Below are 126,068 nucleotides of genomic sequence, written 5' to 3' on the forward strand. Positions count from 1 at the left end.
AATTACGATCTTACAACTGTGTCATTCTTTTTTCTCTCTTTTTGGTACAATCATTACATCATGAGGTACAAAACTATTTCGATAAATAATATTCAAGAAAAACATCAATCAATACATGAAATAAGGTGACGCATAGTATAAGATGAGCCCTTCCATCCAAGTCATAGTTTTTACATGCAAATTCATTTGATCATGAGCATCAACCAAATTACCAGAATGAAAAGCCCCATATACCTTAAGTGTAGCAAATAGCAGCCTGCCGACCCCAACATGCACTACTACTGAGTTCAAGTTAGAAAGCACCAAATCACAGCACCTCAAAGCGATTATACAGAATAAGCAAGTGTGAGAAAATAAGCACCAAAATGAACTAAAGATTGTGTAGTTAATGAAAAGAAGAAGCTTGCCCTTGTCGCCGACAAAGTCACCCTGTTCGTGGAGTAGGTGTGAGCGAAAGTCTTACCGAAGTTATAATGAGAGTAAGATAGGTCTGTGTTCAGGCCATCTGGGTTAATTGTAGCCTGGCTGATTCCCAGGGGATCTAAGTCTGCTGAATGGTGGCCTCGAATCTAAAAGCAAAAGTGTCCATCAACTATAAACTGGATATTTTGGTTGTCGACACCAAGAATCTCTCTCTCCCCCTGATGTGTGTGAACCGGGCTATCCAGCCAATCAAATGAAGGCATGTTGTCATGGCGATGGGTCTCTTCTGCAGCGATGCGATCCGTTGCCTGAATAGTCAGGCTGTTGTTGGCCACTCATTTAATAATGGTCAGTTGGCAAAAGTGATTCAGCACAGTTAAAAGATATATGTTTGGTCATTGTATAATTGTTTCTGGACAGAACAGTTTAGAAGGATTGGTTCTAGACAGTTAAAGATAGCTATTGGTCATTCTTTGGTAGTTTAGCAGAATTGGTTTAGGATAGTTAAAAGATGTTGGTCATTCTTTGGACAGTTAGCAGTATTGATGCAGGACACTTACAGCAACAAAGAAGAAGAATTGGTTTAGAACACATAAGGATATGATGGTTGGCCACTCTACCGAGTTAGTTCCAGACAGTTAAGATCTAGTTTTCTACTTCTTAAGGGATGAATGTTGATCAGTAGACATCAAAGACATTTCAGACAATAGTCAGTTATCAGCGGTAAGAATCACTGTATGTTTTTTTTTAATAACCCTCTACATAGGACTGCTGACTGGGAGCAGGAACGGTCAGTTTAGAGTGGTCCGTTGCATTGTTAGAATCAGGACAGCTTGCCAAGGACAGATACTGGTCAGTAAGTATCAGTTTATTGGCACCAGTAGTTTAACCACTGATCATGAGGAGGGATTCAAGATTGTGTCAGTCTACCCAGCTGAACAAATAGGTATCAGCATCTTGCCAGGTAACCCTATGGAAAACGTCATCATCTAAAAGAAGCCTACTGTTTTCAGTCAAGATGGTTAAATAATTAGGTGTTTAAGTTGTTCATTATCTATGGACAAGAGTGGGAGTGCATGATATTGATGACCAGTTTTTTAATCTAATAAATGATCAATCTATTGGCCATACCAATTGATCTGATAGAACAGATCGCAGCTCAATAGTGTAACTAAAATTGGAAACATATGAAATGTGACTGAAAAAGTCCTAAAACAGGTCTGCACTTAAAAATTTCCATGAGAAACTTGTAAGTTTACAAGTAGTAATTAAAAGGTTATTGGTATGACGTGGGCATAAATTCAATGTTAGATAGAAAACCTCATACACTGTACCATTAAAACGATTTCTAGTAACTAATTGTATTACAGATTCAAGTTTAAAATCAAACTATTCAACTTCAATACAGGGGACTTTTTTTTAAATTGAACAAATTCAAATAATTAAAATTGTATTTGAAGGCGAGAAATTTTATAACATCATACTAGAAATCAAATTTTTTTTAATCTATTTGCAAGGAAAGTTAAAAGAAAATGTAAACATCCTGCTACAAAAGTTTACATTAAATGTACACCTGGTTTAGCACCCTGGATCTATGTGGAAAGTTTTGGAAAGTGATATCCAAATCCGCCTACAGCAGACGGTAATAACTAGGGATAAAAAGACTAAGAGACCCATGAACCAGGAAAGACATCTAATTTTTTTGCATACTTAATAGGTTTTCTTAAGAAAGTGTGGCAAGCTGTTTGTGATGATATGTGCTATTAACGCTGGTGATATTAAGTTCACAACATATATATACATGTAGTCACAAACAAGACTCCAGTGAAGTGTTTGGGGTCATAAAATAATTTCATGAACCTAGACACTGAAACTCACGACACAAACAAACGTACGATTTTCATTACATTGAGAGTGGCAAAAAGTGAGAAACTACCGGCATACACCGGTACCTGGTTCATTAATATCTGTGACTTCATGATGCAGTACAAGTGCCACTGAAATCTGTATTATTGTCTCGAGAAATATTGGGCAGCTAGGGCAACAGAATTTACATTAGGTCAGAGAAATACCTCACCCATATTCTATGACGAGTTGTTTATTTACATTGTACCATACCGTAAACTAATACGCTTTCTATGATTAGTCTATAATTAGTTTCTCTCGACAACACTATTTTTGGTACAGTTCTTGTGATTTTATATTTTGCGTTAAAAAAAAAAAAATCTATTAGACGAAGGACAATAAAAAAATATGAAAATGTATGAAATAATACAAACTTATATACGTTATCTTATTCAAATTTTAAATCAACCATCAAAAATAACATTTGCATAATCTTGTTCACAACCTCTATAATTAATTATTTTGAACAGAACAAGATTAAACATATTCAGTTTCGTTACACTTTTATCATGAAAACCAACTTGAGGTTTCCGAAAGTACCAAAAACTGTGTGATCTTGGAGAAGGTGAAGATTTAAGATCTACATGGTTCCTGAAACTAGGCGTAGAAGAAGGAAGATTGGTTTGTAATGTTTAGCTGTAGTAGATTAATATACAGAGTATACTATATTATACTAATACCAGAGTAGCTGTGAAAGATATACTACTAGAACCTATTACCAATAGTTGATTTGGTTTCATGATTTTCCAAGTTTGTGAATGAAACATCCAACCAATTTTCACAATTCGTACATCATGCTACTTGCCAAATTAAACTACTCGGGGAAAAATCAGACTTTTATTGAATTAAATTGATATCTGACTAACATAAAAATGTGTTCAAAAGCAACGGTCCACGTATTTTATAATTGTAGACATTTTGCACTAATTTTGATAAGTTGTAGAAAGTAGACATTATCAATATAATACAATTTATAATTAATTGCTGGTGTTTTCTTGAAGATGACATGAGGAGTGCAAGAAAATGTGGTAAGAATTGTGAAAGATTTGATGAATATTTATTTCATCCAAAACTCAAAAAAACCACAAAAAAACCCAACACCAAATGAAGCACATAGAATCCCATAGACTGTATAGGTAGATTACAGGGGACAAGACACTCCATATTACTCTGTTTATATGTCGACTCCGACATCAACCACTAAACTTTGAAGTAATGTGAATATCATGGTGCAATTTTGACATCATGGTTATGACAGGGTAATGATGACTTATTGAAAACAAACATTAGCTGTTCTTATGATACAATTTAAACAAACACTTCCATACAACATTGGGTTTCCCGCTCATATTATCTTACACTCCCAGTGACATACTGTACATATCATTACATACCCGCTATCAGAACACTTTCCAAGCATATTTTTTACAGTATAGTATTCCGTCTTTTCAAATTGCAGAGTTATCTGCTCTTGTGAGCAGGTATTGATTGTTAAGTCATTTGTTTGTGAGAGTAACGTCATACATTTGTGAGAAAACAACATATTTTTCTCACACAAACAAATGACGTAACAATCAATACCTGCTCACAAGAGAAGATAACTCTGCATGACGCAAAGACGGAATAACAACATCTGTGAATGTGGAACTATATCAACACCGATGCTATAAACCAAATATATTCAAATACAGAACATATTTTAATTATGTTCCTGGCAGAAAACACACAATTAAAAAGGGCTGCCATGTATGGCTAGCCATGGATCTGTTTCAATCACTCAAAATGGAAAGACTATCCTTTTAAAGAAGAAAAAATATAACAAAATATTGAAGGCTACCTACAGAGAAAGGGAAGATGAGCTAAAAATTTCAGAAATACTTCAAAATAAATCGTGACACCAGTAGCACAGTTTGTCCACAGAAATCTTTTAGCAACTAAATACAATAATGATTGTGTACGAGTGACGTCAAAATACAATGTATAGTCTTTTGAATTTAATGATACCCATACAGCTTAGTTTTAATAACTAAAGCATGCAAAAACTTAATAACAAAACTTCTTCTCTGAACTGGTGAATGCAAATTAACATTACAGGGGTGTAAAAATCAACTCTCAAGTACTGGCTCAATGTAATAAGCTAAATGTATACATCAGTGGGCTAGTACTTGTATAAATTGTACCAGTTCGATACTACAATATTGGTGAAGTGTAGTTTTATTCGGCTGGTGGATTTTTACACCCCTGAACGAACCAACGATAAACTAGTCTACTTGAACACATTCCGTGACTACTAGAACCGGGTTCATAAACGACACACTCCAGAACTCCAACAACACTTTTCTGAACTACTCGTGTTTCATCAACAACACATTCTCGAACTTCAACACATTGTGAAACTATTGTAGTTTACAAGCAATATACTTCTGAAATTATTACAAGTCAACAACTCCATGTAACGTTTAAGCCCACATGCTTTACAATCAATGTAATATATACACATGTATTCTGGTATAAGTTGCATAGGTGAAATAAAATCATACACCCTCCTACCCCTGTCCCCAAGATAATACTTTAATACTTATTCAATTTTAAAACTTATATCACAACTAAACCAGTTGCATATAAAATTATGTGAAATCTGAGACAATTTTTTTATAACATGATCTTGGGAAAAAAAATTGAACATGTGATGTCACCAAAGTTCATTCAGGCACTGCCCCGAGGTACATACAACTTTATCAAAATGTAAACAATGTGGAGATGAAAAACACAATTGTCAGCAACTTTTCGGTGACTTTTCAGTTTTATTTACAGTGAACCTGGTATTAATAGATATCATACTTTTCTGTCTGACTTTTCACAGTTTTATTTACAGTGAACCTGGTATTAATAGATACCATACTTTCAAAACGCTTGTATATTTTTCTGAAAAAATATGTAACAAAAAGATTTTTTAAATGTGCAGTCGGATCAAGACAAGTAGACAAATTCTGTACCTCTTAAAGTGCCTGATGCTCTTCATTAAATTATAACTATATTTTCTAAAATGAGATTTTATTTTGATTCAACTACAAAAAAAAGAAGCTGATTTGCACAAGGTTAAATTTAATTATTTTTATGGCGAGGACCAATTCTATATCTAAACATCCTGTTACCCACCTAATCCATAGTTAGTCGGAATCAACTCATACGGGGTTTCTGTATCTAGGTCAGCAGCCGCAATCCCCAAGGGGTCCAGGGATGCGACATTATGGCCTCTTGTCTGCAAGGTCACATGTCGATAGGGTTCAAAGGTCAATAACAATTCATTATATACATTTACATAGGTCAAAAGGCTCTTGTTTCTTAAATGACTTCAGGAAAAATTGGTCATATTTAGTTTTCTTTCAAAGGTATATTTTATATTTCTAAAAACCTATGCATTGAATACGTTTGATAAATCTTTCAGTAGATTGTATCATTTCTTCATTTCTTTAAATACTGTAACGAAAACAAAATTTAATGTTATATTTTCTTTTTTGTTTTCTTCATGATGTATAATTGTAAATATTAAATTGACGTTGGAAAAGTTATTTAAAATAATTATTTTTGGAAATTTATTTTGTTAGTTGAAATTTTATTTTTTGTTAGGAAATAGGAGCCAAGTGAAACAAAAGGAAGTGGAATGTACAAAATACACACAACAAAGGTTTCTACAAAACAAATCAGACACACTTGGACAAAATTAAAATAATACACAGAATGATTGCTTGTTTTGCAATTTATAGGAAATTTTAAGTGACAAGAATGTTGAAAGTAATGAAATATGCACATTTGTAATTCACATTAAAGCATCAGGAACAATCCAAAATATTGCAACCTACCTTTGGAAACAATATAAATCACTGCATATTACAGAAGCCTTAACAAAGTGTCTCCCTTCTTCCGTTTTTAGATATAATTGACACCTATGATATTCCGTCTTCAATAGAGATAATTTTTACTATTAAAAATTAATATGATTTCAATTTTTCTAGTTTTAGTTATGAATAGCTGCAACATGTTAACTGCATACCTTTATACAGGAAGGAAGCTTTAAACTCAGGCCCATGGGTTAGAATAGATTACCTGCTTTTTACTTGTATAATATTTCATGTTGAATATGATGCAAGTATATTAAGAGCGAAATCAATACAGGGCAAGAACCGGACAAAATTTACTAAACATTTCATCTACTGGGCCCCACCCATCTGTCTCAAGGTTCACCAAGCCCGTAGATCCTTAGGTTAAAATCTGTTTACAGATACTGAGGGAGTAGTCTTTCAAAGATCTGCCCCTTTCCTCCTTTGGCGCTACCGTTTTGCCGCCACTGGCCCAACCCCCCAGGATGGACAAATAAATTTATGTTATGTTATTATTTTTGTAATAATAATAATAAACTATGTTAAAACTCGGTCATTTGTACTGGAGGAGTAGGCTTTTAAATAGTTGCCATTATTTCCCCCTACTGGGCCCTTATATATATGACATTGAGTTCCCTTGGACCAAAAATGCTTCAGAAGTTCAGACCATATATTAGAATTCTTATACCACTACTGAAGCAATTGATGTTAAAAAATTAAACCTATTTTGCCTCATCCTTGTAAGTTATATCCTATGGAATGCAAATCTAATGCTATTAACATACCTGTGTCTACAGATAGCTATCAAATTCTACATTCAGCCTGACACTGGGCTATTTTCATTCAAAATGAGGACAAGAGTTAAATTTGACCGAATAAACATAATAACCAAGAGTATCAACATGACAGTCTCTGTAACAACAGACTGTGTAAACAAGGTCAACACCACACAACCATGAAAATGTTTATACAGCATTATAAATATATGTATATTCCAGCAATGTATTTACATACATTTTGTTTATCATCCCGCCCAATTGTTGATTTAATCTACAGAATCCAGGAACTATTTGGGTACCGTAGGTGTATCAAGCAGGAAAACATGTAAACATGTGAAAAGTCAGGTGAGGACAATGGCCAAACCCTGTCAGTGTACCTAAGACATGGCTTCATGTACCATATAATGTAGGCCAATAGTGTGTGTGACAGATTCAAACTTAGGTGGTGTACCTAAGACATGGCTACATGTACATGTACCATATAATGTAGGCCAATAGTGTGTGTGACAGATTCAAACTTAGGTGGTATACCTAGGACATGGCTACATGTACATGTACCATATAATGTAGGCCAATAGTCTATGTGACAGATTCAAACGTAGGTGGTATACCTAGGACATAGCTAATAGGGAAGGTATCACTGATGTGTTTTGACAGACACATACCTGTGTAGTGAACATAAATGTAGGACTTAGGCTAGCTCGGTGTCGCTGATGTAATTGACAGACACATACCTAGGGTGCGTACCTATGGCTTGGCTATAAAGGGTAGATCATTCACCTGTGTGTGACTGACACAAACTGGCCTAGCATAGTACCCATGGATTAGCAGGTGTGTTGATCAAGGTGTATGTGTGACAGTTTAAATCACAAGGAGATATCAAAACTTGCATCGAAAAGTGAAGCAATCACAGCCACTCCCGAAGATCAAATTTCTGTAAACACATTAGTCCAGCTGGATGAATTCAAAAGTTTGAAGACCTTATCAGAAAAAAATTGTTACAAAACAACATATAATGTCACACAAATATGATGCTTGTCTTCAACCATACAGAAGTAAAGGGCAGAACAAGAAACAAAAAACAGCTTATCTGACCTTTGACCCCAAATTTTTAAGTGACTTTGGACTTGCACATAGGAAATATAAAGGTCAGGACAAGAACAACAGCATGATTGTTGACCTATATTAATGACCTTGACCTAGGGGTTAGGAACCAATAAGTAGCACCTGTTTAATATAATACCAGTGGTAATACTAGTATCGAGAGAGTCTATAGACATCTTCATCAGCTATACCTAATTGTGGTCATCAAAAATGAAAACATCACATTTTATATATGATATCAATCTCCACTAGTGACCTTGACCTTGGAATAAGGAAACTGAAATGGTAAATGACACCCAGAATCATGGTGATGCATGTGTTCAGTGTTTTAAGAGATATACATTCTTGATCTTCATCCATTCAGAACAACTTTTTAGTACAAGACGGACGTACATTGCTGTATATAGTAAGTCACGCTGCACTGGTACATACACACTACCTGGTAATAACTTATCCTTAAAGGAATTTCTGAGGCACAGAGAATTTCTCCACTCAATTGTCAATAAAATCAGACAGGGATAGGCCCATTTGCATTGCTTTATTTTCGGAATGTGAAATATGCATTGACACTGGGAAAATCGACAGTTCTAGGGAAAGGCTGTATGCCCGCATAATTTTTTATGAAGAGACAAGTATATACATGTAGTAGGAAATATCTATGTATAGTAAATGATGAAATTATGAGAAACACTGAATCACACTATGGGTTATTTTAGTTCTAGTACATGTACCTTCATTAGTTGGTCTTGTTATGGACAGGGCAGTAAATCTACATTTAATTTCTCAAATATTACTGACCACTTGAACTTTATTAATGCAGCATATGGCCCACGCATTATACAGGTATTACAGACAGAGGACAGAACACATTACAAACAACTCCTCAACATTTTAGGAAGGATGTTTTGATGATGTTTGATATAATATATAAAATATATATGGGATCAATGCTGAAAAGGAGACTTTCATTAATGTCAACAAATAGAACATACAATGTCAATACAAATATCACAAGGTAATATAAACAGGGAGATTGAAGATCATGTAATCATAAAATAATTCTGTTTGGGAATCATAACTTTTGCATCAGTTTGTATGAATTATCATAAATTGTCAAGTTCATTCAATTATTATGTAATTACCACTTTCCTAAAGTAGGTTTAATAAAGTGACTATTTTTTTAAACTTACTCATTGACAATGCCGTACAAAATTAGAAAATTTACATTTCTTATATAAGTGATTTAACATGTCTTATTTATTGTAATTAGAATATTTTCAGAAAAGTGAATAAAATGTAGCAAAATATACACACCTGATATGCCCTTATAAGGGCCTGGACGGATAAATGATCAGTGATTTCTTTCTCCCCCACAGCCCCTGGCTGCATGCCTGTGGCCCCAACAGGAATCATGCTTCCGCCAAGGGAAGGGGGGCGGGCATAGGCCTCTCCTGGCTGGGCACCTTGTGAGACCATTTTGAAATGGGAGTCCCAAGACTGTATTGAAGAAAAATAGAAATTTTATTAAATCATATCCACGGTTTGTAATTAATATATTTTTTGAAGTCAAAAGTGCCAACACAGCAGATTCTGGGACTGTAAAAGATTATTTGTAGCAATTTGTAAGTGAAGACCCAGAACCACGATTAATTTTCTTCTGTACCTTTTAGATCTCAACTCATTCAACCCTGAAATTTCATAATGAACTATTCCAACCTTTGAACTGGAAGAGTTCAAATTTGTTTTAAGGGGTGAAAGAGTTAAAGGCGACAATGGATTGCTTAAATATGAGCTTTTGCCCTATCCAATGCTAAATAAGGTATCAGTATTTTCCCATTCCATATTATTTATTTTCTTTTGGCAGTGTTTGTCAAGAAGCCTCTACATAGCCTGCTGCTATAACAATGTGACCAAATTTAACATGCAGTATCATGGTCTTATGACTAAGTTCTGATATTTCATTGCGCTGACTGTTGAGTAACCCTATCACCTGTACCACGCTGTCATCTAATTATGACCTTAATAAGCTGCACACTGTCATCATAATGTGTGAGTCATGACGTTATCGCTGTGGACGATGTCATCATGTGACCTTAGCTGTTGTGATCGTCACTCATCATAAGACCTTATACTATAGCTGTTGACGCTGCCATCATACATTATGTATGTACGCTGACAAAATTAGTGTCTAATACGTTTACACTAGTTGTGGACACATGGATAGATAGATATAAAGAGCTTTATGTGATTGGTAAAATGTCCATAGCTAGTAGCTACATGTATTCGTAAGTGACCCTGTATCATGATAGCTTGCTGAAAACTGCACTTGACAATAAGTTTCAGCTTCAAGAAGAGAATAATATCAGTTCATGAATGACACCAATTTCTCTCAATTTAAGGGTGATGATAGCGCGAAGAAAATTTTAAATTGAAGGGAGATTATTTTTTGTCATATCAGACCAAAAAAAAATTGTGTTTAGGGTTGCATGGGCAAAAAAAACAAGGGCAGGTAGGTCGATTTGTTTGATTTTTTTTTTGTATATTTTTGTGTACCGTGTGGTCATGTGATTATGATTATAGTATTGTATGTTAAACAAAGAATGACATCAACAAGTTCCATTTGGAGGCAAATTGTGCTCTATATGCTTACATTTAGTGCCAACGTGAAACTCAAAGCCATTTTGAAAGGCAAGGAACCTTCTAAAATTCGAAAATCAGCGGTTTTTTTCATTTTTTTTTTCATCAAAAAGTTTTGGGACGGGGGTAAAAAGCTATGGTCCGTTCAGCCTCATATCATCTTAAACTCAGGATTAATCAGCATTGTTGATAAACAAGTGTTTTATCAGCCCATTTGACATCCGGTTTGGCCACAAATATGTTTGTTTATCAGGCCTGTGTCAACATTTAAAATTGACTGACAGTATTAAGAATCCTCTTTATCTATAATCAAATATTTGCTTTTGAATAAATGAGTTTGAGAGCATCGTCATAATGCAGAAGAAAAGTTCAGGCCAAAATATAAAAAAATAAATTAAGTATTTAACCTTTTGACTTCCACTATGTAAAAGAAATCCAAGAATTTAAGATTTGCTAGTGTTTAGCACCCATAGGGTGGTTTTAACTTCTAGCTAGTGTTAACCTGTTATAGGCCAAACTTTGCTCAATGTCATCATTTGGTCTCATAATTATAACAAGAGGCCCAAGGGCCTTAGCGGTCACCTGAGTTATATCATAGGTACTGGTAGCTTTATTTTATTGTTTAGATGTGATGTGGAAATCAGCATGTAAACTAAGTGAAATACAATACTAATGTCATGTCATCAAAGGATAAGAATTTTAAAATATTGGTGACTGTTCCCTTTGGGGCCCAACCCTAGACCCTGGGTATGGGGCAGGAATCCCAATTTTACCATGTAATACCCTCATTCACCAAAGATGATTCTGACTTAGTTTGAGTAATTTTCTGCTGAAAATCGAAAAAATATACCCAAAAGTGTTATTTCCCTATATAAACTATAGTAAACTTTACCCCCTCCCAAAGAGAGTACAGATAGCTCAGGGGTCCTGAAATTTACAATTTAAATAAAGCCCCTGATGACCTTTCTTTCTATGCAGAGAAAATGACTGTAGTACCTCCGAGTCTGGAGAAGAAGATTTTTGAATTATTGGTTAATTTCCCTTTGGGGCCCCACCCTGGTCCCAGGGGTTGGGGTAGGAATCCCAATTTTACAATTTTGTAGCCTCATCTACTAAGGATGATTCTGACCAAGTTTGAAAAAATTCCATCCCCTGGTTCTCGAGAAGAAGTTGAAAATGAAAAGTTAACGCAAGACGCACAACGACGGACGGAAAGCGATTAGAATAGGTCACTTGAGCAAATCTAAAAAAAATATAGCTTTAACTTTGTGGGGAGGTTTTGCTGTGTTTCCATTTAATTGGTCAAATGTGTTCAATTTTAAAAATGAGGCCGTTTTCACCCCAAGGAAACTTTAGTGGACTCTACCATACATTTATCTGGATGAGTCTATTGTGTTCCAGTGGTGAAAGGGTCGACCCTGGCCATCCCTGTCCCCCACTTACAGTTACGCATTCATAGTTATCTATAGGCTATGACTGATAAAGCTGTCAACAGATTAAATGTGTACATAGTTCCATAAGGTTACAATATATCTGTGACCACGAGGAGATTATACAGGCTAAGGTTTTAAGCATTTTGACTTGCTGAAGTATGATTGGAAATATTATTACTTTTTTGTTTGTTTCAAATCTACAATTCTCATCCCGGTAAAATTTCAGCCACTTCCTATCAACTGTGTATTAAGGAAAAATTGCTCTTTAGCTCATTTGGTAAACCATACTAGTAAACCAGAGGCCCCTGATTCAACCCCCTATTGATCCCTGGCTACATTGATGCCCACATATAGATCCATGAAATATTGACAGAAATACTTCGCCTGGCTCTAACACTCAGGACTACTAGTTCTTTCCTGGAAGTTGAGTACAATAATGTATGTTATCCTGGTAAAATACTAGACGTTTCTACTAAGTCACTACTTATTTAGCTAAGGAGAATTTTTCTTTAGCTCATTTGGTACAGGCTATTAGCCAGCCACCCGGGCATCCACCTGTCTTTTTGACAGGCAGTTTTCTGAAAGGGACCTATTTTGACAGGGAACTTTCCACTATATAACATTACTATTTTATATCAATTTTGACAGGCAAATTTTTCAAATTAGTTATAGTATCATTATATCATTATCAACGTTTCGGACTGGGACAATTGAAATCCTGATTTGGTAAAGCGCATGTCAGACCAGTAAGCCAGAGGTCCGACTCAATGTCTAGCCACGGAATTGTAAAAACAATGACCTCTGTTACATAATTAAGGAACAAATCGTGAAAACAATTGTTTCTATATTTTCCTTCAGCCAATACATATTTGAGGCTTTTATGATATACATCTAGTTATTACTTATCATACAGGGCAAGTCAGTGGTCAATATACATGAATAAAATGTCTGGTCAGTACCCCTGGCTCTGCCAGAACACTAGGGAAGGTCAGTGGTTTAATCAAATTTATTGAATATTCATGGGTCTGTCATAATCAGAAGGTTAGCGATTTTATCAAATTTAGTCATGGAGCTCTGTCAGAAACCTGGCGAAAGTCAGTGAATTAATTAAATCTATTAGTATTCATGGTATAAATATATATGGCTACTTATATGAACTAACATGCTTAGATACAGTAGTCTAGATACAGAATGTTCTCAATGGTGAATATATAAATGTGGCAAGTGCAGTGGACAAAAAAAGGGCATTGTGCACATCTAGGCATGCCCACCAATACTCATGCCAAGTTTCATTTATTTAAATCTGTCTCGTAATCATTGAGAAATCGCAGAGAAAGAAGGGGAAAGAAGAAGAAAAACAGTAAAACAATAAGCTCTCAAAATTTGCTTTGGTGACTTAAAACTGACAGTGCAAGTTAACAAGAGGCCCATGGGCCTTAACAGTCACCGGATATATTTATACAGAGAGTTGATTTTGTTTTTAACATGAACAGAAATATTATTCAAAGTGACAAAAAGGGTAGGGTCGGGCCCAAAATTTTCAAAGTATCAAACTGTCAACTCAAGGTTATAATTCCAAGTTATTAACATGTAATATTTAAAGCTTCATTTGCCATTATAAACCATAATAAAGTTTGCCCCCCCCCCCCCCCTTCCCCAGGGGGTAAACGTGAGACCCTAGGGTCAGAAACCTTAAGACCCTTCCATCTATGAAGAGTGTTTGATTCTACCATATCTGGGTCTTGAGAAGAAGATTTTTGAAATTTCAGTCAATTCAACCCTTTTTGGCCCCATCCATCAGCCCTGTTGGGTCAGTCAGTGCTCATATGTGCATACTATCAAACTGCTACCTATTACTGAAAATGCTAACCTAAATTGAATTACTTCCAAAGGAAATTAAACAAATGTTGGTCCAAAATGTGATTTCCCTATATAAAGTATAGTAAAGTTTACCCCATCCCCAGGGGGAAATGTGAGACCCCAGGGTCATGAAATTCACAAATTTGGTAGAGCACCTTAAGACCCTTCCATCTATGAAGAGTATTTGATTCTACCATATCTGGGTCAATTTTACTCTTTTTGGCCCCGCCGCTCAGGCCCCTGGGGTCTTGGGACTAAACCAGCCACTCTTTTTGTTGACCTTTGTCCATGGAAGATTCCTGCAAAATTTCATTGAAATTGGTTCAGGGGTTTTTGAGAAGTCGAAAATGTAAATTGTTTACGGACACACGACGGACGATGACGGACGATGACGGACAAAAGGCGATCGCAATAGGTCACTTGAGACTTTGTCTCAGGTGACCTAAAAAGCTTTCAATTGAGATTAAAAAAAAAAATCAAAATGTGTAAACCATAGATTAAGGATGGGCTCCCCTGGCCCTATGTGCAAGATGCATGCATGTAGATTATAGTAGGTAAGCACAAACATAAGCAACATTCATAATAGTGTTCAAAGTACAACTTAGACTACGGCAAATACACTGTTGGTCTTTTTCCAAAAACACACATATATATATACATATACATACTTTACTATCGGATTCTTTTTTGGCAAGACTACAGTTCTTCCAAATCAACTTAACTCACTTGGCATCAGTGATATGTAAAATATTATTCTTTAATTAAGCTGCAATTTAAGACTGTTGCCATTGTGTGTGCAAGCCTTTTTAATCAAGTATATAATTGCTAACTTTCGTTGTTTTTCAAAAATCATTTGTAAATTGTATGCATGTACAGCACCTTACACCATGCTAAAAATAATTTAATTGCAGACAGCCACCAGGTAAATTAAGGTTCCTTCTAACAATCCTCATCTCGATTTTAAAACTTCAATGGAAGTGGGTGTTTGCAGGACCAGGGGGACATATTTTTGTGAGGCATCAATTGATGGCCCCAATTTGAATAAAGTTTATTGCATATTAATTGTACTGTATCTGTACGGTGTTTTTTTTATTTAGGTTTCTCAAATCCTAAAGCATTAAATGAACCTGTAAATATTTTACTCTAGTCACGTTACTTATTTGGACATGATTTCGGTACACATTATAAGAAAAGGTCCCCAAATTGCGCTGGCTGGTTATCAGGTTTATTTAACTTAAGGTTAAAGATAATTTCAAGTTGCATAAAAACACAAGGGAAATCTAGTTACAAATTGAAATTTAACTCATCAGTGTTAGATACACCTGATACTCCAATACCAATTAGTATTAATGGTATGGAAATAATAAATAATACAAACATGAATGTCTGTCAATATCTTATGGTCACTGATATGACACTAAATATAGATTGTCATCACTGACAATAGTTTGTCAATAGTCTCACTGACAATAGTTTGTCAATGTTCAATATAATTTAATATTGAAGAAATGGTTTGGAATCTATTCTAGCGTTCCGAGAAACCAGCAAATTACATTTTTTTAAACCCCCAAACAGCTGGTTGTGTGTATCCTTAGTTATCAAGAACTGCTCGAAGTAACTAGGGATCTAGGGATACAGAATTTATAAATCTATAGAATATACTTTTTCAGTACCCCAAATTCATAACTCGATGGAATAAAACATTTAGAACATTTCACATCATATCACTTAATACCTTATGGACACTATTGGTATCCTTAAGCCACGAATTGTACATTTCCTCAACATAGGCAGAGGATGTGCCATTGAGGAATGGTTCTGCTGCAGCCTTGGTCGCATATTTTCGAGCAGTCGGACCCCGGCTAGTTTGACTGTCTTTTGAATTTGAAGATAGTTTGGCCTGTGAACATGGCCTACAATATTGCAGAACTTTTGTAGATGTTGCAGGCCTAGCAAGGCCACAACATATAGTCTTCACACGATACATCACGTCCTTTCTTTGTGGAAATGTCTCAAATTATGGCACAGATTTGAAAATATCCGACGATCCAGCCTGGCTTTTCACAAACACCGCTTGTTTCGGCACATAAACACTCCTTTTTTATATTGACCTTGTCAGAAAGGTGCTAATGACCTCCCCTGGGAAATTGAAGTCGGTTAAGAAAATATCGACGAAGTGAACAGAAAGTCTACCAGGTTGGTTAACTTTCACATAAATTAGACATAATTCTGTCTATCTTCGTGTAGTTAGTTGCAAATTCCCCGTCACGGAGTGATTCACAGGAAATATTATGAAGGTGTCCTCAGGAGTCGAGTCAGAAGATGGCGACTGTTGCAAAAGTTCACTTCTCGGTCCTGTAAGTAAACAACATTGAGCGTTATTACATGGTAGGGAAATACATGCGTGTACCAGATGACTTTTATAATATACCCTTTTTGCATAGAAAAACAAACAACGCATAATTATTGTATACTTACGTCGGAAAATGCTATGTTTTCTTATACCGAACAGCCAGCTGTTAAGATATTTCTTATGACGTCACTACCGAACGTGTAATTTGTAACACGGGTTTTGATTGGATGAAACGGAGTTACCCTCCAAAAAGGATTTCCAATGGATATCCCCATTACTGTATGGAAGAGTGTAGGGGTTCAAAAAGGGCAAGTTTTAACAATAATGTTCCGAGTTCGAGTGTATTTGTGTTTAACTTTCTGGGAATATAGATTTCTAAGTCCGTCGCAGTGCGTACAGAGACCAGAGACGTATATATTTCTCGGTATGTACGTCTCTATGTCTGGTACTGGTTCTGCTCTGTAACCACCTTATAAGGTATTTGACATTTTCCTTTGATATTGCTTTTTATTAGTCAGGTAAAAAGTTCGGCCCTTTTACTGGCATATGAAGTTAATACCCCCCCCCCCCCCCCTCGATCTCTGCTGATAATGTTTAAAACCCAATGCACTATTTTTGTTTTTATTTTCTTACTACTCACCATACTTGGGTTTAACTGCTATAGGCCTATATATATACACACAACAAGTGAACAAATATATATAAACAGCAAAACTACTTATCTTCACCTGAATCACCATGACCTAGCTAGGCTACTTTGAGAATCGAATGAGGTAATATCGTGAGTAAAACATGTGTTAGTTTACTCAAAACATTTACTTATTTTAAGCTGACAGACTTTATAAAGCCTGCGGTGCAACGCCCTTTAAACTAATCACATTGCCATACGTTACATAATACATTAAAGATCTTTTATATACGTCAAGGTCGCCTATAATACACTTCTCATTACATAATATAGGCCTACAAGCAACTTCTTGATGAGATCTATTATAACGAAACCCAGAGACCCACATGGGTTATAACACTCACCTGAGCTACCTGCTAGTGTTATGTGTTGCGCGAAATGACGTGAAATTACTGCATACAAAACAAGATAGTACTTGAAATGCAAATATGACGACCTTTGGATCGCCGTCGTCCGACAAATGATGTTGGGGTGTGACCGACACAAATCATATATATATACCGTCAGATAACAGACAAGCCTATGTGTTCCCCAATCTCCGGTTACATCAGGTTGATAACCACTGTGTAATTACATCATATAACTCATGAACCTTACGATCATTGAGAAAAAAGCTATTATATATAATCATTTAAACTATTGGTTAAGTCTTACTTTCTATAACCATCAAACTGCCATCCCATAATATTCTTTCCAAGTAACTTTGAATAAATTTCTACTGGAAATACATGTATACTGAATATTATAATGAAAATAAAGCAAAATATACCCCAAAGTGTAATATAATTTCCTTATATATATATATAAGTCTTGCCTGGGGAATGGATGACCCCGTTGTAATGATATTCACGATCTTGTTAAAGCACCCGAAGAACTGTCTATCCACGAAGATTTCATGTTTTTAGCTTATCTGAAAGTATTTTTTTTAATTTTCTTTTGTCCTGCCTAACGTATGGATAAGGTCCGAGTGTTAATTTATTTACCCATCATACAATTCGCTTTCCCCATCCAGTGAATGAAAGTTAAAATCAAGTTTTGATTATTCCGGCCGTAACGAAATTTAACAAAATAAACCCAAACTATAGTTAACTGCATAGGGGTAGGTGCATGACATTTACAATTTTGATAAAACACCTTTTGGTACCTTTCCATCCATGATGAGTACTAGGTACAGCCTATCTGGGTCTGACGAAATACCATTTTATCATGTAATATATTTGACCCCTTTGGACCCAGCGATGGGTGAGGAAAGTGTGGCAGATTTTAATTGTAAATAGGATTACGATCGCCTTCTTGCTTCAAGCTAGAGGGAAATTTCCTTTTAGCTCAGTTGTAGAGCGTCCGACTAAGAACCTATGAATCGCGGGTTCGAACCGGTGGAAGCACCCTATTCTCTTTCCTGTTCGCGGATAATGAGCATTGAACTGCTTTTCAGTTGGTATTCCTTGTCATTATATTAACATTTGCTCTGCATCATCTCCATGGAATACACAGAAAATGCAAATGACTGGAAAGGCGTTATATTAAAGACAGTTAATTGTTTTACACCTTTCCATCCATGACCATCATGGGTACTATGAGTCGCAGCATTTGTCATTTCAAAATTTTGATAAAGCACACATCCGATTTTAGGCCCCTTTGGATCCACCAAATGGCGTTTGCATTTTTGGTTGATCTCGGTTTGTACAAGGAAGCTTACTGCATTTTTTTTTAAACCGGCTCAACGGTGCTTGAGAAGACGTCAAGGAAAGGACACTTTGGTGTATATATTGCCGTAATTACGTTACCATGGGTACAAAGAACCTTTTTTTATTTCACGCCGCGACGGGTACCTTCAATAGAATCTTGTTACGTAATATAGATATACGAGGAATTTTCTGGACGAGATCAGCCTAGTATATGTAGTCAAGTTTCATATAGGGATCGCTTAAGTTTAACAATTTAGAGGTGTTAAAATGCCTATAAAATGTCGGCTTTAAAGTCATATATCATAAAATCTGCATATATTACGTATGTAATTTCAGTATGAACAAACATATAACAAAAACAAGGTTTATAGAAGATAATTTAGAAATAGGAGGTACAACAAGGAAGCGAGAAACAGGGACGACAAACAAACAAATTCGTGGAATTGTGTCCACCGATGTACTCCAAGCATCAACTTGCCTGCTGCCTTATTAAATACGCACAGACTCCACATTTATTTTACATCAACTAAATATTGACATTATATCTCCATATTTCAAATATTGGTGATAATAAGTATATAAATAGGCGAGATATTGTCCAGAAATCAATAATCAATCAGAATTCATGATATAAATGTGACCTCATTCAAATGCAAAACATCGCGGATCACTTTAACAGAAGGATGGCGATTAAGTCAATAGTGTCGTAATGTGAGCAACTGAGAACACAGGGACAATATTTAAGAGTAAACAAGTTTAAACAATCTAAATAAGGAGAACGAAAACTGGATTAAGTTAAAAGAATCTTGTCGTTCTAATTAATTTGACACTGCAAAAAGCACGGTCTGGTTGGTTTTCTTTTGTTGAGCGTCCTGTTAACAGTTAAGGTCATTGAAGGACGCGCCCCCCATGCATGTAATATATGCGTGAGGGTGTGTATGTGTGCAGGAATCAGGATATGTTGGCGTATTTGCCGCCTTGCGATAGCGTGGATCTGATGCCTATATTAGAGTGCTACCTCACTGAAATATCATTACGAAGGAACCTAGCACAGTATTCCATACTGACAACGGGTAAACCAGTGGTTGCGATAACCCTAAATGCTGGACGTTAAGCAGGACATAACAACTACCATATTTAAGAACATGTATATCCCGGCCTGGGGACAGAACCCGTTTCCTACCCCACTTGGGCGAACGCTCGACACTAAGGCCAAAAGTGAGGTGTGCCAAGTAAGGCTCTAGGAAACAAAAAAAAAGTTTTCAAGAAGCAGAGAGAAAATATAAAGATCCCAAGTGGTATCAGCATGGTTAGATAGATACAAATATTCATTTTACTAAAACAACAACAAAAATAATTTTGAAACTGAATAGATCATTTAGAAGTGTACCAGTTATTTATATATAAGATTTTTTATTCAGATTTCCATATTTGAAGACTTCGTTGAAATGCCCCAGACAGGATCAGGTTTTTAGCTCACCTGGCCCGAAGGGCCATGCCATGTGAGCTTATGTCGTACTGCGGCGTCCGTCGTCCGTCGTCCGTCAACCTTTCCGTTTGAACGGCTTCTTCTGAAGAACTGGAGAACCTAGGGTCATGATATTTGGCCTGTAGGTACCTGAGATGGGGTGCTATAAAGTTTCCTCATTTAAATGACCTTGACCTACTTCAGGGTCACTGGGGTCAAATATGTTAAAAATTTCAAACAAAAATATTTTAAGAACCATTTGGACTAGAGTCATGATACTTGATTATGTTATGTAGACCAGCAGTGCAAATTATTTTCTCAATTACAGTAATGAGGTCAAAGGTCAACGTTAAGTGCAAGTCGGGAGTCAAAGGTCGATGTGGGTTAAAAGCTTCAAAATTAAAATTTGAAATTTCAATCAACAATATCTTCAGAACCGCTTAAGAGATGTTAAAATGTCTTGTGTTCTAGTTACCAAATTTGGTCTTAAGTTACCTATATGTCAGTTTCATGAAACAAAAGAAACAGGTGAGCGATACAGGCCCTCTGGGCCTCTTGTTTTTCTTCCTTCTTCTGCTTCTACGAAGAAATTAGAATTGATCTACTGCCCCCATTGGAACACTTTGGATATCCACAGGTTCTTTTCTATCTATTATAACTTCCCGGCGATGTCTCCCTGTGTGCCTTGTTCATTTGACCTTAACTATTACGACGATATAAACCCCCGAACAAAACAACAACAAAAAACTATTGAAATGCAAACGAACTTCCTGGTCTCATCTGCATTCAACTAGAGCAAATTAAAAAAAGGCCAGTGTGCCATAAATCCTGTATAATATAAGTATATTATAAATGTATACAAACATTCGAACTTCCTGGTGTTAACGTTATTTTCAAATGTGTTCTACGCAGATACGGCACGGTCGTTATGTCTATAGAAAATAATAAATAGCATGACAGAATGGATCAACTTGTAAATATGTTTTAATGTATTTGTAGTAAACAATCGGAGTGCTTACTTCTTTCTTTACCTAGGCCTAAAGGAAGATTAGGTATGTTTGGCTGTCGCGTCCGACCGAGGAAAACTGCCGGACTACGAAACATTTATTGATATTTTTTTTACCGAAATTGATTTTTATGTTTAATCCACGTACACCATACTGTTCCCATTTAGAAACCAAGATCTGTCAAGTGTTATTTAAAGTGCTTATGTGACTGTCAAGACGGTTAAACAAAATGGACGCATTGCTTTTGTCGATCGGCTTTTTCGATTAGAGTTGATGAAAGTTAATATTTTTTCTCGCACATAAACAAAATATTTTGACCTACCTACCTCCCAAAACCTAAAGTTCTTGGTCGGGCCACACTAAACAGAAAAGTTTTTAATGGTGGCCTTATACAGCGGACTACGGAGGCCACTTTTCATATGAAGAAAAGTGATATTGAGAGTATTATAATTTATACTCAAGGAGTTGGGGGCGGGGTTGGGGAAGGGAAGACAGGGGCGGTGTTTATAGGAAAACCTTTCTATGACTCTTCATCTGTAAATGATAAGGTTTTCGTGAATCGTGGATGTCCTCAAACCTACCTGCGTTTGGAATTATATCAGCTATGACACATTGGCCTAAAAACCAATTATATGCAAGTTGTAGCTAGGAAATTGTAGCAGAGTCTTAGTTATAAAATATTACAGGTGTACTAAATCGCTGCCTTGTCCGTGATTTCTCTTATGAAGCCCGACGTCATCATGACAAACGTATAATGGGGTAAGGGGGTCGGAGTCGGGGGCAAATTATAACTGAAATAGAGGGTGAAGCCCCGGACAGGGGTCTGGGGGACGAAGCCCGTCAAAAGCTTAGAGTTTTAAGCATGACATGGAAATACTAAAGAATTTAACGCTTTAGTGATTAATAAAAAAAAGCTTGGAACAACAGTAGCTGATTTTAAATATACTGTATTGTAGATAGGTTCTTATAGCACAGACAGTGAAATGTTTGTGTGTAACGTTTCGATTACTAGTACGATATGCATTTTGTCACCTTCAACAGACAAATCTGAGATTGGCTTCATTTGTCTTATACATATCGTACAGTCATCGAAACGTCATACGTAAACACTTCACCGGTTGTGCTATATGACCATGAATATACAATCTTTAGAAATAACGACTGTTTCTGGTACAATTATGTACGAATGTATGAATGAAGTCTATTTATAAGGCAACTTTGTTTCTACAAATTTACCAACGGTGACTGATTTGTATCATGTCGCTCTTTGCTAGTTATCGCCATTTCGCATCATTCAAGGCGAAATAAGAAATCTTCATAAAAAATGCCTCCTTTTGCCTCATGTTCTCATGATCTACAGTGTTTCAAAAATGAACTGGATAAACACTGGGAAAACATTTATTTATTGTATAACTTCAAAGCTAATTTGATGAACTGTAGTGTCGTTACAACATAAAAACTTTCCGAAATCATGTGCCAGAAATCTATCATTAAATATCAGTAAAACGCGAAATGAGAGACGAAATGACCCAATGGCTTGTCGTCATACACTTTGGGTTGTGTTTATCATATATAAGTTTCTAGCAAAGCAATACTCTAGATGTGTTGATAACACTCATACACGTACTGGTCATCAGCTTAATCAGGAGCGTCAAACTATAAACTGACCGACAGTGCTCACGATGATTGAGGAAAGCGCAGTCAATGAATTTCCGAATTATTGACCAGGTGAATATATTACCGTTGTAAATTACTTTCCTACTTACCTAATATTAAAACATACCTGTGAGAAACACTTACCCTAACAACAGTTACAGGGTTGGTATTGCCATTTGGATATGTTCGCGTACAGGTTGACATCTGTAAATCTTAGTAATATGTTATTTCATACCAGAAAAATAACTTGTGTGTTAATATATTGATCTAATATTAGTATAATTTAGTATTCCTACTGAGAATTTCTTACAGGAAAAAACACGTGTTGATATACACAATTAAGTTAATATCATCTTAATATCACTATCTACGTTATTCGGCTTGGATTTATACAGCAAAAGCACACATGCAAGTAGAGTTTTCTTCGTCATCCGTCGTCATTTGGTCTACTGTTGCAAGGACAAATAACCGACCGATGGACATTGTTTGGACTAATTTTCAAAATAATGTTGACATCAAGTTCTTAATTGCTTTGTGCTTTACAGCTAATCAGTATATTTGGACTGACAAACAAATCTATGGACACCTTATGTGCATAAGCTATCTAAAAACAAACGAATTTAGCGTAAGTCCTGTTTTGTTGTATGAAATCTTTCTCGCACGTCTCTGAAATAATTTTACGGACGTCAAGTACTCGAAACGAATGCGATTAGAACATTTACCATAATGCCGTCGTTGGCCTTACTAAAGGCCGTAACGGCCGGACGGTCTAGACAGGTCCGCCTTTTACTTGACATGGGTTTGTGTAGCATGGATTGTTCAGACGAGTACGGACAGACACCGCTTATTAGGGCGATTTTTATTGACTTGGAATCAAGTCGGGATAAGATTGTCCGAATGTTGTTGAAAAATGGCGCATCAGTACATAAGATGGATGTCGTTGGGCGGGATGCCCTCGCATGGGCTTGCTTGTACGGACGTGACGTCAACGTCGAACAACTTCTCGACCATGCTGTGGGGGAATTGGACTTAAACCGACCGGATATCAACGGACAGACGCCGCTGTTTCACGCGGTCGCTTCCGGAAGTGCATCCACAGTTAAGTTAATGGTGGAGGCGTTGCTCAAATACGATCTTTCTGTCGACGCACAGGACGTGTTCGGTACGTCACCGCTCATGCTGGCCATGAGGCTAAACCATGACGTTTGTGCGAGTATCTTAATCCGAAACGGGAAGTCAAAGGTAGGACTTGGAATGAAATACCCGGATGATTTCAACAGAGCAGAAAAATGGGCAGTACAAACTATGAGAAGACCGAAAAACAATAGGTCAAACTTCCCAGTTGATGCTTCTTCAGAGAGAAACAACATGTTACGTCCTGGCCAGAGGATCAATGTGGTCAAAGGTCAGACAGTGGCTAAGTTACAACTTCCGCCAAACTCCGACTCAGAGTCGTCGGAATCCTCAGACAGCGAAGATTCGGAAATGTTCTCTCTATACACTTCTGGTACGGAGACGGAAGACATGTTTAATTACTGTACGAAGTTTGCGCCCAAAATTGCGATTCCATCATCAATACTGGCAGTGAGCCCTTCCCTAAGTACCATAGTCAATGCTTCTAGCGGTGACGAGGTCGACACCTACTCCACTCCGTGTAGTGACCGAAAACAGGATAAACATAAGAAATGTTTGAGTCAACTTTACGGATTAGTTCAAGACCAGATTACTACGTCAAATCGGCTGGCAGCGCACCCACTTCCTTCTTCCCCTGCGACGTCGCACAAACAATTGGCTACGGAGCGGAGTGACGTCAGCAACATATCTCCGAGGAGAGGTAATGAATCGTGGAAATTTGTTTTTTCCAACAATTTTTAGTTTAAAAATGTCAAATTTAACAATTATAAAATAGCATGCCATTAAATCCAGGGTCCACAATATAAGGCGTTAAACAATAAAAAGTCGAAACTCAATCGCAACATCACGGAAAATTCCGTGAAGGCTCAGAATCTAATATCGATATTTCCCGGGCCTTACTGCAATCGGCCGAGATGTTGTATACAATATTCTAGTATTTAAATGACTATGTTCGCTGCCCAACAACCTTTTAATTCAATACCATCTATATGACTATATAAATCTTTCCGAACTTTTTGCCGTTTGTTAGAATCAAAGTCGTTCCATATCATCAGCGATCCGTCCCAGTCAACCCGTACCAAGTTTCAAGTCGTTCCGTATCATAAGCGATCCGTCCCAGTCAACCCGTACCCTTATCAAAGTCGTTCCGTATCATCGGCAAGCCATCGCAGTTAACCCGTACCAAGTATCAGAGTTGTTCCGTTCCATCGTTAATCCGTACCAGTCCACCCGTACCAAGTAACAGAGTCGTTCCNGTCGTTCCGTACTATCGTCAATCCGTTCCAGTCAACCAGTTTACCCCCCTCCCCCCCCCCGTTCTAAGATTACCATCGTCAATCCGTCCCTGTCAACCAAGTATCAAAGTCGTTCCGTACTATCGTCATTCTCAGAGTCGTTCCGTACTATCGTCAATCTCAGAGTCGTTCCGTACTATCGTCTATCCCAGAGTCGTTCCGTACTATCGTCAATCTCAGAGTTGTGTCATACTATCGTCAATCTCAGAGTCGTTCCGTACTATCGTTATTCTCAGAGTCGTTCCGTACTATCGTCAATCTCAAAGTCGTTCCGTACTATCGTCATTCTCAGAGTCGTTCCGTACTATCGTCAATCTCATTGTCGTTCCGTACTATCGTCAATCTCAGAGTTGTCCCATACTATCGTCAATCTCAGAGTCGTTCCTACTATCGCCAATCTCAGAGTCGTTCCGTACTATCGTCAATCCCAGAGTCGTTCCGTACTATCGTCTTTCTCAGAGTCGTTCCGTACTATCGTCTTTCTCAGAGTCGTTCCGTACTATCGTCAATCTCAAAGTCGTTCCGTACTATCGTCATTCTCAGAGTCGTTCCTTACTATCGTCAATCCCAGAGTCGTTCCGTACTATCGTCTATCTCATTGTCGTTCATTACTATCGTCAATCTCAGAGTCGTTCCATACTATCGTCAATCTCAGAGTCGTTCCGTACTATCGTCTATCCCAGAGTCGTTCGTACTATCCTCAATCTCAGAGTCGTTCCGTACTATCGTCAAACTCAGAGTCGTTCCGTACTATCGTCTATCTCAGAGTCGTTCCGTACTATCGTCAATCTCAAAGTCGTTCCGTACTATCGTCAATCTCATTGTCGTTCCGTACTATCGTCAATCTGAAAGTCGTTCCGTACTATCGTCTATCCCAGAGTCGTTCGTACTATCCGCAATCTCAGAGGCGTTCCGTACTATCGTCTATCTCATTGTCGTTCCTTACTATCGTCAATCTCAGCGTCGTTCCGTACTATCGTCAATCTCAAAGTCGTTCCATACTATCGTCTATCTCAGAGTCGGTCCGTACTATCGTCATTCTCAGACTCGTTCCGTACTATCGTCAATCTCAAAGTCGTTCCATACTATCGTCTATCTCAGAGTCGTTCCGTAATATCGTCAATCTCAGAGTCGTTCCTACTATCGCCAATCTCAGAGTCGTTCCGTGCTATCGTCAATCTCAGAGTCGTTCGTACTATCCTCAATCTCAGAGTTGTTCCATACTATCGTCAATCTCAGAGGCATTCCGTACTATCGTCATTCTCAGACTCGTTCCGTACTATCGTCAATCTGAAAGTCGTTCCGTACTATCGTCTATCGCAGAGTCGTTCCGTACTATCGTCATTCTCAGACTCGTTCCGTACTATCGTCAATCTCAGAGTAGTTCCATACTATCGTCATTCTCAGAGTCGTTCCTTACTATCGTCAATCCCAGAGTCGTTCCATACTATCGTCAATCCCAGAGTCGTTCCATACTATCGTCCATCTCAGAGGCGTTCCGTACTATCGTCTATCTCATTGTAGTTCCTTACTATCGTCAATCTCAGAGTCGTCCCGTACTATCGTCTTTCTCAGAGTCGTTCCGTAATATCGTCAATCTCAGAGTCGTTCCGTCCTATCGTCTATCCCAGAGTCGTTCCGTATCATCGTCAATCTCAGAGTCGTTCCTACTATCGTCTATCTCAGAGTCGTTCCGTATTATCGTCAATCTCAGAGTGGTTCCTACTATCGCCAATCTCAGAGTCGTTCCGCACTATCGTCATTCTCAGAGTCGTTCCGCACTATCGTCATTCTCAGAGTCGTTCCTTACTATCGTCAATCCCAGAGTCGTTCCGTTCTATCGTCTTTCTCAGAGTCGTTCCGTAATATCGTCAATCTCAGAGTCGTTCCATACTATCGTCAATCTCAGACCATCGTCAATCCGTCCCTGTCAACCAAGTATCAAAGTCGTTCCGTACTATCGTCAATCTCAAAGTCGTTCCATACTATCGTCTATCTCAGAGTCGTTCCGTATTATCGTCAATCTCAGAGTGGTTCCTACTATCGCCAATCTCAGAGTCGTTCCGTGCTATCGTCAATCTCAGAGTCGTTCCGTACAATCTCAGAGTCGTTCCGTACTATCCTCAATCTCAGAGTCGTTCCGTACCATCGTCAATCCGTACCATTCCACCCGTACCAATGTTTAGTACGTCCGTGCCAAGGATTTCAGTCAGTTTTCCCATACCAAAGTGTCATATCCGTACCATATTAAATATATGTATTTTCAAGTTACTATTAAGTAGTGTGCGAAATCCATACACTGTTGGGTCAATTAACTGGTTGTTCGATATATCGTGAAGTGACAATAATAACAGGTAGCCGTCTTGTTTTTTTTACTCTATACGATACACATGATTTGCTGATTTTAGCATGTATTAGACACAAATTTATGACAAATATAATATGGTACGGATATATCCTTGGTTTGGTGGGTGTACTTAATCTTGGTACGGGTTGACTGTATGCTTATGCATATATGCTTCATAATAACAGTCTGGGGAAAATTAAAAGTTTTATGGAAACCAACAACGGTTAATTTATATGAAATCATACTAAAGGGAACCCATCTAAAAGTCTACCTTATCAATAGATAACGAATGTCTTCTTCTCGATGTGACGGACTTTTCCGGCGAATATATCACCACATTAATGTTTATTTTCTGATGAACATAGTAACGTACTCCCCTGGTAAAAGGGAGGTGATCCGCCGTGGAAATGATTTAACCACAGGCACATTAATGTAAGCTGTTAGAAAGAATGATAATATAACTAAAAATCTCTGAAAAAGTTTCAGTATCTTTTAATGTTCAAACTTCTCATGCAATCATTTTTACACCGATTTCATTACCTAGGTTTCGTTTGAAGCAATCAAATGACAATTTTATACACACCTTTTTATTTTTACCAAATTCAAACCCTTTTTTTACCTATCATCGCGCGTGCATAGATAAGATCATACCGGTTTTAAATATTGTTTAGAGTTAAAATGCATTTTATTTTCAGGAAAGAAAGGAACCGACAGAAACCAGAGAGTAAACAACATGGCTTTAAAAAGACAGACAACCGGGGCGTTGTTCGGAGCGACTCCTCGAGGAACTCGGTTAAGTGACTACATAGACTTCCCATCTCCAATAAAGAGGGGAACCACGTTTCCTCTCCTATCAGACAGACGGATAGACCTCGTAAACATTGGGAATAAAAAATCGGACGAAAATACCAGAAATGGCAACAATACTTACTCACTCATGTAATACAGTTTCGAAACACTTCCAGGCGGAGTAATTTCGACAAAGCAGTAAAATCGTTTGGGGCTTTATTTGCCCCATTTTTGTTTGTCTTTTCGTAAGAAAAAATACCGTGTGTGAAAGATCCCCGGGTTACACTTCTAAAAATGTTACTGTGCTTTGGGAACAGTTTCATTTCTGTAGTTATTGGTCTTTTCTCTGTTTGATATTTTGTGGTTTGTAATTGTTACATGTTTACTACTTTTCTTTGATTTGTAATTTTTGATTTGTAATTGTTTAATGTTTGTGTTTTGATAAAGGGGCGGGTTGCCTCGAAAATTTTACAATTTTCCGCACTGTCGTGAAATATAACTCCTTTGTTTATACAAATGTATACCTATACTTAAGTAATACGCATCCAACAAACGCCTGTTTGTTTGTTTGTTTGTTTGTTTGTTCGGATCTAGTGTCTTTATTGGACCATCGTGATTATAAATAAGAAAAAAGTTTAACAAAATGTCGGACAGCGATACTCATTTAAATATCCAAATTTGAATACTGAATATTTAACAAAACCTAACTCAAAATCGAAGGACAAATTATGAACCAATGCAAGAACAAAGCGTTTCGACACAATAAGACTTCTGTGCCATAGACGATATCCGCCATATAAATCAAATAAAAATGAAAATAATATCACGTTCTCGAAATGAGAACAAGGGAAGTGATAATGAAATAAAAAGGCACACCATTGAACTTTTATAAAAAACCCACCATCGACTTTAATATCGAAAAGAAATATAGTACTTTCTATTTTCTAAACATTCTACCTACAACATTTAAAGCTCTAAAGTTACCAATACTCAAATACGACCCCTACTCGGGTATTGCCACTATATCATCCTCGATACCCCAGGGTTTTTCGCTCACTTTCACTCTCTGCACCTCTGGAATACGTCATAACAGAATCGAAGACACACGGCTGCTCTCAGTAAAAAAAACCTGACGATTCCTCAGATTACAGAGGAGCAACACCCGACTTCAAAGCCAGGTAATTTTACCGTTACACGACCGCGATATTCTTTTGATGTACATCAAAGGACCAAACTAGTATTCTCATCTATAATGTGCTGCTAAATGAGCTTCGATTTTGTTATAATAAATTTCAGGGGTCAGAGAGCGAAAGTGAGCGAAGCCCGTCTGTATCGAGGATGTTGTTATATATACTTTAGACCAAGCATCTAAAATTCTGTTCATCATAACTAACAGAGTAAACGGCCATCTAGTTAAAACTAGATCTTCCAGTCGCTCCCGTTTACTGATATAATTAGACTGGGTAAAGGGAGATGTTGTTATAACACTTATCGTACTTGCATTAAACATTCATTTACAAAATATATACTTTAGTTATTCCTAATTGGTTTATACCATTAACAATTTCTTAAGGTCAATATCAACATTTGAAGGTAAAATCAAACCTAATCCGTTGCTTAGTGTTCTCGCTTATCAATAAAAATAAAAATAACGGATTATAAATGAAAAATGAAAAACTGTTATAATTATCGAAATATTTTAATGAAACTTTCCAAATATGACCACCCGTATATCACCAGGTATCATCCTATACCCATTTTACCATCGAACTGGGTAGTATTACCCAAACAACCGTGTTATTTCCATTTGAATCGAAGGCAAGGTCCTCATCAACAAAAGGTCGCTTGAACAGAAGAAAGTTTCCCCTAAGTAGAGGGAAAATAACCCATAATACTCCCCATTAGTTAACTATCTACCAATCTAAATAAATAATTAAATAAACAATTAGGTCGATGAAATGTTGTCTTATTGGTATATGAAAAGAAGGAGCAGAATTTGAGTTTTCAGAAAGAAATACCGATAAGAGAAAACTGAAGAGAAAAGAGATATTAACGTAAAATAAATAAATTTATTTCTTTATTCATTTATAACAAACGTTAAAATAGCACAAATCTCCCAGGAGCTTGTATTTGGACAACTCATGGCAAATTCAAAAAGACCAACACATTGATTTATAAAAATATAATGTATAGCTTAAAGTATAGGAACATCAAAACAATTGCAGCACTAATCAGTTAAAAAGGCTAAAAACAGCATAGTTCAAATATGAAACACCTTTACAATTAACAGGTTCATCATCATGTTCTGCTTTATTATACAAAACGAAATTACACAAAACACAAACGCAATAGGCCCGATACTTGATATTGGACTGGTGAAAATGTCTAAATAAAGAATATTGCATCACTAAAAACCAATAAGAAAATTGCAATGCATATAAAAGATTAAAATAGTACTAATAAACAATTGAATGAACATATATGAACACATTCACAAATTAAGAAAAAATAAATCATCAGTTTTTCAAAATACATATTCACTTATTATTAAAAAACAAAACACCAGTACAACTTAATAATTACAATACTTAAACTTCATAAACAGTAAAATATAATAAACAATACAAGTATGGTGATCATGCATACACAAAAGAGACCATCCAGGTATGGAACTGCCAAACCAAAATACGTTGCAATCATGGAACACTTGCAGCTGAGACCATTCCACGCCTGAAACAGTCCTTGGAATTTTTCTAGCTTCTTTCGAAAGGTCGCGAGGTAAGCTGTTCTATATCGTGGCGGCTTCGTACCAAAACGATGTGGAGCCATACCCTGTAATTGTTTGGTACATCCAGTCTCCTCCGGTCTTATGATAATTGGATGCCCTATTTAATAATAGAATTCTTGCATATGTTTACAAGAGGCTTATTGTTATTGTTGCTAATGTTTTTAACCTCACATGCCATCATTTTCATATGATTGATATGCAAGAAAGAATAATTGGTTTGTGACAGAATTAGTCATAATAATCTAAAACAAAACGAGAGGCTCTTTCTTTCTGTATTTTGTTGGTAGCAGATTCGTTACAGAACTGCCAAATAGTAGGACAGTAGTCAAATGTTTCCAGTATAAAGACTAGTAGGTGCATTTTGACGGTCCTTGGTCCAATCTCTTCATCACTGCGAGCTGCTTTAATGCATTCCTGCAAATGTTTGGTTAACACTTCTGGAGCTTTCAAAATTAATATCGCCGTTCGAAATATGATAAATTAAAAACATATGCATGATATTTTCTTCAATAAGAGAAAATGCATCCTATTATCACCGGTCGATTATTGTGTGTTACCACTAGGGTCTGACTTGTAATTACCTGGGACCCTAGGTAACTTGGGAACTTGGGGTTACAAATGATGACACATTTTGTCAGTTCCACTTCCTTTATTTAAGTCCAACTTCATATCTTATACATGGAAACTTAATTGTTCAATCCATTCCCTTCTGTTTCCATCTCCATTCTTTCTCCTTTAGTTCTCTTCAGTCTCACTTCCCAAGATCTCTCTGTAATTCTATCTCTGTCTATCTCTGACTCTGTCCTTGGACTCTCTCCTTCTACTCTGTCAACCTTAGATCTCTACCTATTATAAAGACAATCTAACACTACTTCTACTTAACTAAATCTTCTAATTCTATTGGCTAATTCCATCCCTAGGAGGCGGGGCTACATTTCTCTTTTAGAAGTCTTTTGATGACCATTTCCCTGTCTAAGGACCACGATTAACTTATCAATGCATTATACTAAATGGACCTTACATCCACACACCATTGTCCTCCGACCCTTCACACAGACATTCCCACACACTCCATTCCCTTTGAGTTTCTACCACCATGTGTGTCCTGGTCATCTCCTTTGTTAACAATTACAATCTCTTTTTAATTGCCTTCTTCTTACTCTTCTGATCTTACTCACTACCATTTTTCATACTATTATAGTACTTTTTTTGTGTCTGGACACTTAAGCGTCATTAGAACAACCAAGATACTGCCACACCCACAACTATCATATGACCTTTGCTTGAGATAAGTTCCGAATGGTTTAAGATGATACAAAAACAACTCATATACGTACATGTCATAAGGTTGGACGCTATGGAAGGAAATGGTATACTCGCTGATACTCTCCAACCCCTGTATAAAAGAAAATTAAACAGCGCTATTAGTCTAGGGCATGCCATCCTCGATACTCCAGGTGCTATGCTCACTTTCACTCTCTGCACTCTTGGAATAAGTCGTAGCAAAATTGAAGGCACGCGGCTAGCTATTTGATTGGTCTCGGTTTAAAAAAACCCTGACCAATCTATAAGTTGATACCTGTCCTTTGAAAATTAAAGAGGAGCGATACCCGACTTCAAAGCCAATCAGTTTTACCGTTACGCGACCGACAGATTCGTTTGATGTAATTCAAAGGATCAGTCTAGTCCTCTCGTCTCATCCACAAGGTGGTGCGCACTGAGCCTTCGATTTTGCTATGACATATTCCAGGGATGCAGAGAGCGAAAGTGAGCGTAACCCCTGGAGTGTCGCGGATGAGCACATGCAGTACAATCAAAATATGATTAATGACTTGATTTGATAATAAGAGGTTAGTAATGCTGTTTGTAACGTGATTAAATTAAGGATCCCTGTTCCAATGCTGGCCAAAACACTAGAGAATTCCACAGTAGATTTTCATACTGGTATGGGGATCCTTAATTATATTTATGGGGTAAACTTAAATAACAATGAACTTTAACTTTATATTATAAAACTGTTAATTTTTTTGAGTCCAGTGTAGAGGACTCTATTGAAAACTAACTTTAACTTTAAGTTAAAGATGAATGGAAGAGAAACGCAAGGATCCCTGGGAGAGATTTGCTTGATAGGTCAAACGTAAATTCATTGTTACACTCGTATATAAGCTAAATCAATATATATTACATGATATCTACAAATGTGTAAAATGCATAATTGGCGTTGACATTTTAATTGAGGACAACAATTCCATTCCTACTTTCTGCACGGCGCACTACTGAGAGTTATTGTTGGCCAAATCCTTGAACTTTGACCAAATTATGTGAAATACAAGCCACGTTTAACATTAAAAGGGAACAAAACATACACTCATATCAGGTTTATAATTGCTGACGTGGTTGGCGGGAAAGTGCCCCAGCAAGTGATTCGTGGAAGGATGGGCGTGGAAGTGAGGTCGTGATTTTGAGTCAGTACTAGGGGGCCTATCAGTTAGTTTCATATCAATGACCTACATGCATGTTCCGAGAGCAACGTCCTCCTATGGGCCTTCCTGTTTACATAATTAAAAACTATCCAGACCGTCCCTGACCAGTCTGCGCACGGACTCTTTACTTGATATCCCTGTTTAAAAAAACCGCTGGATTTGCCGTCCTAGGTAAATGGGCTCTTTCGGTGAATATGATGAAAGAATATATGCGTCATCATCTGCTTTCAGGAACCAATCAGTATCGCCTTAGTGGTGTTGATATAAATATTTGAATGCTCGCGTGCCTCGGATACATTAACACCCACTGTAGGAAAGTCCTTGTTGGTAGTAGAACTGATGTACAACACTTTGGTACAGCGTATTCATCACGTGTCTTGCTTTAGATTCCAGGTTTTGCGGACAGGTCATGATCCAACAAAGAATACAAATCTTCTGTTTCAGAATACTGGCATCCGTGTTGTTATCTTCAATGAAAATGAGATTAATTATGATTTTGCTCTGTAAACGGCATTATGTAATATTTGTGTCGGTGAACGTTTTATGTAAATAATGTGAATACCTATCTTTTTAAAAGAATATTTTTCATATTGATCTTTATTTTCATTCCTTGTATATAGAATCTTTTTCATATTAATATTTGAAAATTAAGAACCATTAAAAGTTTAAATTCAAAAGATGAAGATGTCTTTTAAAAGACATTTAAATGTGTAATTGAAGGACTCGGTAAGGTATTCGTTACCAGTCCTGATAAGCTCACCAAAACATGCAGCGTCACGTAAAAGCAAAAGAACAAATTTGCCAAACGATGGCTGATATCAGCCATGTCAGAGTTTTTTTTGACTTTATGTTGTCAGCAACTACAAAAGCAGTTGGATTTTGTCAAGTTTGTGACATTTTTTTTGGTCAAATTCTGCTTTGCTTTTTGAAGTTTTTGACAACGCAGAGTTGGCCCGTATAAGCCTTGACACTTTCCGAGCTTTGCACAAGCAATTAACATTCCTCTGCTTATGTAGATGCCGACAACATAATGTCAAGAAACTTCTTGGCAAAATTGAATCGCTTAAGTGTATTTTATCATTGCTGATATCGGCCATCGGACAAGCGAGGGATAAAGACCGCTAACAAATCTCTCCACCGAACTCAACAAACGTATCGTCAACAAGGAACTCAATCATCTCGCTATTTCTTTATCAATATTTTTTCGGTTTGGCCTTTGCTATTGTTTTGCGAAATAGTTTTTGATGATTATCTATAAAATGTTTGCCTTTCTTGAAAAATAACCTTTTAAGTTCTATTGTGCATGGCAGGAATATCAAACAAATACAAACAGACTACTAAACGTATTATTTTCGTCTATTTAATGCCCTATTACTTGACCCCTGTGACATTGAAAGAAGGTCAAGGTAATTTTCATTCACAAATATTGCCAACCCAGGAAGCTACTAGCCAAGCAGTATAACTCTATACCTTCCAGTTCTTCAGAAGAAGTTATTTGAAGGTTTTTTTACACATTTGACCCCTGTGACCTTTAAAGTAAGCCAAGGTCATTCTCATTCACAATACTTTTTGGGTTCCATTCAAGGAAGCTACCTGCCAAGTATTATGATTCTTTACCTTTCAGTTCTTCAGAAGAAGTCATTTTAATTTTTGCCCGTTTTGCCCCCTGAAAGTAGGTCGAGGTCATTTTCATTTGAAAAATGTGTAGGGCTCTATCCTAGGAAGCTACACGCTAAATAATAAGATTCTCTACCTTTCAATTCTTAAAAAGAAGCTGTTTGGAGGTGACCTTGAAAGTAGGTCGAGGTCATTTTCATTCGCAAATTGAAACATTGTCAGGATTCATCCCAGGAAACTACCAGCCAAGTATTATGATTCTATGCCTCTTGGTTTTTCAAAAGAAGTTGTTGGAAGAGTGTAACATATTTGACTCTTGTGACCTTGAAAGTAGGTCGAGGTCATTTTCATTCCCAAACTTTGACAGGCTCCATCCAAGGAAGCTAACTGCCAAATATTAAGGTTCTATGCCTTTTAATTCCTCTGGAGAAATTTTTGATTTTTTTGACATATTTGACCCTGTGAACTTGAAAGTTGGTCAAGGTCATTTTCATTCGTACATTTTGTCGTGCTCCATCCCAGGAAGCTACCAGCCAAATATTAAGATTCTTTACTTTTTAATTCTTCAGAAGAGGTCGTTTGAATGTTTTGACATATTTGACCACTGTGAACTTGAAAGCAGGTCAAAGTCATTTTCATTCGCAAATTTTGACAGGGTTCCATCCAAGAAAGCTTCCTGCCAAATATGATTTGATCATATCTGATTTTTTTAAATTTACATATTTGACCCTTATGAACTTGAAAGTAAGTCAAAGTCATTTTCATTGGAATCCAACCAAGAAAGCTACCAGTCAAATATTGAAATTCTATACCCTTTTAGTTCTTCAGGAGAAGTTGTTTGAATTTTTTGACATACATTGGTATTTAACCACTGTGAACTTTGTCTAGCTCTTACCAAGGAAGCTATCAACCAAATATAATGACTTTAGGCCTTTCCATTCTTCAGAAGAAGTTATTTAAAGGAAAAGTTGACAGAGGCATGACAGATGTCACGCAATGGCATAAGCTTCGGGCAGGTGAGCTAAAATTGAACGCCTAGAAAAATACAAGAGGCCCAATGGGCCTGCATCGCTCACCTGGTTAAAATCTCGCACTTGCAACCTTAAAAGTTATCTAAAATAAAGCTACAGGCAAAATATCAGTATTTATGATTAAAGTCATTCAAAAGAACCAGTTAAAAGATTTTAAAACATTTCACCCTTGTTACTTTGAAAGTCGAACAAAGTCATTATGTTGAACAAATTGTATAGCCTTTCATCTCAGTATGCAACTTGCAAAGTATCAGCATCCTGGGACCCATGGTTATTCAGAAGAGGTCGTTTAAAGATTTTAAACAAATTTGACCCCTGTGACCTTGAATATCAGTCAAAGTCATTCACTTTAACAAACATAGAAGTCCTTGATCTGACTAAATATCAACATCCTAGGCCTTTTGGTTATTCAGAACAAGTTGTTTAAATATTTTGAACATATTTGCTCCTTGTGACCTTGAATATGATTCAAGGTCATACATTTAAACAAACTTTGTAGCCCTTCATCTCAGCATGCTACTGGCCAAATATCATCACCCTGTGCATTTTGGCTATTCAGAAGAAGTTATTTAATGTTTTTCACATATTTGGCCCCTGTGACCTTGAATATAGGTGAAGGTCATTCAAAACAAAATTGATAGCCCTTTACCCCAGCATGCTACTGGCCAAATATCATCACCCTGTGCATTTTGGTTATTCAGAAGAAGTTGTTTAATGTTTTTAACATATTTGACCCCTGTGACCTTGAATATAAGTGAAGGTCATTCATTCGAACAAACTTGATAGCCCCTTACCCAAGCATGCTACTGGCCAAATATCATCACCCTGGGCATTTTGGTTATTCAGAAGAAATTTTTAATTTTTTTTTAACATATTTGACCCCTGTGACCTTGAATATGGGTGAAGGTCATTCATTTGAACAAACTTTGTAGCCCTTCATCTCAGCATGCTACTGGCCAAATATCATCACCCTGGGCATTTTGGTTATTCAGAAGAAGTTATTTAAAGTTTTTAACATATTTGACCCCTGTGACCTTGAATATGGGTGAAGGTCATTCATTTGAACAAACTTTGTAGCCCTTCATCTCAGCATGCTATGGGCCAAATATCATCACCCTGGGCATTTTGGTTATTCAGAAGAAGTTGTTTAAAGGTTTTTTTAAGACAAGTGACCCCTGTGACCTTGAATATAATTGAAGGTCATTCATTTGAACAAACTTGGTAGCCCTTCACCCAAGCATGCTACTGGCCAAATATCATCTCCCTGGGAAGTTTGGTTATCGAGAAGAAGATGTTTAAAGTGTTTAACATATTTGATCCCTGTGACCTTGAAAATGGGTGAAGATCATTAATTTTAACAAACTTTGTAGCCCTTCATCACAGTTTGCTTCTGGCCAAATATCGACACCCTAGCCCTTTCGGTTATTAAGAAGAAGTCGTTTAAAGTAAAATATTGACGCCGGACGCCGGACGGACGCCGCGCCACGGCATAAGCTCACTTGGCACTTCGTGCCAGGTGAGCTAATAAGAACCAGTAGTGGGACACATTGCCCTCTTTAAATATACACCTGGTTATTTAGCTTGTGGTACATACATATACCAACGTATTATCTGCGAGCCATCTGCCGGAGAAAACTTTCTCTAACGGTTTCTTATTCTAAATTTCAGTTTGTGCTTTTTCTGGTGAGGGAATTGCGCAGTATAATACAGAACTGAAAATAAATAATCAAGTCGCTGAGGGATGTTCAATGATTTGTGAAAGAGCTGAGATATTGATGTGGAGGTTTGAAGTTCCTTAATGATTTTGATTGTGATTCCAACACCAAAAGACTTATTTCACGAGAAGGAAAATCTCAAAATGAACTGGATTTAATAACAACAAAAATTGACCTTTTGCTTTTTTTCAGTTAAATGCAGGACGACATACTTTCCCGTATTTGACAGAAGAGTCACATGAGGTAACGGAAACACTTGCCCTCCTGGAGCACGAGCTTTGCCTGTGTTAATGTTGTCTTTCCTCTTGTTTTGGTGTCTACATGGTTCCTGTCGTTGTCTTTCCGTACCAATATTGACTACAAATTTATTCATTATCAAAATAATTGATACGAATAATAATAAATGTTTGCTATTATTTATATGTTGAGGCTGTGTTTTTTCATTTCTATTTTATTTACAATAAAAATAAATTCTTGTTAAACTACCTGGTATTGTCTTTCTGTAACGATATTGACACCGAATATTTTAATTATTTATAAATAATCATTATAAATTTTTACTGTTGATTTATGTGTTGAGGCGGTGTTTTATATTTATTTTATTTACAATAACCAGAGGCCCAGAGGGCCGGTATCGCTCACTTGAATATTTAAGCAGTCATAGCAAATTATTCTCATTAAATACTGTACTACAAATATTTTACTCACAAACTTTGTCGGCTCAATCTGTTGAAACTACCAGCCAAATATTATTATATCATTCTATGCTTTTTGGTTACTCTTCAGAGGTTGTTTGAAGTGTTTGACATATTTTCCCCTGTGACCTTGTAAGTAGGTCAAGGACATTTTCTTTCTCCAACTTTGTTGGCTCTATCCGAAGAAGCTAACAACCAAATCTTATGAATCCATTCCTTTTGGTTCTTCAGAACCAATCGTTTGAAATTTTAATGACCTATGTGACCTTTAAAGTAGGTTGAGGTCATTTTCATTTGCAAACTTTGGTGAGCTCTATCCTAAGAAACCGACAGCAAAATATTATGATTCTATGCCTTTCGATTAATCAGAAGTCATTTGACCTCTGTAACCTTAAAAGTAGGTCAAGGTCATTTTAAAACTTTGTCAAGCTCTATCTAAAGAAGTAACCAGCCAAATATTAAGATTCTATACCTTTCATTTCTTCCCAAGTCACTTGAAATGTTTGACGTATTTGACCCATGTTATCTTGAAAGTAGGTCAATGTCATTTTCATTCTCAAACTTTGTCGGGCTCTATCCCAGGAAGCCACCAGCCAAATGAAGATACTATAACTTTCAGTTCTTCAGAAGAAGTCGTTTGAATTCAGAATTTAACAATTTGATAGCTGTCACCTTGAAAGTAGATCAAAGTCCTCATCATTCTCAAACTTTGTCTGGCTCTATCCCAGGAAGCCACAAGCCAAATATGAAGATTCTATACATTTTAGTTCTTCAGAAGAAGTCGTTTAAAAAGCGTTTGACACATTTTACCCCTGTGACCTTGAAAGAAGGTCAACTTCTTTTTTGTTCTAAAACTTTGTCAGGCTCCTACCAATGAAGCTTTCAGCTAAATATCGTGACTCTAGGCCTGTTTGTTCTTCAGAAGAAGTTGTTTAAAGGAAAAGTTGACGGACGACGGACACCGTACCAGGACATAAGCTCACTTGCCCTTCGGGCAGGTGAGCTCAAAATGATTTCTTGTTTGACAACTTCAATAAGACATTACTTTCGATAAATAAAAAAGACAAGTGAACACATTATATACAATGGTTTAGTGACTTTTGCAGGATTTATTTACTTCAATCTTACATAACCTTACAACATGAATCGATACATCATCTCTCACATAAGCAGTACACATGATAATATTTCATCAACAAAAGAAATCGGCAATGTATTGCAGTTTAAGTTTTCCATGATAATAGTAATGATACAAGACAAAGTAAAATTCGTCAATAAAACATATTCCCTTCCCCCAAACATTGACTTCACAATACCTGGTTAACCGCCTACAGAGTTATATCATTTGAGTGGTGTCTATCTAACAATTGAACATCTGTCAGATTGCAGTCAAAGCCAATATGAATGCAGTCTGGGTGACAGATAAATAGGCGTTACATCCATGATTTTGGACTGCTCAAAAACAAAGGATATCATAATCAAAATAGTCAAAATAACGAATAAGTTAATGCCCAAAAATGGAGCTCAATATACTGTTACATTTTGTTCAACCCTTTCAACACTGTACCCCATAATGGACACATCCAGATCAATGCATGGTAGAGTCTACTTAAGCTACATAGGTATGAAACAGTCAGAAACTTTGTTGAGAAGATTTGTGCCTTTTTTATCACCACAAATGCAGTCTCTTCCCTACAATATAATGACATGTATTGAATTTATTTTGAACACTTGGTCCGGTAGTATCGTATTACATACTGCAGTACACTGGTTCTATGAGGATTCATACCCGCTGATATATGTAGTATTATATATATATCCGAGAATTGTCTACCAGCTCCGAGGCATAGCTTAACTGCCTCTCGTATTTGTAAATCAATATTGAACAAATCTGAATGACTAGAAATTGAAAATTCCAAGGAACCGATACATTATTTTAAGCATGCATCATATTCAAATTACTGATGTTGATATTCATACACTTTCTTGATTATTTGAATATAAAAATTTCATTGATTTTGAACTGTCTACAATAAAATATCTGAAATCATTTGAAATAAAACAAACTTTAAGCACAGACAATTTCATCCACAATACTCCAAGGGTTACGCTCACTTTAGCTCTCTGCACAGATTGTCAGTGAGCGTAACCCCTGGAATATAAGACAATTTATAACTCCAACATCTTCAGAACGAGACAGGAAATGTTTATCAGCCTAAATTAATGGAGGTACTAGTTCCTTTATTCTGGTTAAATAGCAATGGATGCAACAACATCTGTATACAAATACATAACAAAGCGTTGTGAATACGCGTTCGGTCCTGGTTTATAAAATTGAAATCTATTATGCTGACAATTTAATGTTCTAGTGAACACATACAAACACATCATAGAAACAAAACACCTGCATTTGGTCCACTCCCTATCAAATAAGAATTGAAAATAAATATAAATGAACGCAGGGCGAGCTGAATAGCTATATTTCAAATGTTTTCTCCCGTTTTGGTCCGAGATGAATTACAGATGTGTAAAGTTATATGAATATAAACTGGGTGAGAAAAACAGTCGAACCGACAGTGGAGACATAAGCCATGATCATACAGAGAGTTGGTGGAGATGAAGAACCCGTTTCTAGCAAAATTAATAAACATTGATAGAATATCTAGCAACACAGTAAAACCTCGATATAATGCCCCTCGTTTAATTGGCAACCTCACTTACTGCTAACATATCTCAACATCCCCTTTTTGTCTTTTTCATGAGAGATCCTTTTCATATTTCCTTCAATATTTTGTCAAACCCCTTTACAACGCTATTTTTTTCTCTCTGGACAAATAATCAATCAGCAGCGTCGAAGCAGAACAGAAATTGCTGTCTCTAGATATCACCATATTAGTACATCAACAATTGTAGGTAAAGCGTATCACTCACAAACCTGAGTACAATGGATTGGTACCTTCAAACTTACCGTACCTTACCTAAACAATAATAAGCAAAGGTGTGGTAGTTAGCCCACCATGTGCAAGTTATAGAAACGAAGGTCAGAGACACGCATCAGAGCAATTTATCAGACGGACATTTAAATGTTAACCCCTAGAAGAAATAATTACATCCCTAAGATAAGCACAGGATCATATTATGTTTTCTTAAAACGACCAAGCTAAATGAAATGATTTCTGCCTTCAACTCTCATTACACTCTCCTGTGAATTCACCACTGTCACATATGGAAGTGTATGCTAGCTATCATTGTCAACCGTATAAATGTATATTAACAGTTTTTAAAGACTGAAAATAGCCCATAGAAACCTATCTATCAAACAGGTTAAGATTTTAAAGAAAATATTGCACAATTTTTGAACTTTTGAGGCCACAATCAACAAATTGTTTATAAATTTTAATATTCATGAGTCAATTCCTGGTCCGAGGACACAATATGATGACAATGTTATCAGCATGCCTGCTAGTGGTAGTGTTTACAGTGAGTTAAAGGAAACTGAAAAGTTATCAAACGATAATAAGTATAGATTCGGAGGGTTTTATTTATTTACCACTCTAAATCTTCTAGATTAGTGTAAATCAATTTATTTTCCAGAGGGATAAATTTCGATGTTAATTCACAAGGAGACTCATTTGTGATTTGGAAAGGTTCAAATGTGACTTCAGGGGTGAATGGATTAATTCTTTAATTGTGTTTTACAAGAATGCATAAATATTGTTAACTTGATGGTTGTGATATAGACAATCAATTAAATATGAAACATAAACCAAATCAATAGACAAATTATTAAAGAATCACAGAAAATATTTTGTATCTTATCAATAATATATGGCTCATAGTGACATTAACTCATTCACCCCTGAAGACACATTTGAACTCTTCTGATTCAAAGGTTGGAATAGTTCATTATGAAATTTCAGGGGTGAATGAGTTCAACATAATTTGAATATTTACTTTCATATTGCACATGTCGTGAAAAGTTATTGTCAGTGCATGGCCTACACCAACAGAAGAGATGAGCACATGACACCTATATCTCGGACTGTCAACTTCTCACCAAATACCAGGTGGAGGTAATTTGAGGTGGGAGGGTCTGAGTAAATTTAAACCATTCAGCTACATGGTTTTTTTTATAAACACAAACGACACACACAAACCTTTTAATGTCTCCATTTTGACACCTTGTCACAATATTGCATACTGTGTAGGACTTCACAGACAACAATCACCTAGATTTAAGTCCATTTCGAAAAGAAATATTTATACACAATACTTCGTGTAGTCTGGAATGATACAATTCACAAATTTCTATTTCACTGATGAGCATTACTTGATGCATCAGATTAATAGATATATAAACTACCCAACCCTCTTCCCCAAACATTAGATACACAAACTACCCCCTTCTCCTAAACGTAAGATGCAAAATCTACCCACCCCCTTTCCACTAACAATATATAAGCTACCCAACCCCTTCCCATAAACATTTTAAACAGCATCATCACGGGGGAAAAGGAATGATTGTTTTGATTAACACAACACAGATTTTTTGTATTTTTCATAAATATTACTGTATATTGTAAAGCTATACACAGCATAGAACCAAATGTGATCTGATGGATCCAGACAGATTTTAGATGACCTAGATTCATGTAAAATGCTATAGCCTAAAACTAGGGTTGAAGCATGTACAGCCTCAAACTTGGCCTGAACTACAGGTCTCAAACTTGGCCTGAACTACAGGTCTCAAACTTGGCCTAAATCAGATGTAGTCTCAAATGTATGTCCAGCATAGAACCATATAGTCAAAAACCATTCCAACATTGTTTAGAACCAGATTATGTTAACAGATCTCTTGAAAAAAAAATCAAATGAACTACACAAGAAACATAATGGGCAAATTGACAAACAGTGCATCTTGAATGACAACGCCCCATTATTTTTAATACATACTGGTATTAAATCTGCTGCGGCAATTGTTCATTTCTCCACCCAGTGCCATTTATAACCATATTCTTTTCAACTGTTCAAATCAATCACGTAGTTCTTGATCTATGGTTCATCAGAATCAAGTTTATGGGTTTGGCCCACTGAACGTTTTAAGGAGACCCCCCTCCTTTTTGAAGTATCCTATTGTTCATATTTTCTGTCACATATCTGTGACCTGCTCCAGGTATTGGGCAAGACAAAAAGGGGTTCTTTATAAGGGCGAGCCAAGATGTTTTTGGTGGTGGTGGTGGTGGTGGGGGGGTTAGGAAAATAGGGCAAAGAATAAATACACCATCAATTAACATGGAGACAGAAATAATAATTGACCAGCATTCCATTACTGTTGACTACACATACTTTGGCAGTTCCTTATGTCGTGGGCAAAAAAAAAAAAACATTCTGTAAAGGTTCTGACTTAAAGTCAACAAAAAGTGTTATTAAAACAAAACAGTGTTGTTCCAAGCTTCAGTTATGCTACATGCAACGTAGAAAATAAAGAACAATGGAGTCCTAGATATCCTGAACCAGCGAGCGAGATTCCTCACGATGCCAATAAGATAGCTGTAACAGGGTGCCGTGATTGAGGTTATAACATAGCTCACATATCAGTGAAGTCAGCTACACATTGACAAACTCACGATCAGTTCCGTCCAAGTCTCATACTACTGTAACAGAGAATTCATCAGATGTATCACTGAAGTATACCTAACAAAATTAATACACTGTGGGTTAGACTTCTGAACAAATACTTTGAAGCTTACCTTATAATACATCATACTTCTTCAGTTTACCAATCAAATACACTGAATTTAATATCTGAAAACAATACTTTATATTCAACTTTTGAATACTGATTCTTTCAATTAATTAAAATTTTGAATACTATCACTTTGAAATGAACTTCGGAATGCCAATACTTTCAACATGTTCAAGTATTTAAAGAGATACACAAATTACACAATTTTTAAAGAAATTTCTTAAAAAATAAATAAATTTGTATGCAGCATAGCTTAAAATTTGAAAATTTAATGACATATTCCACAGCTATTTCAGACAATGAACCTTTTTACAATTATGATTATGAATCTCATGATAAAACTTGATAGAAATGAGTAAAGATTTAATTTCAGCTTTAATGTTATGGATTTATTTTTTGTCTTGGACACGATGATAAGATCCAAGGAGAAAAGTCTTGTTTTTGTTTATCTATATAGTGATATGAATAGGATTTACAATTGATAATACATTGTACAATATTCCTATAAAACACCAATATCATGTTTACGATAAAACAGTAGGTAAAATTAAAACTTGTAACAGCATACTTATATTGTGCAGATATTTACTAACATGACAACTACTTTTATATACACACACCATTTCACACATAAACAAATGGAAGTGGAACGTCATCTTGACTTTTAACATTAACAGTTTGGTACGCATTGTGGTGCTTCTGTACATTTGATAGCGGCCGTTTCAATGACCCATAACACACTATGTTATATACTAGTAACATATACAGACGGTTACATACAGGGCAACAACAGGAAAAGATAAAATATCACAGATAGCTATTGACAGAAACGTAAAAACTCTATTCGCTAATCTAGTATGGGTTATAATGTTATAACTTATAAACCAGTTTCTGTACTACAACCTTGGCTTTGGTGCGGAAGTATATCTTAAAGTGGCAATATACACACACGAATCTTATTTACAAGCAAGCACAACATGTACTATTAATTTACTGTTGGTTCTATTTTCTCTAGAATGCATTATATTACTTCTCACTAAGTGTGAAGTTGGAAAAACTTGCATAATAATAATAATAGCTCATATCTTCTTTAGAACTTTTAGGATGTTTTAAGTAAGTTACACCTAAAATGCCATACAAAAACAAGATATCACAACACAATGTCATATTGTTTTGATGAAATGTAACAGTTTTAGGCAACGTCTGGTACGTGATGATTTCAGACGAGGCCTCTATCTATCCTACTCACAGTGTAGTCTGCAGGTCTGCCCTAATACTCTCACTCAACATATCGACAGCAGAACCCTAGACTTGGACAAGTCCTAAGCTACTTGTATCATAATCAGTAACAAATACGAGGACAATGGTGGTGAAAGGAAATCTAGCTTTAAACATTCATCATTTTATAATTAAACCACAACATTTTGCTTTATCTACTTTTCCCCATTTTTCTGCTTTTAACCCTTTTTACATGGGGATACTTTAACCCTTTCACCACTATAGACAATAATGAACTCATCCAGATCAATACATGGTAGAGTCTACTAAGATTACATGGGGATACTTTAACCCTTTCACCACTGTAGACCATAATGGACTCGTCCAGATCAATACATGGTAGAGTCTACTTAAGTTATGTAGGGGTGAAAGGATCAACCACCTACCTTAATTTTGGTCAAATTGAAACTTTTCCTAATTCCTTTGAACACAATTCATAAATGAAGCATCAAACCCGACAAAATCCCCAAACATTCAACAGCACATCAAGCAGACTTAAAATGAAAGCTGTTTTGCTATTGTGCACTGGTGACAGGATACTGCCAAAATCTTGGGCTTAAGACTTTATTCCTATCTTTCACTCAAAGATAACTTATGTATCATCCTTAACATTAATGTTATCAGCAATACAAAGATTTTGAAAAAAAAAAAAAAAAATGAAAATATTTTTAAAATGTTCAATACAATAGCAACGAATCTTTTGCTAAATAAACTATCTAAGCATGGTTAAACTTTGGTACTGAATAACCACCTATGTCAAACGTAACGATGATTGGCCCAGATTGCTAACCTGGGGAATGTGGAGTATACATAAGTCCCACATAATCCAGCACAGACAAATGGTGTATTGCACATTCACAAATACCCTGCAGAGGAATGACTTACTGAACAATGTAACACTAACTAGTTCAATGAAATGACATAAAATATTCTACAATGTGTTTTTTTTTAATCCATAATGGTAATTTCCCTGTCATTAATGGTATGCATGGATAATTTTTTAATCTCATATTTATATTTTAAAGACATGTATACAAAAGTACTAATTTATCCATCATGACAGAAATTTCATACTCGGAAACATGTTTATGTATTACATATAGCCTATACTTGATCTACTATGGTTGGTATTTAGCCAAGTTAATGATGTATGGACTAATTTTGGCAACTTTTTCACCATGCCTATGAAAATTCCTTTCTCCTCAACATTTCATAATCCTCACATTAAGAGTATGTGTATGGTATAGCTGTGTTTCCATGGAATTGACCCATGGAGATGACACCATGGAGATGACCCTTGAATGGTTGGTAATCAATGAATAAATTTCCTCTTCTTTACATGGTTTCTCCTCTCAAAAGGCTGGTGAAAAGCTCTGATCATAACTCAACTGTCTGTATTTGCAGAGCAAGGGTTTCCAACACAAGGTTTGTGAAGCGGAGTCTCCAGTAAACACAAACTGTATGGGCATAGTCGGCATGGCCTTATGATATAAGGACATGGCCTTAGACTTATTTTTAGCTTGGCCTAGGAATTACAGATTGTAGGTGTGGATTGAAACTGCTTGATATGGCCACAGGTGTAACCCAAGACTTGCAGTCATGGTCTAAGACTTGAATTGACTTGTCTGCTGGACACTGTCGTATGAACTGTTTATGTAACCTTAGACTTGCAGCATTGGTGTAACCTAAGACTTGCAGATATGGCTGAAGATTTACACGGACCTGCACAGGTGGCCAAATTACTGCTGGACACTGTCATTTGAATAGTAGGTGTAACCGAAGACTAGGAGGCTTGGCTTCAAAAACTTGCATGAACTTGCAAACGTGGCCATATCACTGACAAATCGCCATATGAGTTGTAGGTGTAATCTTAAAATTTGTAGAGATGGCAGAAGACTAATATGGTCATACAAATTGTAGACAAAGTCCTATGAATTGCCGGTGTGGCCTGATGGCTTGAAGGCATGGATTACGACTTGCTGTTGGTAATGTTATCAGCTGCAGCCTGCTGGGCCTTGATGATGTTGTAACATGCCTGGCACACTCGGACTGGTCTGAGGATCCGAAGTCGACGAATCTCAGTCTCGTACTTACTACATCTGAAAACAGATAATGATTGATGTTACTACTATGTTTACTTGTAAAATTAATCCCATACCAAATTTAGTATTTATCTAATGTTAACAATTATCTATTTCATGATGGAGCTTCAAACCACTTCATATTCAAGATTTGATTCAATATATGAATGTATGTCCCTCAAATAACTATTTGCCATACATTTGAGTTCACACCTGACTGTCCTTGCTAAACGAAATAAAACTAGTAATGTAAGCAGCAGGCTACCTAATGCCCTTTGTACATTCTAAGGACCCATTCTCAGGTGTAATAATTAATAACAAGAGGCCCTCGGCCTGTATCGCTCACCTTGATATCAAAAGTAATCATGGCAAAATATTCTCCAAATAAGATCCAAGGAAATGGGCCAGACCCCAAGGCCAATCCTTGTATCATATCTGTATTAGAGTTTTCATGCCCAGCAATTTAATGTATGGTTATGGGGTGGGGATCTCCACTGCTTCCAAGGTGTGATTCAGAAACTAGGTCCCTAGGGTTGTGGCCAGATCCCAGGATCAATTATAATATCATGACTGCATTTGTCTCTTTATGACCAACAATTGTATATATAGTTTTGGGTTGGGGATATGGTAATAGGGTGGGGATCTCAACCACTTCCAAGCAATAAACTATTTTTTGCCCCACCCTTTAGCCAAGGGGGTCAGCCTCACTACTTGTACAATTTGAATCCCTGCCTCCAATGAATGCTTCTTACCAAATATGATTGATATCCATTGCATAGTTCTACAGAAGAAGTCATTTATAGCAATATAGCCAAATTGACCCCTTTTGGCCACGCCCTTCAGCCCTCTGGGGGGTCAGCCCCACCATTTGTACATTTTTGAATCCCAACTACCTAGGGATGCATCCAGTCAAATATGGTTAATATCAATCTCTTAGTTCCAGAGAAGAAGAGTCGCTTAAAGCAATATAGCCAAATAACCCTTTTTGGCCCCGCCTTTCAGCCCCCTGGGGGGTCAGCCCCACCATTTGTACACTTTTGAATCCCTGCCTCTTATGAATGCTTCTGACCAAATATGATTGATATCCAGCGCATAGTTCTACAGAAGCAGTCATTATAGCAATTTAGCCAAATTGCCCCCTTTTGGCCCCGCCCCCTTGGAGGTCAGCCCCACCATTTGTACAATTTTAAAACTCCACTACCTAGGGATTCTTCCAGTAAAATATGGTTTATATCCAGCTCTAAGTTCCAGAGGAGAAGTCGCTTAAAGCAATATAGCCAAATTGACCCCTTTTGGCCCCACCCTCAGCCCCCTTGGGTGTCAGCCCCACCATTTTGGGGTCAGCCCTACCATTTGTACAATTTTTAATCCCCACTACGTAGGGATGCTTCCAGTCAAATATGGTTGATGTCCATCTTTTAATTGTAGAGAAGTTGCTTAAAGCAATATAGCCAAATTGTCCCCTTTTGGCCCCGCCCCTCAGCCCCCTGGGGGGTTGACCCTACCATTTGTACAATTTTGAATCCCCACCACCTAGGGATGCTTCCAGTCAAATTTAGTTAAATTCCAATCAGTGGTTAAGAAGAAGAAGTCATTTGAAGAAATTGTTGACGTACAGACGAGGGACGAGGGACGCCACATTATGGCATAAACTTTGGACCAGGTGAGCTAATAATAATACCTTGGTAATAATAACTCGAGGTTCTTATATACCGCTTTATCACAACCTAGTTCGTAGGTCGTCTCAAAGCAGTTCACAAATTATTATCCGTGGTTATAGGGCCTTTGCAACCAGCCAACATGTGCTGCCATTTTGGTGCTCACAGCTAGCATTCTACAATTCTAGCACTGCCCAACCACGTACTCATTTACAGCTGAGTAGACTGGAACAAGCGGAGTAAAGTATCTTGCTCAAAGAGACAACACAGTGCCGTGCCGTGCCGTGCCGTGACTCGAACCTGCAACCCTTCTGTCACGAGCCCAGTGTCTTTAAGTAAGGAACTTTGTTTTGACTTTGGCAGGTTTTTTTGGTATATATTGAATATGAGTATATACATTTAATAGCACAAAGTTAACAAAACAAAATATCACATAGTTGAGATATACTGAAGCAGCAGATTTTACTTTAAATGTGTATGGAGTTCTACAAGAGAAGTACTTTAAACAATCTTGTGGCTACAGATATAGAGATGGACACCCTGACTCAAGTATAATGCCCCCCCCATTCAGTGAAGAGCATACAAATAGGTATAATATTCATCATAGTTAGCTAATTTCATTAAGGAGCTATAACCATTCATTATTCAAGCTCAGACTTTTACCCATGAAATAACAGAATATTATGCTAATGACAAGTTTTCTTTATCTTCACCCACTTTTACTTCAGATATCATTCCATAAAACCTTCACAATGTATAAATATTTTATCAAAGAGTGCATGTTTTGAATGATTTTTGTTCTTGAGTGACTTGAGGCTATTTTTTCCTGGTCTTCAGATCAATATACTATAACTCTTGAGAGAATTATTTCAATTGTCGAAAAAACGATAAAGGAGGTTACAGAAATGATTGATCCTCCACTTGTTTGTTTTGAATAGAGTTGTGCATATAATTTGGAAACCCCCTTGGCCTCACTCCCTGGATGCACCCCTAGACCAATCTAAATTCAGACATTGTAAAACATATATCCCAACCTGGAGCAGAAGACCTGTCCACAATTGCGACAGTGGTGTCTGCGTTCTGCGAAGGAGAAGCGGACGTTACACGTTGGACAGGTCTCCGCCCCATCATCCTTCATCCAATGGTCAGCTACTACCTTGCCGGGCTGGTCAGTCACCGTCCAGCTGAATATCCGGCCCTTGGCATCACCAACATACACTGTCTTATGGTCTCTGATGTCAAAAACAAATTAACTATATGTAGTTAGGGCACTTTATTATCCCTTCTTACTTTTTGTATTATTAGTGAAGACTAATAGATACTATTATATTAATATAAAAGGATTTTTTTTATATTTAATTGAAGAAAGTTAACATTTCTTTAAATTTTCAAGTGCCTGGTAGATAAAATCTTAGAATTTTGCAATTATTTAGTATGTCACAAGTTATTAGTAGATGATCTTAGAAAAGAGAAGATGGTCCTGGTATCCATATTGAAAAGAAATTCTGAAAAACCTGATAATCTGATAAAAACTTTCTGGAGGGCTATTACAAAGCTTCTTAAATCAGTTTTTATATGTCTGCTGGGATTAAATCCCTAAAAACATGTTACCTTACTGGTATAATCATTTTAACAAAATCAGTTTTCTGTAAGTTTAAGAAGGAGGGGATAATCCTGGACTTACTTTGACACTGCGATAGCTGTAACAGCTGCTGGGTCCTTATTGTCCTTCCGTTCATAAGCCGTGTGCATTGTAAGTTTGCTTCTGAAAACAAGCTGCCTTTGCCATCGGAAACCTGGAAAATTATCACAAGGCATAAATCACGCAGTCTGGTTTAAAGTAAACATCATAATTATTTTTCAATTTACTTAAGTTTGAAAAACATTTTCACTTTACTGTTTAATTTCAATACTAATAATATATATTAATATGTGCAACTTTTTTTTCAAGTTTCCTAGGAAGGGTGTGAAAAAGTCCAGAAATATCTTTCAAAATGGTATAAAACTGTACTTCATGTTGGTCTGTATCAATCTTTAAGCAGTCTTTTCCTTTGTCTTCTCAAAACCATCACAAACCATAACCACTATCCTGTACTTTTTAATGCCACCGTTTGAAATATCACATCGACAAACAAAATGATATCAGTAATGGTCCATATTTCCGATAGCAGCAAATCAAATTAGACAGAAAATAAAGATACAAAATATGCCTTCAATGAGACCACTAGATCTACTTTTTACATTGTTTACCTTCACGCAGTGCATTGCGTTTTCTAGGTTTCCTTTTCAGCAGATCTTCCATAGTTTTGGGTGAGTTTTTGACTTCATTGTCTGTTATGACCTCGAACTCTGACGATGCAGACTTCGACAGAGTTGTCTCCTCTTTCTCGTCGCCTATCTTTAGGTCAGGGTGACTCTGGCTGCAGTTGATTCCATCAACTGTAAGTGCCGAAAGACAAGGTTCAGACTGACTAGGTATCTGAGTATCACTAATGTTTGATTGGTACATGATGTCCAGTGCATTGAGGGCAGGGTCTATCTCTGCCCCGTCTGTACTCCCCACATCGTCCGCACGACACATATCACTGATGCTACTTGTCGTGCTTATAACACTGCCGTCACGCTCTAAATCACAACGCGAGTCACGCAAGTGTGACGGAATGTGACTCTCACTCTCTGCCGATGACCCCATTTCTATTTCACGAGCTGTCAAATCCGGGTCCTTGAATTCCCGAAGTCTGTCCGCTACAGCTCTAGCATCACAGTAACTGGCACATGATTCTTTTCTCAATGTCATTGGAATGTCGACCACTTCACTGCCCATTGCTTCAGCCTGCTCCTCTACAGGTGTAGCATCACATTTGTCCTTATTCTTTTCACTTTTGTTCTCAATTGGAACTTGTACATGCTCAATAGACCACATCTGTGAGGTAGAACATTCAGAATTAGGTACAATTCACAGCTCTGATGCCTTAAGGTATGTTTACTCTAAATAAAGGTATGTTTACTCTAATTATATAAAAATAAATATCTTGAAAAATGTCCAAATATCATTATTTTTGTTTTTCATCTTGACTTACTGATACTTACTTCATATGTATTCAGTTAGAATTATTATTTTTAAAATATGAAGATTATTTTCGATACGTACAGGCAGTAACCTATATCCTCTGGAACTTTGTTGAGAGAGAATAATTGAAGCGTGACCACTACTTACCCTAACAACTCCATCGCTGCTTCCTGTCATAATCACGTTACGACTGTCCCACTCAATAATCTGTCAAGCAAGCAGGAATTGATGAAACAAAGTTGGATGTGGTAAGAGGGAAAAAAATTCTTTTAAAATAGTCATCATTGCCTGAACATCTAGTTCTAAATCTAAATCTAGTTCAACTATTAAAAAAAAAAAATGAATATGTATTCTTAAAATTTCTTGACACATTTCAATCAGATTTTGTGAAGTTCATTTCATTTAAGAGGATCAGTTTTCTGCAAGGTATGGTTGTGTTGACAATTCATTCTTTGTCTCTTTCTTTTTTCTTATAAAGAAATCTAACTAGACAATTAGACCCCTCCCCTCCCCCATTAGCTGGTAGCCTCATTATATCAGTATGTAGGTAATAAGGCTACATTCGCGTATCCCGGTTGAAACGGTATGTGTGGTGCAGAAATTTTCCACGATAAACGAACACACTTGGACCGATCTATAAGCAGAGCTAAAAATGCAGTTTCGGAGAATAAAAAACAATATATCAAGAATATTATACCCTTCTCTCACGCGTTCACTGAATTACATAACGTATCTTAAAAACTACATGTGGCGTGACATTGTTTAAGAAAGAAATAACGCAAACTGACAATAGTCAGCATTTTAGTTTCGGCCAGGTACTTCTTGACCCCTCAATCTACACGTGCCAAATTTTCCTGAGGTCAGCCTCGGTTCAGATCTGTACCTGTCATTTTCTTTACAGGTTCAACCGGTTCAACCGGATACGCGAATGTACCCTAAGAATGGTGTAAGCTTGATCCATGCCCTTACCTGGGACATGGCGAGACAAAGGATCTGTTGACTGCGGAGAGTAGCTGTGTTCACACAGGCAATCTCCTCCCCGTTGATGGACCAGACGTAAAGATAAGTGCCAGCACAGCTTGCTATGTCTCCCTGCAAGGATAAGTTTCTACATCATTGCATGCACAAAATATCGCCTTTATAATTTCAACTGGTGAAAGAAAACAACTTCTCACTACAGAATGTAACAAATAAATGTAATCTTCCTATAAAAATCCTTCAATGACAAAACTAGTTTCAAACAGGGATATTTTAGATGTGAATATATAATAGTGGATGTGGATGCCAGATATAATTGACAATATAGGAGGTGTAGGGTCTCAAATAATTGTTGACATTTGTAAAGTGGGCCAAGAAAAAAGAATAATTGTGGGTGTGGGAGTTATTCCTCCCTCCCAATATTATTTTCTGAAATAGGTAGGGACACAGTCAAATAGGTAATAAGATAAAAAAAATTAAAGTGTCTCAATGATCTGAAAATGCATCTTTTTTATGAACGAAGTAAAATCTGGCCCATTTTGAGAAGCCTTCTGGAGACCAATTTAGATTTTTTTCTGTGATAAAAAGCCTCTTATAAGATTTAGCTTGACACTAAATAGATATAAGAAATGATAGTCATGTCTATGAGTCAGTGTATTGATATATTTGAGAATAAGTAAAGTACAAGTGCTTACAACTGATAAATTGAGTGATTTTTTTTTATCAAAACCTGGTTAAATTACAGGGAGTCTTTTTTTTCAATATACCGTGAGTTCGTTGATACAGACGGCGGCCACAGGTGCGGAATGTCCTCGTAGCTGTCTGACATAGAGGAGACGACTAAGGTCCCAGATGATACAGCAGCGGTCACGTGACCCGCTGACAATCACGTTGTAAGCCTGAGACGAGGCTAGACACGTCACTGTCTCCAGGTGACCAAACAATGGCTGTTTCAGCACCACCTTCTTCTCCTTGGGACGGTTCTCCCATACATTTACAACCTGTCACAATAGACATCAAACATTAATACAAGTTAAGGAAAAAACTACTATTCTCTTGCATCTAGAATTTAATTTACTTCACAATCTTTATTGGTTGCCCCATTTTGACAGGATTTCCTTTTTCTCCATCTTCCTCTTCAAAACAACACGTTGGTAATACCTAATACAATATTAAATTGATGCAAGAAGGACCACTTTTGGATAATGGATACATTATCTGATAATAATAAAATCTATTACCTGTAACTGAGTAAGATCGGGTTATCTCAGTCGAGTGTTAAGTTTCTGTAACAAAAAACCAACTGAGGCAAAGATTCTCACGCCTCGGTTGGGATGTTACAAAATCTTAGCCTGAGACTGAGATAACCCGATCTTGCTCAGTCACAGGTAATGGATTTTTTCTCTCGCACCTTTTAATTCGAAAAAATATATATATTCAATTTTGCTAAAAACTACAAGTATCTCGCCCCGGGCCTCAAATGATAATGACCACTTCACTACTTAAGCTATATTTGAATGCTTCCACATACAAATGTATTCCGTCCTTACATAGATTACAACATATTTCACAGTGTAGATTATATTTTATCTACAACACCAAACATCTAACAACATCAAAACTATACATATAACGACAAAATAGACATTTATAATGCTAATTGTCAATTTCAATCGGTAAATGCGTGGATGAATACATCGCAGTGTCATAATTCCACGAAATGTTTTGTAAAGGTACAAGACAGATCGGACGAGATAGAAAAATCTAGCAGTGGGTATGACGTGGGATACCTCTGTCTGAGTTGCGAGAAGGTATAGTCCATTTACAAAGATATGGAGATTAACATGAGTGTCATGTCACTGATAAAAACTGCTACTCTGAATCACTTTATTTTCACGTGAACTATAATTTGTGAACTCTCCTGTAGGTTCTATACTACAGATAGATTTTTTTGTGTAAATTTGTGAAATATTCAACAAATTCATGAGAAGTAGCTTTATAGTATTTCTGCTATAAACATGTGAGATGAACACTTACACAACTGGTACCGCCTGTGATAAAGATTTTGGCGTTAGGGCAGGTGGAACACAGAATCTCTCCATTGTCTAGCGACTCGTACACACTGATGGCCTGTCAACAAAGCAATACTCATTATAATGTTACAAACAATATAACTCCCCTTGAACGCCCAACAATCTGTTACAGAGCCTACATCTCGTCCACAGTACCAAGTTATGTTTCACTCAAGCCACTTCATTGTCTGATAATGGATTTCTTCAGGCCTGCATATTTCTTAATACACCTGCAAACATGCAAATTTTCTCCAGGAGATCTTAGAAGTTGCGACAATGACAAAGAATGTTATAAAAATTTAACAGCCATCCTCTCATTACAGCATCTTGTAAAACAAACTTTTCCTATCTGACCACACCTACCTTTTCTGACTCATAGTTTCCAATCCGTACACTTTGATCTGCAAATCCCCAGGCCAGGTATCGGTTGTAGATGGGAGGGATGAGGACTTTATTCTGTTCCACGGCCAGTACATATTTCTCATGTTGAATGATCTGGCCTACAGCACTCTTCAACTCTGCAAAGAACAATGTTGTGCTTATTTACTGCTGTAGTCCACCATAATGTTATGAATAACAATTTTTAATGATATAAGAAATAAATATACAATGTACCACTATTTTTAATGATATTAGCACTGTACCTTTAATAGTCTGTTTTGTGGGTCGGAGATTGTCGACATTGTGGAAAAATAATTTCTCCGCCATTGCTGCAGGTATAGATCCCATGGGAATAGGATCCAACAGTTTGATATTCAGGCGTTTTTGAGGATGAAGCTTCTTAAACAGCTGTAACAAATGAAATTATACCAGTTAATAATACCATCAAAACATCAACCTCATTTTAAATCAAATCATGATCATTCCTTCTTAAAAAAATATCTATTTTGAATAAAACATCTTGATTTAAAAGCAATTTTCACCCTTTGAAATCAAATTATTTCATAGAAAGTTTGCTCTTCATCAGTCATGGTGAGGAAAAATTAAGTAGATTCTATGTCATTCCATTTTGAATGACTGCATTTTTTGTTTTTGAATGATTATATGTTTATATGTTTTAGATAAAATCATTTCCTTTTGAAATGATTATGGAGTTGAAATTACTAGAAACTTTACCTGTTTGGGAATCTGGCCAAAGTTGTTGATGAATCCAATGGTGGCATTTCTCTTGAGAGGGTCGTCAATACTGTAGATGTCAACATTACCCTCGTAGAAGAGATGGTGGAACACATTGACAGCCTCTACGGCAGTCTGGCCCTGCTGTTTGTAGCCAAAGATCAGATCTATCCACTCATGGAGGTGGGCACTCACATAGTCACTCTCCAGAGCCTGAATAGGGAAAACTGTCAAATGAAGGGCAACTCAACACCTAACAAAACGGTCCTTGTCTAAACATTAATAAAATATTTATGATAATTTTAATATTAAAGTTTAATGACATACTGATGCATTACCTTGTCTCTATTCATTCAGACGCCATTAGCAGACCAAAATGTGAGTAACAAATACCGATACTTAAAACTTTATAGACATTTAGAAATACACACCGTATATAATCATTCGTGTTCACTTTCTTTCACAAAATTAATGTGCATTTCAAAATGATATCTTTGAAATCATTAACTCTTGCATTCTGCAGATACAGTTACACAGAGTCAATTTAAATTGTTCATATAAATGCTGTACTCGTATTTACATTGCTACTATAAATGAAGTGAAACTAAATGCACAATGAAAATTTAGTAAAACACAGTGGAATTTGATTTTGTAACGTCAAATATTGGCGAGTTCCATATGATGTCTTTCTAAATACAAAATGTAGTTTTATTCTATTTCACATACAAACATATAACAATCAATCTTTTTTTTTTTTTTTTTACAAAGGGCTGCCTATTTTTCACAAAATATATTTTAAGATACTGTTTAGAGGTTCAATACAGCTGCCTGCAAGGCTGGGAGTCAGACCTGCAACTTACAGCACACTGTAGTTTGAATGTTACAGATAGACTCTAGACCTCATGGTTAGTTAGTAGCGTAACCGCCCAGCAATGGTACAGTCATATCAGGCCTACGAGACCTCTAAGATGACCAGGACTGGTTTAGACCAATTTTTGGCGACCAACATACCTCTCTGTGGGCTCTGATGAACTCCCTCGAGTCTTCGCGCGCCCATGGAGGGAGTACGACGTCGTGCAGCTGGACACCACTCTGTTTACAACCTACATAAAACAGTGATGGTGTTATACATAAACAATCTGTTAACATTGACATTTCTTTAATAAAGAAATAAAGTGCTTAAGCTTCACTTAGAAACAACAACAAAATTGAAATTTGTTCTGAAGAAAACCAAAAAACAAATACTTACCCAGATCAAAATTATTTGTATTTTTTAAGAATTCAGGCAGATAGAAGAATTCTGGGATGAGCTCCTTTACGTCAGCCATGTTGTTTTTGGAAGCTGACAACCAGTTTTCTTTAACGCTGTGAAACATCCTGTCAGCTAAATCAAAATGTCCTCCCTAGTAACAAAAACAAATATTGAACACAACCGTTCCGGTGCATTTCTGCTACATCTACTGTAAATGACCTATAAATCACCCTATCTCAGATAAGCACACCCATTTATTTTCCAAAAGATAAATGTTAACTTATAAATGTGCCCTTGATTGCATGTCAATGACCTTATTTTATCAATGCACAAGTTGAATTTATAAACCATCAAAAATCCTTTAGTTGCTACATGTGTTGGCTTCATATTTTTCAATATGTATAAAACAGTTTTTTTAAATGTGCGGTAGCCTGGAAGACTTGTAAAAGGAGGTTAGTTACCTGGAGACTGAGGAAGTGTTGAGTGAAAGGTTCCATCCTGAGGAGGTAGGAGGCCACGATCATGGCCGACGAGTAGTGGGTCCCATAATGGTAGGGCGGTGTCTCTCCTGCAGGAATATACAAAGTGAACTTAGTAGTTCAGGCATGAAAGTAAAGAAACGTAGGATAATAAAATCCCTGTTATATTTTGTACTAGGCTGATTTAGTTTATATGTTATAAACAATCTAAGAGACTCGGAAATGTTCTGTGATAAACGAAAGCATTGGGAATAAAAAATGTCCGACCTAATACATGGTTACCATCCCTCAGAGATGTCTGTGTAAGAGATACGCCTCTAATTGGTTTTTCAATGTGGGAGATTTTGCATGACAGCAATTTATTAAATTAAAATGGTTTCAAAAGACTCATTTCATATTCAATAGATTATTAGTTGATAAAGTGTAATCTACCAAATTATTGTATGTCACACAGGCTAGTCAAATTATCTTGGACATTGCTGTAGTCAAGCCTCGTTAATCCAACCATCACTTTTGTGGTTGTCCCACTATCCAGCCAGCAGGAGGACTTTCCCTTTTAACAAGTGTCCCAGAAATCCAGCTGAAGTTGGCTTGATTAATGAGATTCAATAACAGATGAAACACCCACCTTGAGGGTCATCCCAATCCTGGTAGCGTTTCCTGAATTGCTTCAGCCGGTCAGGTGTCTGGGCCCCCATGGGTTTAGACAGATCGCGGAATGTCTCAGCCTTGTACAGGTCCAGTTCCTGTGAAGACATGCAATGTTAATGACAAAACTCGTTCTGTACAACATAACACATGGTTATTTTGACCACACTTATCGTGGAAAAAGTTCTTAGGATTTTTCCTGGACTCAATTGCTCATGAAAATGTCATCTGAGTGTAGTTTGTTATAAAAAGTTTTGACAGTACCAGCTTTTTACATGATGTTGCAGTTAATTAATGTAGTATAAAGGTACAACTAGCATATGATAGCCAAGTCAAGGAAAACGTTGTTGCATGTATAATATTTAACAGGAGTCAACATAAAATCTAATTTCCAATACATCTCCTCATTCGAAAATCATGTTTGAGACATCTATGATTTGGCGAAAAAAATCATCAATCTAAATTGATTCAGAAATCCATTGTAAGATTTTAAGATGTACCTCAAACATAAAAACTGCATCTGAAATAAATTTAATTGACCATATGTTGACCAAGTACATGTATTTAGCTTGCATCTCCCCTTTTTAATTGAAAGGCCTAGTTGACAGCCTACCTCTGAGTCGTAGTCAGCCACAATCCAGGGAAACACGGGGTACTGCATCAGGTCATTGTAGGATCGCCCGGCCAGTGTATTAAGATGCATCAGATACTGAAAGTTGTTAATCTCACCTCTCTGGGGGAACAGGAAAATGGTAATGAAATTTCATTCAGAATTTTTGGTAGAAACATCTAAAACTTCAATACTTTCATGTACATGGAAAGAAAACCGTCATCATTCACACAGTAACAGTTTGGTAAAACACAAAGAGCACAAGTCTCAAATATTCTTACTGTAACATGACCAGTTACTATCAATGATTTATTTCAGTTCCTTTCTCTTTCAGCACAAATAACAGTTAAATCGGATAATGAGAAAGCAATGAAAAATATGTCATTCACTGATGCTGGTGGCTTAGGGTAAAAGGTTGGATCTCGGTATAGTTAGTAACTTTAACAGTTGTTCCCATCTGATGAAGCTTCTCAGTTTTTGAGATTGAGAAAAAAACTTTTAACACATTTTCACAATTCTTATTTTATTTTATTACATTCTTTGAGTCATCTATCATATTTGAAAGGTACTTGTAGACAGTCAAATAGTTCCAATTTCTACCAGAATTTCTGAAGTTTTTCTGGAATAACTCCGCTAGATGATTAATACAACATGCAAATTGTGACAATAAATAGCATATTTCATTCACATTCTCAAAATTGAGAAACCAAATTAAGCAAGTTAGTACCATATGAATACCTAATACTTACTTCCCATCTTTGTGTGACAGATTTCTCACCAATCAAGTTGCTGATTAATCCAGATCTGTGGAAAATAATTATTACAACATCCATGATCTTCTCTATGATTACTATTTAAGTCCATATTGTCAACAAATAACAGGAACATTTTTACAATAAAGATACAAGAAGAAAATAAATAAATTTGATACAAGAAGAAAATATATAAATTTATGTAAATCATTTTTCTATTTCTCAATTGAAAACATTATCCCATAAATTCTGTTAAGATATATATTACAAATCTAAAAGAATGACATTATTATACCACTTTAAATTTAACTGATCTATGAACTTTTTCAAGTACATACCCTGCTTCCACCTTGGCACTGTGTTTCTGCCCAGACACAGACTGCTGGGCATTGTCTGTCATTGAGGTTGCCACTGCCATGAACCTGGGACACAGGAATAACAAAAGCCATGTAGGTTTTGTAAACTGTACCAGCTATTCTCAACTATGTTTTCCATGTTAACCATTATAGGTTACTGTAAATGGGGCTATTTTAACCACAGCCTATTTTAAGACTTTTTGTACTGATTCGAAGGTGCTAATCGATACATCAGGGATCATGATTGGAAAACTTCACAAATTTTATTTAGTATGGTATCATCGGCCATTGAATATGTCCTACTTTTCTGTGAAAAACATGGATCAGAATGTTCAGTACATGTAACACAAGTTGCCTCAGACAAACAGTCTACACCAAAGTTTGTATCATAGAAACAGTTTGTAAACATATAAGAGCTATTCCATAATTTATCGTATGGTGGAGGTGGGTTGTTGGGTTGTAACCAGATCTGCCTACCATTCCTTATATCAAATTGCTTTTAAGATTTTATGGGTGGTTGGGTCTCTGAAAATGTGTCTGCCACCCCTTTCCTACGGTTGATTATGGAAAAGGCTTAACCATGAATAAAAGTACCAACAAATGTTTCATGCAGTTTATTTCCCTGGTCAAAACTTACTTTGCATAAACTTTGTTCCTGAGTTTCCGTGGGAATGCTAATAAGTAGTTTCTTCCGTCCGCTGAGAAGAATTCCACTGCTATGGGCTGTAATAAATACCTCCGCTTGTGGACCTCTCGTATATCTTCATGGGCAAACTTGCTACATCTGCAAACAAAAATATTTTGTCATTAAAAATGCATTTAGGGTGGTCGAGTGGTGCAGTGGAGAATGCACTCGACTTTTAGCAAGACGGCCAGGGTTTGATTCCCCTATCAGAGGTGGAAAGGTACTGGGTCACCTGCCCGACCATGTGGGTTTTCTCCAAGTACTCTGGTTTCTCCTCACATCAAGACCCCCCACACCCCACACGCCAACATCAGGGCCAACAAGAGTGATTTTATTTTTGTGTGGTTCTGATTTAAAATATACATGCTTGCAGTGAAAATAATAATTGTAAAGTTCAGTCATATTTATAGAAAAACTTATTTTATGTTTCTGAAGATAGGACTTTTTTGATTTTCTGTGAAACCAAGACTGTCAGTTCAGTGAATCTGTTAGAACTTACATTCGTATCTGTGTACCTGTGCCTTTTGTGCTTTTTGGGATGATTGGATCATGAAGACTGCAAGTACAAAAACAAAATATAGCTATAGATAAACAATAAAGATAACATCAATCACTTGAAAATGATACATAAATAATTTGAAATAGTTGTGAAACTATCTTCCTTTTAGGAAGTAAAATTTTACAAGGCCATATATAAGACATTTAGAATGTGTTCTTTCACCTACAACATCTAAATTTTCATATAAATGAGGAATGATGTAACAGCCCATCAATGCAAAACTGTAATTCAGACCAGAAAATAGATTATACAACTCTCTCTACTAGTACAAGTTAATGTTATATAGATTATACAACTCTCTCTACTAGTACGAGTTAATGTTACATAGATTATACAACTATCTCTACTAGTACAAGTTAATGTTATATAGATTATACAACTCTCTCTACTAGTACAAGTTAATGTTATATAGATTATACAACTCTCTCTACTAGTACAAGTTAATGTTATATAGATTATACAACTCTCTCTACTAGTACAAGTTAATGTTATATAGATTATACAACTCTCTCTACTAGTACAAGTTAATGTTATATAGATTATACAACTCTCTCTACTAGTACAAGTTAATGTTATATAGATTATACAACTCTCTCTACTAGTACAAGTTAATGTTATATAGATTATACAACTCTCTCTACTAGTACAAGTTAATGTTATATAGATTATACAACTCTCTCTACTAGTACAAGTTAATGTTATATAGATTATACAACTCTCTCTACTAGTACAAGTTAATGTTATATAGATTATACAACTCTCTCTACTAGTACAAGTTAATGTTATATAGATTATACAACTCTCTCTACTAGTACAAGTTAATGTTATATAGATTATACAACTCTCTCTACTAGTACAAGTTAATGTTATATAGATTATACAACTCTCTCTACTAGTACAAGTTAATGTTATATAGATTATACAACTCTCTCTACTAGTACAAGTTAATGTTATATAGATTATACAACTCTCTCTACTAGTACAAGTTAATGTTATATAGATTATACAACTCTCTCTACTAGTACAAGTTAATGTTATATAGATTATACAACTCTCTCTACTAGTACAAGTTAATGTTATATAGATTATACAACTCTCTCTACTAGTACAAGTTAATGTTATATAGATTATACAACTCTCTCTACTAGTACAAGTTAATGTTATATAGATTATACAACTCTCTCTACTAGTACAAGTTAATGTTATATAGATTATACAACTCTCTCTACTAGTACAAGTTAATGTTATATAGATTATACAACTCTCTCTACTAGTACAAGTTAATGTTATATAGATTATACAACTCTCTCTACTAGTACAAGTTAATGTTATATAGATTATACAACTCTCTCTACTAGTACAAGTTAATGTTATATAGATTATACAACTCTCTCTACTAGTACAAGTTAATGTTATATAGATTATACAACTCTCTCTACTAGTACAAGTTAATGTTATATAGATTATACAACTCTCTCTACTAGTACAAGTTAATGTTATATAGATTATACAACTATCTCTACTAGTACAAGTTAATGTTATATAGATTATACAACTATCTCTACTAGTACAAGTTAATGTTATATAGATTATACAACTATCTCTACTAGTACAAGTTAATGTTATATAGATTATACAACTCTCTCTACTAGTACGAGTTAATGTTATATAGATTATACAACTCTCTCTACTAGTGCAAGTTAATGTTACAGAGTACACATACTCTGGAGGTAGACTGTCGATGTCACGAATCTCGCGTGTCCTCAGCATAGTAAAACCGTCTATAACGTAGAAGTGTTCCCGGCCAAACAGCAGCAGGCCTTCTGCTGTATCTAAGCCCAGTATTCGTGCACATCGGAAGATGTTGGTTATCTGTCAGCGAATAAATTGAGATAAATAAATAAAAAGTCCCCTAATTTAAATAGTATAGATAATAAACAAAAATCACTTGAAAACTAACCATAACGGAGAAAAAAATGAATGGAATATTTTTGAAGGGATAAACTTGGTGCAACATTATTTAGTCTGTATTACAACAGCTATTCAGTTGACTTAAGCTATGTGTTTCAGATATCATTATAATAAGAAATGTGTGCTACTTTTGTTCCAGATATATAGTGTCATATAATCTAAATACCAAGAATACTACTTCAATACAGTGTCACTTGTAGTTTTTATTTTAGGCAATTTCTTATTGCAAGTATTAAACTTTCAATTTTCCAAAGCAAACTTACTCAGTACTACATATCACTGTAAATTTCATTGATTTTTACTTTGTAACCCTAACTGGTACACTATTAACCAACTTCTTAATCTACCTTTATGTTTTTTATACTATGTTATATAAGCATATAACTATGTCAGATTATATTCTTTGCTATATAAGCATGGATGTATGTAAGGCAAATGCCATTTAACTGACGAAAACCTTTTGCATGAAACTATGCATTCTGTGGTATTTTTTTAACCAAGATAACTGTGATAAAATCTTAGAATTAATTTTTGTGTAAAAAACTAAAAAATATCTTTTAACTAATTAACACATGTATATAACTTACAAGAGGATCATGTAGAAGATTAGCTTTTTTTTTTAGCTAAGCATGTATTTTATCCTCAATAAATCTAGTAATCATTCCTACTTTAACCGTCCCTGTGGCCTCACCTTCTCGCCTTCACCGAGGATCCTGAGGATGGTCTGGTTGTTGTCTGATTTTCCCCCAGTGTGCACCTCTGTTACAGTCTCACCAGCATTCTCCTGACTGTCTGGTTTGTCCATGTCGCCCTCCGTTGTTGACTCGTCAAGGTCATCATCAGGCTCAGATGTTTTCGGGCCACTTGAACGTGGCAGTAGCTTGGGCATGCTCAGCATATCTTCATGACAATGGGAACAGTGGTAATTGTTAACTTATATACCTTCGATCTTGATTATCATAAAGGCTAAGTTGTTTTGAACACAAACAGGAATTGTCTGTTTCCTTTGTCAAGCAAAGAGTGTAAAATAATTTTATTCATACCAAACTGATGAATTTTATTCTGAATCGTGTTTGTCCATAAGGAAACAGTGATTCCATCTGTCAATGAAATTTGTTTCTTTATAATTAATGTCCCTGAAAATAATTCTTGTCATTCATATCTTTAAAAATGCTTTTGTATTTCAACAGAATATAGACCTAACTGATATTTTAGGCGAATAAGCTAACTTTAATCTTTTGAAAATTCATAACCTTGAATATTAATTTAAATTAAAGGTAATACATTTTTCTTCCCAGAAATTAATATAAATACATACGAAAATCTTGCATTGGAAGATGATATCTTAAGATCAACATTGACATGCCTTTGTTACGACACTTACCCACTGGAGAGCTGTCGTAATCCTGTCCGCCTCCTGAATTCCCCGTCAGTCCACTATCAACACCCATCTGGATGGGAAGTATCTCCTTGCCATGCTCTACCAAGGTCTGTGGCCGGTACCGCTCATAGTATTCCTTGCTATCAAAGCTCATAGCTACCTTGTACTTCAGGGGCTGAAACACCAGACAGCAAAACAATGACATAAAACCTTTAATATATGATGGGGTGGCAAAGTGGATAGTATACTAGCCTTACACCAAGACAGCCAGAGTTCAATTTCCTGACCAGACGTAAAAAGGTATGGGGTCACCTGTCCGAACCACATGATTTTTCTCCAGGTACTTTGGTTTTCTCCCACATTAACACCCAGTTTAAGTTTTTTTCTGGTCAGTATACATATTCATCAATGTGCAAATTCAATATGAAAATATGCAAACTGTTTCAAAACTTTGAAAAATGTCTCAAACATTTGGCACTTGAAGATCTCTGGAAGAGGGGGAGAATCGCAACTAACTAACCTTTTTTCAAATTCTTCACACAATTTGCATATTTTCATATCTGATCATTCGAAGATGTTGGCAGTAATAATTTATTTTAGATTTTTTAATTTCGTCCATCCTTATTTCCCAAAGTTTATTTCAAATTTAAAAAGGTGCATGTACTTGAAACATGAAAATTGTTTAAAAATGAGTTTTTCAGGAATGGACTCTATTCGAAAGCATTTAATATCCATTCAAGTCCCAAAAAATTGTCTGAATATGGTGCATTTTACCTCTGAGTGAATATACTGAGGGCCTCAGTGATATTTACAGATAAATATACAAGTATAAGATTGAATTCATAAGAAATTAGAAATATGTTAACAAAATTTCACACTCACACTGTCTTCCATGTCAGGTCTGTAGGGGTAGTGTTGAAAGAAGATATCATTCTTCACCATTTTCTTCCTCATACGACATGGACCTGCAGAACAACACATTTCGTTTTATCCTTTTTTTCCAAACAGGTCAGTTTAAATGTAAACATACAAACAGGCTACAGGCGAAACCTTTTCAATATTAAATATGTTATTGTTTATTTCACAAGTTAAAAAATTTATGAATAAATCTTGTATTATCAAAATGATAAGAGCAAATGGCGAAATGAAGTAATTCAGGGCATAGAAGCAATTCAACTTTCATAAAATAGTTTTTAGATTTGAGAATGAATCTATTACAGAGTATCAGTCTTTAGGGTTAATAAGCGTTCAACTCTGTAATAGTAAAACCTAAACCTATGCTGCCAAACCCTCTTACTAGGGGAGATAACTCACCTTCAGTCATATCCGACTGCCACTTGTCCAGTCGACCTCCCAGGTGTGGCCCCCACAAGCCCTTCTCTCGTAGCAGTTCTCCCTCTGTCTGGCTCCACTCCTCAGCAAGGTATTTTGCCATATGTTCTTGACCCTGAAGAATGTTAATAAACTCATCGTTATATTTAACGTAGACTATGCTCTTCAATATTATGCGTCAAATTTATTCATCAATTAGAAATCTTCAATTACCAACATGCAAGCATCTTTTAAATTAAGAAATATTATCTATTGCTTCTATAACAAGTTTTTTAACTTTCAATATGATTTAGACCTCAAGATTCAAAATCACCATACCCCAAGGGAGATCTAAAACCAACGTCAGATGTAAGGCTAATTGGATCCGTTAAGGAAACAGTCAAAATATTTCATGACATGCAAAATAACTTCAAGCAAAAATTATCCTGAAAGACTTACATGTATATACTGCTGAAACTGAAGCTCAGACAAGTCTTTGACTATAGCCATGTGTGTGAGTGTCCAAGAAATATAGTCCTGCAGAAACAATAGGAGGATACACTGTACAACATGACATTTGTAGGTGGGCTTTTTCAGCTATGTTTAGAAAAAAATCTTGAAAATTTATCACTTGAAAAAGTGTGAAGATTTGTGAGGTATTCAACATACCAAAATATTCAATTAACCAAAGTCCAAACTTTCACCAACAAAAGAAAGATATAACACAGCTTTATTATAGAGTGTAACACTTTTGAAAGGAGATTCATATCAATGAAAGGTAGCATATCACCTTAAGGAAATGGTGAATTGTGTGTGAGATACTCACAGTCATGTGAACATTAGATGAGGGGGAGGACTTGAGAGGCAGCTCTTTCTTCTTGGTTCTTGTTGCAAATCTTAGCATACCACTGCCAACCTTCTGTAGTTTCTGTCAACATAACATCACAAACACAATAAGACAAGCTCTCAGCATGCCAATCTTCCAACCTTCTGTATTAATTTTTATCAAATTAACAAAATCACAAAACAACATAAAAGACAAAAAGTTTTACATGTATTAGTTTACATGCAAACAAATCTTGGCATGCAATATTAACAGTATTTAAAATCATAATTTATGTTGTGCTCATTTGGTAGTTATCAACTACATTTTAAATTCATACTCCAGAAGAAATGTTCCCAAGTATGACCTTTTTAGCTCGGAACAAACAAAACAAATCTGAAAATATATGGATTTAATCATAATACAAAGTGTAAAATAACTTAACACTGTAATAATTACTGGGAAATCACTCATTTCGAGGTGTTTTTTATTTCGTTGATTTCGTAGGCACTCATTATCTACAAATTCATAGGTCCATGAAGTAGTTACAAGTTTGACATAAAGCTTTTCTCCATATGAGTGGGTCCACATGACCCACAAATTCATGAACCAAAGAAATTTTGATTTTTTTTAGGAAACCACAAAATTTGGGCCCCCCTGAAAATATATGATTTCACAGTAATTGATTGGTAAATGCTATTACTGTATTGTATCAGGTAACTTTTGGCCAGTCAAATTTTCGCCCTTCGCCCACGATATCAGTTTTTGCCCAGTGTTAATTTTGTCTGTAATATTCAATTACTATGTTATTTATATTTTCTGTAATGATAAATTTTCCATTATTATGAATGGCGGAAAGGCGAAAACAAAACTTCAGCGAAAACTTCTTGGTACACAGTACCTCTCTTAAACAAATAACACAGGGACTTACTGATTGTATTTGAGCTGGAAGTCTCTCTGTATAGGAAACGTTGCCCTTTCTCTCCGAGTCAGCATACCCTATCCACACCTTGGAGGCACTCTCCTGTATCAAACCCCTAAACACACAATACCTTAACATTATCATTTCGTCACAAAAATATTTTTGCATTCTTTATAAGCAGACATTGTCATAACATAATTGAATTTGTGAATGGAATTCACAAATATTTTTAAAGACGAAAAGAGTTAACGATGCCTTGGCCATCTACTTATTACAGGTATTTCACACAGAAAATATAACAGCTAGCAGTACCTTAAGTTTTTATCTTGTAGAGCTGATGATCTTACCTAACAGAGTTGAGATCTGGAGATGTTATCTTTGCGCTAGATGGGTCCATGTTGTTCAGCTGAGTTTTAAACACTTCTTCAAGCACCTAATCCAGGAAGACGAAGGAAAAATTACATTTTAAAAGATATAAATTGCAAATCATAGGCTGATATATCATCAATATATACATACCTTTAAAAAGACAGTAAAAGGATACTTTTATAAAAAATAAAAAAATGACTTAACCTTTTGAAAAGACATACAGTTTCTCCCATACAGGTGTTGTGATGTAATTTTTAACAGGCCTTAAACACCATCTATACAAAAATTTCCACATACCGGTTTTTTACAGGCATACAACTCCTCCCAGACACGTTTGGCTGCATTGGCCACCAGGTGGTGCCCTTCTATGACACTGGAACTGAGCTCCATGCAGGCAAGGTCTGCCACCTCCTCTGTCAATTCTTCGCCTTCCTCCATGTTAACGTGCCACGTTGTACGCATAGCCTTACCCCCGTGTAGGTTGGAAGCACTGAAACAGAGGCCAAACATATTTGACCCTTTCAAGTGTGTTTCTAACTGATCAAAGATAATTTCTGATTATACAAATTCAGTAAAGAGGTTTCTTTCTTGGTATGCAAAGCAATTGATGCTTACATGATCTGCTTAATGACAATTTCCTAAAGAAGATAGTTACGGAAAAAAACATGGTAAACACCTATATAATGGCCCTCATTTCATTTCCTACCTTGCTTACCATCAGCATGTTTCAAGTTTCTCCGAGCTGTTTTCTTTTCACAAATTCCTTCATATATTTCCCTCAATATACCAATATACCACATTATAATCCCAGAAGGCTGCTGGATAAAGGGGTTCTTTCCGCAAATTGAGAGGTTTATGTGAGAATGTTTCAACAATGACTTCTATAATCCAAGGACACCGTAAAAACCACTTATAGCTTGGTTTTTAAATTTCCTTGTCTATACCTTCCAATGATGCCTATTTTACTGCTTCTGACATCATACCTACTGCAGAAGTGAGAGTTTGAAAGACAAGATCAACACGGTTATCAATGTTGACCAGTCATTTACTTCTGGACCTTGATTTCAAGTACACTGACCACACTGTAAATCTGGATTTACATTGTTTATGTGTTTGTTAGCACTTTTGCCTTTCATTTGAATTTAAATTCCAAAACAATTCTAAAACATTCAGTTTTTAAATGTCCTAACGTTTTTGACTTTTTGTTCTTTTTTATCAGCAAATGATAGAAATGACTTGTTTGAGTCTTGCATTTTTTATATTTCTGCTTTCCGATACTTACAAGTCATTCATTGATTATCAAAATTATCCTAAAACAAAATTTGCTAAAAGCTTGCAAATATTTGAACATTTTCAACCATATTACATGTAATCTGATGACAACCTGATTATGACAGACATAGAATGTACGGTGCAAACCTTTCACTATACCCACCTTACCATGCTGACTTACCCTTATGTAGATATGAGGTACTGAAATGACAATACCACTGACGGTCATTCAATAACAGCTCAGTCCGTTTACCCTACCATAACCATGGAAATGGAAGTCACCTGCCCAATACTACTTTTGTGATTGTGTTTTAAACAGTTTATTTACATGAACTTATATTTGTAGATCATCCCTACTTGTGAATTAACGTGAAAATATATATCAGATTTCAATTATTAACATAAGTTAAATTTTGTGACCATTTTAACCCTTTTCATACCCAAAATAATCACAGTTTCTTGAAGAAGTCTTGCTTTTCACCTCAAATATCTAGATCTTGACTTCTAATAGAAATTCATCATCACTTTGAATCGGATACCACCTGTCCTATATAAAACAGTATCCTATCACACATAGACAAAGTGTACCTCTGGCTGGGGTCCTCTGTGAGCTGGAGTAGACAGTAACACAGACACACGAGGAACTCCTGGTCATAGTTGGCTGGCCCGAATACCAGGCCACGGTTACTGGTCAGTTTGTGGAGAGCGTCCAGGACTATGGTCTGTACGGCCATTGACTGTACAGGCCGGGACAGTTGGAACAGCACGGTCCGGTTCAGTGACCGGTATATCAGATCAAGTGAGATTCCTGATGCTGAAATGACAAGTTTGCAAGTCAAAAATCCCATGTGCTGTGCAAAGTTGCCATTTATATGTAAATGTTGTTTTTGCATGGGCTTCCCAGTTATCCGGTGATAATCTGATTTGAGTTCATTTAAGTTTTCATAACAGCGTTGGGTTATAAGTATTTTTAACAAGTTGTGATAAGGTCCGTAAAAGTGGTTAACATTTTTGATAATTTCGCTGGTGTTTAGAATTCGCGAATATATGTCAAAGCGCAAATATAGCGAAATTAATACCCCTGCGAAATATAACCCCTGTACAGTAACATGTTTCAAATATTGACTATTAGAAAATACCTTGGTAGTACATAGTTGATCTAGATAAGTTTGTTGAAACAAATCAAAATGATCTTATATGCAATCGTTCTTAAATATAAGCACTACGACAACATAAGTTTTCCAGTACATGGATTAACAAAGCTTCATTGAATTTAAAAAGTTTATAACGCAGCTGCAGTTATCATTATCAATGGAGAGCCTGTGCCTTTGAAGGATGCCAGTCCTTCACAAGATTACTTTCCAGCATTCTGGTACCTATTTGTACAACTGGGTAGACAAGAACAATCAGGGTTAAATATCTTGTTCAAGGACACACCAATAGTATTTATTAACCGCTGCCAGTATGGTTTGAACATACAATGTCGCAGTCTTAAGACCAACTAACTACCAACTATGCTAAAACTCTGTACTTGTATCAACGTGTTTACAAAATGTACAATTACTTACCTTTGCGTTTGGCCTGCTGGATCAGCTTACTGATGAATTCAAATACTTCCTTTGATTCCCGTGTGAATACATCTGTTAAAATGAGATGCATGTGAATGGTATTGTGGATGATCAGTCAGTTTCATTTGCAGACTTCAATATCAAAAACAGACATTTTCGTTCCCTCTAGTAATGTTTCTTTTTCCCGCCAAAAAAGTCACACGATTATTGTAAAACCTTAACAAACAGCAGTTCTTATAGACAGTACACTTCTGAAAAGATTTTTGCCCAAAAAATACTTTTTTCTTCATTAAAAAAATATCTTGAACATTTCTGAATGGAACAGTTTACCAGACAGATTGGTTTCCTATCATGAAGACATACAATCTTTGCCTTCTGCGACTTGAAATGAGTTTATCATACATAAACTTCACAAACAAAACAACTGCCTGATGTCATGTGAATATTACACTGTTTATAGCAAGGAATATGGTATCATTTTGTAAACAAATTGTGCTACACATTGGCTATTGAATTCCTCAATAGGAAAACTTTTACATACCTTATATATATATTAGCCTAAAGGTAGCACACTGAACTTCAAACTTTCATATTAATGTTTTCATGCAAGAGTAAACTCTAGTGCTACAAATAGCTTTAGTTACTAGAGTGATACATACTCTGCCACAGTTTGTCGACAAGTCGACTGGCAAAGTAGAAGACATTGCTCGCCATGTTGGTGTAGCTACCACCACTACCAATAGGCAAGGCTGCCTGGTCTCCCAGTAACACATCAGCCGCCACCAAGTGTTCCATCACTGTCTTCATGATTTCTGTCTGGTACTCCTTCCTCTGTGCCCGCGACGCATTCTCAGGGGATGCCTGTTACACATGGATAGTATTATATACAGTACATCACCTTGTTACCGGTTAGAGATAAACAATTTATTCTAATTAAGTGAGGCATAACAGTTTCTGGTATTTTTTTCAGCTGCAAAAATCGAGAAGTTACCTTGTTCAAAGTTCAACTAATATGGTTTGATATTAAAGATAGTTTAAAAAAATTACTATTGCTGATTTACACACATTGACTTTGTTTTAAAAATGTTGATTGTGATTATAAAATAATTAGTTTCTTTTTGTTATATGTTTAATATTGTATTAGAACACTAAACACATCATTGGATGCAGTACTTTTACTACAAAGTTTACTGCAACAAGTTTCCATGCTTGTTGCAAGATAGAAATTCAAACAATGAGATCTGGCATACTACGGTATAACAGAAACATTTTTGGATGCTTTCTTTCACAGTTTTTACAACATATTTTATAGATACGTTATTTGTGGTGTTGGTATCTTTAAATTTAGTCCTATATTCCATGTATTGATGCTAATGATTCCTATGTAACTACAAAGACTGTGAAAGTAAATCCACATTAAAGTTTAACTCAGTCACCCCTGAAATTTCATAATGAACTATTCCTACCTTTGAAATGGAAGAGTTCAAATGTGTCTTCAGAGGTGAATGAGTTAATGTTGAATGGTATGTTAGAAATATCAAGACTTACATCAAGTATGACGTCCATTATGACGGTGGACTTGGACGACATCTGCTGGGAGAAACTGTCTATCAAAATGGTCCGCAGGAAGTCAATCACAAACTTACGGGCAGAATGTCCTGTCAGAAAGCCTACAACACAATTTAACATCTACGTTACAAGGGAATCTTAGGCTACATTTGCGTACCCCTGTTGAAACGGTACGTGTGGCGCAGAAATGTTCCACGATAAACGAACGCACTGGGACCGTTCTATAAGCAGAGCTAAAAATGCACAGTTCCGGAGAATAAAACACAATGTATCAAGAATATTATGCCCTTCTTTTACGCGTCCACTGAATTACATAATGTATCTTAAAATCTATATGTGGTTTGACATTGTTTTAGAAAGAAATAACGCAAACTACCAATACTCAGCATTTTAGTTTCGGTCAGGTACGTCTGGACCCCTCAATCTACACATGCCAAATTTTCCTGAGGTCAGCCTCGGTCCAGATATGTGCCTATCGTTTTCTTTACAGGTTTAACCAGTTCAACCGTTTCAACCGGATACGCGAATGTACCCTTAATGTCATGTTATGTGAGGCAGGATTCTTTTAACTGTAGCATGATTAAGGAACCCTGTCCCACTACACCGTGTTTTTCTCTTATACACAGTTACCTCCCCCTAACTTCCATTAGGATATAACTGCAGCACAGTTGGGCAAGAACACCTCCATTGACGTTGTAGTGCAATCGCTTAGAGAGATAGTATAACAATCTGAAGTCCAGTGTTCAAATGCTGGTCTAGCCCAGCTGATAATCTTTTAAAACTGTTGATGATTAAATTTTGTTTATTTCATCTTTATTATTTCTCAGGAAAGTCCCAAAAGGTATGGTTTTCTTTTGAGAAATGATTTATCAAAGCCATAGTCATGCTGGAAAAACAGTTTTAAACATTTAGTTACAGTTTTTGGCAGTGTTATGGGGATCCTTAATATCTGAATGTCTGTTCTTTAAAAGAATGATGTGTTTTCACTCAAGATACATGTAACAGACTGGGTGGTTGGAAGGAGAAGCAGGTAATGCACTCGCCTTTCACCAAGATGTATAGATGACCGTGACAATATCATGCTGGGCATAACTCCAATCCAGGTTAATTATACCTGCGTTTTTGTATTTTGATTTGTTCTGATGATGACACGCCTTATGTGTCGAAACTAGTCAACATAAACTTGGACTAAAGCTGTTAAACCCAGCACGATGTTGTCATGGTCATCTTTACCTTTTGATTACTCTATTATTTATGGCCAGACTCGTGTATTCCTTATGGAATCCATCTGCTGTGTAACACAGAATGTTGAAGGAAACAGGAGTAACCCAAATCCTTGGGTAGACGACCCATATCTTTTCACGTCCGATCGGGGAATCAAACCTTCGCCGCCTTGGTGAAAGGCAAGTTTGTTTTCCACTGAGCCACCCGACCACCCTAACATAAATAAAGTTTATAGACTAATGTCTCCTCACCAGGTTTGTATTTTTCAGGCGTGCTGATATTGACAAAGGACTCTGAGTCAGGGAAAGGTTTAAACTCCTCTGTCGGTGTGGTGACGTTTCCTCCGTCAGACTCGATGATCAAGTTGGGGAAGAGAGTGGCTGCCAGACTGCCGATGAGTTCTGGTGATGAGGACAGTGTGATGAACTCCGGCTGGTTGTGATACAGAAACAACAGAAACTGCATCAAGGTCACAGGGTACTCTTGAACCCAGTTGTCCTTCTCCATCTCCACATCCTGTAAAATAAAGGTCAATTTTAAAGTCAAGGACACGGAGTCTTCCTCTTACAAATTAAATTGCACCTTAAATAACTTAAAAGTCAAGGTCACTAGGTCTTTCCTTTCTAAAACATTGCATCCTGCAAACTGAAGGTCAAAAGTCAATGTCAAGGTCACAGGGTTTTCTTCCTAATTCCATGTCCTGTAAATAATAGGTCAAGGTCACAGAGACTTCCTCTATTTCATATGTATATACATGTTATTGTGTATCCAACAAATTAAAAGTCAAGGTCACAAGGTATTCCCCTTCTCCAACTCCTCATACCTTAAATCAAAGGTTAAAAGTTCAAGGTATTCGAGGTTGCAGGGTTCTCCTTCTCCCAAACACCATATTCTGTATTGTTTTTGTAAATTTAAGATCAAAACTTAATTTTAAATTCCACCATTTATTTTTTGTAACGTATCAACACTAAGAATATGTCTATACAGTGTCTATACAGTAAAGATTGCAAGTCTACTACTATAAGTCCTCATGTTTTCACCAAGTACTTACCAGGTTTAGCATGTTCCTGATCATGGACATGATGACCAGTGCGGCATCAGGACACAGCTCTGTGTGTTTCTCCTTAGCTACTATAGACACAGGCTTGCTAGCTGGCACACCAAATATCACCGTCCATACAGCATCGAGATTCAACTGTAAATATATACAAAACCTCAATAAACATTCCACATGATATCAACATTCAACTGTAACTCTTAGGTACATTTCATGAACACTTGGTCATAACTGGATGGACAGGTGGACAACTTGACTATTGGTGACAAGACTGACATCACTGAATATCTTTGATTTTGTGACATATTATTTCAAATTTTATGGAAATAGTAACTTTAAGATTGTTTTAATCTTAAAGTGTTACTCAGTTCACTTCGGTGTTGTGCAAAAAAGTTATGATGTAATTTCCAAAATACACATGAAGTCATAACATTGTGACTTTGTATGGAATATATCAGATGTGACGTCAAATTGGCGATGTAAACAAGTTGAAGATGTCCATAGATTTTTTTTATTTTTTTTAAAGTCTGCATACATTCTTTATTGTAAATGCTTTCTGGTTTCAGGAGATTTAAATATGAACTTCTAAACATGTTTCAGAAATCTTCTATGAAACAGAAACTCACTCAATATCTATAAAAGAAAAGGATTTATAACACTTTAAAGTAAAACAATAATGCAGTATTCAGCAGTATGAAAGAACTTCACACCTGGCAGTCAGTGGGTAATTTGGTGACCTGTTGCCCTAGTAACAGTGCCATCAACAGGAAGTAGACTTCGGGTACGTGACTGTGTTTGGGAAGCAGCCATTGTAAGGCATTAAAGCCTGGTACACGACAGATCTCTTTATTCAGCTCTCTCTTCTGACCACCCTTACTGTTGGTGCCAATATTTAACCCTGTGTATAGAAAACAATATCAAATCATTGATAATGAATTTAAATTCATCAATACAAACCAAAGAAGATCGAAGCAGTGTTTTTCTTCCTTTCCCCCCTTCTTTATCTTATTTGAATTTTTCTTCTCTCTAATTTGACTTTATTGAATATTCAACCACAACTTTTCTATTTTCAATTCAAAAAAAATAAATTTGTATGAAATGTTGGAAAATATTTGGCCTAAACATGTTTTTCTCTGTTTTAACCATCTTTTTGTCTTTGCAGCAATGTAAATTGTATTTTTTTTCATAATTCACCAAAGCCATTAAATTTTTTATCTTACGATTGTCTTCACAACAGCAATAGTCATTTGAAGACAAAAACAGTTTATAATATTTACTTATGAATTATGTATCCAACATCATAATGATCCTTAAAAATTAAATAACATGAAGTGCAACCAGCATTCTAACCTAGCATGACTCCAACATGTTGCTTGAGAACGGGCTCGGTGTTCCTTAGCCAGCCCCCGCCTGGATTGCCTTCCCTAAACCTTTGCACTGCTAAAGGATTCTGTAACATCACCAGTAGGATACGAAGAGCCATGATGACTGTCGACGGGTGGACATGGCCTTGTACAAACAGCAGCAGCCAATCAAATCCAAGCACTTTCTGTATTTCTTCACACATCCTGAAACAACCCCAAGAATTTATAAATATTGCACCCAAAAGTCGCAAAAAAACAATTTTGATTGATATCAAGCAAGGAATATCTGTATTTACATATTAAAATGCAAATAAGTTTTACCTTGTCATTTTTAGTGTCTTAAAGAATGAAGGACAACATTTTGCTGAAGATTCTCCACTTATTTGAACTTTGACCCAGAGGCAAAGGTAACTGTGACATAACAGTGCACAGCACACCTTCTGCAGGTGATGTAGTTCAACTTTAACTGTTTAAAAGTTATGGCTCAGATATAACACCAGGCCATAATCCTATTGTTTACTCAATAAAAATATGATGAAATGAAAAATATGATGAAATGAAATAACTCATTAGTAGAAGAACCAGTGCTTAATACATTAATGTATCTTTCTTCATTCAAAAGAGAGACGTAAGGCAGGATACTGACTGTGTATTGACAGGAGCTGTGCTGCTGTCCTGTAGCAGTCGCAGGATAACCTCCAGACAAGTGTTCCTCATCTTAATCAGGTACACCGTCGTCTTCTCTACATCTCCCCCTGAAAATAAGATCAAAACTTTATTTTCTTCAAATTTTGATCAAATGAACAATGTGGTTTTCCAAGAACTGATGGTAAGTAATCATGTTCATGTAATTCAATTCAATTATTTCCAAACTTGATATATTTTCTTTTTCTAAACATGACAACTGATAGTCATGAGTTGGTAACCCTTTTTCCCCCATAACATTTATACATGTATTTTAGAATCATTTCCAAACCAGTCTTCAATTGTGATAAATACCTCTGTAAAATGTGACATCAGACATGGGTAATACTGGAAGTGGTCACATGACTTAGGAATGAAGAAAGCTAGTAAAGTCTTAATATAATGCCCTTTGTTTCATTTGCTCCTCATATTCGACCTAAATATTTCAATGTGCCATTTTCATTAGATTGTTTTTAATTTCTTTATATGTCTCACTCGATATAATGCTAAAGCCCTTTATGATGCCAAAATTTTACATGGCAAAATAGAAAGATTTTATTTCAGTGGTTGTGTGAGAAATAAATAAATCTTTTGAAGATTTGATTAATAATTGCCACAATGTAGCTAGTGGTGAAGATGTGTAAATACCTGTAGAGGTGTCTCCCTGTGAGGCAGGTGCACCCTTTGTCTGGTTGACCCCATTGAGGACAATGTTTTTCTCTGTAGAGGACATCTGAGGTAGTGTGGACACAATGAACTGACCAAGTCTGTAATCATACAGGTAAAATCAACATGACACATACCGTCCAACAACCAGCAACATGTAGTAGGGATAACAAAGGACAACATCTTCAAGATTGTTTCAAAGAAATCACGATAGGTTCCATGTTTTGGCTTCTTAGAGAAGAAGTCTTAGACAGAACAAAAAAAGAACTTCAAAAGTGGAAACCTGTACAGTTGAAATAATTCTTTGCCATCAACATGTGCCTAAGTAAGCTGGAAGTTATGCCAGAGTAAGCTGATAAAATGAGCCTGTAGTAGTCATACCCTTAACTTGGGACAAACTATTAAAGCATTCTTGGACAAGCCATTAACTTATTAACTTGTAATCATATTTTTTATCTTTTTTGTAAAAAATGGTGTAGATGTATCAGATATATCACAGTAAATTATTAGGATGTTTGTGAGAAAATCATTCAGATTCTTCCAAGTAAAATGTGAAAACTTTCCTAAGGAAGTCAACAAAACATTAAGGCAAACCTAGGTAAACTCTTTAAGATGTACCTAAGTAGAATATTAAGACAAAGACAGTTAGACATATCTGCATAAAACATTCAGACATACTTGCATATGTCTTTAATTTATATCTGTGTAAATCACTAAAATGTACCTGAACGAGTTGTGAAGACAAACCTAAGTAGGCCATTAAGACATACCTGAGTAATACATTTAGACATACCTGAGTTAGTCAATAAGACATATCTGAGTAATACCTTTAGACATACCTGAGTTAGTCAATAAGATATACCTAAGTAGGCCATTAAGACATACCTGAGTAATACCTTTAGACATACCTTAGTTAGTCAATAAGACATACCTAAGTAATACCTTTAGATATACCTGAGTAAATACCTTTAGACATACCTGAGTTAGTCAATAAGACAAACCTAAGTAAGTCATTAAGACATACCTGAGTAATAACTTTAGACATACCTGAGTTAGTCAATAAGACATACCGTAAAAACCCATGTTATTTGCGCACTTTTTTTCCAGAAATTTAATACCCAAAGTGGGGGGTGCGTAAAATACACAGGTATAGAAAATTTCAAGTTTTTTTCAGGAAAAGATCGACGATTCTGGGAGATCGCCATCTTGGATTATTTCCCTTGGTACACGGAACTCTAAGACAAATGACGATCAACAAATTTATTTATGTCAAACATTAATAAAAGATACATATTGTGTTGTTATGTGAGTTTATGTGAAAAGTATTATTAAATAGGTAACCGTTAACAAAAAAAGTTTAGCCAAATTCCTATGCCAGAGAATCGCCGATCAACTTACGACATTACGTTTCGACATCTCGGTGCGTTTCCCCATACTATTACGAAAATGTAGTTGTTCAATTTAAGCTCCGTTCCATGTAAGTTCTGTAAGTTTTTTTCAAATCGCCTATGCGTATACGTATAGCATGGTTTTTTTCCGGCTCACTTTCATGTTGATCTCGCGTCTAACATTACGTAAACACGTGATTGATAATAACCTCGTGAATTATTTCAATATTTATTAAATGAAGCATCGTAAAAATAGTCTGCGTTAACTATTTTTTTCCTTGGAGTAGATTTGAAGAGGATGTATTGATTGTCCACGCTTCTAGTATAAACATATTTTTTATAATCCCTTATCAGTCAAATCAGTCTGTAGTTATGACAATGCAGTAGGGCTTCGTAATTCACGCCACGTGTTGGCGAGTGAAAAAAACAACAACACGGTCCGTCGATCGCGACTGCAAATCATTTCAATTAGTAGAGCTATTGTTAACGGGTAATCACAGAGATAGTGTTAGCTCATTACTGCATTGTAATTTGTAAAAAAATATCGCCAAACCACGGACTTAGATAATCTAATTCCGTGGCCAAACTGAACTGTGACATGACCTGGTTTGAAGTGACGTAACCCAAGCCGCCATGATGAGCCCTTCTCACTGATCGTAATTATGATCAATAAAAGGTATCTAATTATGTCTTTCACCAGGAGATATGCACCAGCGGTTAGTAAACATCGAATTACTTATTAATTGATATGTTTTTGTAAGCAAGTAGATGTTTTATTAAAATATTGCTAAAATGAATTGATGTATGCCGATATGCGCACACGTGTGTGTCATGTGTGATCAGATAATTCAAAAAATAATTCGAAAACAAGCAACAAAATACACATTTTACGTAGTTTCTTCTTGGTTTTAAATATCATTTTACATCAATGAAAAAAAAATCATAGAAATATATTTTTTTTTAAATTATTCAGAGATCGATTTTCGGAGCATGAACATCATTTTTTTTCCAGATTTTTTGGGTGCGCAAAATATTCGAGTAGAAGCTTTTCTCCCTATTTTCAGCCTCAAAAAGTACCTGCGCAAATAACACAGGTGCGCAAATTACATGGGTTTTTACGGTACCTGAGTTAGTCAATAAGACATACCTGAGTAATACCTTTAGACATACATGAGTTAGTCAATAAGACATACCTGAGTTAGTCAATAAGACATACCTGAGTAATACCTTTAGACATACATGAGTTAGTCAATAAGACATACATGAGTTAGTCAATAAGACATACTTGAGTAACACCTTTAGACATACATGAGTTAGTCAATAAGAAATATCTGAGTAATACCTTTAGACATACCTGAGTTAGTCAATAAGACATACATGAGTTAGTCAATAAGACAAACCTGAGTAACACCTTTAGACATACCTGAGTTAGTCAATAAGACATACCTGAGTTAGTCAATAAGACATACCTGAGTAATACCTTTAGACATACCTGAGTTAGTCAATAAGACATACCTGAGTAACACCTTTAGACATACCTGAGTTAGTCAATAAGACATACTTGAGTAATACCTTTAGACATACCTGAGTTAGTCAAATATACCTGAGTAAATACCTTTAGACATACCTGAGTCAGTCAATAAGACATACCTGAGTAACACCTTTAGACATACCTGAGTTAGTCAAATATACCTGAGTAAATACCTTTAGACATACCTGAGTCAGTCAATAAGACATACCTGAGTAATACCTTTAGACATACCTTAGTTAGTCAATAAGACATACCTCATTAATATCTTTAGATATACCTGAGTAATACCTTTAGACATATCTGAGTTAGTCAATAAGACATACCTGAGTAATACCTTTAGACATACATGAGTTAGTCAATAAGACATACCTGAGTTAGTCAATAAGACATATCTGAGTAAGATATTAAGAAATACCTCAGTAAGTTGATAAGACATACCTGAGTAGGCTGTGTTGGTCGGGAGGACCCTGTAGCAGGACATACACAACATTTGTGATGGTGACAATGGTAGCCTCTGACAGCTTGGTGTCCTTGAGGATGTGCAGTAACCTTGAGGTCAGACCAATATCTCTCATCAGCTGGAAGTTGGTCACCTGGTCACTAAAAAGATAAACCAAAACCTACATATCTGGACAGTGCAATTACATATAGTTAAACTTTGAAAATCTCATCCATATTCAATGTTATAATCAACAATTATATATGAAGCATAGAAAAAAAATCATTATTATTGATCCCATATATTCTCCATTGATCAAACAGCATCTACATGGAGCACAACTTTAAAATAAGAAGCACTCCATAAAACATTAAATTAATTTTGGATGTTGCCATTACATCATTTGCTCAGTTCGTGACATTTAGTTCTGGCCACTACACAAAACATCTTGTCCAACAAAGAAGCCATGGACTGGTCCAGGAAGCAGCTACATATTTGCCAGCTACCAATAGCCTTCAACATTCTGTTTTGACATTTACAACATAATTACCCAACCATACAGTTTAACTTATATCTCAAGTAATATAGATGTTCTACTCATTACAAAATCCTGAATTTTCCAAATGAAGGGAAGTAACTTTCTCATTTTGTATGACAGTTGCTTGTGACTTTTTCCTTTGCAAACATAATTTTTTATTTTGACCTGATTAGACAACCTCTATCTTCTACTGAAGTAGCTACATGTTTTGTCAGTGAATTTGATTACTCATATTGCAGATGTAAATAGATATAAACTACACACTTCTATTTCCAAATATATTTACTCTAAGATAACACTATGAAAAATACCTAAAATGCTCTTTATAAAAATTTCAAAGCTCTTCCCTTGGTATATAATTTATTTTCTAATTAACATGCTTCTAAACTACTCTATCATTGATTCAATACTACGTCCTTGATTTTATGATCAGAAGATATTTTGAATGAAATGATGAATGGAACTGAATATCTGCTAGTATAATTGTGCGTTATTTTGAATGAAATGATGAATGGAACTGAATATCTGCTAGTATAATTGTGCGTAGGAAACAAAACTTGAAAAAAACTACCATAAATGAATATTTTTGCACTGTAAAAAAAGAGTTGAAATGTTATTTTTATTTATAAACGAAATAATCTGGACAAAAAAGCAAAGTGTTTACTGCGTGAATAGAGAGAGTGCAGGCATTAATTTTCTAGATAGGAAAAAATCAAATTATATCTTGTACATGTACAGTGAGTTTGTTATACGAAAGAAATGGTTTTATAGTGAAAAAGTTTTTTGTTTTTTTTTAATAAATCCTCCTTATTACAATTGACAAAACTAAAATCTGGCATTTCGATGGTAACACCTACACAAAATAAATATGTCGCTGCTCATCTTATACAAACAAAACACTGAAATGAAACACAGGGGGCATCTCTTGTGTTTGAACAGCAGGAAAGTAACAATCAGCATTGATTGAAAACATTACGATTTTCAATAGCTACGTTTACCAATGTTTAAATTAAACAAATGATATTTGAACAGAGGCACCAAACAAAACAAGCTGCTGCACACCGTGTCTAGCCATGCACAACACCAAAGTATGAACACCAACGCAACCTTACCTGTGAACCGCCCACCTGGTAAACAAAGGCATTAACATCAGTCGAGACATGCTCAACATTAACTAACATGGGACGACCTTCCTTATGATGGCTGGACCCAACTTTCAAAAATCTGAGAAGTTGCAAGAAGAAAGGATGTGATTCTGTTCTCCTGACACCTTTTTAAAGATTATCCTTGAGTAGCTTTGTGACTTTGGTGAGCAATTTTTTTTTTTAAAGTAAATTCTTATATTAATGAAATTGTAATTTTATGAACAGAATAGTACAATGTTTTCTAAAAGGATTTTAAAGAAATTCTAATTATGGTTTAAAAATATAATATATTTTATACTTTTTATGATTATGGTTTGTGAAAAGTTCCAAATTGATTTTAATTTTGGTTTCTGAAAAGATTTTAAGAAATTCTACCAATTTTCAATGTATTTTAAAAGTTTATTTTACAAATGTCTTCCCCAAAGTACATAAATTCCGTACAGTTTACGAGGATTATGAAACTGGGGTCCAGCCTATGTCACATGACTCATATCTGAAACTCAAACTTACTCCGATTTAACAGCTGCAGCATATGCAGATATCTAACTTTTCTCTCATTAATCAACTTGAAAATATTTACCCCAAAACATTTAAACAAGTGGTATACAATTTTGTGTATCTCTTATTATTTTAGTTCATAATGGTAGATAATAAACATTTGCAAAAATTGATTAATTTCCAGTGGTAGTGAGGACAATACACTTGTATGTACATATATTGAGATGTGACATTGAGTTTGGCGAGGCTATGTAGATAAACTTGTAATATAGTACTATTCCATGCTCAGTAATAACACTGGTTTGTATACCATATTATACAATATTGTTTGACTAACGGCGTACCCTTAGGGAAGTACCAATGCTAAACATGCTAGATACAGAGCTAAATAGTCTCTAACATGACAATGGGTCTGTAGTGTGATACAGAGCTAAATAGTCTCTAACATGACAATGGGTTTGTAGTGTGATACAGATCTAAACAGTCTCTAACATGACAATGGGTTTGTGATGTTATACAGAGCTAAATAGTCTCTAACATGACAATGGGTTTGTAGTGTGATACAGAGCTAAATAGTCTCTAACATGACAATGGGTTTGTAGTGTGATACAGAGCTAAATAGTCTCTAACATGACAATGGGTTTGTAGTGTGATACAGAGCTAAATAGTCTCTAACATGACAATGGGTTTGTAGTGTGATACAGAGCTAAATAGTCTCTAACATGACAATGGGTTTGTAGTGTGATACAGAGCTAAATAGTCTCTAACATGACAATGGGTTTGTAGTGTGATACAGAGCTAAATAGTCTCTAACATGACAATGGGTTTGTAGTGTGATACAGAGCTAAATAGTCTCTAACATGACAATGGGTTTGTAGTGTGATACAGAGCTAAATAGTCTCTAACATGACAATGGGTTTGTAGTGTGATACAGAGCTAAATAGTCTCTAACATGACAATGGGTTTGTAGTGTGATACAGAGCTAAATAGTCTCTAACATGACAATGGGTTTGTAGTGTGATACAGAGCTAAATAGTCTCTAACATGACAATGGGTTTGTAGTGTGATACAGAGCTAAATAGTCTCTAACATGACAATGGGTTTGTAGTGTGATACAGAGCTAAATAGTCTCTAACATGACAATGGGTTTGTAGTGTGATACAGAGCTAAATAGTCTCTAACATGACAATGGGTTTGTAGTGTGATACAGAGCTAAATAGTCTCTAACATGACAATGGGTTTGTAGTGTGATACAGAGCTAAATAGTCTCTAACATGACAATGGGTTTGTAGTGTGATACAGAGCTAAATAGTCTCTAACATGACAATGGGTTTGTGATGTTATACATAGCTCCTTTATATCTCCTTTTGTCAAATGTATTATCATCTAGATATTAACAAAACACAGAAATAATTTAAGAAACACTACCAAAATGGAGGGTGAACAGTCATAATATCATTAACAGTCTCCCAATGTTGGAGGTAAAGCCGCTTATTAAAGGTCACACTATGAGATCTAGACTTTTAGGGACGATTACGTAAAGCAGTCTATTTATATGAGTGGCTCTAGGATTGACAGAATATTCACCTTCCATTAATGACACTATCAACTTGACTCTGAGTGTAGGTGGAAAATAATCCTACGGATAGTGAATGTACAATGAACTCAATACAAATAAAATGAATTAGAAAAAAAATAAAGTAACACAGTGTGTGCAGTAAAGCTGTTGAAGAATAAGTGTAGCTAGGTAACTATGTTGATACATGTATTACTTCTACAACAAACTGTGACACTACAGAATCTGTGCAGCTATTCAACTGATGTGTTGACGGGTCCCACTATCTCACATAACAAATTGCCATCCTCTTTAATTGAGTTTACAGTAATCAAAACTAGTAATTCATGATTGGGTACAATTAACATCCCTAGTAAAACTTATGCGATGTGGATTTGTATTGGGTTTTTTCACAAGGGTATCAAAGAGTGCATTTCAACAGAATTTCGCTACCGATGCAGAAAAAAAGTTTTAAGAAAATTTCCAAACAAGAAATTGTGTTATTATTAATTATGATGTTTTAATACTTTACTATTAGCCACAGATACAGATATGATCACGAATTCCACATATTAACAAATTACGAAATCTCACTTTGAACCTGTCTTATCTTGAGCACAAATACTAATTACCATGTTTTCATTTCAGAACATGATTTCAACATGGATAAAAGATAAATTTTATGTAGCTTTTATCCATTCCTTTTTCTTTTTTTTTGTACAAATTTTATCATTGAAATATTTCAATTCCTTTTTTGTTTTTTTTGTACAAGTTTCATCATTGATTTCAGTTCCTTTTATGTTTTTTGTACAAACTTCATTATTGATTTCCATAAGAAATTGAAATGCACAAATCTAAACCTCTAATCCCACATCCAAGAGTGCATCAGATAAAACCGGTTTATTACAATGGGGAACCTCAACACTAGACCAGACAAACTACACTTTTCTACTACCCACCTCCTTAGACGAATCAAGCGGCTAAAACGAGAACAGTATCATTCACTGTAGATTACTTGTATTTCAGGCAAACTTAACTTTGTAAACTCACTTTTCTGTATTTATTCAGGAGTGTGTCACTCCACCTTTATGTCTTAGTGCTATGAATGTATTCAGGTGACACTTGAATTGTACTTAATGTAAGTTCATGCAAAAATGAATCACGTGAAGTATAAGAAATCTACAGTAACAAGGACATGTAGGTACCAAACAAGGTTTGAAATACAGTTTATCTTATTTGATTATTGGAGAGATCATGAAAGAAATGTACAACAGATTTTCACAATTTTTAAACTTATTTAACTTATCAATTAAATTGAATAAAAAAATGATTTCTCTATTTCATAGCCTTTTCAAAATTGAGTCTTAAATGGTATTTTCTTTGTACACTGCTGATGTTGTAGCATATACTTATTCGAGTTTCATAATTTTTTTTTTTTTATAAGATTCTGGCTTTTGTCTTCCTATTTCAACTAAGTGAGAACAATCAAATCAAATGAATATTTTATTCACAATCTAAAGAATTGAAAATCAAATTTAGTGGGACTCTAGGTTGGGTAATTGAATTTTAATTTTATCAATAAGTTATTATGGATAGATAAATGATAATTCAAATAACCAAATTTTCAACATTTATATTCAAAAGTGAAAAAAAAAAATGTTTAAAACACCTGCATGTATTATTACACAATTATTTTGGTATGACTCAGACGGAGCATTGTCAAGGAAAGCAGGGCTTAGCTGAAAACTGGCAAGCTACGAAAAAAATGTGTGATTGCCAGTGGCACGCAGCGCTTTAAGAGAGAACATTCATAAACTCATGCCAATATAAAAAATATTTAAAGCAAAAATCATTCTGGGATTCTTAAGCATCATCCATCAAGGTAAAATGCAACTTGCTAAAACACAGAGACCAAGCCAGATAGAAATTTTAAAAAGGAAATGAAAATATCAGATTTGTGTAACATGCATTGGCTTGTAAAGTATGTATCTGTATTGATACTTTAACATATAACAATAGAAACACACAAGACTTACCTTGATTCTGTTAACAGCTCGTAGAAATGTTCGTACAGTGAACGCTGAAGATCGTACGGAGCTTCATGCCACACCTGCAAAACAATGATCCAATTCTGTATCAATTACACACTATATAAAGGTATAGGTTATTGTAGTGATCTGTGAAATCTGCTACATAAAACTAAGACAGCTCATTATAATTTAAGTTATAGAAATAGAAATAAATTAAAGAACTAGAAATGTTTGAAAGCATGTATATAATCTTACTCCAACTAAGATGGAGTGGAGCTAAACACAACGTCCTGCCAAAGAAATAGAATAAAATGACAATTTAACCAAATCAATGGTGCCCAATTTCAACCACTAAATGGTTTGGTTTTTATTGGTTTGGTTTAATTTTGTTTAACGTCCTATTAATAGCTATGGTAACTTAAGGACGTGCCTCCATGTGTGTAGTGTATGCATGCTTGCATATGTGTAGGCAAAGTTTACCAGAGCTAAATCAAAAGTCTAATCAAAGAAATGGAATTTAACACAAATTCTTACCAAAGAAATGGAGCTAAATACAAAGTTTTACCAAAGTAGGTGAAGCATAAAACATGGGTCATAGTGACCTCGTTTCACTATTCTCAATAACACGCATTCAGTGCCTTACAAAGGTAAGATAATTTGCACCTAGTTTACATGACATTTTATGAATTTCTTTTTTTTTCATTTTGTGAAATCAAATTTGTCCCAAGAGACTACAAAAGAATTAAAATATGTATGGCACCAAAGATTATAACTTTCTTTCAGTAAAATACTGATAATATGTAGGAAGCTTTCCTACAACATGGCCGTACCTCCAGATCACACAGCAGGTCCTCGAACGCCTTCTTGTTAGGTATGACAGAACTCTCCTTGCCACTGTCCACTGTACCAATAAGGGAGAAGGTCAGGTGTAGAATGTGACTATTCAGGAGATGCTGCTTCTTCTTGTACAGCATGGCCAGGGTCTGGAAAGGAAATCAATTCTAGGTTTCCAAGTTTTATAAACAACAGATGAAGCCAATACAAGAATATATGCGATTTTTATGTCCATTTTTACAGCTAGGCAGACTGGAATAAAGATGTCCAATTTTTTACAGCTAGGCAGACTGGAATAAATTCCCCCTTTTTGTGGACACAAGTAACAATATACCCTTAAGAGGAGTGAAATCTCAACTTTTTATCATCAGCAGTAGATAATTCTTCTATAAAACTATACGATCTTTGATAATTCTGTTTATTTCTCTCACTACTCCACACTCTAGTGTCTACCTGATAACCCTGTATCCTTTCCATGTCCTTGAGAACAGTCTTGTTGCTCTTGACAACACAGACGAGGGCTTTCACTGCTGCGTACAGGCCCTCCACATCAGTTGCCATGGCCAGTAGCCCCAGTAGAGCTGAAGCACCTCCAACATTCTCCAGCATCTTGGCCACAGGTCTTGGGCAGAAGGTTCTTACCCCTAAAAAACCAAGAAACCAAATTTAGAATATAATCCTTCAGGATCAAAAAGTCTAAATCATGCTAAACAGAACTTGATCATTTAAGATAATACAGCTTTTCTAACTATAAAATAAAGTTAACAACAAAAATATTCAAATGTATGCATAAAATATTTAAAAACACTAAAATAGAACCTCTTCAATGTTGAAAACAACAAATGCGACTATCAATAAAATATAGTATTTTCTTTCGCTGAAAACTTCTCAGTGAGAAACTTATCTGTATGATCAATTTGTATAAGCTCCAAAGCCATTCGGGATCTAGTAACAATATATCCCTATCATCTGGCTCTGGAAGAATAACCTAATGGCCTTTAATTACCTAGATACCCAATGAGGATGGCACCCAGACTGCGGGCTAGGCCACTAAGGTGAGCAGCTGAGTTATGGAGAAGTCGGATGGGTGTGGCATTATCGTGGGTTGACATAGCCAGCTGTTTGGCGATGGATTTGCTGTCCACCTTGTTGTAAACTTTTCTGATTTTGGCAATGGTCATCTGGAGAACGGCATGTGCATGGACGCCAAACACAACCTTCTCCTCTGCGATTAGGGCATTGACTGTTTCACTATCCTCTGCAACACAACATTTTTTTTTTTTTTCAAGATTTTGTAAGATAATGGCAAATACACAATCAGAATTTGAAATACTGCTAAGATTGTAGAAATGTTAGTCTTGAAACACTAGGGACCTAAGAAATTTATTTACTACAGGCAAAATGAAATATAAAGTATGATCTTTATGACAAATTCCTTCCACAGAACCCATTGGTGACTTTGCAAAAATTCACACTATGTTTGTTACAAGTAAATATATTTTACGCTATGCAGTAATAATTCAGTGTAAATATTACCTATGTCAAATGACTTTAAATTAACAATCATAAAAATTGTTTTCATGATATTTTGACACGGGAAACAAAGAAATATTCCACACTTAAAATTAAAATATTTTACAATGATATAATAACCAAGACACCCATTGACATACCGAGGACAGGTGACTGGAAGCTGCCGAGGTAAGTAGGCCCAAGGTTGTAAATGTTGGCGACCACAGCATGAGTGACAATGTCTTCCAGTAGGTGACAAGGCCCCTGTCTCCAGGTCAGACAAGAGTTCTTGCGTAGTTGGGGTGGGCTGCCGATGTAGGTGAACACGGAGGTGAAGGCAGTGGGGCTGGCAGTACCGCCCCCTCCCAGATTTGGAGAGATGTAGTGCAGCTGTTATACAAAGGCATTATTATAATATAGTACTTGACAATGATGGTTTTAATATACATTGTATGAACCTGTGTCCATAGAATTTTACCATTTGTTTCCAAAACTGTTATAATTCATCCAGTGATAGATATTTTTATTGCAAATGAAATGCATTACTTTTCCTGTATAACATTAAACTATTGCATAAAAATAGATCATTTGTGAGTACTTTAACTTGTGGTTTTAACAAACCATTTTACAGTCAGCCTGTAACCTTTACTTGTTTCAATTTAACATTAAATTGCTGTACTGATTTTCTTGCTTCTATAGAATCAGAGAAAACTGTGTACGTTTATATATAATAACAAAGTGGTGTTTGACAGTACCAAATTTATCCTGCAATAAGCTAATAGGTCTAACATATAATCTCAGACTCAACGCAGGTGGGTTAAGCTTATAATTAACAGGACAATGAAATAGCATTTGCTGGCATTTTTACTGAACTGCAATAGATAAGGCTGGGCTTATAGCAGGTATGGGCTTATTGCTTGACAAAATATACCTGTCAATTTGCATACCAGGTATTTTCATCAATAAATCTATTTCATGTCAAGTTTAGTATATAAAACCTACTTTTTGTGTGCTGACATGGTCCCCATCTACAAACAGACTGACGCTGCTGTTTTTCATGATCCCAGCTCTGTGGAATATCAACACTAGGTGGTGCCACTGTCCTTCCTGTGTCAACTCTGGGTACCAAAACCTCACTGTGTTGTCATTTAAGACCGGCTCCGGCTCATTCTCCACACCAGTCACTGAAAACAGGCAAATAAAAGTAAGCCAACATTTTAGTACATACCCACTTGATTTAATTATGCTAACATTGCATTTTCAACACATATGATATGTAACTTTGCATCTGTAATATAAGGTGAACACATGCATGTGTTATCACACACATCACTGTTAAGTTAGAAACACAATACATAAACTTACCAAAAACTCAGTTGTTAATCCACTTTAATCTTTGAGACAATTTTGGCAAACTTGTAATTCCTATGAGCATGACAGATATTTTACCTGTGTTTGGCAATGTAGATTCCTGTGTTGATACGATGAGAGAACGCTCCTTAGAAGTTAGCATGACACTGAGACAAATGAGATTCTCCTCCCTCCCCTGGAGATTCCTTACAACGGTCAGCAGCCGTACCGGGTGAGGGTCACTTGTACTTGAGAATTTGTCCACACAGAACCATGAGGAGAAGGTCATGCCTGACTGAGGAGGGAACACCCTCTCCCCTGTTCCAACGCCCCCTATCACTATGGGGTCTGACCCACCAACCACTCCCGACACCACTGAGGGGGTAGGAGGGCCCTGGGGGGCAATACTGGGAAGATATAAACACCCAAAACCCTCAGCACTCATGTCAAATTCAACAAAGGCAGGCGTCACTGCCAACCCATGCATTCTAGCATCTTTTGGTGTTGTCATTGATACGAGACATTTCACCCGAGTGAGTGGTACAACGCCCCCTGCTGTCTGGAGGCGTTTAACGACTTCCACTGGCGTGCGCCGCTCCTCTATACTAGGGGCACGACTCAGTGGCCAGTTGTGGTTCCAGGTCTTTGGAGTGGGACCGTCGAACATCTCATCTACTGGCTGACAATTCAATGGGGACCCTAACCGGGCAAAATCCCTGTCGACAGAATGTACGATTTATTGAACTGGGAACCACAGTAATTGAAGTAAATTGGGATTCTTTATTAAAATTTAAAGCTGCATGAAACAAATAACTATAGAGTGCATTATTTTGTCAAGTTTTCGAAAATAAAAATCTGTAACAAATTGGCTGTGTTCAAATTTTATGCAATGTATAAATGTTAATAGTCCTTATTAATGCAAAAAAATCCTGGGGTTGATATTTTATTTTCAGGCAACAAATAGCAAAAAGAACACCTACACCTTATATCACCATATTACAGTACACTGCCACAATCACAATATAAACTTAGCATTTAGCATTTAGTTTTTTTGTATTTAAACTTAACTAAAGGATGTACCTCAGATCTCTAGGTGTGAGTGACTGGGCGGCCAGCCTTTCAAACATAGCCCTCAATATGGAGTGCAAGGGGTGCAGCTCGTCCGCTAAAGCCACATAGCCATGACTCAGCAGCTCGTGCGGGAAGCCATTCTCGCACATGATCTGTTGATTACGCTCCGTGTGTAAGAGGGCTCGCAACAGCTTAGCCGTGTACAGCTTCAGGGACAATGTCAGCTGTAAAACAGGAATGAAAGACCTAAGTTATCAAGACAGATTAAGGATTCTAAAATTACCAACTTTAAAACATAGCAGATTATTTGGAGATATGATACAAGTTTATAAATGGACACCATGACACTTTCGTTACTGAAGGATTTTTAAATATAAGCGATAACAAAAGATCAAAAGGTCATAGTTATCAACTTGGAAAAGGAATGTCCAAATTGAACTTAAGAAAGTACTTCTTTAAAGAAAGAATGCCAAATCACGTCATCACATCATCAACAATGAAACGTTTGAAGCCCAGCTGAATAAGCTAAAGCACTGGAGACACCCAGAATGTTTTTACAATCATGAACTTGACAATAAATAATGAACTATTTCCTGTAGGATGACATTACATATGATCTGGATGTATAGGAATTTGCCTGCGTCCAGTATTATCATATAAGTATTATTAAAACAATTCAAACATTTATCTTCTATTAATATATTCACATACTATTGTACATTTTTTTATAGATTGTTATTCAATTTGCTTATTTAAGGGTTATCCCAGAATTCAGAAAAGGTCTGAAATTCATGCTTGTTTAGGGCTTTGCATCTTGGCAACAGCAAAGGTCATATGACAAAAGGAGTCCGGAGAAGATTTGGCCACGCAAAGACCAATCTTACATCATTCTGACGATGGGCTTACCTGAGGAGAAGGAAAGTAACCCATTTCTAATTTCAATTAAGTTTTACAATATGATTGGTTGTTGGATTTTAAACAATTCTATAAAAGATTATTTATAACATATAAATAAACATTATATGTAAAATCTTTTAAAATATTCTCACCTTATTATATTGTTGAACCATAAATTTTGAATACTTCTTTTCAAAATCTGGATATGGAGTCACATAATATAGATCTCAATAGAAGTAAAAAAATAAGTCTGGTTGATAATTGGTAAACCTATACTTGTAACAAAATGCAAAATCTTTTGACACTAACCCTGGAGCTGGCCTCATGTTCTAAGGCGGGCAGGAGGTGGAAGATGGACAGTACAGCCCCAGGGTGTACGATCACTTGTTCCTGGTTGGTAGTGGGGGAGATGTTGATACTTCCTGTCGATGCTCGCTTGGGTTTGGGTGACGTCTGTACAACATCTTCTCGGGAAGACTGTATCATAGTGAAGCGTTTCACAGCTGGGGAATCGGCGGGTTGCGCTTTGCTTCCCCCTACACCCGGCCTATAAACAAAGTAGATATAATATTCAACATTTTTTTTTTTTTGCTTTATTCTCAATAACATGTCTCAAGGACACTAACTCTTTAGTAATTTTCTGTTTTGAAAAATGACAATTTCACATGTTGCAATTCAATAATACTCATCTGAATCTGATTAAAACACATTACATCTTAACTTGTTACTGTATAACATTTCAATTTCATCGAGTCAAATATTTTAACTTCTGCAACATATTTTCGTACATTAAAATGAGCCTAACTATTCTCTCTATCAGAAGGGCAAAGGATTAACAGTGTAATTATTACATGTATTTCTAAGGCATGATAGTTCAGCAGGTATAAAATATATGTAAAATACAGGCACTATATTGTTTTAACTACTCTTTAGTAATATTTCAAACATATTTCTTGATAAAGCAGTATACATACTTATCAAATATATCCAGTGCCATGTTGTAGAGATATTTGATCATGATACAGGCTGACAACAACGTGATGGGAACCTCCATCTCTAGTCTGTAACAAAGTCGTGTCATAAATAAATCTTTCTATCAAACAAAATAATAACAAACCAAAGTCATTTTCAAAAACAAAATTTTAGTTTGAATTTCAATTTAATATATTTATATATTTAATTTTATTTAAGTTCATTTCATTGTGCTTGTGATAATAAAAATCTAAATTAAATACTGTTGACTCAATTGAATAAGCGTAAAGTTCATTTTGCTGAATTTTTATGATAGTCAGCAAGTATAGAAGATAACTGTTTAAAATTCTTGTTAATTATGCACTTGTACCGCTCAAATATGTTATTCAACTGCTTGAAAATTTGTGTATAATGATCCTTTAATATTTCCTAGAAACTATAGGTCATTAGTTGATATAAGATTTTATTATGCATCTTTGTCAATCTAAAACAAAACCGAATTCAATCTCCCAAGAGCAAATAATAAATACAACTTTCTTACTTGTTCTCCTTTGTGTGGACAAAGAAATCCTCAAACACGGCTGTAATCGTCTCCTCCTCTTCTATGATAAAGTCCATGGCTGGCTGTATGTCAATGGTACCAGCAAAACATCCCAGTAACCGTACAGCTTCTGTGAGGCTGTCATATCGCACCTGAAACACCGCATCACACACAGTCAACACCATGGATAAATAACGTCAACATCTTAGTATACTCGGTACTAGGAGAAATTATCTTTTATGTATTTTTTTCATTCTTTTTACAATTTGCACAGTGTATCATTTAAACAATTTATACCAGGAAACTTTAGCCCAGTCAAAACTTTCTCCCTTCATTATCAAATACATATTTGTCCAACATTAATTTTGCCCTTCACATGTTATGACTCTGTATACAAATTATTGTGTCTTAACATTCGCTGTGGAGGGTGAAAAAAGCAAAAGTTACACCGCAGCGCAAATTTCCAGATAAAGAGTATTATATTACAAACACTATTTCTAAGTTAAAGAATGAGTTAGGACTTCAATGCTTCTTATTTCTGAATAAATTTAATGCGGAAGACCCACATTTCTGAATAGAAGGCACACATTTTATTACATCTCACCTCTGTATCAAAGAATTTAGCATTGGCAGGTTCATATCTCATGGCAACTGTGAGGGTGCTGAAAACAGTCCGCAGCATGCCCAGAACTTCATGTCGGGACACTGTGGATAGAGAAAATACTGGTAGATAATTGGTCTCGCACTGTGACATTGTAGAGGAAGGAATTAAAACCACTCTTGCATTGAGCCGTGTTTGAATTACTTAGTGATAGCTTTAATGGATATAGAGGAATATTTTTATCTTCTTTATATTCTGCAACATGCATACATACCTGTGCCCCAGGGCATTTTGGGTGGGTCTGCTAAACATCCCTCCATAGATACCAACACTGACATTACATAGACAAATCCTCCCACTTTCCTGAACACCGTCCTCGTCCGATGACTTTCCCTCAACACGTGTAGCAAGGACTGAAAATTGTTAGCACATGTGAACAATTTTGTCACTTTCCCCCAACAAACTAATTATATTGATAATTAGAATATGAAGAAATGTTATTATATTGAACATTCCACTCTCAGAATGAGAGTAAGTTCAAGGTACGATATCACCAGCTATTTTGGACAATTTCAAAACTGCCACCTATGCCCTATGGAGGAGTAATTTCAATACAGAAGTGTTGTAATTTCATATTTCTGAATATTTCTAGTACTAGCCTGTTAGCAGATTTTGCCAAATTCTACTTTTGCAAGCAAACATTGCAAATATTGATTTTTTTTAATCATTAGCCCTGACATTAAATCTACCAGCCCCAGGCATCATGCTAGTGACATTGTACATCCCTGCATTGACATTTGAATTATATCCAGTAGACTCTTTCCTGAATATACCACATCTCTTTACCTTTAGAATATGTGTTTTAAGCTCCAGAGACAAGACTGGCGCTGTGTGCATCAGACAGAGTAGCGTGCCCATATCATCGTCACCACCAGGGGACAGCACCAGTTGCTGTATGATGCCGAGGACTTGGTGGCGACACTGAGGAAAGATCACCATGTTGTGTGCACATCTTGCCCCTCCACACTCCCTGAACACAGCTACAAAACATACAGCCAGTATGACAGAAAGACAAAAATGACAACATCTCCTGAGTGTTCAGTTAAGAATTGAAAAGCAAATTTTAACACATATGATGGTATGAAACTCATATGCTTACAAACATATTCTTCAAGGTGCATTATCCACAACGACAAAAATATTATTTAGTCTTTCTAAAAGGTCTCTTTTAGTTCATGATACATTTTAACCCATTCACCCCTAAAGTCACAATTGAACCGTACCAAATCATAGACTTGGCAAGTCCAGTTCAAATATGTAGGGGTGAATGAGTTCAATAAATTTTAATCAAATTATTGAACAGCTTTATTAGAAGGACAACGTTTTGTTTTCAAGGTAAACATTACTATGCACATGCACATCTAAGGCCAAAGGAAAACCTACATATGATATTTGAGAGAGATCTGTCTGGAACTCCTTGAGATACTGAGATAATAAACTGTGTAACTGTGATAGCTATAAATATCTGAGTTTTAACAAAACATACCTGCATTAATGTGATGACACTAACTATTTAAGTTTTAGCAAGGAATCTATGCATTCTAGTATTTCTAAACATTTTCTTCAGGTTGGTAAGTATGGATTTTCACAAATGACCAGTAAAGCGTATGCACACAAAGGTTTAAAATGTGTACTGGTCATTTTTCTGATGAAGGTGACAGTGTACATATCGTACTAGTCATCGAAATGTCACATAGAAAATTTTATTGGTTATGAAAAAAGAACTTTTCATAATGCATTCTAGTGTTGGCACTAAATAGAGAATTTAGCCAAGCATACCAGCATTATTTTACTGTCCTTAATATAGAGTTTTTAGCCAGGCAGACACTCCCAATTACTGTATTGGCACTTAAGTCAGACATACCTGCATCAATGTGATGGCACTAAATATTTAAGCAAGGAGATCGTGCATTACACTGTTGGCACTAAATAGATTATTTGGCCAGGTATACAGACTTAATTGTACCTGCACTAAATAACAGAGTTTTTAGCCAGACATACACTTCCATTACTGTATGAGCACTTCAGTCACACATACCTGCGTTACTGTTGTTGGAACCAAGCAGGAGTGTGAGGCAGTCCATGACGAGGAAGCCCAGCTGTTTTTGTTCAGGATCCATCTTCTCACATTCTACAGCAGGATACAATCACATCACAGTTTATTAATATTTGTATCATCATGCTTGGAATTGGAGGCACATGCAAAATGGATAGAGAAACATATATGGGGAGGGGCAAACAATGATATCAAGTACTTCTATGATACGAGGCTACTTTTACAGATATTACTAAAGTGCAGATAATCTGCTGTATTTTCTGAAGAGAAGTGATATTTATATCAGCATCTAGAATCTAGTCTGAGACTAGTGAAATCTCCAGCTGGATTAGTGGTCCTAAAAACTGTAAGTGTGATTGACTAGTCAAAACTTGATATAACCTATCATGCTGAATAATACTGAGTTAGTGGAATTTGCACACACACACACATATATATATAGACATCAGATATTGTGTTACCTGTAGGAATACTTACCTTGATCAGTCTCTGGATCCTTGAGGAGGGCTGCATACCTGTGCAGACAGGTGACCATCACCTCTAACATGCCCACCTCCCTGAATACCTCCCGATAGACAGCATGGTGCTGTAGTACTCGCTGTAGCGTCTTCACACACAGGATACTGCAACGTATGGAACTGTAATCACAGAAACGCCGATACTTTATGTCATCTACTAATCTATTTAAGGATGTTTTCTACCATAAGAAGAGCATAAATAACAGTTTTCATTAAATTGTCAATAGGTCTACATATGAGTATCATCTAGAAGGATCAATAGAAACAATCTTCTCAGAGAAGTTCCAGTTTGCTGCATCTCACCATCTATAGGCAATATATTGATCAAGTTCCAGGATATGGGTAGAAAGCCCTCAACACGCTTTTGGATTCATCATATTTGTAAAGTGTTAAAACATTTTGAAAGACATCAAATTGTTTTTTTTGCACAGACCATGTATTATGCATGCAAATGTTACCATCACAATATTTAAAATGGGACATTTTTTCCCAACATTTGTTATCAGTGCTCAATATTTTTAAATTGGTGTTGTCTTCCAAAAAAAGAAATGTTATCCTTTGTATAATGCTTGAAAAGCCCCTTTTTACATATAACTTCCAAAACAAACCAAAATTGAGGCCATAGTTTGGAGTACTTACTGGTTGCCTTTGATGAGAATACTGCCAGATATCAGCTCCTTACATGGTACAAAGTTGAGATCAAATACCACAAACTCTAGTAATTCAAAGAACTTTTCCTGGAAACAAACAGAAACTCATTATCTGGAGAGTCTTAACAGGAAACCTCAACTGTTACCAGTAAACGAATCTGAGGAAATTTGGGATAGACGGAAACATAAGAAAAATTCAATTTGATACATAAACAACACATTCAATTTAAAAAAAATATGTTTGATGTAAAGAAACATGTTCTGTGATTATATTCTGGAAACTTTCTTTTTAATGCAGCACAATATATGGGTGATTGAGATCAAAGCAAAGAAAGACTATTGACTGCTCCGATTTAAGCCACTTCAACAGAGAATCAGAAATGAGGTAGTGTCCGTTATCGTATTAATATTGATATATTAAATATGTCTTCTATACTGTTGAATGGTTATCAATTGTCGAAGTTTGCTGACATCTAGACAACTACTGAACCCATAATAAAAAACAATCTCTTACACGATCTTGAAAATGAAAAGACAACAACATTGCTTAATGTCCGTAGCACTGTAGTAAACTTCTTGTCTTCCCATGTACATAATCAACTTTTCCATTTCTTAGTATTTTGTTCATTAAACATAAAGCTGAGCATTTCAAGTATTACAAAGCAGTCACTCTTAATTCGTGACCTGTTAATTTTACCTGGACATCTACAGGTTTTAAATGAATTTTCTCAGCGAACTGTGAGAGTGTGTGCTGTGGTTCGAGGATGAAGTAGTTGGCGTTGTCCTGGTGGTAGATACTGTTGATGACGTCCAGGACAATCACACACAGAGGACTTGTCGTCGCCTGTAAACATACACCAACGGTTATGAAGAAATCTAAATAACTTGTGTTGTGAATCTCTTGGTTTAAATATTGCATGATTCATTACAATTATCAAAATGTAGTTACTAAATGAAAAAATCTCTGGTAACATAACAGCTATTACTGTCAAACTTATTTATGCAACAACTTCCATTAACCCTTTCACCCCTAAATAACTTATGTAGACTCTGCCATACATTCATCTGGATGAGTCAATTATGGTTTACAGTGGTGAAAGGGTTAATTAAGTGACCACATGTGTAAAGAGACCAACATTTGCAATAGTGTTTGCCTGGATGCTATTATCTGTGCTCATTTTTGTCACTAGGGGTGCTATCGTTAGGAAGTACATTGTTGCTGTGATATAAGTGCTGTAAATTTGAAGTCATTTAGATTTCCTTCTGTTAAAGACACTATTATCTCCGGGATGAAATGGTGCCTGAAGATGCCTCATCAATATACACACACCTAAAGTTGTCATTAAGTATAAAGACATTTTGATGTTTAAAAAAATTCAGTTGCATCTAGCATAATGTTAGTTTTCCAACATAGGGAAATATCGAAAGATTTATATCTGACCATAGCCTCAGTGAAGTTACTGATACAATAACTTTCATTTGGGGTTATCCTTGTATGAATTAACAACATTCCACTGAATACGGTAGAGTCACTAGGCATAAAGTTTGCAGGTATAAAGTTAGCAAATTTGTATCCTGATATATCTACAAATCACTGGTAGAGTGAATTTTTTTTTTTCAATTCAAATAAATTAAATCATTTCATGAAGGTTTTTTTACCATATTTATAATTATTCTAGTAAGGGCTATTCCACAACTGATCATATATCATCCTGTTAAATTATGGGTGGTTGGGTTTAAATCAAGATTCTCCTACTGTTCCTGATATTAAATCATTTATAACATTTGATGGTTGGTGGGGTCTCTGAAAACGTGCCTCCCACCCTTCCCAGTTGGTAATTTCTGGAACAGCCCGAATGAATTTCTCCAAACTCTGCATGAAAATTAAAACCACAATGGCCTTATATCAACAATTGACATAGCTCTCATCTGTAATGTACATGAGACTCTCACAAGATCAATTGAGAGGTACTTGGATTTGCAATGTTCTGTATTTGCAAGATTGAAAAAAAAATAAAAAATAAACCGAACATTTGCATTTGCACAGTATATCTTTAGCTTTTGTTGCTTCTGATTTTGAGTACAACGTTTTACTCACCTTGATGAACACAGACTGTAATACTTGGAATGCCTGGATGTTTCTTACACTTACACCTGCAAAACAAGATCAGTTCTGTGTATTTCACTGAAGATTTATACAAAAGTTTGAATTATGTTTCTACAACAAAGACTTTAATATTAAACAAGATGCATTTACCTCTTCATACAGAAATTACTGCTCTTGTTCTTAGGTCAATGATTAAACATATAGCTATATCTTAGTGTTAAATTTTGTTAATTCAATGAAAAAATAAAAGAAACCGAAATATCTAAACATTGATTAGATATTCATATGGATTTTCCAGTTAGATTAAGCTTTCAAAATCCAAATAACTCTTCGATTAGTCTCAGCATCAGAAATACCCTTTCAATACTTAATTGGAAAATGATAAATTACATACCAGTTGAAAACTGGCTATCTATTATTACATAGCAGAAGATAGAATGTGCTACATAGTCATTACAGAGTATGATTGACAAATTACTACTGATACCGATTAGGGGTAAATAGTGTAAAAAATAAAAGAATTAGTTAATTGATAATACAGATTATAGAAATTGTAAGACACCAATTTTTAAAAGTTTTTGTATACTTTGGAGTTATTTCCCTTGATCCAGTAATATCACAGACCTCCAGTGCATGTTAGTAATATAGTATTAATCCTAGAATTCCCAGTGATTTTTTACGTTTTTTTCCAGTAACATGTGCCTTTTCTAAACGTTGAAATGCAATAATTCTTTCATAGAAAATGAGAGCAAGGTTTTCATAGAATTTCAGAAAATGATGTTCATCCAATTTTCAGTATGGGAAACCTCTCATATTTGACAGTAAAATTCACCAAAACAAAATCACTGGGTCCCTCAACCAAATAATTCTGATTACAAAATACAGTGTTCAATTCATAGCTACACCTTACTTTAATTCAGATATTCCTTTTTACAAGTTATGTTGTAACAAGTATTATACAGATAGCAATTTACAACCATTACCAAGAAAAGGACTTCGACATGTTTTTCAAAACTGATATTTATGCAAATTATATACAGACAGGTGATCTTTTCTCGCTGGACTACAATCGCACCATTGTAATGTATCTATAGGTAAAACTCTATTTGTTGTACGGGAAATAGTTTATATTTCTGTTCTAAACTTTTGATTACAAAAGCAATATGAATGTGCGCTAAGGCTGACTGTCCTTGCAGTAATATTCTATATATATGATTAAGGACTAGCTGCTTATATTAGTAACACAATCTGCAATTATCCATTAAATTTCCCAAAGATAACAGTGTATATAAAATACTGCTGTTTCCTGATTTTGATAAGCTATTAATGTTCTTCCTTTTTAGAGGTAAAAGTGTTTATCTTTTAGCTTTCCATAAAAAACTTTCATACAGGAAATGGGCATTGCAGAATGTGTACTGAACATAATCTATCTCCCTTACATGGTGGTGAAAATAGTAAAAAATAAGGAAACTCAACTGCAACTTGGACTTGCATTCACATGTATGCCTGTAGTCACACAACAAATTAAATTGAACAACAAGTAATGCAAATAAGGAAGTTAGAAAATATCCAGCACCCTCCATTTATCTGCGTTAGATAGCAAAGCTACAAAAATACACACATTTACCAAAGTTATGAGACAGACAGAGACAACTTAATATTCTTTCGATATCAGATACTTGTACAATATTTTAGGAACTATAATAAGTTTTAAATGATGAAATATGCAATGCACAAACAGTATTTATTTCGACTATTTTATAAGCTTGACCTAATTTTTAATTGAGTAAGCAGCTGTTTCAATATTGCCAAATACCTAAATCTATGATATTTAGGGTTATATGTTATTATTTACATTATAATGATCATTAATTGATAAATTATGACTTGGAAATACAAAGTTATCCATAATATTTCTGCTGGAGTAATTTCCTACAATCGTATTCAAATAGAATCCTAAAACCATGATATTAACCCTTTCACCCCTGTGTAACTTCAGTAGACTCTACCATGCATTGATACGGATGAGTCCATTATGATCTACAGTGGTGAAAGGGTTAAAGGAAAAGTGTTGTATTTGCATATATTTGAAATGTTACAAGTTAGAAAATGTAACTCTGACTTTTGACTTTAAAATTGTTTGATCCTAATAATTTGACACAACAACAAAAATGGCAGAAGACGGCCGAGGCCTCATCATCTAGGAAAACACAGGAAATGTACACAGAGAAAAGGATTTTTTGTTAATTATTTAAGGTTTTTAATATTGTTGTACAGGCTAAATTTCAGGTTCATGAGAGAATAGATAGAAAACATATTAACTCGACAAGTTAACCAATTGCCATTGATTAAATTTCCATGTTGTTTATTAGCTCCATAAGTATATCAGCAATTTAATATAAGCATTTAACATTAAATACATGATCTTATATTGAAGTTTAAATATTAAGGAAAACCTTTCAAAATAATAGGTATATAGTGATACATACTGCAATACACTAGTGCCATTTCCTATCATATAGACTTTTTTTCAAGATAAAAAAATGTTGAGAGTCTGAATATTAGATTTAAACAGATTGTCAAACTATAATAATTTAAACTTTATCAGACTGATGTAGAGAAGACATGTCTGATATTTCTGCTCACCTTTGCCTGTAGGTTGTGGTACGGAGAAGCCTGGTATCTGGAACAGAGCCCCAGAGCTACCATAGCTAGGTTTGATCTCCACAAAGCCACAGGTGGTGAGAGAACCCACCAGTAACACCAGGTTCCTCAGGGCCTGCTGGGCTTCCTCATTCTTATCCTGTTCCATCCTTCAAACAATACACACAACCAAGCTTAATTAATTTTGTACACATAGAGATATTCTCATGCAGCAATTTTAATATTGCTTAAATCTATTTGAAAACTCTTTTAGAGAATATTGACTAAATATATATATTTTTAACACTTCTGTCCAAGGTATTGATCGATTGATTTCAATCACCTAACAACATCAAATTAGAATTTTAATCTAAAGAACCAACAAATTTTCCTATGAAAATTAGTACTATTCGGTTATTTATTTTGCAAATTATGCTGTTCCCAGCCATGTTTTCCATTTACCAGTATTTTAAATACTCATCTGCAAATTCCGAATCTATAAAAAATGACGTTAAATGTTTTCAGTCGACAGTTCTGCTTACCTTAGGAGGAATTCTGACAAGTATATATATCCTTGGCATGAACGGAAATCATCTAACAGAATCTGGGACACTTCACTCGAGTCTTTTAGGAAACAGAACACAGTCACAAACATTTCCACAAGTTCAAGAGGAGATAACTCTTGAATACGCTGCATGTTCTCTATACAGTGTCGTACACAACCTTTTTCTGAAAAAAATAGTAACAAGTTAATAACTCATTTCAATCAAGTGATCAAATGTTGGGGAGAATATAATGATAGTTTCTTAACTTATTCACCCGTGAAGATACAATTCAACTCTTCCAATTCAAAGGTTGGAATAGTCCATCATGAAATTTCAGGGGTGAATTATGTTAATATTAACAAAGGAAAACTATGTCATGACTGATGGCTTAAAATCACTCTAAATGTTTATTGATTTGAAATTCAATACATCTGAATATTTCTGCCAAATTGCAGTATTTCTTTGATCACCCTTTGCAAGCATGGTTTTGTTTATCATGGCTACAAATAAGCTTGATCCAGTGACTATGAATTAGTAACTCTAAAATTGATACAAGTACAATTCTACTTGAACCATTGCCTGTTTCGGTAATCTTGTTAATTGTGTTGTTATATGGGAACTGAAGGTTCTATTTAACAATTTATTTCATTGTCAATATTTACCATGTATATACTTCACAACATTGGTGGTCAGTCCATGCCTTGACAGTGTGACCAGCACCTCTCCGGCCGATTTTCTCCACAGGGCATTGTGCGTAGGACACCAGCTTGTTATTGCACTAAACAGTAGACTAAGATCATCCTTCCTAGCCAGCTCCTCTGCTGGTGACTGGTGATTGCACAACCTCACCAGAATCTAGAGAATTAAAACACATCATCATTTTATTCCTATAAACTGTAATACTGTACTAAGAGAAGATGCAAACAGGCCTAGTCTGTTCTGTCATCTTTGGTTTATCAATATGATTTTTGAAAATGAAAATATGCAATGCAAATTTATTTAAACAGTGAACAATTAGCTAGTCAAACTTAGTTTTTACAAACTTGGAATATATTTAGTTCAAGGCGAATCCTCTGTTCCCTATGGCATATTACAGAGAAATATTTACCCTGAAATATTAGAAAATTTATAAGAGCAATTTCAAGAAAATGTAAGTTGATTTAGATTTCGTTATATATACCTGAACAAAGACTTTCTGCAGAAGAATTCGTCTTTCTTTTGCAGTAAATTGACTCCCCTCATCTAGCGAGTCACCATCTATTACATCTGGGAGGTCGAAGAACAGGTAGAGACATTTGACGAGGGTAGATGGAAGAGAGGCTGCGGTCATACAGTCTATCAGTGCATGGCTTCCACTGGATAACAGGTTCAGTGCACTCAGCAGCATCCAACCATTACTGGTTTCCTCTGTAGATTCTATCTCCAAAAATTTGACAATGGCGCAGCTAGCTGCCTCTGTTGGATGAAAACAATCCATTAAGAAATGAACAGTGCATTTAGTTGCAAACACTGACGAAAAGAGTGAAAATAAAATTGTGTCAAATATCATTTATTTTCACACCTACTACATTGATTCAATTAAGTTTGATTCAACTTGTTATGTTTATCTTTTAACAAAATTCATTACTAAGACAATATCTGTGTTGCCTGTGACTTAACCCCGATATAATACATTGTTAGTATGCTACAACCTACACAGTTGTTTTAGACTTCCAACTCGGCTCAAAGAAGAAAGTTCAATGTATATAGTCTCATTAATATCAGTATGAAATTACCGAAAAGTAAACAAGAGGCGTTGATAATGAAAAAGTTCTAGACTGCTGTATAATTATAAAGTTTCATTTGATGTATGTTCAAAGAAATTACAGGAATTTGTTTCAGAATGTATAGGTGTCAAAAAATAGTATTTCAGGAAAGTATAGCTAAGAATTATTCGAGGGATGACAATGCAAGCATCAGGGTAGGGGATACAGTGATAATATATGCAGTTGGGGTCTAAACAAATTGTTAACATTTGTAATCCATTGCATATTGCAGAGTTATCTTCTCTTGTGAGTAGATATTGATTGTTACGTCATTTGTTTGTGAGAGTAACGTCATCAATTTTTGAGAAAACTACGTAATTTTCTCACACAAACCAATGACGTAACAATCAATACCTGCTCACAAGAGAAGATAACTCTGCAATACGCAAAGACGGAATAGTGAGCACAGGGGAAACATAATTCTGGACAATGGGGATCACAAATAACTACCTGCCTGCTGCCCCTCCCTGCCATTTATTTATATGTAGAACAGTCCTTACAATAGTGTCAGTATGCTAATCAAACGAATTAGTTTGGGTACCTGTTGATTGGTTGGAAGCCCTTCTTCGTATCTCGGTTACCATCAGTTTTGAGAGGTGACTGCAAAACTGTAGGACATCTGCAAATTTTTCAGTCATTTCACATGACTGTACCTCTCCAAACACCTGAAAAGCAAACACACAAGTATGGAAAAAAGTGAATATTAGTGAAATCATAAAGTGCCAACTGCCAAGTTACTATTCAAAAGACCACACTACTTCTTTAATAAAACTTTCAAAATTTTACAAACCCACTAACCTAGCTGGTGACTTCACTATGATGTATACCTACTAATTAGATCCATCTTTTGAACCTTAGTAGACTCTACCATGCATTAATGTGGATGAGTCCATTATGATATACAGTGGTTTAAGTAATAAAAAAAACCCAAAACAACAACATTTATTTAGATTTTCCTTATTTTCAGAATAGTGAAAAAAAAATGGTATTTTAAGAACAGTATTATTTGCAACAGTGATTTTTTTTCCTTCCATCTCTTTGTTTTCAGACATGATTGATTAACAAAACTTCATTTCCACTTTTGCCATACCTTGCAGAAAAGTGGAATCATGCTGTAGAGTTTGGACTCCTGTTCCTCCTGAACGTGTGTAGTTTTTTTAGGGGGATATTTGAAATCTCCAAACAGCTTTTTTAGATGTGTTAAAGCCAGACTGTTGTCTTGGGCTTTCTGAGACGGCTCTGCAGGCCCCTTAGTATTAACAAATCTCTTGATGAATGACGACATCTTGGGTGTCCAGTAGGTTATCTGGCACTAAAAAATATGAAAGAGAGCAATGAGTCTTCAAAACATAATCTGCATCATTAACCTAGAAGGTATATGCATTATTTTATTATTAATGCTGTGGAGAATGTTTCTAAAAAACAATGAAAATGGCCAGATAAGAATCGTTGAGACTATTTAATAGTCTTTGTGATACATAGAGTAGCTTGACCAATTGTAAGGTCATTGCAAGCTGTGTTAATTATATATTATTCTGGGACGGACACACAATTTTTACCCCCATCCCCCAAACAAAAAAGTATTAGCATCAACATCTCACTGTGTTAAACACACACACGCCTCTTGTCCAATATAAACATGTCTTACTTAGAAGTTTAAAGGCACTCACTGTTACTGCAAGTGCTTTGTATTATCTGTTAAGACATTCTGAATTCACCCCCTCCCCCTGCATTGCATTATCTGTTGAGACATTCTGAATTCACCCTAACCCCCTGCTTTGTATTATCTGTTAAGACATTCTGAATTCACCCGCTCCCCCTGCTTTGTATTATCTGTTAAGACATTCTGAATTCACCCCCTCCCCCTGCATTGCATTATCTGTTAAGACATTCTGAATTCACCCCCTCCCCCTGCTTTGTATTATCTGTTAAGACATTCCGAAACCACCCCCTCCCCATGCCACTGAGTTTGCTTATGTTGATAAATCAGTTAGCATTTCTACTGCTGTAATGAACTCCTCATCTATTCTTGGTTTTTTTAGAAAGGGGTTTATATAAAAGCTATTGATTTTAACAAAGCTTGTAATGACCTTAGACTTATTACAATTAGTCAAGTTACTGTACTCTATGATTAGTTTGTATGAACTGTAATGCATATGTAAATATCACAAAGGCCGAAAAATTAAGACCTGATTGAGTAAATCAGTACAATATTCACGACTGACTGTCTCATCATTAATACAGTATTCAAATTATATTTTGGTATATATGGGGATAAATAGGTCTAAACAATTCACCGTCAACATGAAAGATATGCATTGCACTTACATTTAGTTCCACTTTCCTTTTCTGAACACGTTTTACCAAAGTAGCTTTTGAACTTGGACAAAGTAAAAGTGAAACAAAGTGATGACAATTTCATGGAATTCAATGTTGGACCTATATTACATCGTAGTATTCATAATAAGACATATGCCATGATATATCGACTCCAAGTGATTTTGGCATGGAAGGCAATCAATGTATTACTATTACAACCCATTGGCCTGCTGCTGTTTCTTTAATTTAAATTCTTCAAACACTCAAAACCCATGTCACACTAATAAATAAGAACGGCAGCACAATGGAACATGTTTGAAGTTAAATATTCACCAAGGACAGCAATATCATTGCATAGTCGTAAGAATAGCTCTTCTGAGCTAAAGTTGCATTGTTAGTGTTACAAACACGACTCTAAATAAAAATTCTTGTATCTTGTAATATAAAGTGTAGCTTAGCATTTATATCTTGATATTTTGTCAATACTGTATAATAATCAATCTACATGTGCCTGCCATATACTTGTCAACATAAACACTCCAGATGCATCTTTATTTATAAACTATGGGAAAGTAAGACTTAGAGGTCTGCCAATCACATTGTTACTCTTGTTATTGATTGATAATCAATCAATAACAAATGAGACGATGACTGGAATGAAATATTTGATGAAGGATATATGAACGTTGCGTACATATACCAATGAGTCTGTGCTATGAATATCTTATCAGACTTTAAGAATTATCCCCAAAACTGTGGAGCAATAAGTTGACACCTGACGAGCCGTTCTGTATAATAATTAATAATGTGTCAAAGTAAAGATCAGACGATTGGGTCTTCGTACCCCATATAATGCATTTGTTGATTTAACCAAGAGGAGTCTCTTATGACTGAATAACCGGAGGGGTAGCATGGAAATACCTTCAGTGACAAGAAATTATACCGAAGTGAAACGAGCTTGTGAAGCGTTAAAACTTATATGACGTCTGCAACCGAGACTGAGTCGGGAGACAGAATTTTTATAACCATTTCAGGACATTGCATCCCACAAGCAGTTGATCTATGAATGGTTATGTACCATATCAGCAGTTTGTATTTACATACCTAGTTAAGATATGTGCTAAAACGATACACTTGTCATCTTAAATCAGAAATAATCCTTGGAATCATCATGTTTTCTTTAGTCGACTCCTCCATCGCCATTGCGTTGACTTCACTTCCGTGCATATATTTTCGGTATCACCGGTAGGTGGCGCTATGACAAGATATTTTGTTTTCGTAAACTCGCACCTGTTAATCTAATTTTAGTGTATCTCTTTCGGAATCAACCATCCATGCAATGTTTAAAATGTATGCATTAATATATTTTCTATAAAAAAAATGTCATTACCCAAAGTGGTATGTTTATATTTAATCAATGTATCGATCACAAGTCAACCTTGATAACCCGTATACTAACGTTATGTATACAAGGCATATATATATATATGCCTTGTATACATAGTATACATATATATATATATCAACGTCCACTTAGGCCAATGTATGCATTATACTTCATACATAAACATTATTTAGCTGGAGTATGTAATAAACTCTAAAAGTGTTTGAATATAAACGAATTAGGATTATAGCAAATTACAATTGAGATTGTGAGGCTGATAATTTCAATGGGATGAAGAAGTTTCCCGTTTGGCTAAGCCCATCTACTGAAATAGCTCTCTGATGATTTCCTCTATATGTACATGTACTGTGTACAATTACGTAATATAAATAAATGAATAGCCTTTCAAACAGGAACATGTGAGTTTTTTAATAGTATATCATAATTGAGCGATATATTATATATTACATGCTACAACGTATTCTAAATGACAGATATAGGGATCGATCACAATTATACAGCAAGACCTGATCGGTCTAAAAATATATGTATGGATGCCAATTGCTCAAAATATGTTATTTCGCTATGACATATTCCAGGGGTGCAGAAAGCGTGAGTGAGCGGAACTCCCAGAGTATCGAGGATGCATTAGGACCGGTGAATTCATATATGGCAATAAGCAAATGGGGAAAAAAGTTTTAGCTGTCTTCTGTGTGACAGAATGGGTTTTCTGTTGAAGACGTTGATTGATGTTTGCAGATCGGAAAAATAGTCACATGTCCAACTTTAGGTGCAGGGAAACGGGGTGGGGAAGGGAAGGGGTTGGGGGATTCGGGGGCTCCTTTTGTGGATTTGGTACCGTTGACCATCCCTGTTAAAGGAAGCTAGCTAGTGAAGAACCCTTTGGTGGGGGAGTAACTGAACCTGATACATTATTTTTAACTACTGCAAATTATATCTTTTAAAGAAAAGTTTCAAGAACCACACACCCAAGATGGAAGATTACAATATATATTTATATATATATACATATCAGACATTTATATATATATATAAACATCGTTAGTTTGCATTGCATGATATGCCTGTGAGTTTAAATCTGGCGTCATGCCAGCACTAATTCATGATCCGTCCATCGCCCGTCATTTTTTTTCTCTGAACGGCTTCTTCTTAAGAACTGAAGATCTGGGACCATGATATTTGCCCATTTAGAGTGTTGTAAAGATACATAAATATGATACAATCTCCTTGGCAAAATGAAAGTTTTGAAAATTTTTCTTTTTATATTATTTCTTCGTCCGCGAGGACAATTTTTCTGCTTTTATAATATATATACATTGCAGTAGATCTTGATACTTTTTTTCTATATTACATATAATCATAAGTACCATGAATTCTGTACAAACGCTTATATAGTTGAATATATTACATTGTCAATGTGCCCAGGTGATAAACAGTAGTGTAAAGATGATAACCTAATTTAGATACTGAAATACCTGCTTACGTTGGGTCAATGTCAATATTAGTAATAAATAATCAGAATTCCAAGCGAGGGCAATGAAACCCGTGTCCTTTGACCTTACTTGTCACTAGTAACGATATATTGAGACGTACCGTATCTAACACAAACTTGATAACAGCTGTAGAACTGCGAAGAGTGGCCGCGCTTGCTCACTATACACATTCGAGGATTCTGAATATTTGCAATTTATTGTTATTGTCCACTTATTTTTGTTATTGGCGTCAAATTATATGTGTAATTATAAATGTACATGACGGTATCGAGTAAAATTGAAGTCGATTATATATCACGATATATTTCACCCTCTGATATTTCCACATTTGGGGACGAAGATGGGAGTAGGGGTCGCATGTATTACTTGATCATAGACGTTTTTGAACATTGTGTAGCATAACCGGGGCCTTTTCGTACCCCACCTTTCAGACCATTAATGTGAGGATGAATGGAATTCTTTGACTTTCTCTTTTCGAATTAGCAATAAGTGACCTTTTTTATAAGTCCAAGAACATCCCCTTCGTGGAGTTATGATAAAATGTTGTGCGCAAAAGTGTTGGAGTTGTCCTTCTTTGAGCAATAACGTCCAAGGTATTTCTTGGATATCAAAAGAGGGAAAAATTGCCCCTTTTAGTCCCTAAGCCAGATATATAGTGTGTTATATTCAAGGCAACAATACGATTTCAATACTGTTAACATAGAACTATTTTCTTTTTGCTATGATAGACATTTGAAATTGATAGTTTAAAAAAGTATTAATTTCCTTGGTTTCTTTAGGCCAACACCATCCATTCCCCACTTTCTCCCTGCCACACATATCTATCAAAATGGCAATGCTCTGAAGTATCGCTGGAGTAATATTTTATATATTATACATCATATAAACAGAAAAGTGACAATTTATTATGAACATATTATACACATGAGACATATTATACACATGAGACATATTATACATATGAGTCATATTATAAACATGAGACATGTTATGCACGTGAGTCATATGATACACATGAGACATATTATACACATGAGACATATTGTACACATGAGACATATTGTACTCATAAGACATATTACACACATGAGACATATTACACACATGAGACATATTGTATACATGATACATATTGTACACATAAGACATATAATACACATGAGACATATTATACACATGAGCCATATTATACACGTGAGACATATTATACACATGAGTCATATTATACACATGAGACATGTTATGCACGTGAGTCATATTATACACATGAGACATATTATACATATGAGTCATATTATACACATGAGACATGTTATACACATGAGACATATTGTACACATGATACATATTGTACACATGATACATATTATACACATGATACATATTATACACATGAGACATATTGTACACATGAGACACATTGTACACATTAGACATATTGTACACATGAGACATATAATACACACGAGACATATTATACACATTAGACATATTACACATGAGACATATTATACATATGAGTCATATTATAAACATGAGACATGTTATGCACGTGAGTCATATTATACACATGAGACATATTATACATATGAGACATATTACACTCATGAGACATATTATACACATTACACATATTGTACACATAAGACATATTACACACATGAGACATATGAATGGTTACTAACATGAGACATATTATACACATGAGACATATTGTATACATGAGACATATTGTACACATGAGACATATTGTACACATGAGACATATTGTACACATAAGACATATTACACACATTAGACATATTACACACATGAGACATATTGTATACATGATACATATTGTACACATAAGACATATAATACACATGAGACATATTATACACATGAGCCTTATTATACACGTGAGACATATTATACACATGAGTCATATTATACACATGAGACATGTTATGCACGTGAGTCATATTATACACATGAGACATATTATACATATGAGTCATATTATAAACATGAGACATGTTATGCACGTGAGTCATATGATACACATGAGACATATTATACACATGAGCCATATTATACACATGAGACATGTTATACACATAAGACATATTGTACACATAAGACATATTATACACATGAGCCATATTATACACATGAGACATGTTATACACATAAGACATATTGTACGCATAAGACATATTATACACATGAGACATATTGTATACATGAGACATATTGTACACATGAGACATATTGTACTCATAAGACATATTACACACATGAGACATATGAATGGTTACTAACATGAGACATATTATACACATGAGACATGTTATACACATAAGACATATTGTACACATAAGACATATTATACACATGAGCCATATTATACACGTGAGACATATTATACACATGAGACATATTACACACATGAGACATATTGTATACATGATACATATTGTACACATAAGACATATTATACACATGAGCCATATTATACACGTGAGACATATTATACACATGAGTCATATTATACACATGAGACATGTTATGCACGTGAGTCATATTATACACATGAGACATATTATACATATGAGTCATATTATAAACATGAGACATGTTATGCACGTGAGTCATATGATACACATGAGACATATTATATACATGAGACATATTGTACACATGAGACACATTATACACATGAGACATATTACACACATGAGACATATTATACACATTAGACATATTGTACAAATGAAACATATTATACACATGAGACATATTATACATATGAGACATATTACACTCATGAGACATATTATACACATTACACATATTGTACACATAAGACATATTACACACATGAGACATATGAATGGTTACTAACATGAGACATATTATACACATGAGACATATTGTATACATGAGACATATTGTACACATGAGACATATTGTACACATAAGACATATTACACACATGAGACATATGAATGGTTACTATGGTATTGTGATACTGTAATTCCAAAAGTGGATTTAATTGAAAGTGCATTTTGAAGATCACAAAAGATCATTGGAAAAATCGACTTAGACTGGCTATCGGAACATTTGACTTTTACATATGTAACATATGTAACACATGTAACACTTTGTGTTAAATCAGCTGAAATGATATTGTTACACAAGGGCGTAGCTAGCCCTTGTTCGGAGTGAATTAATTTAGGGGCGGGTCCAGGGATGAGTCTTGGTAGGGGTGGGGGCTTTTCAACTTATTTTTTATTTATCTCAACACCTTTGAATCACAATGGTATACAGAGATATATAAATACAAAGATTTCATGTACAGTAATAAGCATACGTGGTTAAACGGAGGTGTACTGCAGTTACATATAAAAAATACTTTCATGCAGGGGAATAGACAGATTTTTTGTTGATAAAAGTACATATTTTTTAGGAATGCTTTTCTTTTAGATGGCATTATAACCTTAAGCGATAATACACTATGACGTGTAATTAACATAGAGGATAGGATCATTTTTCTTTCATTATCTAATGCCGAACATCCAAATATATAATGAAATTCATCTCCGATATCTCTTACATTACACGATTGACAAATACGTTCATGTCTTGGTATATTACTCTTAATTCCGGTTTCTACAGGTAAGTTACTATCTCTGGTTCTAAACCTACAAAGAGTATAAACACCATTTTAAGAGAGAATATTTAAATAGTTTTCGAACACATTATACAAGCATACAAGGATACAACAAGCAGTCTGTTTGAAAATTCAGAGGATTCACCAGCATACTAGCGCACAGGGATATGATGATTTGTTACAGTAAATATAGCTGTAACAAATTCTCAAGTCCCTGTGTACCAGCGTAAAGGCAGCTACGTATTACTGTGAAAAAATATTACCTGTACAGGTACCCCGAGGCTACGTGAGACAATCTAACTACATCGTACCTATACTGATAAACAAAAAACACCTCAGTCATGACGTAAATTAATTCATACGATTAATGGGTGAACGTAATTCATACGATTAATGCGTCAATGCACTTATACGTTTAGTTCGGTCGAACTCAAATATATATCAACATGAAAATAGGGGCATTGACTCACCTGTTTTGCAAAGGTAAACAATGGCAATGATCTGTTAGACCTTTTTTCTATACATCTGTCGCGGTCCTCATTTTAATAAACACCCAGCTGGATGTAAATGAACTGGTTATCATTATACTAGGGCCATTTTTTTCAAGTTTTTGTGCTAGCTTTAAACTGTGATTTGTGTGAAAGTTATTCTATGGGGTGTCACATTAGTGACTCACAACATGCAGTGCACGTATTTTTGAAATGAGATCCACATTACGATAAGGTAACATACATCTTTAAGTTAACCAGACCCTTAATAAAACAGGACATGTTAAATAAAAGTGATGCAGTGGCTATGAGCTTGGTTACCTTAACAGCAAGCTTAAGCCAATCTTTATCTCGTGTGTTTTCGATAAAATATAATTCTTCATGTATAGGAATTCAAAACGATGTTCATAGACAATAATCGTAAAGGATGAGTGTCTATAAGGCCTTTTTTGGGCCCCGGTATATTCGGATTTTGCCCTCCTTAATTTATTCAAAGATGTCCTATTATATTACATGCACCGAAAGTAAGGTTTGACCGAAAGTGAGTTTTGGGGGTACCAAAAGGTGTAGGGTAAATCACAAATGTCTTTTCAAAATGAGCTTAAAAACAAAACAGTTCCATTTCCATTTCTGTTTTTGAAAACATGTGTAAACTATATAGCTAAACAGGCATACATAGAAGATAAAGAATGACAGAAATTCAATCATCACTTAAAATCGTTTATAGAAAAACAGAGGATTAAGTCAGGGGGTGCTTTTAGGTAATTTTCAAATGAAAAGAGTTTTGTTTTCGCAATAATTTCCTTTCTAATTTATATTTTGAGTTGAAATTTACAACTTTACTCATTTGAGTACACTTACATAAGATGCATATTCACTACACACTTTCCTTTTGTTTTAAATTGAGTTATGGCTTCTGGACACATCTCAAACTTGAAAATTTTAAATACCTCTCTATCTTAAGTGAATTAAAAGGTGCAGAACGCCCTTTATATAGGAATGTGATATACTAGTTAATATTGTATATCATATGATATGTGGCTGAAGTGAGACACTGTAATTCCCTCTCCCACACGCAATAACTCTCCCACACGCACTCACATACTCTCTCTCACTCACCCACTCCATCTCTCACTACCCCCTCTCTCACTCACTCACACAACATCTCTCTAACTTCCGTAAACACTCAGTCTCTCCACACATCTCTCTCCCACACTCACACTCTCTCTCCCACACTCTCTCCCACACTCACACTCTCTCTCCCACACTCTCTCCCACACTCACACTCTCTCTCCCACACTCACACTCTCTCTCTCACTCACTCACTACACTCTCTCTCCCACACTCTCTCCCACACTCATACTCTCTCTCCCACACTCTCTCCCACACTCACTCTCTCTCTCTCCCACACTCACTCCCGTCTCCCACACTCAATCTCTCCCACTATCTCCTTCACTCTCTAATTCCCACTACCATACACACTTTCGCCCACACTTCCAATCAGAAAACAACCACCTGGAGCATGGAGTATCCAATCAGAGGTGACCTATCACAGCAGATACCTCCGATATCAGAATACAACTGCCGAAGTAGTACTCTCCGATCAGAGCTGACAGTGAAATCGAACATGTAGATGAAAGTGTAGTGTTGGTACACGTAACAATCTACAGACGACTCACGACAAAAACTAAACTAAAAGGCCAATCAGAGGTTAGGGGAGCTTTGATTACACATCAGCGCACAGTTGGGCACTTCCGTGTTTGAAACAACAACAGCACCTCTAGGAAAATCGTAGTTTTATATCAAATAAAATCTCTCTATGCAGGCGTGCAATTTTTATAACATTAAATGTCATACTACAACACTGTTGTAACTCTCAGTCATTTTAAAGGGAATTATTTGAGCGCGTTCTGAACAATTGCATATAAATTATGTTTTAAAATGAGAAAGAAAAACATTTAAATATGATATATTTTGGCTAATTCCAAGTTGAGTAAGATGGTAGGTTACTCTTTATGTATTTAATTCTATATCAGGTAGACCAATTACAGTTAATCCCTCCCGACTACCGCTACTAATCCCTGTAATTATCGCTACCAGTACTGATTACTACTCAGATCAACGGTTTACCGACAATCTCCTAAAATGCAACATTTTATTGATGAAGGACGCTTTATAGACTGCATAGTCTATGTATTAATTGAACTTGTGCCCCCATCCCACCCCCTTTTCACTTTCACTTCAACACCACCAAGATTTGCGTTGGGGTTCAATCTATCCACCGTGTCTTGGAAACAGTTGAGATCTCAACAGTTTAACCCTGCAATGCTGAATAATGAAAAGAGATGCACATTTGGTTAAAAAGCGTAGATCTAGCTCCCCTGAGGGCTGAGGTGATATGCCAGAAAGGGGAAGCTGAGTGATAAATATTTGAAAGCCTAATCCTCTAGACCACTCTGAGGCATTACTGGGATGAGGACTGTTGTATAAGGACGGTATGAACTGTCGTAAAATTTGGACTGTGTGTAATATGTAATATGATTTGTACAATATGTACATGGGACTGTAGTACGATATTGTCTTATAAGTGTATAGCTACCACAGGGGTCTGTATGCACGATACTTGCAAATATATAGCTATCACAACGCATATAGCATGATCTTTGCCTCCTCTATAGTACATAGCTACAACAGGGGACGGTAGCACGATATTTGCCTCCCCTAAAAGTGTATAGCTACCACAAGGGTGCGGTAGCACAATCTCTGCCTCCACAGGCGGCTGCAGGACGATCTTTGCCTCCCCTTTAAGTGTTTAGCTACCACAAGGGTACGGTAGTGCAATCCTTGCCTCCACATGGGCCTGTAGCACGATCTTTGCCTCCCCTGTAAGTGTTTAGCTACTACAAGGGTACGGTAGCACAATCCTTGCATACACAGGGGCTATAGCACAATCCTTGCCTCCCCTATAGTATATAGATACCACAGGGGGCTGTAGTAAGATCCTTACCTCCCTTATAGTATATAGCTGCCACAGGGGACTGCTGGGCGAGCTAGCAGGAGACTGTAGTACGATCCTTGTCGCCTCTACAGTATAAAGCTACCACAGGGGATTGTAGCACGGAATTGTATTCACATGACTTTGGGCAGACGGACATACGGACGTAATGACGATCGATTGGGGATAATAATGATCATTTTTTAGGATCGCACCGAACAAATGAAAAAATGGAAGGCTCAGTGTGCGTCACCTTGTAGATGAGATGAGAAGACTAGTTTGATACTTTAATGTACACCAAAAGAATCGGCCTGTCGCGTAACGGTAAAATTGACTGGATTTGAAGTCGGGTGTCGCTCCTCTGTACCTCCTGTTGTACATTGAAATATATCTGAAGAAACAAATAAACTTGAAACTTGTAATCTTCAAAGGTCCAGGTATCATCCTAGCGATTAGTCAGGTGCTTCAAATTGATACAATGAGATTAGGATGTGATTATGATGAACTAATTATGATGATGATGAATGGTGAGATGACGTTATATTGGCGGTTATTTACGTTGCACTCGTAACTTCCATGTATTTTCATGAAATATCCAGGAAGATAAAATAACATGATATATTTGATCCTTACTCAGATTTCATATAACGCTGTGCGTCATTATCTGATGTTACGTCATTATACTTTGTATGACATGTAGAGGCCAAAATAACAACATACCCATCGAAGAAGTTCAGCCTTTTAAACAACCCGCCCAACCCCCTCCCTTAAGGACGTTAAGTGAAAGTGAAAACCGGAAGTGATTTTGGACATCCGTGACTATAGAAATATGCTTTTACTGACACAAAATTCGTCCAAACTGTTATCCCAACTAAGCGTGACACGTTGGAGATGTTGGCGAACCGGAAGCTGAGGATCAGACATCTTGCACTTTCAAAGACAGCATTACCCATCCCCAGCTTGACAGATGAGATGATGATACACCTCTTATTCGTAAATGCCGTCTATGACGTATGTTTGACCGTGTTTTTTTTCAGCATGACAACTTACCATTTAAAACGTTTAATACATAATGTAGATGCCTACTGTAGACGGTGTCTCATAAACTATTCGTGATATCTTTGTCAATATGTGAGATATCTCATAAACCACAGCGATATCTCAAAGAAATTATGTCGCTATGACATTTTAGATACCTTTATTTCTCTTAGAAAAATCAGAAGATATCTTTATTAGTTCAGAATATCTCTATACAGATAAGAGATATATGTTTTGTTTTCATTAAAAGATGTCTCTAATATTTTTGCGACCTCTCTTTGGGTATCAAATGTTAACTAGTCATCTGACTCACTTTTATTAATCCGAAACTCGATCATAGCCCGTCCAAGTCCGTGTGGTGAAAGAGGTCAGAGTCCCAAAAACATTAAGCAACCCCATATTACGCACTAGTAACCTACTGGTATACAATTCAGAGTCCAAGTAATATCCACCGTTGGATTCCAGGGTTTACTGTCACTACTGTTCTCTACATCCCTGGAATAAGTCATGGCTAAATCGAAAGCTTCGTACACGCCACCTTGTGGAATACACAAGTAGAATGAATTGATCAATTGATACGCATCAAATGAATCGCGCGAAAGCATAACGGTAAAATTGACAGGCTTAGAAGTCGGGTGTCGCTCCTTTGTAATCTTCCAAAGGACAGGTGTAAATATCGTGATTGGTCAGACTTTTTCTTTTTACCTAAAACAAATCAAATAGCTAACCGCGTGCCTTCGATTTTGTCGCGACATGTTCCAGGGATGCAAACAGCATCAGTGAAACATCTATATTTCTGAGGATTACTAATATCCAGCAGTCACAAAAAAAAGACCTAGTTACCGATCTACGGGACCCAGTAACAGACTAGTCTTACTTAACAAATCAATAATAGGTACTGGTCAGGGGCTGTGAGTCTTGATAACATCTTATAGTTACAAAAGAAGACAATAATCGATCTTCGATCTGAATGAATTATCGAAGATCTATAATAAAAAGATAATAGAATGTTCCTTATTGAAGATTTTCCGGCTCCCGACTTTCGTCAATCGCGCTGAAGAAAGATTGTTCAAATCCTTTGTGATGTCCATTTTAAATGACAGCCCAATTTATCCTAATCGTGACAGATGTAAAACAGGAGCCCGGACATTTTCAATGAGTAACATTCTTTGATTTTTTTTTATAAAATAAAAGGATGTTTTCTTTAAGAGTCTTTTGAAAGTTATGGTTTTGAATAAAAGTGATTATACATGACACCATTTTCATATATTTACTGTATCAAAAGTGTTATAATTATCCCGGGGGCAAAAAGCCCAACATGTCATTGATCTATTCATCCACGCCCATATTCCACCAGTCACCAGCCTTTAAAATGATTGGTGTAACCAACATGTTATACTCATTAGCACCTGTCAGTTATACAATAACCATTGTCACGTTACCGCCAATTAGGATGGTAACAGTTTGTCAGATTGATGTTATCTTTATATAAATATACAACCTCCAAAATACAAATATAATTGACATCTTTTAAGAATAAAGGGAAGTTAGAGATACAAAATTCTGCATTCTGCGCACACTTCAGCCAACTACTTATACTTCATATGTGGTTAGAATTGTTTCCACTTCATAGAGATCTATATACATTTATGTTTATGATGTATATCTCACAATCATATTGTTAAAGTGTATTTCTGTTATATTTTATTATTTCATAATTTAACTCAGCATGTATCTTAATTCTAAACTGATTTCTCTTAAACCATGCGTGATATAAGTAAAGGTGATACTGTGATGGGCGCAGTGCGTATTCCGTCTTTGCGTATTGCAGAGTTATCTTCTCTTGGGAGCAGGTATTGATTGTTTAGTCACTTTTTTGTGAGAGTAACGTCATCAATTTTTCAGAAAACGACGTAGTTTTCTCACACAAACCAATGACTTACCAATCAATCCCTGCCCCCAAGAGAAGATAACTCTGCAATACGCAAAGACGGAATAGAGGACATGTGAGCAGTACACAGTGGACAACAAGAAGAGGAAGCGAAATAACATGCGATATGTTTAATTAAAAAGACAATATATCAATGATATGTAATGTCTTTATTTTTCTATCTTAATGGTTTCAGAATGTTATATAACTAATATAAGTACACTTAAAAACTTGTATGTTTATCACTGCTTTTGTTTGATCAAATATACAATAAGTATATTTCATCTGTCAGTACCAGTTGCATTGTATTACATTGTAGAAATATTTTTATCAATGATATGTTAACGCGAATAAAATGAATATATTTCAATTCTGCTTCTGCTTTGTGTACAAAAACGTGATGTCAGTAGTCACGTCTAACTAGTTTCGTTTCTCTCAACTCGTACATGTATTTCTCTACTCGCAACTCTAATCGCAACTCGCAACTTACGAAAAGTGACAGCTTCCGGTTCGCTATCACCTTCAACGTGTCACGTTTAGTTTGGATAATCACCACTGCAGGTGGGGAGTGACAAGAATACACTTGCTGTTACCCACTGCACGTATCGGATGAGGCGACCAATGTGGGGACCCACCTACTGAATTGGGGATTTGCATTGGTGTCCTCTATTTGTGGACACAAAAGCGACCAAAATAAATCTGCTGCACTCATTGCAATATTTGGGATCTTTATCTTTATTTATACTTCTAACTACCTTTTATTTCCTAGCGCCTTGCTTGGCAACACCTCACTTTTGGCCTTAATATTGAGCGTTCGCCCAGGTGAGGAAGGCAATGGATTCTGTCCCTAGGCCGGGACATACCAAAGTCCTTAAAAATGGTAGTTGTTATTTCCTGCATGCTTAACGTTCAGCATTTAGGGAATTGGCAACAACTGGTTCACACGTTGTCAGTATAATGTGACCGGGCGGAATTTGGTCCTGTGTGACTTCGGCATGGCATTTCAGTGAGATAGCACTATAAAATCGGCATCAGATCCGCGCTATCATAGAGGGGCAAGCACGCCAACATACCCTGTCTTCTACATACACACATGGAGGCACGTCCTTAAATGACATTAGCTGTTAATAGGACGTTAAACAAAATTGAACCAAACCAAACTAGTTTGGATAACACCAGTTTGGCCGAATTGGGTGTCAGTAAGAGCATATTGCTAAGACAGACACGGATGTCCAAAATCACTTCCGGTTTTTACTTTCACTTTACGTCCTTATGGGAGGGGGTTTGGTTGGGTTGTTTAAAAGGCTGTACTTCGTCGATGGGCATGGTGATACAATGTTTTAGAAATTCTATTTCCCGCATAATGATATTTTGGTGTCTACATGTCAACCAAAATATTTTTCTTTTAGTTTAGCATTTGCTCCGACGGAAATGGTCGTCGATGATGGCGCACTTAGATTCTGAAATTCCTCTTGAAACACGATCAATCGAATAGAAACAAAGAATCCTATTTACCCCACAACAAAGATAATTTATCTATAATTTAGGTTTTAGCAATTTCCAAGATTAAGGCTATCGGAACTTATAATATTTTTTGTGCAATAGGGATATCAACGTTTTTTTTAAATTCTCATTACTCTGCCTTATCTCACATGACATTATTTTGATTTGACCAAAGTATCTGCCCCGAAAACGGGGAAGATATAGTAAACACATTTACATGTATACATTTTAGAAGCAGATACCCGTGATTTGTCATGGCAGGTGTCATCGATGGAATCACGGGACGCTTTCTCTTGCGGAATACCTGGTCTTCGTCGTGTTCTATTTTAAGGGTCTCCGTGTTAATCTTTTATTTGTTCAAAATAAGTCAAAGTTGACCTCTATCAACATATTTATCTTCTGTTAATTGAGACTTGTAACACATTTTATGTTGATATTGTTATTTGTAATCGGTTTCGCGAAATTCTCTGTGTAAAATATTCAGCCAAATATACATGCACCGATACAAGAAAATAGCAAGACGCAACAGACTATCCATTATGGGTTTTTTTAATTACCACAGTCGGGTACCTTACCAAACCGGGAAAATATGGTCCACAGTATGGTAAAATATGGAGAGTAAAAAAAAATACCTCATTGAATTATCGAAATAGTAATTCAATAGGATTTCAAATAGGTGTATTAATGAATAGAGCATAAAATAACCTTACTCCGAAATTTCTCCGAGGAAGTTATGTCAAATGACTCATAAACACAGCTCCCGATCATCTATTAGTCATTTGTCATCCCAACTCCGAACTGTTTATAAAAAACATCGGAGCATCTAAACCTTTTTGACATTTGGAAGGTAGGTACGATCCTAACAAAATGATAATTATTACAAGGGTCGTGTTATAGTTCCCTGTGGTAGTTATACACTTATAGAGAGGCAAGGGTCGCGTTATAGTTCCCTGTGGTAGTTATACACTTATAGAGAGACAAGGGTGGTGTTATAGTTCCCTGTGGTAGTTATACACTTATAGAGAGACAAGGATTTTACTACATTCCCCTTTGGTAGCTATTTACAATAGATGAGGCAAGTATCGTAATACAGTCCCCTTTGGTAGCTATGCATTATAGAGGAGACAATGATATTGCTACAGTCCGATGTGGTAGCTATACACGTATAGGGAATGCAAGTATCGTGCTACAGTCTCCTGTGGAAGATGCGTTCTATAGAGGAGGCAAAGATCATGCTACAGTCCCCTGTGGTAGCTGCGTACTTTAGAGGAGGCAAAGTTCATGCAACAGTCCCCTGTGGTAGCTATACACTTATAGAGGAAGCAAGTATCTTGCTACAGTCTCCTGTGGTAGCTGTGCATTATGGAGGAGACAAGGAGTTTGCTACATTCTCCTGCGATAGCTATATATTGTAGGAGAGACAAGGGTCGTGCTATAGTTCCCTGTGTTAGCTATATAGCATAGGGGAGGCAAATATCATACTACAGTCCCTGTGGTAGCTATTTACAATTGGGAAGGGAAAGATCGTGCTACAGTTCCATGTGCAAACTGTACAAATATCATAACATATTACCGTACAATTACGACAGTTCATCCCAATGCCTCAGAGCGGTCTAGAGGCATACGCTTTCAAATATTTAACACTCAGCTTCACCTTTTTGGACATATCACCTCGGCCCCAGGGGAGCTAGATCTACACTTTTTAACCAAATGATTCCAAGGTCCCAAAATGTCTTTATGATCTCTTTTCATTATTCAGCATTGTAGGGTTAAACTGTTGAGATCTCAACTGAGACACCATGGATAGATTGAATCCCAAACGCAAATCTTCGTGGTGTTGAAGTGAAAAAGGTGTGGGGTGGGGGCACAAATACCATTTACACATAGACTATGCAGTCTATTAACCTTTCTTCATCAGTAAAATAATGCATTTTAGGAGATAGTCGGTAGACCGTTGATCTGAGCAGTAATCAGTACTGGTAGCGATAATTACAGGGATTAGTAGCGGTAGTCGGGAGGGATTAACTGCTGTAATTGGTCCACCTGATATAGAATTAAACACATAAAGAGTTACTTACCATCCTTCTCACATTGGAATAAATAAAAATATATCATATCTTAATGTATTTCTATACCATTTAAAACAGGATTTATATGCAATTGTTCAGAACGCGCTCAAATAATTCCCTTTAAAATGACTGAGAGTTACAATACTGTTGTAGTATGACATTTAATGTTATAAATTCTGCACACCTGTATAGGAAGATTTTATTTTCTATAAAAACTGTACGATTTTTCTAAAAGTGCTGTTGTTGTTTCAAACACGGAAGTGGCCAACTGTGCGCTGATGTGTAATCAAAGCTCCCCTAACCCCTGATTGGCCTTATAGTTTAGTTTTTGTCGTGAGTGGTCTGTAGATTGTTACGTGTACCAACACTACACTTTATCTACATGTTCTACAGCTCTGATCGGAGAGTGCTACTTTGGCAGTTGTATTCTGATATCGGAGGTATCTACTGTGATAGGTCACCTCTGATTGGATACTCCATGTTAAAGGTGGTCGTTTTCTGATCGAAAGTGTGTATGGGAGTGGGACATAGAGAGTGATAGAGATAGTGGGAGAGATTGAGTGAGTGTGGGAGAGTGAGTGAGTGAGTGAGTGAGTGAGGGAGGGAGGGTGGGAGTGAATGGGAGAGAGAGAGAGAGTGAATGGGAGAGAGTGGGAGAGAGAGAGTGAATGGGAAAGAGAGAGTGAATGGGAGAGAGTGAGTGAATGGGAGAGAGTGGGAGAGAGTGGGAGAGAGAGAGTGAATGGGAGAGAGTGGGAGAGTGAATGGGAGAGAGAGAGTGAATGGGAGAGAGTGTGAGAGAGAGAGTGAATGGGAGAGAGTGTGAGAGAGAGAGTGAATGAGAGAGAGTGGGAGAGAGAGAGAGAGTGAATGGGAGAGAGAGAGTGAATGGGAGAGAGAGAGTGAATGGGAGAGTGGGAGAGAGAGAGAGTGAATGGGAGAGAGAGTGAATGGGAGAGAGTGGGAGAGAGAGAGAGTAAATGGGAGAGAGAGAGTGAATGGGAGGGTTGGTAACACCTTAATTGTGGGGACATTTGTCCAACAAAAAAACGTGTTGTGGGGACATGGTCTGGCTATGGGGACATTTTCATGTCCCCATACTTACGGTATGCTTAAAATGTCCCCTGAAGTACAGTATCCACTCTCAACCATTTAACTCGATGTCCCCACAACGATTTGAGAGTTGACTCTCAAGTCCATGAATTGCATGAAATCCATACAAGCCGTCTTCATTCTATTACGAAGGCGTTCATTGGTAAATCAAATACCTGAAGAACCAATATGATCATTGCTTTCATACACATAGTCAAACGATACACATAGTCCCTAGAAGATCGAATGTAAACGTATTTTCCCCACAAATGCGGCTTCGGGTTTGATTGAGAGATGAGAGTTTGATAGTCCCTAGAAGATCGAATGTAAACGTATTGTCCCCACAAATGCGGCTTCAGGTTTGATTGAGAGATGAGAGTTTGAAAGTCCCTAGAAGATCGGATGTAAACGTATTGTCCCCACAAATGCGGCTTCAAGTTTTATTGAGAGATGAGAGTTTGAAAGTCCCTAGAAGATCGGATGTAAACGTATTGTCCC

The 126,068-nt window shown here is 36.0% G+C and overlaps 3 protein-coding genes and 1 pseudogene across 6 annotated transcripts in view; 1 reads left to right on the forward strand and 3 right to left on the reverse strand.

Annotated features, from left to right (window-relative positions):
* The window catches only part of LOC110448582 (2-oxoglutarate dehydrogenase, mitochondrial-like), a 37,773-nt gene extending 21,164 nt beyond the window's left edge, over positions 1-16,609 (reverse strand). Inside the window, exons 1-4 of one of the 2 annotated variants that reach the window (XM_021494899.1) lie at positions 16,501-16,609; positions 15,758-16,377; positions 9,407-9,589; positions 464-569 (exon numbers count right to left, since the gene is read on the reverse strand). In XM_021494899.1, coding sequence (XP_021350574.1) covers positions 464-569; positions 9,407-9,589; positions 15,758-16,009 — 541 coding nt within the window. In that variant the 5' untranslated portion in view covers positions 16,010-16,377; positions 16,501-16,609. Of the gene's footprint in view, positions 1-463; positions 570-5,487; positions 5,591-9,406; positions 9,590-15,757; positions 16,378-16,500 lie in introns of both variants that reach the window. The other variant, XM_021494900.1, reaches the window with a different exon arrangement.
* A 5,894-nt stretch (positions 16,610-22,503) lies between these two features.
* LOC110448638 lies at positions 22,504-29,546 on the forward strand. Its single transcript, XM_021495000.1, has 2 exons — positions 22,504-24,716; positions 28,354-29,546. Exons 1-2 carry the CDS (start codon positions 23,609-23,611, stop codon positions 28,599-28,601), a joined length of 1,356 nt encoding a protein of 451 aa, XP_021350675.1. The 5' UTR covers positions 22,504-23,608; the 3' UTR covers positions 28,602-29,546.
* A 2,884-nt stretch (positions 29,547-32,430) lies between these two features.
* On the reverse strand, positions 32,431-34,077 carry LOC110448624 (annotated as a pseudogene).
* A 12,004-nt stretch (positions 34,078-46,081) lies between these two features.
* Positions 46,082-109,120, reverse strand: LOC110448583 (WD repeat and FYVE domain-containing protein 3-like). 3 transcript variants are annotated; one of them, XM_021494901.1, is made up of 69 exons: positions 109,007-109,120; positions 106,674-106,895; positions 106,125-106,248; positions 104,959-105,233; positions 104,441-104,633; positions 103,776-103,962; positions 103,237-103,403; positions 102,067-102,096; positions 100,582-100,637; positions 99,181-99,327; positions 98,473-98,570; positions 97,793-97,953; positions 97,298-97,390; positions 96,046-96,239; positions 95,474-95,612; positions 95,203-95,303; positions 94,599-94,750; positions 94,060-94,146; positions 93,395-93,632; positions 92,198-92,412; positions 91,217-91,833; positions 90,770-90,951; positions 89,929-90,157; positions 89,262-89,513; positions 88,709-88,899; positions 88,252-88,404; positions 87,428-87,501; positions 83,306-83,320; positions 81,655-81,816; positions 78,280-78,398; positions 77,594-77,702; positions 76,934-77,151; positions 76,294-76,481; positions 75,578-75,721; positions 74,778-75,042; positions 73,282-73,403; positions 72,393-72,594; positions 71,734-71,805; positions 70,754-70,979; positions 69,191-69,383; positions 68,872-68,957; positions 68,534-68,639; positions 67,606-67,707; positions 67,239-67,316; positions 66,783-66,915; positions 66,351-66,433; positions 65,472-65,643; positions 64,779-64,987; positions 63,840-63,988; positions 62,057-62,113; positions 61,510-61,656; positions 60,855-60,938; positions 60,514-60,568; positions 59,768-59,887; positions 59,135-59,252; positions 58,489-58,595; positions 58,025-58,178; positions 57,787-57,878; positions 56,776-56,988; positions 56,304-56,448; positions 56,023-56,177; positions 55,625-55,717; positions 54,355-54,588; positions 53,579-53,701; positions 52,757-52,816; positions 51,790-52,462; positions 51,224-51,335; positions 50,574-50,771; positions 46,082-47,899 (listed from the first exon to the last, which is right to left on the reverse strand). In XM_021494901.1, the coding sequence occupies exons 2-69, from the start codon at positions 106,866-106,868 to the stop codon at positions 47,770-47,772; spliced, it is 10,773 nt and encodes a 3,590-aa protein (XP_021350576.1). In that variant the 5' UTR covers positions 106,869-106,895; positions 109,007-109,120; the 3' UTR covers positions 46,082-47,769. The 3 variants fall into 3 exon arrangements, with proteins under 3 accessions (XP_021350576.1, XP_021350577.1, XP_021350578.1); XM_021494902.1 differs by lacking the exon at positions 102,067-102,096; XM_021494903.1 differs by lacking the exons at positions 83,306-83,320; positions 102,067-102,096.
* Between the last annotated feature and the right edge of the window lie 16,948 nt (positions 109,121-126,068).

Source organism: Mizuhopecten yessoensis, unplaced genomic scaffold (assembly GCF_002113885.1).
Source record: "Mizuhopecten yessoensis strain PY_sf001 unplaced genomic scaffold, ASM211388v2 scaffold4121, whole genome shotgun sequence".
Classification (NCBI taxonomy): Eukaryota; Metazoa; Mollusca; class Bivalvia; order Pectinida; family Pectinidae; genus Mizuhopecten; species Mizuhopecten yessoensis.

Coding starts and splice junctions, on each gene's coding strand:
- LOC110448638 (XM_021495000.1), top strand. CDS start 23,609: ATGCCGTCGTTGGCCTTACTAAAGGCCGTAACGGCCGGACGGTCTAGA. Junction 24,717..28,353: donor CAACATATCTCCGAGGAGAG/GTAATGAATCGT, acceptor TTTTATTTTCAG/GAAAGAAAGGAACCGACAGA.
- LOC110448583 (XM_021494901.1), bottom strand. CDS start 106,868: ATGTCGTCATTCATCAAGAGATTTGTTAATACTAAGGGGCCTGCAGAG. Junction 91,834..92,197: donor CTCACACCTAGAGATCTGAG/GTACATCCTTTA, acceptor TTCTGTCGACAG/GGATTTTGCCCGGTTAGGGT. Junction 59,253..59,767: donor TGGCTGACTACGACTCAGAG/GTAGGCTGTCAA, acceptor ATGTCTTCACAG/GAACTGGACCTGTACAAGGC.